Below are 144,179 nucleotides of genomic sequence, written 5' to 3'. Positions count from 1 at the left end.
GCTTTTCTGTCTAAGAGGAAACTCAGAATAGGACTACATGTGAACTGATACCTGAATTTTCCTGGCTTAGGAAGGTGCAGTGTGCTTCAGGAGGAGGAAGAACAGATAGTTTCAATAAGTGAAATCAAGACCCATGAGGCTGTGGTGGGCTCAGGCTGTGGTCTGGGCTCAGGTAATGGTGGGCTCAGGCTGTGGTGGGCTCAGACCGTGGAGCAGGTTCTTTATCTGTGCTGGTACCAGGATGTGGCTTGGAGTTCTCTCTCTCTCTCTCTTTTTTTCTGAAGCTTTAAGGAATACTTATATGCTTTTTTAAAAAAGTATGTAGGCATATCTAATTCTGCAGTTTGAAAATCACATCCAGGTTGGAAGGCAGCCTAAGAAAGTCATCTGCGGTTCTAAAGGCCCTGAAGTAACACACACACACACACACACACACACACACTTTTGTAGGAATGTGAAATTGATGTACCAGTAAAACTTCAGAAAGATTTCCATCACACTTGGGAAAAAGAGGTGCCACTTTCACCACCTTTATTGCGTTGTATTAGAAGACAAGCCAAAATAATAATAACAGTGATAATAGAAGGTACATGTTAGAATTAGAAAGGAACAAAAAAGACTGGCCCCATTTTCAGATGACATGACAGTGAACATAGAAAATCCAATGACAAACAAGTATAAGTAATAAGAGAATGCAGCAAAATTGCTACATACAGATCAACATAGAAAAATCAATAGTATTTATTTTATTTTATTTTATTTTATTTTATTTTATTTCCTGTATTACTAACATACAGTGTCACATTAGTTTCAGGTATAGAGTACAATGATCATCACTTCCATACATTACACAATGTTCATCTCAAATGAACTCCTTAATCCCCAGAACTTTTTTATAGTATTATTAATTAGATTTATTGTGGTGGTCATTTCACAATATAATTGAATCATTTTATTATATGTTAGTTATACCTCAGGTTTTTTTAATCAACAGTATAGCCATTCACTATCAATAACTAATCAGAAAATGGCATAAAAATGAAGATAACATACATGAGAATGACAAATACTCTGAAAAACCTAGAAGTATGAGTACTAAAAGATGTGTAGTATTGATGGAGAAAATTGTAGAAAGGCAGAAGTTTAAACAAAATTAAAAGACCTGAGTAAATGAGAAGCATCATCATGCATGTGCCAATGTAATATAATTTAAGTTATAAAACTAAATGATATATAATACTACCCTTCCAAACACGTTGTCAAAGCAGAACTTTAAAGAAAAATATATAGTCTTAAGTTCATTAAGGAGAAAAGGGAGTGAAACTTAATGTGGTAGTAAGCACCCACTTAAGAAAAGTTGAAGAAGGAAATAATTATAATAGAAATTAACGCAATATAAATAAACTTATAAAAGAGAGGTCCGAAGTTGGTTTGTTATTTGGTTCAGGGGTTTCTTAAGGAAAATAGCCTTCACCATGATTGAACACTAAAAAAGAAAAAAGGCACTAATAACTAATATTAGGAATGGAAATGTAAATATAACCAAAAATTCTGCAGGTATTTAAAGGATAATAAGAGTATTATAAATAACATTATGATGATATATTTAAAAATTTACTTCATTGAAATAGTCAAATTCCTAGAAGAATATATCCCACCAAAATGGACTCAATGAAGACAGCTCATTAAAAAAATAAATCAGCAGTTACAATTTTTTTACAAACATCAATTGGTTCTACCAGCAAGTTCTGCCAAATATTCAGGAAACAAGTGACTTCGGCCTTAAATTCTTCAAGAGGATAGGAAAAGGGGGACTGTACCTCATCTTACTTTACGGAGCTAAATGAATATAAGTGCCAACATTTGACAAGAAAAGCATGAGAAGGGAAGATCGCAGGCCAGTGTCTCATGAACAGTAATGGAAAAATCCTGAACAAAATAGTTTGCAACCAAATCCATATATAAGAAGGTCTCTGCATCCTAATCAAGTTCATTTTACCCAAGGAATGTATCCTCTCTGGTAACCTGCAGTTAACACAGAATATGTGGACACAGACACAAGGTGGATGGAGGATTTGGGGTTGAAAGCCTGTGGGAGTTCTCTTCTGACTGCTTCAATTTTTTTTTTAATTCCAGTGATTTAGGGGAAAAAAAATGTTATTGGATAAAGGTGCAGAAAGAGGAGGAGGTCTGGGAGATTTGAAGAAAGAGAAGGTATGAAATAGTCTTCTAGGAGAGTGGGAGAATCAATGGGATATCATATGATTACATTGACACTCGTCTGAGGTTTATGGCCATGAACTTAAAGCTGTTGAGCATAGTGGTTAAACAGAGTGGACTCGGAGTATCTGAGAACATTAATCTGTGTGCCTTGGGGCAGGTCCCTTAAAGCCAGTTAACTCTTCCTTAAAATGTAGTAAGAATAGTATCTATGTCACAACTTATTTATAGTATGAATGAGATAGGAAGGCAAAGCTCATAGCCTAACAACTAGCATATGGCACACATGACTTTCAAAGCGAAGTCTTCTGACATGTAAATCAGAGTTTTTCCTCTGAGTCATGCTCCTTCCATTATATAGAGAAGTTAGAAATGAACCCACAGAGGCACTGCACAGAGACAAAGTCATCACTATATCATGTGAGTTATGATTTATTTCTTTAACAAATACCAGCTGGACATCTATGTCTTGGGTGCTGAAGTGCAAGACCTGGTCTTTTCCAAAAAAGATAGGGCCATATGGTAGCCAGAGTGAGGTGGATTGGCAGAGAGTAAAGAGAAGTAGGGACAGCCTAGAGCCAAGAAGATGAGATGGGAGGTTCTTGCCATAGTCCTGGCATGAGGCATCGAGGTCCTGAACAACCACGGTAAGAGTGGAAACTAAGGGGAAGGACGAAGTGATGAGTAGGAGCGTGAGACTTACCCTGACACATACTGTAATAATTGTTTATGAAATCCTTGCTTTTCTGTGTGTTTGTGTGACAATTTACTTCCAGAATTCCAAAATAAGGCCAGTTGGTCCTCCATGCTCAAAGAAATCTCATCTATTCCTAGTGCATAAGACAGGACAGGTGATGCATGTTAGACTTCTTGTCCAGGCTCTCATAATGGTGTAGGCCCACGGTTACTAGCGTGAGCTCCAGAAATGAAGTCTGTTTAGCCAGCTCTAAGATCATCTGTCTTTCCTGCCAAATTTACTGAGGGCATGATGGGCCTGGTTTAGATGGTAACAAAGTGAGGAGAGCAGGACTGAGCAAAAAGACAAATGTTTATCTTTTGCAAGAATGTGTGCTTGGCTCTAGGGGCTGCGGCTGTCCACTAAAATCCATGCTTGGTAAAGTCACAGAAGGAAGGGGCTCAGATAACACTCTACGTTCCTTGTCCTCTGCTGGGTTAGCTCCACACGCCAGGATTCCAGGCTAAAACACGGTCACACTAATGGCATCAGGCAGAAATGTCCACTGGTCCATTAAGACTCAACACATAAACACCCCCTACCACAACCACCCTGTCCCTATTATGGCCCTGCCTCTCCTTGCAGCCCTGCTCGCTTCCTCAAGAAAGGGAGAATAGTTACCAACTTTCAGAAACTAAAACAAACACCAAAGTTTGCCAACATTAAACTCACCTTCACAGTTAAATGGACCATAAACTTTCAGGACCTGGAACAAAACTTCAATTCAACCCCCTCCTACAGGTGCTGTGGGCACAAAGACGGCACAGTATATTTTGCCCTGGAAAACATTCTCAAATTATTTTTGTAAAAAAAAAAAAAATGTTGCCTGGATGTAAGTTTCATCTTGTGCTTAGAAAAATAAGCCCAGAGGTAATTCAGCATTCTTTCTTTTTTTTTTTTTTAAGATTTTTATTATTTATTTGACAGACAGAGATCACAAGTAGACGGAGAGGCAGGCAGAGAGAGAGAGAGAGAGAGGGAAGCAGGCTCCCTGCTGAGCAGAGAGCCCGATGCAGGGCTCGATCCCAGGACCCTGAGATCATGACCTGAGCCGAAGGCAGCGGCTTAACCCACTGAGCCACCCAGGCGCCCCTCAGCATTCTTTCTGTCCATTCTCATTTGCCTGCACTCCCATGAGAAGGTCCCACCCCACTGGGAGGCCCTCAGTAAATGCTAGAGAAGTGAAACATCTTCTCTGAGGTTTTCAGGTGAGCATCCAGAGTGGGGCACACATAGACCATCCCTGCCAACCTACAATCTGCCACCTTTTAAAAGGCCCACAATCATGGCACAAACTACATCAGTGGAAACTGTGGGCCTGAGAGCCAGGGTCTAGGCTTTGGCTCAGGCTCACCATCATTCCTGATGTAACTTTGGCATGTCACTTCCCCTCTCAGCTCTCACTTTTGTTATCCAAAAATCTCAAGGTTTGGGCTAAGGTCCCTTCTCATCCTAAAATTCTGTACAGGAGTGGCATCACTAGAGGAAGCAGATTAATTATTTATTTAAACCAAGAGAGATTTGTGAATACAAGAGGTAGCTATTAATAATTAATGCCTGGCAGCAACCAAGACTGTGCTGGGGAACCAGGACCCATGACTACTGCAGTCCTCAGCACCCCTACCAAGGGTGCCCACCCAGGGAGCTCTCCTGGCCTATTCACTTACTAAAGACTTTGCGCTCTGGAATCCAGTAAAAGAGGAACATAGAATGTTCTCAGAGTGTCTGGTGACTTTCCTCCATTCTCCAGTTGCTTCTCAGCCATACTCTTCCCTCTCCATACTAACACCCCATCCCAGGCCCACCACATTCTAGGCTAACTTGGCAGCAAGGCAGAGCAATTAAGAGCCTGGTTCTGGTCTCTGACTGCATGGATTCAAATTACAGTTTCACAATTTACCATATGATCTTGGGCAAGTTACTTAAACTCTCTAAAGTATAGGCTTTCAAATGTTTTTTAACTATAACTTATAGTAAGAAATATATTTAACATAGTACTCTAGTGTGTGTGTGTGTGTGTGTGTGTGTGTGTGTTGTGTGTCATATAAATTAAAGTTTAATAAAACAATACTTACTCTCGATCTGTTCCAAGCACTTACTATTTGTTTGATTGATTCTATTCTATGTGAATTTTTGTAAATGCTAGTCATGACCCACTAAATTGATTTCATGGTCTACTAATGGACTGAGGATCACAATTCAAAAAACTCCGCTCAAAGCTTTAGTTTCCTCATCTGAAAAAGAGGACAGTAATAGGATTATCTTTCTCAAGGACTTGTTATGAAGATTGGCTAAAATGTTCATATAAAAGTATTTGACTTGGTACATAATAAGCGCTCGGTGAATATTAGATATTATAATTACAGAAGGCAGGACATGGCTAGGAAATAAATCTTCCTACATCTCAAGTCCAAGGAGGATACTCCCAGCGTTGTACCCCTCAAGAACCTGAACCAGATGGATTTCCCTGGGGGGCATGCAGAACATCAAACCAATCTGAACTTAAGCCTCTGTCACATATGGGTGTGGTTATGTGAGGATGTGATGCTTGGCGCTATGGCAGGAGCATCTTACAACCATGAACTGCCACACCTGAGGAAGGAATTGCAAAATGATGGAAAGAGGCTGGGTCTTACTGGTATATCTGAATTGCTAAACCAATCCTGGAACTTCCACTTCAGTCTTTTTAAAAACTTAAACTGCATTTGTGAGGATTCCAGCAGACCACCTCCCATGATATCCCATCTCTCATCAGCAGGAAGTGGCCCCATATTTAAATTGCCTTGACTCTTGAAAATGAGCATTCTTTAAACCTCCACTGTGGAGTTCCAGACTCTGAAACCACAAAGATACCCCCCAGTAGAAAATTTTCCTTTTTTTTTTCTAGACCTTTCTTTCAGTCACCCCCGCAAGGCTCATAAGAATAAGAAGAACATCTGAGGCCTCTCATTAGCTGTGGCCAATGAGGCCACTGCTGTCCTTCAGGGAAAAGATGGGGACTTGGAGCCTCACCTCCACCCTTCAGTGGAAGTGTCACTGACTACCTTGAATGCTGACAGCTAATTGAACCTAAGCCACGATAAGGAGAAGCTCTGTTTCAAGATGCAGGACTAGGCTCACCCTGGCCAACATTCAGAGGATGGAAGAGAAAACAACTTATAAATTCCTCAATGTTGCTTGGCTCAGAAGGCAATTCACTTGCTGGCTGGCTGACTTTGCAACTACTTTTAGCTAAGGGTTCCAAGGGACTAGAAGGTAAATAACCAGCAAGGTGTCATAACACTGAAGACAGAGGAAAATGTGATTTACACCCTCCTTCACCCTTGGCGGCCATTTTCCAGCTCTAGGGCAAGTTTACACATGATGATGAGTGATATCTGAAGGCCAGTTCTGGCAGGGAATGTGAGCAGATGATAACAGAGGACTTGAACCTTCCGTCTGAATCATTGGTGATCCCTGTCATTGATTCCAGCCAAGAGAATCCAAAGTCTGTCCTTTCTTTCCCTTATGCTGTAAACTTTGCCCTATTTTAGTCGAACTATGCCAACTTAGTAATTCTAACAGCCACAAACTGAATTTTAAACCTCTCCAGTTTCCAAATAATTAAGACAAAGAGAACAAGTTCAATAAAATATGGTTAGATTAAAATAAACAATTCAGAATTGTCGGAACAGAATTCAGGCTGAGTCTAAGATAAGTGCCTGGCCCAGGGCCCTATCGTCATATGGTTAATATTAAGTTGGTTTTTGAAAGGTGTGCTTAAGGGTGCATTTGATAAATAAAGATAGGGGAAATCAAAACAAGTATTTGTCAAGGACCTGTTATCTATTAGGGACTACATATACATTCTCTCATTTATTTCTTATAAAATACATGTATCCTAGCTATTATCAGTCCTGTTTTTGAAAAATAACCTTCCCAAGATCATAAAAGAAGTATATATCAGAATTAGGATTTAACACTTAGCTCCCTGATGCAGGAGTTCATGGTCTTTCCACCAGGCACATTCCCCTGAGGAAGAGTAGCTAGTGAGGAAAAAGTAAAGGAGTGGGGAGAAGAGAAAGGGAAAAGAATCTAAAAACAGGGAAAAGAGAGAGAATGGATAACACTAAGAAATGAGAAAGAGGAGGAATGAAAAAAAAGACAAGGAAAGATGGTTGATGAGTGAGTGCTTGGGCTTTTTAGCTGAATTTGATAATTGGAAACTTGACATGTATAGTAAGTTTCTTTGGATTCCCTGGGAGAACCAACAGTTGCAGAGCTGCTCTTCCATATGGCCCAAGTACAAATACCTCCAGGGAAACTTTCAGCTACCTGAAGCAAGAGCCAGGAACACAAACTATCTTTTTATTTAGTCACAATTATTAAAAAAAAAAAAAAGTTCTGTGCAGTTTCTGGTGGGACTGAAAGTACAAGCCCTATAGTTTACAGTTATAAAAAAGGGAGCTAGTACTGAATCTTCCTCCTTATCTGGCCTTGGCCTTCCTGTGAGACTTTTAGCTGCCATAAGCAGGTGTTTAGCCTAAGAAACAGGAACTAGTCAAAAATGTATTTATTGTTGGTGTTGATTACTAATCTAGTTCATCTCTAGGCTCCAAGATCACCCTTCATCTTTGGCCTTGCAGTGCACATACCACACTAATGCTAGCTGTTAATAAGAGGGGACACTGTGGGAGTGAGGAAGGAATATGGAAGCTCTCTACTTTGGCACAGTTTTTCTGTAAACCTAAAACTGCTCTAAAAAGTCGTTTATTTAAAAAAATAAATAAAGGAAAAAATGAGTGAGTATAATCTGTGCCACTTTTGGGTGAAAGCAGTAATATCCTGTCCATGATTTGCTTTCCCCCTCCTCTTTGTACTTAAGGGTGGACACTTGAAAATTAACCTCCCTCATTCTGGTTCCCTTACTGAGAATATATTCATCTAGAACATTTCCCCATCTTCCCATTCCGCACTGCCAATTTTCTGTGGACAAGTACCTTCAGTGAGAAATAGCTTTTTTTGTTACTGCTGTTTTAAGTAACTAAGATTAGTGATTGTTTGTTACTTTGGGATAAGGTAGCATATTCTGTCTAATATAGACAGGAATTCCAAGGAAGTCCTGGTCTAAGTCTCCCAACACAAATGTTAAACAGCAAGCAATCAAGCAATTTCTGGACAAAAAACCCACACTTTTTATAAATAATTTTTAAATCCTTCACATTCTCTTCCTTGATTGTAATATGTACACCTTTATTGGGGGGAAAAGATATGCCCCTTGCTCAAGAACCATTTATAAAAGCTGTCTTTTCCAAGAAAAATTAAAAATCATATGGCAATGTTAAAGAACCCAAGCAAGTCAAACATTTTCTTTTAGTAAGTAGGGATCACTTTATCAAATTTTGCTGCATGCCCAAATTTTTATCTTATGACAATTGTTTAGTATGTTTGTTTCAGTTAAGTAATTAATTATTTTTTGGAATTTAGTATGTTAACTTAAGTGTCAAGAAATTCTGGAAGGTTGGGGGAACCAGGTGGTGAGTATTGGAGAGGGCCCGGATTGCATGGAGCACTGAGTGTGGTGCAAAAACAATGAATACTGTTACGCTGAAAATAAATTTAAAAAATTTAAAAAAAAATTCTCTCTTGAAGAAATGAAACTTAAATTTTAAAATAACCCATGAACTGGAAGGAAACTCAATATAAACAAAGCCAAATAAAGTTATAGAAACTTGCTGGGAAACTTTGTGTCACACACACACACACACACATAACTGAAAGAAGGCAAAAAATCGTCATCACTAAATTGTCTTGTCAAATCTTATTTTTATTGTGAAGGATGAAAAAGCATTCACCATGCCAATGGAAGTGAAAAAAAAGCTGAGTTAGCAATACTTATATCAAACAAAATTCACTATAAAACAAAGACTGTAATGAGACAAAGACAGACATTGTGTAATGATAAAGGGATCAGTCCAACAAGAGGATATAATAATTGTAAATATATATTCACCAATACTGGAGCACCTAAGTACATAAAGCAAATACTAGTGGCCATAAAGAGAGAAATTGATGGTAACACAATAATAGTAGGGGAATTTACCACTCCCACTTACATCAATGGATAGATCATCTAGGCAGATTCAATAAGGAAACAATGTCTTTGAACGACAAAGTGGACCAGGATGGACAGAACAGATATATAGAGAACATTCCATCCAAAACAACAGAATATACATTCTTTTCAAGTGCACATGGAACACACTCCAGAATGGATCACATTTTGGCCATAAAACAAGTCTCAATAAACTTAAGAAGGTTGAAATAATACCATAAATCTTTTCTGATCACAACAGCATGAAACTAGAAATCAATCACAAGAAAAAGATTTAAAAAGGAACAAACACAAACATGTGGCGACTAAACAACATGGTACTAAACAACCTGTGGGTCAACAAAGCAATTAAAGAAGAAATTAAAAAATAAATGGAGACAAATGAAAATGAAAACACAATGGCCCAAACTTTGGGAGACACAGCAAAAGCAGCTCAAAGTGGGAAATATATAGTAATACCAGCCTACCTCAAGAAATAAGAAAAAGTTCAAATAAATAATCTAACCTTATACCTAAAGGAACTAGAAAAAGAAGAACAAAACCAAGCGGAATAGAGGAAAGGAAATAAAGATCAGGGCAGAAATAAATGACATAGAGACTAAAAAAAAAAAAAAAAACAAAAAAATAGAGAAAATCAATGAAAGCATGATCTGGTTTTTTTGGAAAGATTAAAAAAAATTGAAAAACCCTTAACCAAACTCCTCAAGAAAAAAAAGAGCAAAGCACCCAAATAAATAAATCTGAAATGAGAGAAGTAACACATGACAACACAGAAATACAAAGGAGAGGGGCGCCTGGGTGGCTCAGTTGGTTGGGCAGTTGCCTTCAGCCCAGGTCATGATCCTGGAATTTCAGGATCAAGTCCCACATCGGGCTCCCTGCTCAGCAGGAAGTCTCCTTCTCCCGCTGAACTCTCTTCTCTCATGCTCTCTCTCTTTCATTGTCTCTCTCTCTACCTCTCAAATAAATAAATAAAATATTTTAAAAAAAGAAATGCAAAGGATTATAAGAGAATACTATGAAAAATTATATGCCAACAAATTGAACCACCTAGAAGAAATAGATAAATTCCTAGAAACATACAATCTTCCAAAACTGAACCAGGAAGAAATAGATATTTTGAACAGAATAATTAGAGGTAACAAAATTAGGGGCACCTGGGTGGCTCATTCAGTTAAGTGTCTGACTCTTGATTTTGGCTCAGGTCATCATCTCAGGGTCCTGAAATCAGGCCCCACATCAGGCTCTGTGCTCACTGGGGAGACTGCTTGAGATTCTCTCCCTCTCCTTCTGCTTCTGTCCCTTCCCTCTTCCCTCACACACGCACACTCTCAAATAAATAAATGAATCTTAAAAAAGAAGTAAGAAAATTGAATTGGTATCAAAAAGCTCCCCAAAAATAAAAGTCCAGGACCAAATGGATTCACAGGGGCATTCTACCTGACATTTAAAGAAGAGTTGATACCTATTCTCCTCAAACTCTTCCCAAAAAATAGAAGAGGAAGGAAAGCTTCCAAATACACTCTGTGAGGCCAGCATTACCCTAATACCAGAATTAGATAAAGGTACCTCAAAAAATGAAAACTACTGGTTAGTATCTCAGATGAACCTAAAAGCAAAAATCACCAACAAAATGCTAACAAACTGCATACAATGCTACATTAAAAAGATTACTTACCATGATCAGGAGATGCAAGGATGGCTCAATATTCCCAAGTCAATCAACATCATATAACACATCAACAGAATGAAGAAGAAAAAATGGTCATCTCAATAGAGGCAGAAAAAGCATTTGATAAGATTCAACACACATTCATGATAAAAACGCTCAACAAAGTGAGTTTAGAAGGAACATATCCCAATGTAATAAAGGCCATATATGAAAAATCCGTGGCTAACATCACACTCAAAGGTGAAAAACTGAGAGCTTTCCCAATAAGCTCAGCAAGAAGACAATTTTGCCATGTTTATTTGACATAGTACTGGAAGCCATAGCCCCTGCACTCAGACCAGAAAAAGGAATAAGAGGCATCCATTTTGGTAAAGAAGAAGCTAAACTGTCACTATTTACAGATGACATGATACTATACATACAAAACAATAGATTCAACCAAAAAAAACCTACTAGAATAAAGAAATTCAGTAAATTGTTGAGATACAAAATTAATACCCAGAAATTGGTAGCATTTCTATGCACTAATACTGAAGTAGCAGAAAGAGAAATCTTAAAAACAACACTATTTGCAGTTGCACCAGAAAGAATGAAATACCTAACAATAAACTTAACTAAAGAGGCAAAAGACTGTACTCTGAAAATGATGAAACACTGATAAAAGAAAATGAAGATGGCACAAATTGAAAGATATTGTTAAAAATGCCCTTACTACCCAAGGCAATTTATGAATTCAATACAATCCCTATCAAAATACCAAGAGCATTTCACAGAACTAGAATAACACTAAAATTTGTATGGAACCTCAGAAGATCCCAAATAGTGAAAGCAATCCTAAGAAAGGGCAAAGCCAGGAATATCACAATCCCAGATTACAAAGCTGAAGTAATCAAAACAGTATGGTATTGCACAAAAATAGACACATAGATCAGTGGAACAGAACAGAGAGTCCAGAAATAAACCCATGATTATATGGTCAATTAATCTATGACAAAGGAGGCAAAGATATACAGTGGGGAAAAGACTGTCTCTTCAATAAATGCTGCTGGGAAAACTGGACAGCTACCTATAAAAGGAAGAAATTGGACCACACCATAAGCAAAAAATAAAACCAAAATGGATTAAAGACCTAAAAATGAGACCTAAAACCATAAAACTCCTAGAAGAGAACACAGGCAGTAAGCTATCTGACATCATCCATAGTAACATTTTTCTAGATACGTTTCCTGAGGCAAAGAAGACAAAAGCAAAAATAAACTATTGGGACCGTATCAAAATAAAAAGCTTTTGCATAGCGAAGGTAACCTTCAACAAAACAAAAGGCAACCTACTGACTGGGAGACGGTGCTTGTAGCTGAGCGGTTAATATCCAAAATATATAAAGAACTTGTACAATGCAATACCAAAAACAAGCAATCCAATTTAAAAAAATGGTAAGAGGAATCAAATAGACATTTTTTTCCAAAGAAGACATACAGATGACCCATGGATGGACACATGAAAAGATGCTCAACATCAGTCCTCATCAGGGAAATGCAAATCAAAACCACAATGAGATAATCATCTTAACTCCAGGTAGAATGGCTAAAATCAAAATGATGAGAAATAACAAGTATTGGTGAGAATGTGGAGAAAAAGGAACCTTCATGCACTGTTGGTGGGGACGTAAATTGGTATAGCTGCTGTGGAAAACAGTATGGAGGCTTCTCAAAAAAAAATAAAAATAGAAACACCAATAATTCTCCTATTGGGTATTTTTCCAAAGAAAACAAAACACTACTCAAAAACCTATATGCTCCTCTGTGTTTACTGCAACATTATTTACAAGCCATGATTTGGAAGCAACCTAAGTTTCCATCAGTAGACAAATGGATGAGGAAAATTGGGTATTGCACAGCCATAAAAATGGATGAGATTGTGCCATTTGAGACAACATGGCTAGACCTAGAGGGTATTATGCTAAGTGAAATAAGTCAGACTAAGAAATACAAATGCCATATGACTCCACTCGTACGTGGAATCTGAAAAAACAAAAAATTAAAAAATGAGTAAGGGAAACGCAGAATCAGACCTATTAATACAGAGAACAAACTGACAGTTGCCAGATGGGTGAGGAAGGAGGATGGGCAAATGGCTGAAGGCGAGAGGAAGATAAAAGCTTCCAGATATGGAATAAATAAACCACACAATTAAAAGGCCCAACATAAGGAGTAGAGTCAACGATACTGTAATAGTGATATAAGAGGACAGCAGCTATACTTGTGGTGAACATAGCATAATATATAAACTTGCCCAATCACTAAGTTGTACACCTAAATTTAAGGTAACATTGTGTGTCAACTATACTCCAATAAAAAAAAAATCTTACTTTAATCACATCTAAAAATTTCCCCCTGCCCTTTTGCAGTCCATCTCTCCTTCTGGCAACTACTGACCTATTTTCTGTCACTATATGTTACTTTACATTTTCTAGAATTCCACACAGACGGAATCATACAGTATGTATTCTTTTTTTGTTGTTTATCTTCTTTTGCTCAGCATAATGATTCGTCCAGGTTGTGTGTATTAATAATTCATGCCTTTTTGTTGCTAAGTAGTATTTCATTGCAGCTACATTTGCTTATCTGTTAACCCACTGATGGACAGTTGGATTATTTTCAGTGGGTATTTCAAATAAAACTGCTGCGAACATTCATGTATAAGTCTTTGGGTGGACACATACCATTTGAGTGGGTTTTTTTTTTTTAACATCACTGTTATGTGGTTATATTCTGAATTCACACACACACAAATGGATTAATGATTTAAATGAAGTTAAATGATAGTGAGGAAAGTAACAAATACTATAATTCAGAGACCCACGCCTGGGTGGCTCAGTTGGTTAAGCTGCTGACTTTGGCTCAGGTCATGATCCTAGGGTCCTGGAATCGAGTCCCACATCGGGCTCCTTGCTCAGCTGGGAGCCTACTTCTCTCTCTGCCTCTGCCTGCCACTCTGCCTGCTTGTGCGTGCGCTCTCTCTCCTTGACAAATAAATAAATAAATAAAATCTTAAAAAACAAACAAATACTATAATTCAGAATTGTTTTATAAAATAAACTAGTGAATAAGATTTGGTAAATAGAAGAATGAAGCTGTTAATCAAATTAAGCTATGAGGGTGATAATTTAGGCAAGCATTCAAACAAGAAACTTACAAGCAGGAAAAATGACAATGCATTTGCAGACATTTAATTTTAGTGATCTGTTTGTCCCATTTGCATTTTTAATCATGAGTCTCAAATGGCAGACATGAAAGCATCAAAGTTTTTATTACATTTTTCAGAAAGAACAACAAGTTCTCTACAAAATCAGTGGAGTTTTTCCAATAAAAAATGCAAAAACAAATGCTCTCCATTTCAAAACTGATTAACTTACTAAAGTCATGAAAGAATAAAACTAAAGATACATGTTTCATGGTTGCACACCTCATAGCTAAAATAATAGAGCTGACACTATCAGTAAGGAATGTATAAAGCCAGTCACAAAGATAGTAGCATTTATTATGTTCATCAGAATGAATTATTAAAAATTACTTTTGCAAATGACTCTATTACATGTTACCTAATATCCATGTCATACATTGTAGAAAAACAATTCCTGGCATCTATTAGAAGTATATAAAAACACAGATGTGATCATTATCAGTCAACACTTAGCATTATTATAGGGTTCTCATGTAAAGAAGTGCCTGACAGATTTCTGTATTTTTATTTAATTTTTTTTAAGATTTTATTTATTTATTTGTCAGAGAGAGAGGAGCGAGAGTGAGCACAGGTAGACAGAGTGGCAGGCAGAGGCAGAGGGAGAAGCAGGCTCCCTGCCAAGCAAGGATCCCTTTGCGGGACTCGATCCCAGGACGCTGGGATCATGACCCGAGCTGAAGGCAGCTGCTTAACCAACTGAGCCACCCAGGCGTCCCATTTATTTAATTTTTTTAAAGATTTTATTTATCTGTTTGACAGAGAGAGAGATCACAAGTAGGTAGAGCAGAAGACAGAGAGAGAGGGGGAAGCAGGCTCCCCGCTGAGCAGAGAGCCCCATGTGGGGCTCGATCCCAGGATTCTGGGATCATGACCTGAGCCGAAGGGGGAGGCTTAACCCACTGAGCCACCCAGGTGCCCCGATTTCTGTATTTTTAATCATCAAAAACCCAAGCTATAGAATTAGAATTAATTTCACTTAATTGACTTTTAAAAAGTATTTATTTTATTTTTGCCCGAGAGAGAGAGAGAGAGAAAGAGAGCACATGCAGGAGTTGAGGGGAGAGGTGGAGGGAGAAGGAGACTCTGCACTGAGCAGGGAGACTGATGCGGGACTTGATCCCAGGACCCAACTGAGCAACCCAGGCACCCTTAATTGACTCTTGTTTTATGTGATTTATATATATATATGTCTATACGAAATGATGTAGCTTCTTGAAGAAGAGAAGTGACTCCTGAATGACTGCCTGCACATTGTGCATTCACAGATAATAATCGCTGGCCAAAAATAAATCTCCTGATCTTCACTTAGTGTTGATGGAAATGGTGAGACTATTCAATACTATTAACTTTCAGGCACTGAATGTACTCATTTTGAGAGCACTATTCAAAGAAATGACTGCCAGATATAAACATTGCCTTTCCACACTTTAATATTCTAATGTTGGGGCACCTGGGTGGCTCAGTGGGTTAAAGCCTCTGCCTTCAGCTTGGGTCATGGTCTCAGGGTCCTGGGATCAAGCCCCACATCGGGCTTTCTGCTTGGCGGGGAGCCTGCTTCCTCCTCTCTCACTGCCTGCCTCTCTGCCTACTTGTGATCTCTATCAAATAAATAAATAAAATCTTTAAAAAAAAATCTAATGTTGAGAAAAGAAATACTCAGACATATTTTTTAAATGAGAAATGAGATAAAAATATAGCCTCATGGCCACAACACTAGTGAAGACAAATGCTAATTTCAAGGGATTTACCCATGGAAATAACATATCTTGGTAACATACTAAGTATCACGAACTATCTAAATCTATGTTTCAGAACCAAGGTGTCAGGCTTCTACTGAAGGTAAATAGTTGGGATTTCTTAAGAGGGCTGACCATGAGGCCAAGGACTTGATCATCCAGTAACTTTCCCAGGGTCTGAGGATTTCTTCAACCTTCGGAAAACGTAGTCAATTGCTTGCCTAGACCTTTTAAACACCACATCTAAATGCTGAAACAGGTGGTGGTACCTTCCAGGGCAAACACAGTGTATTCTGAATCCATTGCTACTCCCCAGGTCGAATCATTCCAGTTTCCAGCTTTGAAGAGCAATTATCCTTACCAATTCATAATCTGAGGACGCTCTGACCCCTCCAGTGAGAAATCGGCCCATAAGACTCACATGAGAACGTGAGGAAGACCGAGGACTTAAGATAATATACCCTTGAGCTGGACAAAAATGCCTTGGTGAAGATTATAAAATAAATTATTTTTGATAAAATTTTAGGTATGTTATTTTACTTTTATTATTTGCAAATGTTCATATTTTTAAATTCACTTAAAATTGGTAGTTTATTAACACACTAAATGTTTTTGAGTCAGAGATTCTGAGGATTTGGGAAGCAAGGAGGTATTCCAGTGTTGGTGGCTGTTGGGGCACTAAAGGAGTTTGATCTGAGATGCTTTAATGAGTAAAAGAATGTGAAATACAATACTCTTCAATCCAATAAGAATGTCTGCTCATAGTAGCGCTCCTTGATGGGTAACTGTCTTGAATTCAGGTACCCAGGTTTGCCCATATTCGAAGGGGTGCGATTTCCTGTTGCTCCATAGAATTGATGACCTTGAACTGGACCTACAGGGGCATAAACCTCTCTCTTACTTGAGCAAACACAGATGAGCTCTTTGTTGCCACTTAAGCCCCATAAGTCCTCCTAATAATTCACTGAAGTCAGCTAAATTCAGGTGGCTAAAATGTTTCTTTTGTTATGAAAGTGGTGGCCAGAAAATGCAAAGTCTTTGAATCACTCAGCCCAGCTATTTCCTTCAGAATCCAGCACTGAGCCAAGCGGTTTTTATTTTGTCGTCTCAAACTAGGTAACACTCACTTGTAGCAGACTCTTGGACAACTTCAGGCAGCCGGTGCACATCCCACTTGGTGGAAGAGGGGAGTTTTCAGACCAGATTTAAAACCAATTACCAGGCTTATGTAAGTGAGGGCATCAGCAGGAGCCTGGCATGAGTAGGGTGGGTGGCATTTAGGAAAAATGGCACAAACAGCAAAATAGGAGGAAGCCATAGAAGAAAATAAACAAGGGGAAGCAGCTGGCAACAAACCGAGAAGATTGTTTTCTGACAGAATTCATAGACATTTTTTAAAAGGTGGGGGGAGGGGTGGAGGAAGAAAAAGAGAATAAAGGGCAACTGCTTTTTTGTCTTGGCTCAGTCACATGGCTATCACATGGGACCAATCCAACCAGGGTGTGGATTTTCCTTTTTTCATCTCTGCTATCGTTTTCTTCTGCTCAGCTTGGGGCCCTTTCCCAATGTTGGTGTTCACTGAGGTACAGGAGGAACCAAAGTCTCTACACTCAGCTTTCCTTGAAAAGTTGTGATGAGAATGGACCCAGGAAGAAGGACCACTTGAACTTAATAGTTTCTCTGCTAGCTCCATGTCAAGCCACAAGGCCCCACATGCAGGGCTTTAAATAACAGGAAGTTCCAAATCCTTCCTGAAGACATTCGTTGTTATGATCACCTTGCAAACAAAGCACTTTCTAGATGTTTAGTATTTAAAATAATTTCCCCATGGGGCGCCTGGGTGGCACAGTCAGTTGAGCATCCTACTCTTGATTTCGGCTCAGGTCATGATCTCAGGGTCATGAAATTGAGCCCCACATGGGTCTCCATGCTCAGAGGGGCCTCTGCTTGAGAGTCTTTCCCTCTCCCTCTCACCCTGCTTGCTCTCTCTCTTAAATAAACTAATTAATTAAGAAATAATAGCCCCACTAGTTTCCAGATTCCCAAAAGACAGAAACAGAGGAAAGCATCCAACCCTTAGTTCTTACCACTAAGTAGTCCACTCACTGTAGAGTCTTTCTTCCCAGAAATATCTGAAAACAAACCACTGTGAGACATGTGGATATGGCAGAAGGCTGCTGTTTTCTCCAGCTATTTATTCTCAGCAATATCCTTTTGAGCACTGTTTTCTCTAACAAAGAGTAACACAGTGGGAGATGATTTTGTGGAGAGAGGCAATCCAACGAATCTCTTTTCAAAACACAGGTCCTTTGCTGTTATAAGAGAAAACTTTGTCACTGAGTGTTCAGCACAGGTGCACTCTGATAGAGCTATGAAGAATTCTGATTCCAAATTCTCTAGCAAGTAGGTCAAAACATTGGCTTTGAAGCAGAAATCCTGGCAGGAAGGAACAAAGGTTGATTTTCAAAATCAAAAGGTTCAAACTGTTGTTTGGTCAGGATTTTTCAAGATAGAAAGTCTAAGTGTTAAAAAGGAAAGGCCACTCTTTTCAAACTGGCCAGCAGAGGGGGCATATTCACTCTGCACCAATTCAAGCATTTCTGGAGCTGCTTAGAGAGGGTGAGGAGCTTTGTACCCCTCCCCCCATACCTTGCCCTACACATGTCTTCCATCTGGCTGTTCCTGAGTTGTATCCTTTATGAGAAACCAGGCATAGCAAGTAAACTACTCCTGAGTCTGTGAGCCGTTCTAGCAAATTATCAAACCCGAAGAGGAGGTCATGTGAACTCCTGATTTATAGCTGACTGGTCAGAAGTACAGAAGGCCTGGGACTTGAAATTGGCATCTGAGGTGGGGGCAGCCTTGTGATACTGAGCCCTTAACCAATGGGGTTTCCACACTAACTCTGAGTACTTAAGTACTTACTGTCAGAATTGAGTTGAACTGTGGGTTATCCAGTTGATGTCCAGATTGGCAAAGAATGGGTTTGCATAGGGGGAAACCCAACATATTTAGTGTCAGAAGTATTATGGTGTTGGAAAAGAGCCCACAGAAGAACACACTTATTTTGCACCTGGAGATAAAAACCAGGAAGTCTATAGATGAGGCCTGTCTTTAAGAATGAATGGATTCGGGGTGCCTGGGTGGCTCAGTCATTAAGCATCTGCCTTCAGCTCAGGTCATGATCCCAGGGTACTGGGATCGAGGCTCACATTGGGCTCCCTGCTCAGCAGGAAGCCTACTCCCCCTGCTTGTATTCCCTCTCTCACTGTCTCTCTCTCTCTCTGTCAAATAAATAAAATCTTAAAAAGTAATAATAACAAATGGATTTGTGCCAACAGAAAAATGACCATATTGGAAAGCCATGGAGGTATCTGAGAGCTTGTCACATTGGGAAGGAGTAAATGGGAAGCCCAGAGTTGTGTGCTATGAAAACCCCATGGAAAGACATCAAATGCCATGTAAGGAGGCAGATCAGTAAAGAGAGGAAGGACATGAAAGGCTGAGATTTGGAAACTCATCATGACTGGCATGAGGAAAAACTGGAAAGTGGCCATTTAGGAAACCAGTACACTAATCTAGGCCTTTTTTTTTTTTTTAATGGTGAGGGTCTGAACTAATAGTTATGGGATTGGACATGAGGAGTTAGGTTAGAAGACATTAATGAGTTAAGACCTGATGGTACCTTAATGAACAATTGGATGTGGGAGGGAGGTGGGGGAAGGTGTCCAGTGTGGTTCATTCAAACTTGAATCCTAGGCTAGTGGTGCTGTTCACTGAGAGGCTGTGAGAATGAGTCAGACATATCAAGATTGAGGTGCTAGAGGTATGTGTAGGAACAGAGGTTTCAAAGTCTGGACTAGGATTTAGATCTGAAAGACATTTGAATACGAAGGCCCTGCAGACAGGTGAAATGAACCAGAGAGCCCAGGAGAGAGCAGATAGCAATCATAACTTCAGATATTTGGACTCTGGTGCATGATGGTTTTCTCAGTCTTTGCAAGAAGCTTGATTGGGGTCTCAGAGAAAGTTCCGACAAAATGGCTGAGAGATAAAGAGAATTCTGCCTTGAGTTTTCAATCCTCACTCCCCAGCTGTGAGTATAAGGGACAGACTGGTGGTCAATATACACCTTGAACCACACAGGGCCCAAGTTAGATCACCAGACACATTTTTGAAACAACAAACATTTTGAAATTAAGAACTAACCTGTTCTCTTAGTCCCCTTGTCCTTACTAGGATGGTCCCAGGCCAGAGTCTGTCAGGTACTTGGAGCTCTTCTTTGGCTATTTAGACTTCCCACGGCCCCTCGGCCAGAAGAGGCTATTTTCCTTGTCCTCCAAATCCCCTGTGGAAAAGAGAAGGTTCCTTTCCAGGCAGGTCTGTCTGAGCCTGTATCTGGAGAAACAACTCCTAAACCTCAGGTCTTCTGATTTTCTAAACCAGAACGACATTATATTGAAAGCAGGAGAAGCAATCCCTCTTTTCATAGAATGTGCTTTCTAGGGGAAATGGAGGTAACCAATGAAAAGTTTACCTCTTCATTTTGACACACTGTCCGGCCTTCAAAACAGAGTCTCCCTGAAAGATTAATTCTTAACCTCACAGCCTAGTCAGTCAATATGCAGGAAAGGCTTGACCGGGTCTCAGATCATGCAGTGGGCTAAGCCCTGGGCTGAAGGGTATGGTATGCACTTTCTATTCCTGGAATCACAGTGCTCAATTACAAAAGACCTCCTGGGAGAGTGTCTTTAAAGTCACATCTCTACCCATGAGATTTGTCTCCCAACCTTGCTAACGTTTATGTTATGTGGAAAATGACTCTCCTTTCCCAGCGGGGAGTGGTCCTCGGACTAATGATGTGCGCCCACATCATGGAAGAAGCCAGCTCAGGATAACCATAATGAGAGCCCAGCAGACGTGGCCACTGGCCTTGGGTGCGAAAGTATTCCTGATCTGTCGGAATAATGATTTCAGCATGTTCTTGGCAGGTTCTCAGTGTGATCCCACGAGGGCACCCCAGCCCTCTGTACAATATGTTATACTTGGAGTCCTTCCCCGTTTCAATTTCTGTATCAGTCAGAGGGAAATACCAAAACAGCATTCCTTCATGTAGATAACCAGTAGGCAGCTGGCTACTCCTTGTTGGTAATATAACCCCACCAGTGTATTCTGGCAGCTGGATTTACTTAAGAAGGAAGTCAGACATTCCCCTGCTCAGAAACAGCCATTAAACATTACGCCAGTAACCTCCTTTGCTGTGTGCAAACCAAAATCCTTGAGGAAAAATGGCAGTAAAGGGACCTACCTCTTGTTGAGTCAACCTGAGCACGCATGTCAAATCTGCCACTTACCAGCTGTGTGGGCTTATTCATTCCTTTATACGTTGAAGAAATATTTATGGAGTGCATAGCACCTGGCAGACACATTTCTTAAGTTAGCTGATCTTGCTAAGCTTTGGTTTCTCCATCTGAAAAACATGCCTAATAATACGTACCTCCCAGGGCTAGGTGAGGAAACTTTGAGATAGTGTGTGTAAAGCATGTAGCACAGAGCTCATGCAAAATAAGTTCTTCATTAATGACTGCCATAGGTTTTATTCCCTCTACTCCAGCCTCTGCTAACTTCCAGCCCAGTGAGGAACTCCACCAGCACCTCTTACCCAGCTCTCATCTGGTGCAGAGCTTCCTCTCCCTCCCTTTTTAAAGATTTATTTATTTATTTGAGAGAGGGGGAGGGAAAGAGAGAGTGCGCATGAACAGGGGGAGGGACAGAGGAAGAGGAAGAGAATCTCAAGAAGACTCTGCTCTGAGCAAGGACCCGACACAAGGCTCAATCCCACGACCCTGAGATCGTGACCTGAGCAGAAAAGAAGAGTCAGGTGCTTAACTGACTGAGCCACCCAGGTGCCCCCAGAAGTCACCATTTTATTCCTTCTCCCACTGACTTGTGGCTACCCACACTAAGAAGCAGTGTCAATAATGGCAGAAGTTACAGTCTGTGCCCTGGCTTCAGAGATCACCTTTGCTATCAGGAGCCCAGCATACCCTTCCTATTCTCTCTACAGTCAGCATTACATTAATCTGATAAAATTAAATATAGATATAATGTGTGTGTGTGTGTGTGTGTGTGTGTGTGTGTGTTTCCTGACCCAGTGATAGACCAGGAAAGTGATAGCTTGGACACAGCCATATGGTAAGGAAGAGTTGACCTAACTCGCAACACTAATACAGATGCTCAGTTGGGTTTTATCAGATTCTAGTTTTGCCCCCCACATCTTCTTGAAATATTCTCCAGTTCACAGAGGGTTGTATCATGATGTGGAAGCACGAAGAGCAGATGAGGTCTATCTGGATGGGGTGGCAGTGATGATGACCTTGAAACCAAGGTGAGGCCAGACGTCGCACCAGTCAAAACTGGCCTTTCTATAAACTTCACTGGTCTCCACAGTGGGGTCAGTTGACTTCTGCTTCAGAGCACAGGTATCCCCAAATTCTTGGATGGAATCTTGACCCTAATGAGATTACTTCAGAGTTCTGGTTCAGGGGTTCTGCTGTGAATATCACATTTGTTATAAATTCTGTTTTGCCTTTTTATTCATTCAGCAAATCTTTATTAAGCTCTTACTAAGCACTAGCCACTGGATTTACTACTACAGTTGTAATTCTCTGTCCCACCTCTTAGGGACCTGATGCACGTACCTGGGTCTTACTTCCCCATGACTGAGGTCTGCCTTCATATTCTATCCAAACTTCTCAAAGACTTGCTTTTACCTACCTCTTTTCCCTGTGAACCACAGTCTGGCTGGCACTCAGATCACATCTGTCAGACCTCTCCTGACACCACCAGCTGGGCCACAGTGTCCCTTATTTCCCCTTGTACCCAAACTCCCCATTCTAGCCCTCTTGTCATCTGCAGGGACACCACTAGTTGCCCTTTGTTTCACTGTCCCACCTTTGATCACCTAGACAGAAAACTTGCATATAATAAGTCCTCTCAATAAATGTTAATTTATTTAGATCTCCCACCAGAAAAGTTACCCACATGAAAGCAGGAACTTGCCTGACTTGTTCACTCATGTGTCCCTACCAGCTAGGCCTATGCTTAGCACACAACACGCACAAGAAAAATATTTGTTGGATGAATGAATCGCTGAAGATTTGTTCAAGGCTTTTTTTTTTTTATCTTTAAGAAGGTATGGGAATGTAACCCTTTACAATTCCATGGTCATGTTGAACAAGGAGGAGCAACTTTTGCCTCAGATGCCCCTTTTTATTTTAGGTACCCTTGAAAGACACCATCTCATATACCCCAGAAAGTGGAAGCTCATCCTATTCCAAATGAATTACAGGGATGGGTGCTATCCCACCTTACTCAGGGGAAAAACAACCCTGAAAATATGTTTTCCTGTGGAGTTAACTAGAGAAAGGAGGAGTGTGTGTCATAATGTGGACTATCTCAAGCAAAGTCTTGCTCTCCTATACTTTTTACCATTGCCAAATGTGTACAAAAGTGACAGATAGTAATTTCCTTTACCCAGAAACTACAGTTTGAAATAAATCCTACAGAACATTCTTCTTCATCTCTTTTCTTTCTGTCAACTGTCAGAAGTTCTTCGACAATGAGAAGCCATCCTCAATAACCTAATGGAAGCTTAGAAGAATAGAACTCATTTATTAATGTATCATCTTTATTATTTTGAAGATAATTAAAGAACAGCTAAGTGTGCAAGATATTTCTCTGAAGACTTAATAAGGAGTTGGGAAGCGTTCTGAGATAATAGGGGGAAATGGGATAGACTGTTTTTGCAGATAAGCCCAAGTCTCCTCCCTATATGTAATTCCCAGCTCACGGTCTTCTCAGACTCATCAAACAGTATTATGCCACTAAGTGCATGCACTAAGCAGGTTTCCTACCTGTCTACCTCAGGTATGGGTTGGCCACAGGTGCATAGGAAAACATATGATGTCAGGATAATTCTCAGTTGCCATGAATTCATGAATCAGACCTGTCTGTTGGTATTAGTGGGGAGGACATTAAGAAAAATAAATCAAAGAGGGATGTCTGGGTGGCTCAGTTGTTAAGCCTCTGCTCTTGGCTCAGGTCATGATCCCAAGATCCTGGGATCGAGTACTTCATCAAGCTCCTTGCTCAGTGGGGAGCCTGCTTCTCCCTCTGCCTCTCACCCTGCTGTCTCTCTTTCTTTGACAAATAAAATAAAATCTTAGAAAAGAAAGAAAGAAAGAAGGAAAGAGAGAGAGAAAGGAAGGGAGGAAGGAAGGAAGGAAGGAAGGAAGGAAGGAAGGGAGGAAGGAAGGAAAGAAAGGAAAAGAAAAAAGAAAAGAAGGAAGGTCAAAGAGAATAGAATTTATTATGTGCCAGGTATGGTGCTAGGTACTTTATATATGGTCGTCTTACATTATTAGCATAATAATCATATGAAGTTGGAATTATTATTTTAGACATTGAGAAATTGAGGAAGTTTCAGAAAAAGTAATCTGCTTACTAACCCACAGTATTTGAGCTGCATTCCTTTCTCCAAAGTGTGATTTTCTGTACTAGTAAAATAATCACTACTTCCACTATACTACCCTAGCTCTTTGTCCACAATCCTATGATAGTAAGTATAAATTCCACTTTAATTATTTATATATCCATGCCCCCAGCCAGGCTCATCCCCCTTTCAAATTGCTTTATTTTTCTTCACAGAGTTGTTTCAGTCAGGTTTCAACCAGAGAAGCAGATGCAGTAGCAGATAATATGAAGAGGTTTACTGCAAGGAATTGGCTTGTGCAATCTTGGGGCTGCCTGAAAAAGTCCAATATCCATAGGATAGGCAGACAAGAAGGATGTGAGCTGAAGCCACAGTCCACAAATTGATTTCTTTTCTTTCAAAGGGGCCTCAGCTCTCCTCTTAAGGCATTTCAGCTGATTGAATCCGGCCCACTCTAGAATTACCCTAGAGATAATCTCTCTTAAAGTCAACAGATTATGGACTTTAATTATATCTACAAAATATGTTCAGGACAGCATCCACATTAGTGTTTGATTGGATGAATTTGGGACTATATAGTCTATCTAGGTCCACACATCAAAAAGACTATTACAACCTGACACATTCTACTTACTTATTGTTTATTGTCTCTCTTTCCTCACTGGAATGTAAACTCCATGAGGACATCAAATTTTTCAGTTTTGTGTACTGCTGTGTTTTTCAGCACTTAAAACACTGACTAGTGCTTGGTAAGTAGACAAAATATTTGTACTGAATAAATGAATGAATGAATGAATGAATGAACAAATGAACAAATGAATAACCTTCTTGCAGGAAAGAGACTCTCCTCTTCATATGGTCTCTCTAGAATCTAGAATAGTTCTCAGAACTATGGTCATAATAGTTTTGAGCAGAGCAGGCAATCATAATTGTTTTGAATTAAATTGCAAGAGAAAACCAGCTGCCTATAGAATTCCATGACTCATGGGAACTGGTATTGTGGTAAGGTTGGGTATGGAGGGCCAGAGGACAATTTCCACACCTGATGTTCCCAAGGCATGGACAACTGGATGTCAACATCATCACATCCCTGTGGGATTGTAGGAACTGAAGGTAGGAGGAGATCTAATTGTGATCGGCAGTCATGCTTGGAGTGATTTCAGGAATGACCCCATATAACATTGGCTGAAAGGAAGTAGGAAAGGTCATAGAGTATATCACTTCTGAATGCTTCTGCTTCTGGGTGAAAACTCCCTATTTTTGGGTAACAGTCTGACAGGAAAGTCACTGCTTCAGTTTCTGTGGCCTCTGGACAGTTGTCTTTGAAGGAAAAGGGCATCTGATACCATTGGGTTGTTTCTTTTGGAGGCCCATGGCTGTGAGACTCCTTTCCTAACCACGGTGGGGTATTTTTATTTACAGCTGGGATGATAATTCCATGTGTACTCTTTTTTTTTTTTTTCAGCATAACAGTATTCCTTGTGTACTCCTTTAATATGGGTCACAACTCCTCCTTTTTACTTTTAAAGAAGAGAAAGTTTTCCTACCGAATCTGTTATTACCAAGTGGTATTTTCTTCTTCTTCCTGATATACACTGGACCCGCCAATCTGCCAACTCAGCAGATGCATGTGAATATGCATACACCACACACACACACACACACACACACACACACACACACACACACACACACACTTACAGGCAGTTGTAGAAAAGTGAACAAGAATAGAGACGGAAACATGGGAATGACCGAGGAGTAGAATACTTAAATAATCCATGTTCTGGTGTGTTCTGGACTGTAAGGAAAATATACTCAGGACATTAAAAATTAAGTTTACTGAAATATTTGTAGCCTTGAGGCTATGAATTTGGCACTAAAAGAGGCAATCATATATAAGATGGGGTCAGTGGACTAGAGAAGGAGTAAACTGAAATATCAGACAATAGGGTCAGCTTATGAATTTCCTACCTTATAAAACTTTCTGAAGAAATCAGAACCAGAATCAGAATGCTGAGAAAAGACATGGTTAGTAACTTACACAGTAGTCACAAAAGAAAAGCTTGTTGAAGGCAAAGTCACAAAATACCTGTTAGAACATGTACAGATAAGCTTCAAAAAGATACCACTGTAGGTCTGGATGACTTAAATGTGGCTCAGATGATGCCTTTGAAGAACTGTAGAAATCTAAGCTGTCACCGCCATCATAATTTCATAATTCTTTCTCAGCCTACTTTGGTAAGTGGTATTGGCAGCAATCAAATGCTCAGAAGGACCTGTTGTTCCACACCCATACCTCCCACAACCGAAATATGATTACCCAACATTATTCTTTAAAATCTAGAGAAACACTATAGAAGGAGAGATTAAAAGCTTCCAGGACAAACAAAAACTGAAAGAATTTGCAAACACCAAACCAGCTCTACAGGAAATATTGAAAGGGGTCCTCTAAGCAAAGAGAGACCCTAAAAGTAGTAGATCAGAAAGGAACGGGTCGGGGCGCCTGCGTGGCTCAGTGGGTTAAGCCGCTGCCTTCGGCTCAGGTCATGATCCCAGGTCCTGGGTTCGAGCCCCACATTGGGCTTTCTGCTCAGCAGGGAGCCTGCTTCCTCCTCTCTCTCTGCCTGCCTCTCTGCTTACTTGTGATTTCTCTCTGTCAAATAAATAAATAAAATCTTAAAAAAAAAAAAAGAAAGGAACGGAGACAATATACAATAACAGTCACCTTACAGGCAATACAATGGCACTAAATTCATATCTCTCAATAGTTACCCTGAATGTTAATGGGCTAAATGCCCCAATCAAAAGACACAGGGTATCAGAGTGGATAAAAAAACAAAACCCATCTATATGTTGCCTACAAGAAACTCATCTTAAACCCGAGGACACCTCCAGATTTAAAGTGAGGGGGTGGAAAACAATTTACCATGCTAATGGACATCAGAAGAAAGCAGGAGTGGCAATCCTTATATCAGATCAATTAGATTTTAAGCCAAAGACTATAATAAGAGATGAGGAAGGACACTATCTCATACTCAAAGGATCTGTCCAACAAGAAGATCTAACAATTTTAAATATCTATGCCCCTAACGTGGGAGCAGACAACTATATAAACCAATTAATAACAAAATCAAAGAAACACATCGACAATAATACAATAATAGTAGGGGACTTTAACACTCCCCTCACTGAAATGGACAGATCATCCAAGCAAAAGGTCAACAAGGAAATCAAGGCCTTAAATGACACACTGGACCAGATGGACATCACAGATATATTCAGAACATTTCATCCCAAAGCAACAGAATACACATTCTTCTCTAGTGCACATGGAACATTCTCCAGAATAGATCATATCCTGGGTCCTAAATCAGGTCTCAACCGGTATCAAAAGATTGGGATCATTCCCTGCATATTTTCAGACCACAATGCTCTGAAGCTAGAAAATCTAGAGAAACACTTTAGTCAAGCACTGAACCAATTAACAGTGAGTGTTTATACTTTGCCCAAAGACATTTAGCAATAGAATACTAATTAGGCTGAAACTTGAGACTCAATGATCAGTGGAGGCTGATCTCTGGATGTGTTCCAGAGACACATTATCTGTTAATATTATTGAATTAATTTAAATATAAATTAAAAGTAAAACATCTGAAAAGTAAGCATTAATAGAGGATGGCAATGATATAAATAATTTTAAAAAATCATTTATATTGGGCTTTGCTGTGTGTCCATGGATTCCATAATCCTGAGTGTTTCTAAATTATAAACAACTCTCTGTGTCAAAGCAGATTGCAAAGCCAAGCATATCTGAATGGAAGTGAATATTTGGAGAGTAGATTGTTTATCTTTCCCTTACCTTGTTGCCAAAATGATTCAAAAATTATACAAATGCATACAGTGAAATAAGATAAAATGAATTTTTTTAATTTTATTTTATTTTTTCATTGTTTATGCACCACACCCAGACACCCAGTGCTCCATGCAATACATCCCCTCCTTCATACCCACCACCAGGCTTACCTATCCCCCTGCCCCCCTCCTATCCAAAACCCTCAATTTGTTTCTCAGAGTCCACAGCCTCTCATGGTTCATCTCCCCCTCCAATTTCCCCCAATTCACTTCTCCTCTCCATCTCCCAATGCCCTCTGTATTATTCCTTATGCTCCACAAGTGAAACCATATGATAATTGACTCTCTCTGCTTCACTTATTTCACTCATCATAATCTCCAGTCCCATCCATGTTGATACAAAAGTTGGGTATTCATCCTTTCTGATGGAGGCATAATATTCCATTGTATATATGGACCACATCTTCTTTATCCATTTGTCTTTTGAAGGGCATCTTGGCTCTTTCCACAGTTTGGCGATTGTGGGCATTGCTGCTATGAACGTTGGGGTACAGAGGGCCCTTCTTTTCACTGCACCCGTATCTTTGAGGTAAATACCCAGTAGTGCAATTGCAGGGTCATAGGGTAGCTCTATTTTTACTTTCTTAAGGAATCTCCACACTGTTTTCCAAAGTGGCTGTACCAACTTGTATTCCCACCAACAGTGTAAAAAGGGTTGCCCTTTCTCCACATCCTCTCCAAGACTTGTTTACTGTCTTATTAATTTTAGCCATTCTAATTGGTGTAAGGTAGTAGTATCTCAATGTGGTTTTGATTTGAATCTCCCTAATGGCTAATGATGATGAATATTTTTTCATGTGTCTGTTAGCCATTTGTATGTCTTCTTTGGAGAAGTCTCTCTTCATGTCTTCTGCCCATTTTTTGATGTGATTATCTGTTTTTGAGCATTGAGTTTGAGGAATTCTTTTTTTTTTTAAGATTTTATTTATTTATTTGAGAGAGAGAGAGCATGAGAGTAGAGAGGTCAGCAGGAGAAGCAGACTGACTCCCCACCGAGCAGGGAGCCCGATGCGGGACTCGATCCCGAGACTCCAGGATCATGACCTGAGCCGAAGGCAGTTGCTCAACCAACTGAGCCACCCAGGCGCCCAAGTTTGAGGAATTCTTTATAAATCTTGGATATCAGCCCTTTTTCTGTAGTATCATTTGCAAATATCTCTCCCATTCTGTAGGTTGCCTCTTTTTTTGACTGTTTGCTTTGCAAAAGATAAAATAAATTTAAAACAACTATGAAAATAAAAGAAAGGGGAAATAAGGCTAGACAAATAAGATGGAGCCAGAAATGAGGTGAATATCCTAAAGTGAGTTTCCTAGACACTAGATGACATGGGAGGATAAGAAAGCTCTCTAGCTTTCTCCCCCAATCTCCTACCATTATCCAATCTGTCCATCACTCTTAAATGCTGTGGATAATGGCATAAAGCCACAGCATCAAGCTTCTATTTCTAAGCTACCCAATTTTCATTTCTCTCCTGGGAGAAGGAATGGAATTTAAGTGGTAGTTAATTAGTGTGGAAGGGGAAGGAGTCTTGAAGATCTTCCCTATCTAGGCTCTTCCCACTATGCACACTGCCCTCTCATGGGTTAATAAATGAATTGGATCAGTAAGTATGAGTCTTCTACTATAACCAGACTTTAGCAAAGACAAGATGGAAAAAATATTAGTCCAAATGTAGGTAAGGAAGAGTGACCAATTGTATCACTCATAAGGTTTTCAGGGTTTATGTGATAACGTTTTTTTCTTCCCTTCCTAAGTTCAAAACCAAGTGAGAGGTAGAAACAGGAATCAGAAAGATGGAAACTTAGTATATAAGTTTTATTGGTATATTAGTATTAGGATAGCTGAATTTGAAAATGCAACTTGACCAACAGCAAGTTATGAGACTTAGTGTGCCTCCTGTAAACAGAATCTAGTCTAAAGCACAGGTCTCCCCACTGCAGAGGCAGAACACAGCTGAGTAAGCTCCATATGCATGAGCAGAACAGTGGGATTCTGACAGGAGGTAGCAGTAAATAGAGAAGACTAAGAAGAGTTTGAGCCACATGTGTTCAGAGCCTCTTCTCTATCTCACCGATCAGATGAGTCTTCTCATGGAGATGGGTGGTGGGAGTTGGTTAATGAATGAGACAGAAAAAAAAAGAGCCCACAATTACATCTTCCATGTCTCCCTATCTTCCATGGGGTGAGATGTAAGCTTTGTCCCTGAAGAACCTGCAAGCATTGGCACCATCTCAGTTGCATCAGATGAATAACACTTGGATGCATAGAAAAAGATGGGCAACAAAACTGTGCAAGTGTTGGTTCATTTCTATAATCCACACCCAAAGCCAAAAGCTAACATGCACCTGTGTGGGGATCTGAACGGTACATGGAGCAAGAGTACTTCTGGTTTCTTCTGTCCCTAAGAGTCTAAAAGGCATGAAAGTTTGGCAAATAGCATATTAACATGAGGCATCTAACTGGACCTCTCTGGGGCTGTCATCCAAAGCTGAATAGTGCATTGGGTTTTCCCTTCCCCATAATCCCTCAAAGTCTTCATTGTTCTTGGGTTTAAGTTCTACCCTCTTAGAATATCCTACAAAGCCTCATCCTGTGGTCTGGGACCTGTCTATGATTACTATCTCATCCCATTCAACTTTCTCCCTCACTCACCTTCACTCGGTTTCTCTGAAACCCCAGCACTGCCACATGGATACTCATCTCCACCTGGAATACTCTGGTTTTCCCTCCTCTGCTGGCCAACTGCAACCCATCCTGCAAGTCTCCATTTCCTCCAGGAAGCATCTCTACAAACTTGGTCAGGAATGCCTCCACATGGAGTTTCCACTCCCTGTATCACACTAATGGTCAGTTCACACATCAACATCTCTTGCTAGAACTTAGACTTCGTAAGTTCAAGGACTGTGTCCATCATTTTACCATTTATTCCCAACATAAAGCATAGTGTTTGTTAGGTCAAGGGTGTTGAATAAATATTTACTGATTACATAGTGAATGAGATTGCCCCCTAACCCCCACCCTAAGCTCCTTTCCCCCTCTGCTAAGGGAATCAGATTCAAAGTAATTAGAAATATAAATTCCAGGATCCAGCTTCTTAATTAAGTGTTTTTATTGTTGTTGCTGCTACGGGGTAAAGTCTCCACGGACCAGAGAATTTGGAAATCAGCAGTTTCTCTTTCTTTTCTGCCAAGTTAAAAGAATTACAGCTCTCTTCTCCCCAAAGCACACCTTCCCAAGTGGCTTATTAGCTCATATAGAACCCAGGAGCCAACAAGATTGTCTTTGTTCAATTGCACAGCCATCTCTCTATTTCAGCCCTCCTTAGCCTTGCTCTCAACAGTCTGATTAGCTCTCCCCGCCCTCCAAGGTGACTTTGAGAGGTGAGTGCAGTTTTCTTTTTTTTTTTCTAATTAATTTTTTATTTTTTCAGCATAACAGTATTCATTATTTTTGCACCACACCCAGTGCTCCATGCAATCCGTGCCCTCTACCATACCCACCACCTGGTGCCCCCAACCTCCCACCCCCCACACCTTCAAAATTCTCAGATCGTTTTTCAGAGTCCATAGTCTCTCATGGTTCACCTCCCCTTCCAATTTCCCTCAACTCCCTTCTCCTCTCCATCTCCCCTTGTCCTCCATGCTATTTGTTATGCTCCACAAATAAGTGAAACCATATGATAATTGACTCTGTCTGCTTGACTTATTTCACTCAGCATCATCTCTTCCAGTCCCATCCATGTTGCTACAAAACTTGGGTATTCATCCTTTCTTTTTTCTTTTTCTTTTTTTTTTTTTTTACAGCTTTATAAACATATATTTTTATCCCCAGGGGTACAGGTCTGCGAATCGCCAGGTTTACACACTTCACAGCACTCACCATAGCACATACACTCCCCAATATCCATAACCCCACCCCCCTCTCCCAACCCCCTCCCCCCATCAACCCTCAGTTTGTTTTGTGAGATTAAGAGTCACTTATGGTTTGTCTCCCTCCCAATCCCATCTTGTTTCATTTACTCTTCTCCTAACCCCTCAATCCCCCATGTTGCATCTCCTCTCCCTCATATCAGGGAGATCATATGATAGTTGTCTTTCTCCGATTGACTTATTTCGCTAAGCATGATACCCTCTAGTTCCATCCACGTCGTCGCAAATGGCAAGATTTCATTTCTTTTGATGGCTGCATAGTATTCCATTGTGTATATATACCACATCTTCTTTATCCATTCGTCTGTAGATGGACACTAGGTTCTTTCCATAGTTTGGCTATTGTAGACATTGCTGCTATAAACATTCGGGTGCACGTGCCCCTTCGGATCACTACGTTTGTATCTTTAGGGTAAATACACAGCAGTGCAATTGCAGGGTCATAGGGTAGTTCTATTTTCAACATTTTGAGGAACCTCCATGCTGTTTTCCAGAGTGGTTGCACCAGCTTACATTCCCACCAACAGTGTAGGAGGGTTCCCCTTTCTCCGCATCCTCGCCAGCATCTGTCATTTCCTGACTTGTTAGTTTTAGCCATTCTGACTGGTGTGAGGTGATATCTCATGGTGGTTTTGATTTGTATTTCCCTGATGCCAAGTGATATGGAGCACTTTTTCATGTGTCTGCTGGCCATCTGGATGTCTTCTTTGCAGAAATGTCTGTTCATGTCGTCTGCCCATTTCTTGATTGGATTATTTGTTCTTTGGGTGTTGAGTTTGCTAAGTTCTTTATAGATTTTGGACACTAGCCCTTTATCTGATATATCATTTGCAAATATCTTCTCCCATTCTGTCAGTTGTCTTTTGGTTTTATTAACTGTTTCCTTTGCTGTGCAAAAGCTTTTGATCTTGATGAAATCCCAAAAGTTCATTTTTGCCCTTGCTTCCCTTGCCTTTGGTGATGTTCCTAGGAAGATGTTGCTGTGGCTGAGGTCGAAGAGGTTGCTGCCTGTGTTCTCCTCGAGGATTTTGATGGATTCCTTTCTCACATTGAGATCCTTCATCCATTTTGAGTCTATTTTCGTGTGTGGTGTAAGGAAATGATCCAATTTCATTTTTCTGCATGTGACTGTCCAATTTTCCCAACACCATTTATTGAAGAGGCTGTCTTTTTTCCATTGGACATTCTTTCCTGCTTTGTCGAAGATGAGTTGACCATAGAGTTGAGGGTCCATTTCTGGGCTCTCTATTCTGTTCCATTGATCTATGTGTCTGTTTTTGTGCCAGTACCATGCTATCTTGATGATGACAGCTTTGTAATAGAGCTTGAAGTCCGGAATTGTGATGCCACCAACTTTGCTTTCTTTTTCAATATTCCTTTGGCTATTCGAGGTCTTTTCTGGTTCCACATGAATTTTAGGATTATTTGTTCCATTTCTTTGAAAAAAATGGATGGTACTTTGATAGGAATTGCATTAAATGTGTAGATTGCTTTAGGTAGCATAGACATTTTCACAATATTTATTCTTCCAATCCAGGAGCATGGAACATTTTTCCATTTCTTTGTGTCTTCCTCAATTTCTTTCATGAGTACTTTATAGTTTTCTGAGTATAGATTCTTAGTCTCTTTGGTTAGGTTTATTCCTAGGTATCTTATAGTTTTGGGTGCAATTGTAAATGGGATGGACTCCTTAATTTCTCTTTCTTCTGTCTTGTTGTTGGTGTAGAGAAATGCAACTGATTTCTGTGCATTGATTTTATATCCTGACACTTTACTGAATTCCTGTACAAGTTCTAGCAGTTTTGGAGTGGAGTCTTTTGGGTTTTCCACATATAGTATCATATCATCTGCAAAGAGTGATAGTTTGACTTCTTCTTTGCCGATTTGGATGCCTTTAATTTCCTTTTGTTGTCTGATTGCTGAGGCTAGGACTTCTAGTACTATGTTGAATAGCAGTGGTGATAATGGACATCCCTGCTGTGTTCCTGACCTTAGCGGAAAAGCATTCAGGTTTTCTCCATTGAGAATGATATTTGCGGTGGGTTTTTCATAGATGGCTTTGATAATATTGAGGTATGTACCGTCTATCCCTACACTTTGAAGAGTTTTGATCAGGAAGGGATGCTGTACTTTGTCAAATGCTTTTTCAGCATCTATGGAGAGTATCATATGGTTCTTGTTCTTTCTTTTATTAATGTGTTGTATCACATTGATTGATTTGCGGATGTTGAACCAGCCCTGCAGCCCTGGAATAAATCCCACTTGGTCGTGGTGAATAATCCTTTTAATGTACTGTTGAATCCTATTGGCTAGTATTTTGGTGAGAATTTTTGCATCTGTGTTCATCAAGGATATTGGTCTGTAGTTCTCTTTTTTGTTGGGATCCTTGTCTGGTTTTGGGATCAAGGTGATGCTGGCCTCATAAAATGAGTTTGGAAGTTTTCCTTCTATTTCTATTTTTTGGAACAGTTTCAGGAGAATAGGAATTAGTTCTTCTTTAAATGTTTGGTAGAATTCCCCCGGGAAGCCGTCTGGCCCTGGGCTTTTGTTTGTTTGGAGATTTTTGATGACTGTTTCAATCTCCTTACTGGTTATGGGTCTGTTCAGGCTTTCTATTTCTTCCTGGTTCAGTTGTGGTAGTTTATATGTCTCTAGGAATGCATCCATTTCTTCCAGATTGTCAAATTTGTTGGCGTAGAGTTGCTCATAGTATGTTCTTATAATTGTCTGTATTTCTTTGGTGTTCGTTGTGATCTCTCCTCTTTCATTCATGATTTTATTTATTTGGGTCCTTTCTCTTTTCTTTTTGATAAGTCTGGCCAGGGGTTTATCAATCTTATTAATTCTTTCAAAGAACGAGCTCCTAGTTTCGTTGATTTGTTCTATTGTTTTTTTGGTTTCTATTTCATTGATTTCTGCTCTGATCTTTATGATTTCTCTTCTCCTGCTGGGTTTAGGGTTTCTTTCTTGTTCTTTCTCCAGCTCCTTTAGGTGTAGGGTTAGGTTGTGTACCTGAGACCTTTCTTGTTTCTTGAGAAAGCCTTGTACCGCTATATATTTTCCTCTCAGGACTGCCTTTGTTGTGTCCCACAGATTCTGAACCATTGTGTTTTCATTATCATTTGTTTCCATGAATTTTTTCAATTCTTCTTTAATTTCCTGGTTGACCCATTCATTCTTTAGAAGGATGCTGTTTAGTCTCCATGTATTTGGGTTCTTTCCAAATTTCCTCTTGTTATTGAGTTCTAGCTTTAGAATATTGTGGTCTGAGAATATGCAGGGAATGATCCCAATCTTTTGATACCGGTTGAGACTTGATTTAGGACCAAGAATGTGATCTATTCTGGAGAATGTTCCATGTGCACTAGAGAAGAATGTGTATTCTGTTGCTTTGGGATGAAATGTTCTGAATAGATCTGTGATGTCCATCTGGTCCAGTGTGTCATTTAAGGCCCTGATTTCCTTGTTGATCTTTTGCTTGGATGATCTGTCCATTTCAGTTAGGGGAGTGTTAAAATCCCCTACTATTATTGTATTCTTGTCGATGTGTTTCTTTGATTTTGTTATTAATTGGTTTATATAGTTGGCTGCTCCCACGTTAGGGGCATAGATACTTAAAATTGTTAGATCTTCTTGTTGGACTGTTCCTTTGAGTATGAGATAGTGTCCTTCCTCATCTCTTATTATAGTCTTTGGCTTAAAATCTAATTGATCTGATATAAGGATTGCCACCCCTGCTTTCTTCTGATGTCCATTAGCATGGTAAATTCTTTTCCACCCCCTCACTTTAAACCTGGAGGTGTCTTCGGGTTTAAGATGAGTTTCTTGTAGGCAACATATAGATGGGTTTTGGTTTTTTATCCATTCTGATACCCAGTGTCTTTTGATTGGGGCATTTAGCCCATTAACATTCAGGGTAAGTATTGAGAGATATGAATTTAGTGCCATTGTATTGCCTGTAAGGTGACTGTTATTGTATATTGTCTCTGTTTCTTTCTGATCTACTACTTTTAGGGTCTCTCTTTGCTTAGAGGACCCCTTTCAATATTTCCTGTAGAGCTGGTTTGGTATTTGCAAATTCTTTCAGTTTTTGTTTGTCCTGGAAGCTTTTAATCTCTCCTTCTATTTTCAATGATAGCCTAGCTGGATATAGTATTCTTGGCTGCATGTTTTTCTCATTTAGTACTCTGAATATATCATGCCAGCTCTTTCTGGCCTGCCAGGTCTCTGTGGATAAGTCTGCTGCCAATCTAATATTTTTACCATTGTACGTTACAGACTTCTTTTCCCAGGCTGCTCTCAGGATCTTTTCTTTGTCACTAAGACTTGTAAATTTTACTATTAGGTGACGGGGTGTGGACCTATTCTTATTGATTTTGAGGGGGGTTCTCTGAACCTCCTGGATTTTGATGCTTGTTCCCTTTGCCATATTGGGGAAATTCTCTCCAATAATTCTCTCCAACATACCTTCTGCTCCCCTCTCTGTTTCCTCTTCTTCTGGAATCCCAATTATTCTAATGTTGTTTCGTCTTATGGTGTCACTTATCTCTCGAATTCTCCCCTCGTGGTCCAGTAGCTGTTTGTCCCTCTTTTGCTCAGCTTCTTTTTTTTTTTTTTTTAAAGATTTTATTTATTTATTTGACAGAGAGAGATCACAAGTAGACGGAGAGGCAGGCAGAGAGAGAGAGAGAGGGAAGCAGGCTTCTTGCTGAGCAGAGAGCCCGATGTGGGACTCGATCCCAGGACCCTGAGATCATGACCTGAGCCGAAGGCAGCGGCTTAACCCACTGAGCCACCCAGGCGCCCCTGCTCAGCTTCTTTATTCTCTGTCATTTGGTCTTCTATATCGCTAATTCTTTCTTCTGCCTCATTTATCCTAGCAGTGAGAGCCTCCATTTTTGATTGCACCTCATTAATAGCTTTTTTTTATTTCAACTTGGTTAGATTTTAGTTCTTTTATTTCTCCAGAAAGGGCTTTTATATCTCCCGAGAGGGTTGCTTTAATATCTTCCATGCCTTTTTCAAGCCCGGCTAGAACCTTGAGAATCGTCATTCTGAACTCTATATCTGACATATTACCAATGTCTGTATTGATTAGGTCCCTAGCCTTTGGTACTGCCTCTTGTTCTTTTTTTTTGTTGTGAATTTTTCCGCCTTGTCATTTTGTCCAGTTAAGAGTTTATGAAGGAGCAAATAAAATACTAAAAGGGTGGCAACAACCCCAGGAAAATATGCTTTAGCCAAATCAGAAGAGATCCCAAATCGTGAGGGGGGAGAAAGGGGATAAAAATGGGTTCAAAAAGAAAAAAAAAAAACTATTTAAAAAAAGAAAGCCGATAAAGAAAAAATATAAAAAGAGGAAAAAATATATATATATTAGATAAACTATTTAAAAAAACGTTAAAAAAGAAAACGGTAAAAGTTAAAAAAAATTTAGCAGAAGAAGAGAAAAAGAAAAAAAAATTGAAAAAGAAAAAAAAAATTAAATTAACTGCAAGGCTAAAGAATCATGGGGAGAAAGCCATGAGTTCCGTGCTTTGCTTTCTTCTCCTCTGGAATTCTGCCGCTCTCCTTGGTATTGAAACAGCACTCATGGGTAGGTGAACTTGGTCCTGGCTGGGTTTCCCGTTGATCTTCTGGGGGAGGGGCCTGCTGTAATGATTCTCAAGCGTCTTTGCCCCAGTTGGAGTTGCACCGCCCTTCCCCGGGGCCACGCTGAGTAGCTGAGTAATCCGCTTGGGTTTGCTTTCCGGAGCTTTTGTTCCCTGAGCGCTTTCCGTAGAGTTCTGGAGGACGGGAATGAAGATGGCGGCCTCCCGGTCTCCGGCCCGGAGGAGCCGAGAGCCCGGGGCCCCACTCCTCAGTGCGCCCTCAGAGAACAGCGCCCAATGACTCCCGTCACCCTGGCCTCCGGCCACGCTCCGAGCTGACCGAGCCTGCGACCGGTTCAAGGCAACCCCGAGCTGAGAGTCACTCCTCGGCTCTGTCTCTGCAGCCGGCTTCCCCGTTCTAATACCGGTAAGCTCTGCGACACTCAGACACCCCCGATCCTTCTGCGACCCTGCGGGACCTGAGGCCGCGCTGTCCCCGCCTGGGCTTCACCCCAGCTAAGCCTCTGGAGCAATGTCCCTCAGCAGAACAGACTTTTAAAAGTCCTGATTTTGCTCCGTTGCTCCGCCGCTCCCCCCGCGGTCTATCTTCCTGTCGCTTTGGATTCACTTCTCCGCCAGTCCTACCTTGCAGAAAGTGGTTGATTTTCTGTTTCTAGAATTGCTGTTCTTCTTCTCTTCAATCTCCCGTTGGATTTGTAGGTGTTTGCAATCTTTAGATAAGCTATTTAGCTGATCTCCCGCTACCCGAAGTAGTCTCAGCCTGCTACTTCTCCCGCCATCTTGACTCCTCCTCCTGAGTGCAGTTTTTTATTGAAGCTCATACTCTTTCCATATTTAAAATCCAAACGTTGCCACTCCCAATCCTCTGAGCTGACCCTTGGACCAACCTCTTTCTACTCCTGTTCCTACAACTCCCAGGGTAATTCTCTGGGGAAAGTGTTTGCCCAGGCATTATCTGCTACCTTGAAAAAGGGTCGTGCCTCTATAGCAGCATTCTCAAACTGTATTCAGGGATTTGATCTTAGGGAATCTGAAAACCACCTGAATGCTTTTGTAAAATTTTGTGCAAATGTACATTTGTCTGGAGAAGGGTCTATACCTTTGACTAGACCCTCAGAGCAGTCCAAATTCTCATAGTTCCTATTGATTTAACTGAACGGTCCTTTTATAGTGTCTTCCAACTGATCCCAACCAATGGCTTTCTCTTTCCTAAACATTCTTTAACTGAAGCCATCACATGAATGTGGAGAACCTTTCCTCATGCACTCTATTCTTTGTCTCAGCTCACTTTGCTTCTACCTTAGAATAATCCTCCCCAAGTAAGATACCCATGAGAGGAGAAGGTGAGGCACTGAATGACCCCATGGCACTATTTTATGAAAGAGCTCACTAGTAAAAGTATAGAGACCTGGGTTCTACTGTGGAGTTTACCTCTAAATATGTGTGACCATGTGCAAGTTACTTATCCTCTATATTCTTCAGTTTTCTGCTGAAAAAGAAAAGAAAAAATAGTGTGGACTTGATAAATCCCTGAAGTCTCTCTGAGCTGTAAAGTATCTATAATCACATGAAATCAGACCTTCTGGGTGGAAGACGGTGCTATGAGTAATTAGCTGCACAGGTGCAAGTTGTGTTAACATATTCTGTAGTACTCCATCTTCAAGAAGTGCATGAGCATGTTGTTTACCTAACAGGGTGAGCTTAGACTATTTCTTATTTGTTCTTTCTTGGGTTTTCTTTTTGCCATGTCATGTTCATCCATGTCTTAGATGTCAGCTATGGCAGTAAGGTGTCAGAAGTATAACAACAAAAGCATCAACTTTCAGCTTTTAAGTTTCAAAATAGATTTTGAAATCCTCAGCATAGAGTACAGACTGAAAACATTTATAAAAATCTGGAATAATACAGGAGTTTTATTTCTCGTTCTAGACTTAATAAACATTCCTCAGAGGGATTGGGAAAAAGAGGGGAAAGGGAAGTGCTTAGACTTAAGCCTGTTCCTAGGGAAAGAAGACTTTGCCCTTCCACTCTTCCCAAGGCAACCCTGATTTGAAAACCTACATGTAGAAAGGACCTGTCTTGGTTTCCTGGTTAGGTTCAGGGAGAGTCAACAAGGTCTTCTGTTTCCCCAGTACCCCACCAGTACAGTCTTGTTGCAATAGGAGGCTGGGGGAATCGAGGCAAAGAGCCTCTGAAATAATTCTCAAGCCTCCTAATGCGTAGGAAGAGGACAGGGAACACTTTCTCTATAATTTTGCATTGGATTAACATCTTCTGGAATCTATGCTGACAGAGAGGTGAGATTCTACCTCTTAAGTGTCTGTTCTTCATTAGCTAATAACATCATGTTCTGATAACAACATAACATATATTGAGAAAAATGGAATTGTCAAAATCCTGTCTGAGCCTTTCATATTTGGCCATTAGAGATTTGTCTTCTAATGCCAGAAGTTCTATTCAATCAACACCACAAGTCACAATGGTTATTTTCAGATATAGTGACTTTTCTTTTTTTTTTTTTTTTAAAGATTTTATTTATTTGACAGAGAGATCACAAGCAGGCAGAGAGGCAGGCAGAGAGAGAGGAGGAAGCAGGCTCTCTGCTGAGCAGAGAGCCCGATGCGGGGCTCAATCCCAGGACTCTGAGATCATGATCTGAGCCGAAGGCAGCGGCTTAACCCACTGAGCCACCCAGGCGCCCCTGATATAGTGACTTTTCTAAACAAAAATAACTAATGGATAAATCCTCTAAAAATATAAAATACTTCAATGCTTTTGTTTTTAACATATGTCAAGGTGTTCATAACCCGCAAACACCATAGCAACACCCGAGCAGTTAATCACACAGCTCTTTTGCCATGGAAACGCATCTGAGCTCAATAGAGAAGGACCCGGCTGTTATCCTGACTATATCACTGAGATATGTGGATTGACAGGGCAAGTCATGAGTTTGGATTTATCCACATAGTGCAACAATACACAAATCTGTGCCATTCTGACCATGGCCCCAGACCAATGTGGTTCCCACAATGCCTTTCCTCCAGGGCATCCAAGGAAAACAAGCCAGTGTGTTGAAACTACACTGACACTCATTATTCTAATACCAGGAAAAGAAATATCAAGTTTTAAAATGACAATATGGGACCCGACAGATTTGAGTCTGCAAAGTGAGAAGTTGCTTTCTTGAACAATCTCAAACATTTTCTTCCAAAGAGAAGAAACAGTGGAAGCCATCTCTGTGCCACAACAATGCACCATTCATATCTCAGCAGCATCCTTGCCTTAGGAATAAAGAAGGCCTTTAAAAAAAATTTTTTTTACTCTTTTCTTATTAAATATTATGTGGTAACTTCGGCCACATGAGATTTTGAAAGGCAACTTAGTCTTTCTTAAATATTCACCTCCATACACTTCTCCAAAAAAAACATAACCCTACTTCCTTGTGTCCCAGGACACACCAGCCTTCTGCTCTTGTCTTGTCCCTGACACCTGACAGCTGATGCCTTGCACCTGACGACCAGGTCGGGTGACAGGATCAGCAGTGAGAGTCCACATTCTGCTGAGGTCCTCAAACACCCACAAGGACCTGGACTAGGTTAGTATCCAGAGCATTTGATAGGCAGTTGGTGGTGGTGGGCAGTGGGGCAAGCCTCTCACTAATCCAGGTACAGAGCATGTCCGAAAACATCATTTGCAATCTTTTGGGAACCACCCATCCACCATGAAGAGATGGAGGGTCCATGGGAAGGAGAGACTGACTTACCAGGATAGGGCATATTGGGAGTCCAGTTGCTGGCAGGAGGAAGAACCCTTCAGCCAGCAGGCCATGAGCAGGAACCCCAGACACCTGTGAGAGTCTGCACTCACCCCTGAGTATCCCCATACCCAAGAGAGTGGAATATAAATAGCAAATAAAATTACTATGAGGGCTTGAGAGACAGACCATGAAAGAAAGGAAAAAGGTTTCTATTTTAGTATTTATAAAGTTGCTTTTTTTTTTTTTTTTACTGTTTTTCAAGCTAAAAGCCTAGCATTTTCATTTTGCACTGGGCCACCCTAAGAATGTAGCCAGTCCTGTCCATGTATGATTGGCCCCCACCTGCCTCTCCAGCTTCATTTCCTCCCCACCTCTCTCTCGTACCTCACTCAGCCAGCCTGGAGCTCTGGCAGGTCAGAGAATACCCTGGCCTCAGTTCTGCCACTTGACCTGTACCTTGCTCTTTCCTCTGCTGGGAACACTGTTTCCCCGAATATCTCCAGGGTCACTTCCTCATTCTGATATTTTCCTCAGCTGTCATCTCCTGATCCTGACCCCAAATGATCAATGCCTTTCCTGCTCACCCTACAAAAGTGCCGCCCCACCCCGATCACTCACTATTCCCTCTTTAGTGTTATTTTCCTTCCAAACCTTAAAGCCAGCAGACATACATGTGTTTGTTGTTCTTATTGGTATTACTCCTCTTTCTCCCTAGAATATGTATTCTATGAGGGTAGGGACTTTCTTGCCTTCATCTCTTTATCCTCAGTGCGTAGAATAGTGCCAAGTACACAATCAGTGCTGAAAAAATAGGTGTCAAGTGAATGAATGAATGAATGAACGAACATGTATCTGTTATTTTGTGTTCCTCTTGTTCATAGTTTCCCTTTAGAGGTGGAAGAAAAACCATCTAAAGAGAGATCCTCCCCAAAACTAATGCCTGTTATCCATTCAGGTATTAGTCAGATATGTTTACTGGACATTGACCGCAAGCAATGATTTGTTGATGCCTGTTTTGTGTGAGGTTGTATGTTAGACCCTATGGAAAATAACCCTTATTAAGACCATCCTCATTTGTCATTTATCAAAACTGTCTGGAGTATTCAATTAATTTTCTACCACTTTCTTTTCATCACTTGATTGTGAATTAACTTGACCCTAGATTCTGCATATAACAGCATTTAAGAATAAGGCAGAGTGATATTACTCAATTTGGGGTTGTAGGCTTCTTTTTTTTTAATGTGTCCCAAAGTCCTGTCCTCTGGTGCCATCCCAAAGTGATCACAAAAATGCTACACATATTCTTCAGGGAGGGAATGCTCTGATTTGGTCTATTTTGTGTAATAATGTCATTAAACTTGGCTCCCCGGCTCCTTTTAATGTTATTAAAAGTGGCTGCCCTGTTGCCTTGTTTTCTCTTAGCACTTTTCCAGCAGGCCCTCTTTACCAATGTGGATGTCTACCCCCTGGAAGGGAGCCCAAGCTCAGGCCCCAACCCCCTCTGAGCATCTCCTTGGCATCCGGTTCTCTTCTGCCCCTCTCTTCATGGTGGCATTCGCTGGTGCTGATACAGGTTTGTGCTTGTCATGAAATCATCTAGTGACATCAGCAGCCTTTTCCAGAACCTCAGGGATTCCTTTAAATGGACGTGACCCTTCCCTCACCCCAGTGGCGCCACAGAAGCCAAACCCCCAAGTTTGGAAGCACAGATTCCACTTGGTGCTTCCCATTGTTTACAGCTTCCCAGCCAAATTCTCAAGCCCTGTGAACTTGTTTTCATCCAAGGCAATTGAATCTAATTTAGCAGGAAATGTTTCATGACGTAGAGGAGATCTTCAAATATGTGTTGCCCTCTGCCAGGGCTGGGCTAATTTTTTTGAAGTCCAGCAACTTAATGACTCTCGCTAAAGAAAGATAATTCACCAGGCCTGGGGGGAAGACAGAAGGAAGTAGAGCATTCTCATTTCCCTCTGCTGCTGGCTTATATAGATTTCTTCCAATAAAATGGACTTGTGTTTGGGGATGATTAATAAGAATTAATTTAAAAATCTGATAAATAAGCCAATTTTTTAAAAAAAGAATAAATCCCGGGCAAGAAAAAAGTAGACAAATTTATAGGAAAAAAATCACCCCAATAACCACACTTTATCTTGTTCTACTACTTTCTTAACACACCAAGTGATTATTATTTAATTATCACATCAGACAATAGAGTGCACCTCAGTTTTTTCTCTGAGTAACCTGATGGGACCTCTGGGGGAGGCCCTCTCTTAAACAGAGTCTTTAAGTTCAGGATCACCCTTACAGACCATTCTATTAGTGCATCATTGGTTGGTAATCACAAGCTCAATGTTGGGGAGAATTCCCTTGCCAGCTGTCCTATAAATTCACACCACTGGTCACAAGAGCAATGAAACCACAAAATGTGAATTGCTAAGGTCTAACACCATAGTAGAAGTATTAGTTCACCAGGCATGTTTCAGTCCCAGAAATATCTTCTTTAAGAGAGTTGAGGTATTAAAAACAGGAAGCTAGTGATTACTTCTAACATCTAACCCTTCCAAAATTTGCCATGTCTTTTCATTTCCCAGATGAGCTAGGTGGCATTTGCACAATTCCATGCAGGCAAAAAAAATCTTCATAGAAGAAAGGAATGATGCGACCTAAGAATGAGCAGAATTCAATTTTGCTTGGTTCTTTTATTTTTCAGGATCCTAATTTACTGAGCAGAGAGCTACAAGCTAACAATCATACATTTTTGCTCTGATTCCCAGACCCCAGGTTTGATTTAGTCTATTAAGAATAAAGTTACCACCAGTGTACACTTTAACCATTCTTGAAACCTGGGGCAATAATTTGCCTTGGAAATCCATAATTGTGTAGGTCTTACATATGCTGATGATGGCTTTTGCTTGACTTTTTTTTTTTTTTTTTTTTTTTTTTTTTTTTTTTTTTTTACTTTTAGCAACATTCTCATCCCTCCCCAATTACAGTAATCTACCTTAGAAATGCCTGGTTCATCCAGCTAATTACCTTTCACATCAAAATCTGGCATTTAACAGATACGAGTTTTCCTTACCAGTTTTACTCTATGTATGTATGTGTACTCTATCTGGGGAATGTGCATTTGAATTGGGGCCGGGGCAGGGGATGGAGAGAGCAAGGATGGGCAGGGCTGTCAGCAGCTTGTCTAGTGTGTGAGTGAATGTAGATGTACCTGCTACAGAATTCTCTGTGATCACTAATCATAGACATGCTCACTATTCAAACTCTGTTTTTCCCCCAATATGTTTTAAGTCAGAGTTTCCATTTTAACATGAGCAATTTAGTCTTGAGTTGTTGATATGTTTTTGTTTTACCTCATTTTATTGGAAAAGATGAATGACACAGAATCTAGTTTATGGACCCACACAGTTGTCTTTATGAATGTGTGCACTCAGTATCAAAACTAAAATCTGGAAGTGGAAAACTTGCCCCCTACTTTTGAAGTGTAAAAAGAAAGAAAGAAAAGAAAAGAAAAGAAAAAGAAAATCCAGCAATATGCATCAAAATAAGGTAAATTTGATAAAGTATTAATGGCACTAAATCTCTTTTATAAACAGAAACCTTGTAAGAGATTCAAAATAGATTCATGTAGAGGGAGTCCATGTCCTAAATCTATTCACCACACAAAGCAATGAATTCTACTATCACCCCTTTTCCAAACACACAGTTTATTTATCTCCATCTTTTTTCCTTAAGTGGTTACAATATTTTCATGCTGACATGAATTTAATGAAGCTTGGATCTGTTCTGCCTCAATACTTTCAACACCTTTCATATTTCTACTTTTGCTACCATGAAATGTTTTATTGATCAGAGAGTTTCTAGTATCCCTATCCAACATGAAGAAGTAATGGAGATCTAAATATCCAAACCACTGAAACCATACACTGTAGCTCAAGAAACTGGCAGCATCTTATTTTCAAGAGCAACTAGTATTTTGTTCCTTGAATATTTATTGTGGTTCCATCACTTCAGAGTGACCCATCTGCCTTCTACAGAGGTCTTCCAACATAAAACTGACACATCTACTGCCAGATTGGATGGCTTGTGCTTTTTCCCTCCTATAGGGACGAATTTGAGATTAGATGCTGTTGGAAGAACAGTTATTGTCCATCGTTTACATTTCTCCAATAGTGTTTGTACTAGTACATGGTTTCAAGCCACAATGCTTCCTGTCAGCCTGAAAGAACAGTTTAGAAAGTTATGTAGGACTTCAGAGACATACTTCAGCTTAGCATTTCATTCTCAACCTGATGTGTGGTCGGTTTTGAAATTTAACCTGCCTTTTTCAGCTACTTTTTTTTTTTTTAGATTAGGGACTAAGATGAAAGGGTAAATAGGGATGGATAAAAATATTTAAAGGATGGGGATGATTTTAACTTTGCCTGGTGAGGGGAACTATTTTCAAGGCTACCAAGAGAGTTATGACAAGGTTGATAACTAGAGGTTGTACATCTTCCAGCACCAAGCAAAAGTTACAGATTAACTTGTACTGGAAACAGGATAAAAACAAGCAAGAACTTTCTTACATTAAATTGTTAGGCTTTTAATTGTGTTAAAGATAAATTTCCCCTTTACTAGTAAGAAAAGAAGAGATATCTGTATTCTTTTCTCTCTAGTAATATTCCAACTTAAAATAAACTGAAGGACTTAAACATTTTTTTTTATTGCCAGCCCTGAGAAATGTTCGACCTTTGCTATTGCAAAGAGTTTAAAAGCAGGTTAAAAAATAATAATAATAATAATAATAATAACATGGATCCTGAGCCAAGTTGGACAGACTTGTATGCCCTTCCCCTACCTCCCGGAGTAATTTGAACAATAGGAGTATCTCTGGATAGGACTGGGGAGTTTCACCAGGCAGATATGCCCCAGGCTGAGCCTCAGAGCTGACCTAGAGAAGCATCAGTTTCCATTCTCTTTCACTATTGTCCAGAGCAGGCAGTAAAGTAACTTTAGGCTGCTTCTTGAAACCCAAAGTTACAAGACCCTTTACTCACAGGTTGGGCCCCTTAGATTCCATCACACCACAGTTGGGTGCCAAAAGGTCAATGTACAGCTGTTTTTAGGACTAAACGATACTGAGCCCTTAGAAATTGCAGACTGTTGTCCCACGGTAATTGTGGGAAGAGTTTTGGAAGATCTTCTAAGAAATCCAGTGTTGTAAGAATGGAGAGTGAAAGCCACAATTTGAATAAAGGAAACCCAAGAGGGCTACAGGAAGTAAAGAAATGGTGGGAGTCCCTCCTGCCTTGTGGCAGGCCTGCAAATAGCCGGGCTTTCTGGTACTCACAGACAAGACCTCATGCTTTCGATAATCATTCAGCAACTTCGTTCAGTAGAACAGACTCTGAAATGTTCTGGGTACTGCACTGGGTTCTGGGGATATAATAATGAACTATGTCCAGTACCTCTCCTCGCGTGACTTAAACCCTAAAGGAGGCCATAAATGTGTAAACCAGGTATTTAGATGATCCTTTTTTTTCTTCTGTCTCCGCCTGAGTAAGTCCATCGTGGCCAACCAGGGGCAGCTTATATGTCACCTCCTCAGTGAAAAGCTCCTTTGGCCTCCCTCATCAGGCTTGGGATCTCTTTGCTTCTATGTCATGGCACTTTTCACATTTGTGACTCAAGAACTTATTCATGTAACTATTTTCTAATCTACATCTCCTCCATAAAGGGCACCCTCTGGTTTTGTGAATGCAGTCTTCCCAGCACCTAGAACGATGGCTGACACACAGTCGGTGTTCAAAAGTAAACTTGATTAATGAGTGAGTGAATGAATGAAATACGTTAAAACCAATGCTGGAAATATGCATAGGACACTATATAAGTGCAAAGAAGGGGACCTTATCCCTGCCAGAAAGCTCTAGAGCTCTAGAAAGGTGTCCTGGGGAAGAAAACTGATCTGAAAATCTTGAAGGATGATCAGATGTTAACCAGGCAGGATGCAAATTGTGAGGGAGGGTGTAGCAGGAGATGTAGCTTAAGAACAAAGTAAAAAAATGTTTGGCTTTTGCTGTGAGCCATAAAAAGCCTTTGAGGAGTTTTAGGTCAAGGAGTAGCTTTGAAATATACCATTCTATGGACAAAACAAGAAAATAAAAATTCCCAGGTGTGCCAAACCATGGTTACTGAGGTCATCCCAGAAATGCCTCAGTCCCTGGGCTTTGTCTCCTCAAATAAAATCAGTCTTTATTTTCCTGTCCCTCAGATTCATTCATTCAATTACTTAGCAATGACTGGCCACTGTGCTAGGTGTCAAGTATACAGTGGCGGGGAAGAGAGCCAGTTTCCACCTCTGTGGCAGTTTCGTGCTGTTGCTGCAGTCTGGCTCTTGATTAAACAATAACAATGGCATCAGGAAGCGTCCCCAAAGGTGCCAAGCAGAGCCCTTTGTGCTTGCTGTTTCCGCACAACCCAACTCTGCCCCCACCACCTGCCATACTCCCATGTCCTCATTCATTTAGCCCTTCTCTGACCACTCTGTCACTATCAACTCCTTTACTCAGCTTTACTGGAATTGCTTCTTCATCTTACTCTATAAGAACAGAGACTTTGTTTTTTTAATGACATATTTCCAGCACATTAGCTGACATGTGAGGGCTTGGTAGATTTTTGGTGACTGAATGAATTAATGTTATGAAAGTGGGAAGATGGACTTATACAGGAATGCAAAGTTGGACTGCTCCATGTGCCTGGGGGAGGCAATAAAGACAAGCTTCCCTGAGGAAATGACATTTACATAGACACCTAAAAAACAGTAGGAAATGCTGAGTGAAGAGTAAATGTAGGCCTACTATGTGGGAGGGGATCAAAAGCTGGCCTTATGCCATCAAAGGCCATTGCTTTCCTCAATATATCTTTTATTTATTTATTTTAAGATTTTATTTATTTATTTGAGAGAGAGATAGAACATGAGTAGGGCAAGGGGCAAAGAGAGAAGCAGACTTCCCACTGAGCAGGGAGCCCGATGTAGGGCTCAATCCCAAGACTCTGGGTCATAATGTGAGCTTAAGGCAGCCACTTAACCAGCTGAGACACCCAGGTGCCCCATCCTCAACATATATTTTAATGACACACTTATTCTATGACAGTATACTCATCTCACCCTTCTCTGTTTTCTCTCTATAAAGTGTCACTACTAATCTGATGGGAGAGGCAATGTTTCCTTCTTTCTAAATCTGGGCACAGGCCCCCAGTGCTGACTAGGTATTGTGTCCTACAGTATGGAGCTAGGAGCTTGACATGGGGGTTGAAATCCAGTTATGTCACTTACTAGCTATGTAACCTTAAGGCAAGTCTCCTCACCCTCTGAGACTTTCCTCACCTAAGAAAATCTGTCTAATAAGAATTCTTAATTCAGAGTTGGAGCAAAGATATATTCGTGTGAAAGCATTTTATAATCTGACCACACAACCCAGACACATGGCCTGAGATAAAAGATGGGAGCCACACACAATAAAGGTTGTCTTTGTATACAAAACAACTACAGTCTGTCCACAGAACACCCTAGAGAGATGATTCAGGTTTCCTTTTAAAGGCTTTCTCTGTTTATTTTTATGTCAACACTGTTAGAGCCTGCCACGTTTCTGAAGGAGCAAGGTTTCTGCTTAACATTTCAGTGTTCTAGACCTGTGCTTAGTCCTCTCTCACTTAGTTAGCCCTTTCTTGAGAAGATACAGTTTAATGCTTTTATCCGGGCACATCCATTTACTATCTGAGTGGCACAACCTCTGTGTACCTGTTTCCTTCTCTGGAAAATGATCCTAATATGTACCTACCTCTTAGGCCTTTTGTGAAGATTAAATGAGTTAATGTTTATCAAGTGTTTAGAGAAGCATCTGGCAAATGGGAAGTACTTCAAACCTTTTAGCCATTATTCTCCCATAATCATTATTTCTATACCAAGAATTTCTAAACCAATAATTGGCTTGCCTCCTACAAGTAATTCACCATAACATCTACTGACCCATTGCCAGTGCCGAAGATGGGATAGCCCCATTTGAACATGGAAAGTGTGTATTCTAAAGAATTGGGATCTCCTGCCCAGAACAAGTGGGTGCGAAGCTGAATACAAAGAACCTACGCCTGTTTCATCTGGGCTTTCCCACCTTTGAGCAAGAGGAGGGGCATGTCTCAGTCATCCAGAGGGAAAGAAAAAACATTCAAAGTTAAATCATCCTACTATTTAAGAAGTTAAATTTGTATTAACTTTTCTTAGTTATCTCACATACCCATCTCTCTAAAAGCACTTGAAATTTAAGTTGGCCAATGGCTGGCCACAGGGAGAAATGCGACCATTGCAGTTTGCAGCTCACCCAGTGATAACTATAACAAGTGTAATAGCAATAGTAGAGTTGGCTAGCATGCGTTACATATCTACTGTGGGTTTCACCAGAAGTGCTTTACTGACAATAACTCACTACAAATATTACAAAAATAGGAGGTATTATCCCACTTTGCATAAGAGAAAACTGTCTCCATGGCCCCAATAACAGGAAACCATGGATATTTCAGTAGAAGAGATAAGGCAAGAAAAATATGAACTCAGGAGACAGTAGGAAATCTGTCAGGAAAAATACCCCCCAGTCACTTCATCACTCAGCACCTAGAACACTTAAATTTTCTGTATGAGCTTCTAACAATGAGGCAATCGTTTCAGTTCCCGGGAATGTCCAAATAAAAAGCAAATCATGTGAAATAGATTAAATTAAGGCTGAGTCACCTTTGATTGCTTCAGAATTTAGACTGATCTTTAAAGATTGCTTCTGGCATGTCTGTATTCTTTGGGTTGTTCATATGGGGTGCTGATGATCAGTCATGCTTGTATAGGCTTTTCAATGTACAAAGAACTCTTAATGCCTGATTCTGATCCTTTCAATGATGGAGGGTAATAGCAGTTTTTATTTCCTTTTTCCCTATATAATTGAAGCTCAAGGATGTCCCCAAATCCCAGAGCTAAGCAGCAGAATTGGGTGGCAAAGCCTTGTACTCTCTGGTCAATCTCGCCTCCTTTCCACTATATCGATTGTGCTTTTGTTTTTAGTAAGATGAGGAACCCAGATCTTTATACAGAGTAAAATCCAGGTTCACAGCCAAACACTTGACACTCTAACAGGCCGGTGAATTTTGAAGAGCATGGCTGGGGATAAATGTATGACACAGAGACTTCAGATGAACTGGTGTTCACAGCGGGAGCAAACACCCCCAAACGCTCCTGCAAATGGTCAGCAGCATTGTCGGAGTGTATAGATGACCTTTATGTGTCAGGAAACACAGGCTTTGGAAAAAATCAAAGAAAATTCTATTGATATTGTTTTTAGTCCGTGTTGCATTCATTCAGTGTGGCTGGTAGCCAAAGGAATAGGTAGTCATCTCCCCCTCTGGTTCTCAACATTTCAACTGAAAAGAGGATTTACATTGCATTTTATAAAGTAACATTGAGTGATTTGGGGCTTCAAAACCTTCCTGGGATTCAGTAGAGAAAAGGAATGAAGTTTACTGAACTGGGAGTCAAGCCTCAATTCACTCCTCCCTGATAGGTAAGCAGAAAAAAGAGTTCACATTGGAGCCATCCAGTTTCCCTCTGGAATGCCCCTCTGAGATTTTGGCTGAATGTAGGGAAATCCATGTCATCAACTTCCCACCGTAGAATAGTCACAGTTAATAGTGGCTTCCAAAGGCACATAGGGCCAGATTTAGGTCACAAGGCACCGAACAATGGAACTCCTGCTCCCAAGGACAGAGGAAGGCTCATTTCACTTCATAGTTAGCATGCCCCCTACTTTCATCTGAGACATTTTTGTTGTTATTGTTCAAAGCACTGCCCAAACTGAAGTGTTGTGCTGTGAACTCTCTCTCTCTGGTGTTCTGTGGCCTGTGAAGACAAAGGGCTGTGACCCTGCCTGCTTTTCTGCTCAATAAACAAAGACGTTCAGCTCTGAGATCCACCAGCTTCCAGCTTGAGGGCAAATCCCTAAAAAGGCCCTAGCTCCTTCCTGCACATGGTACTATGATGGAGTGTAAGACAAGAGTTTCATGAAGTTGGAACTTGGGTCTTTGAGCACTTCTCAGCTGGGATCTATGGCCTCTTTACATGAGAAACAATTGGGGGAGGCAGAGAGAAGTGAGAAGACACAAATGCTTTCCCTGGGAAAAAAACATTTCAGATGAGAGGTTTAAAAAAAGTATCTTGAAAGGAAAGCACAAAAAACAAAGCATTACTTTGCTGCTGTAAAGTAACCTTCCCTGACCGCATGTGATGCCACAATCTCCTGCCCCACATCTTCTGCCCTTCCCCTTGACACTATGTCATATTGGCTAATGGTAATACTGGTAATATACAACTTCACTGCCTGAACAAACCACTCCTGTGCAAGTAGCTCTCACTTATTTCATTGACACTTGGAATCTGATTATCTCAAAGAGGACTGAATCTATTCTGCTATTTACACATCCATTTTGTCAAAATGATACTCACTGAACTGCCTTAGCTCATAATCCAACACAAATATTCCTACCCTACCTTGCTATCTAAATCCCCCTTCATCAAGTGCTTTCTTGTGTGAGCCAGTTAGAAATTATTAAAGGCTACTGTGTACTTTTTGAATCCCATCAAGCTATCACCCATGCAAAAGGGAAACAGCCCCCTTTCGCTGCTAGTGAAAAGCCCTTCTGTTAGGCAAAATCCCTCTCTATAATTAGCTCACATTGCTTTCAGTGTTTGGCAGCAATAACAAATTAGCCATTTCAAATACGGAGATTTAAGAAAGACCATGGAAAGTGAGGGATGGAGGATATAGCCGTTAATGAGGACATTTTCTTCCACATTCCCTACAGAGGGCACTTCTTGTCATTTTTTTACCTGCTGAGAATAGATGAAGAACCAAGAAACAGACATGGCATCTGGTTCTGAATTGTAGCCATAGTTGTTCAAAACCCATTGACTGCATCATAATAAAGGATCCTGTTCTCCCACCAGCATGCTCAGAGCTGTGTTCAACACACCACAAATGAAAATCCTTTTGCTTCTATATGCTGTGCCAGATTCTTCCTCTAGGCCCTCTTATCTCTCTAGAATGACATGCATGGCTGTTGTACTATAAATCAGAGCACCAACAATACCCTGATGTTGCAACCAACCTCTTAACTTAGGTGAGCCTCAGCGCTTCCACGGTCATCCAGGCTTTGTCAAGATCCATCAGGGATCAGCAAGCTCAGCTAGGGAGGGAGGGTAGAGGGAAAGGAGCTAATATTTCCTGAGAACCTAGCCTGTCATGCTGCCAGAGCTGTGGGTGTATTTTACTATCCCATCTTCACAACCACCTCTGGGGGTAGTGTTTTCTCCATGTTACACATAAGAAAACCAATAATGAAAAAGATTTAATAAATTGGCTGATATAACATGATTCAAATCCCATGATCTTTCCACCACAGCACACTGCCCAGTTCTGGAGCACATGCACAGAACACGAGAAATTGAGAAATGCTTAGGCACTGATATTTTGTCTTCAAAGCAAAAATAATTCAGCATTTGCTTTAAAATTTTTATCTTAAATATAACATTGTGGAAAGAATGTAGAGAACTTATTAGAGGAAGTTCAAATTAGAGGAAGTTCAAAGTTCAGATTTGAAGATTAAGGAGCCCAGTAAGAAGGCTACTGCAGTATTCCAAGAGAGTGTTGATAAGACTCAAAATAAGACAGTTTCAGTTTGAAGTCCATGCCTGCAACATAACAAAAATAGACATTCATATCCTTTGGCTACTTTGGAATAGCCTTCATTGGAAGGATTTGGTGAGCTGACATGACAGCCAGGAGGCTGGACAGCTAGATTTGAGAAAGTGCCACAACCCAAAACTCCAAGGGCAGGAAATGGGAAGAAGAAAGGCCACTGTGTAGAAGGATCAATCTGGCTGGGACGCCTCTGCCACTACCCTGCAATGAATGGTTTCCAACCATTATTCTTTTGTTCTTTGACCCTTCTTTCAAGTTTCAGAGACGTGAGACAGAATAGCTGCTTGGCCAAGCTTAGGCCACACACCAGGATCTAGTTTGGGAAATGGCAAGGAGAGGAGAAGAAGGATTTTGCTCTCTTGGATTCCACTGTGGAAGGCAGGCACCTGGAATTACCTCCTAACAAGAAGATACATAATGAGTGAGAGGTAATTAGCCTCAGTGGAAATCTGGGTACTACTCAGATGGTGGAATCGATGCTGGGCAGCCAAAGGATGATCCATGTTCACAAGAAGCATTAATAGTGAATTTGAGGAGGAGAGAATGGCATTTGAAGTGCCATGACCACTGAACACTTACAAGAGTCTATTGTGTGCAAGGCTGTGGTCTTGGTGCTATTGGAGATATAGGAAATAAAACACTCACCTGCAATATGAGAAACAAACAGAGGAAAGATAAGTGATGCTACTAAGTCACAGATCTTGTGTAGATGCAGATAATAGAGCATATGACATTCAGAGAATGGGGAGATTATCAAATCTAAAATATTTAGGAGTTATCCCAAGGGTCATGGCACTTAAACAGTGTGTAGAATTGGGCCAGCAGACAGGAAAAGAGAGAACATTCTGGCAGGGGATAATCTGAGTAGGGTCATGGAGGTGCAATGTAGATGATGCATTTGGGAATTGCTTTTTGTGTAGGGGTCGAGGGGAGAGAGTTCATATGAGGGCATATTCCTGTCAGTGATATTTAAGATGCACAAAAATGGACAACTTTTCCCTTCTTTTCTTATTTAGCTGACCTCAGTCAATCACTAAGCAGTTCCTTTTCAAGACTTCAGGAATACAGTAAGGAAGGTATTGTATTTGTAGGACTGAGAAGGGGCTGGACCCAAATGTGTCAGTGGTAGTGAGAGGAGAAAGAAAACAGACCTGAGAGACACTGGCATTGTGATTCAAGTTTCTGACTCCCCTTCTGGGACCAGGACCACCGGGATTGGGCCAAATTCACCAAGTTCATTGTCAGGCTGCCGAATGCCCTGGACTACCTGGCTGCCTCATTATCTTCCCCGTTCCTCCTCCTTCTCAACCTTCAGCAAAATTGTCTTTTACCAATCTGCAGAGCCAAGGCCCAGGAAGAGGAGTAGGTTCATAACAGGAGTGGAAGCCCAGATCCTCCTGGATGCTGGCTCCCCAATGGCATCCACTTTTTTTTTTTTTTTTTTTTTTTTTTTTTAATTGCCCTGGCAGCTGCTTCTACACCAGAACTGGACCTACTTGGAACCACTGGTCCTCTTCAGCGCTTGCCCACCTTCAGCATTTCTGCTTTCCTGAAGTGGTACAGAGATGTGTAAAGGGACAATGTGCTAATTATACTTGGAGTTGTTACTTGTGGAAATCATCCAGGCCTCCAGGGCCCTGCCATCAGCTCGAGGTGGTTTTATTCCAGACAACTGCAGACTCCCGTAGATGGCTGTCTGCTGTGCTTCATCCCTCTCCCAGTTCTAGAACATGATGCACCAAGCTCACTACATTGGGTCATTAAAATCGGATTGCAGAGGGCCAAGATGTGCAGCAACCACAGCAGCTATGTAACACCGAAAACAGGCTTTTCCTTTAAGCAGACTCAGAGGAGTGGCGGGATGCATTTTTCCCATCAGATAAGGATGACCCAAGCAACTTGTTTCCTTCCCAATATTTTATCTGCCCTGTGGCTCATGGTGACATTAGTCACCTTTAAAACCGAAGTCCAAATTTGTAACTAATGCTAACAGTAGGGTATTTAAATGCTTTTTTCTGTTTCTAGTTCTTTACATCATTCAGTGGACTAGTCGAGAGAAGCCAGAGATGTGGTCCAGGCTCAGTGGAGAGACAAAAATCTCACTCCATTAAATTAACCACTGAGACCAGCCTGGAACACTCAATGTTCTTCAATGACTATTTAGTATATTGTCCAAGAGGTACCACACAACTCTTGGACACAGTTGAAATGGAAACAAAGCAAGACTTGTATAACTCACCATATATTTGTTAGTGAATTAGATGTGTACGTGGTTATAAGAATAAAAAATAAAAAGGTAGAGAGACAGATGGGGATAAAGTTTCTTAGCAGAGTATCCCACATATTCTCTGCACTCTGACTATGCTAGGTTTTATTACAAAAATGGTCTTAATTGTCACACTCTTCATAATGTGACTTTGTAGTTCTTCCCATTAAGAACTGGGGTCTATCTGCCTATTTCTTGAACCTGGCCTTAGCAATCATGCCTTGGTTTGCCTCATAGAAGGGGGTAAAAGTGTTGGTGTTCCAATTCTAAGCCTGGGCTTCAGGGACCTTGCGTGTTTCTGCTAGCATTTTTGGAACCCTGCCTCTACCATGAAAATAATCCCAGGCTTTACTGTTGGATAATGAGAGACTAGTTAGAAACACTGAGATGACAAGCTGAAGCATCTCAGGCCAGCAGCCCCCAATTGACTTAGCAGCTGACCACAGATATAAAACGGATTCCAGCCAGGACCAGAAGGACCATCTGGCCCATATTTCCAACCCCCAGAAACATGAGCTAAATAAATGATTGTTTTAAGTTGGTGATTTACAAGTTGATTTGTTACACAGCAACAGGTAACTGATATATCCATGTTTAGGTTTTCGGACACCCTATGTCTTTTTGGACATCAGCAATCAACGCAATTGTTCCAGTTGCAAGCTAAACCATCAGCACTTTGCACACGCCCTGTGGGCCTTGCAGATACATCCAGATCATTTCTGAATGCTACTGTGAACATGTCTGAGATTTCTATTTAGTCTTGCCCATCTTCCCTTTCTCTCTATCCCCTCTATCGCCAAGTCTGCATTTCCTTTTCTGGATCCTAGAAATGGAGGCCTACGTGGTCTCAGCATATTTCACCTTATTCCTTCCGTGATCCTTCACTGTCTAAAGCATTGGGCCTAAATACCTTATTTCAGGTCAGGACAAAATAAATAAATGAGTGAATAAAATAGAGAAGTGTTAAGTCTACAAAGGGTGATAGAGGCCTTCTTTAATCTCGTCCCATTTTACATCTGCAGATTCCGCCTGCACAATTTGTCTACCTAAGACATCTGCCCTGTCCCTTCAACGTGTAACTCCCATATGGGCATTTCTGCTCACATCACTGTCCCCTAAACTCTGCTGCTTCAAATCCTCTCCTGGCTTTTCCCAACTTCTCTAAATCTTCATTTTCCTTCAAGGCCAGCTTACTTCCTCTGAAACCTCCTCTACTGCCCCTACATGAGTCATCTCTCTCTTCTCTCTTGTCTCAGTTCTCTTAGAGCTCCCTTAGCTGCTGGTTACTGCCTCTGCATGACTAGTTACATAGAAGCCTGGAGACCAGGGGCCATGGATCTCCCATCTCCACCACTCAGCACGGTGCCAGAAACATGTGCTTCAGGTGCCAATAATAGGTAAACATGGATTCGATTAAGCAACTCTCTCCCAAGACAAATTAACATGTTGGCTCTCCTTTCTTTTAAAGAAAAGTCTCATACCCTTAATTTTGGGTATTGGATTTAAGGAGAAACAATAGACCTTCACTATCTCTGCTTTGCCTCCCAAAGAGTCCGATAAAAAAAAAGCAGAATTCTTCCTGACATGTAACTACCCCTTCCTGAACACTCACTAAGTACCAGGTACCACCCTAGAAATTGCATTCTGATCATCTCACTTAAATCTTACAACAGTCCTAGGTGGTACATATTATTGCCTTCATTTTATAGTAGTGGAATCTATTAGCAGGATTGAATTCTCTCTTTAAAATTCCACAGGCAGCAAGTGGCAGAGTTAAGATTTTACTCTAGTTCTCTCTGAGCCCAGAATATGTGTTCTTTCACAGTAAGTGGTAATGCCCCTGACTTAGCCAGTTAGTTTGCTAACTAACATACAGAACAGCCTTTTATTATTGTTGCCCTTTCCCATCAATAATCCTTAAATCCCAACCTAGATTTTAGTTCCATGGAATCTTCCTAGCCTAGTACTTTCTGTGGCAAACCAAATAATGCCCTCACCCCCAAAGAGGTCCATGTCTTCATGACCAGAACCTGCAAACGTCTCGTGTTATGTGGTATGAGGGGATTAAGCTTGCAGATGGAATCAAGTTTACTAATCAGCTGAACTAGAGGTGGGAAAATGATGCCCAGTCATCCAGGTGGGCCCTTTATAAAGGCAGGTGAGTCTGAGAAGGAGCTGTGACCACAAAAGCAGAGGACAGAATGACACAGCCTCTAGAAGGGGGCCCCAAGCCATAGAATCAGGCAGTCTTTGGAAGCTGGAAAAGGCAAGGAAACAGATTCTCCCTTAGAAGCTCCAGCAAGAACGTTACTTTTAGCCCCCTGAGATCCATTTCAGACTCTGACCTCCAGAACTGTGAGGTAATAAGTTTATGTTGTTTTGAACCAAGTCCGTGGTTGCTGTTACAGTACCAGTAGGAAACTAATATACCTCCCCATAGAAGCAGGGTCCATTCATGGGCCAGTCGCTTGTTAAGATTTCTCACAGCTCAGAAGCCACAGTCTGAGTAATTATAAGAAAGTGTTTCGATTAAACACCTATTATGGAGGTATTATAATTTGTTCCCACAAATAAACTGAGGAAAATCTTTCAAGAGCCACTTCACATGCTAAATAAGAAAGAAAGACAACTGACCCCTCTTCTTTCCTGGGTTCATGCACCCTGTAGGAACATGGTTCATGAAGGTTCTGATTAGCTGAGATTTCCTGTAAAACTAATGTCCTTCTATGATGAGTGCTGTGAAGTGTGTAAACCTGGCGATTCACAGACCTGTACCCCTGGGGCTAATAATATACTATAAGTTTATTAAAATTTTTAAAAAATTTTTAAAAAACAAGTGGATTTTTTTTGTGAGATTAAGAGTCACTTATGGTTTGTCTCCCTCCCAATCCCATCTTGTTTCATTTACTCTTCTCCTACCCCCTTAACCCCCCATGTTGCATCTCCTCTCCCTCATATCAGGGAGATCATATGATAGTTGTCTTTCTCCGATTGACTTATTTCGCTAAGCATGATACCCTCTAGTTCCATCCACGTCGTCGCAAATGGCAAGATTTCATTTCTTTTGATGGCTGCATAGTATTCCATTGTGTATATATACCACATCTTTATCCATTCGTCTGTTGATGGACATCTAGGTTCTTTCCATAGTTTGGCTATTGTTGATGGGGGGAGGGGGGTTGGGAGGGGGGGGTGGGGTTATGGATATTGGGGAGGGTATGTGCTATGGTGAGTGCTGTGAAGTGTGTAAACCTGGCGATTCGCAGACCTATATCCCTGGGGATAAAAATATATGTTTATAAAAAAAAATTAAAAAAAAAAGTGGATTTACACATGTGAGTCTATTTTGGACTTTGTTTTTATATTCTTGATCTCTCTGTAAATATGTGCACTGATGACATATTTTAAAAAATAATCTCACTTCATTAAAGGAATTGGTATCTGTAAAACACACACACACACACACAAAACAAAACAAACCAAAAAAAACTAATGTGTCCTTGCTAGTTTCCAAATGATGCCTCTCTCCTCCCAGTAAAATCAAGAACTACCAATAAAGTACAGGCCAGCGGCTGGGCCCCCGTCTCTCGCAGATACCACATACACAAATAGGAAGATGGTCTCCAATGCTATAATTTCCTGGCCAGCAAGTGTCTTGGGTTTCACTTGAGTGGTTAATGATGATGTCACCCGAGTGCCTTAGTATGGGGCATTTCCAACCGTCAATTAAAGAACTATCATTTACTCTATATATTAACATCCAGAACAATAAACACAGTGGAACACAGTCATTAGAGGCAGCCATAATCCATGGCCTGCTGTGTCCTGATGTCAGCCCTGCTGTGTTTGACATCTGAAATCAATCCAAAGAAAGCACTGCATTTTCAAAGCTGGGACTACATGGAGGCTATCCACCCCTGGCTTCATTCCATCTTCCCACCTCCGTCCTCTAACCTATCAACAGTATGTGTTCAACCCCAGAGTTAAAAACCCCTGTATTTTACAAAAAGACATCCAGGCCAACCTTCTCCCTGACTGGGAATAATGCCACCAGTTTTCAGTTGGTTGGACCTAGTGGGCCTTCACCATCAGATAATAAACCAATTCAGGATGTTATTATTCTTTTTATTTTATTTTATTTATTTATTTGACAGATCACAAGTAGGCAGAGAGGTAGGCAGAGAGAGAGGGGGAAACAGGCTCCCCGCTGAGCAGAGAGCCCGATGCGGGGCTCAATCCCAGGACTCTGGGACCATGACCTGAGCCAAAGGCAGAGGCTTTAACCCACTGAGCCACCCAGGCGGCCCAGGATGTTATGATTCTTAATCTAAAGGATGATAAAATGTAATGGGCCTGAAGACATTAAAAAAAAAAAAAAAAGCCTGACCTTATGATGGATAAAGGGAGCAGAGTCAGTAATGTGGAAAATCAGAAAAATCAAAGGAAATTTTATTTAAACTTAGCTGAAATATTGTACCTCAAAGTTCTCTTCATATGTTTCCTAGAATTGTTCTCCACATCCATTCAACACATACTAATTAATCACTTATTGGTGCTGGGAAGGAAAGATAGAAGTGTTAGTAAAATCACAGAGTCTAGTGGAGGAAACAAAGACTTAGTCAATATCCAAACTTGCCATTTATGTGGCACTCACTATGTCAGACACAAGCTATTCTGAGAGCCCTGCATACATGATCTCATTGAACTCTTTTTACAACCTGCTAAAGTAGCTCTTCTGCACCCTGTTTTGCTAATAAGGTAAGAGAGCCATAAGACCCCTTGATGCTAGATCGGGAATCCGAGCTCCACCAGTCTCCACACTGCACAGGAGCCATGGGGCAAGTGCAGTAGTTCTTCCTGTCCTCTAGGGTCCATGCTTGTCTCCCACTATCAACACAGTACAATTACACTTCCCAGGGTCCGGCCACCTAGATTCCTGAGCTGAGCTCTTACTTCAAGGGATGCAGAATCAACCTGGAATTCAAAAGCCTCCTCTGTCAGACAGTGACAGGGTAGGGAAGCCTCTCTGTTTCTTTCATGGGTCACAGCACGTGGAGAGATGTGCTCGGGTCATTGGGGTGATGAGAAGGTGCTCCAGACTAAGATGGGGTGGGACAGACACTAGGAAAGACTTCCCCGCATCTAAGGCCCTCTGGGACCCAACAGCTCCAGGACTAGATAAAAAGCAGACCTTCTCTCCAGGGGACCGGCAGCAACTCCCTCCTGCCTCACAGGGTAGATCTTGCACACGCTCTTCCCTGGAAGAGTATCTGATGAGGTTGGCCATCGCGGTGAACTTGGAGCATCCCTGTGGGAGGCGCTTTTAGACCTCAGCAGTTCAGGGGCAGAGCCTGCCATCAGCCCACCATAGGCTCATGCCCCAACATCCACACTGTCACTCTCAGGTAGCAGCAGAGCCAGTGACTTCCTGCAACAGGGCACGAGCAAACTCATTGCACTTAGGGCAGCATTCCTGGGAAGGAAGATGATGAGCACAGCAGCAGGCATGTAGATGCCCTGTGTGTGTGTATCTTTAGGGTCAAGTAGAAGTGATTTACTGTTCTGAATTATCTGTGCCATTGTTCCTCTCTGCTGAGCATTTTTTTTTTTTTTTTTTTGGTCTGGCTTCGTTTTCCTTCGTTATTAGGAAAGGGTTATTCACTATGTGTGGGTTCGTAGAAGCAGATCAGAAAGTCTCAGCCCACCAGTCTGTTTCTCTGAGCACAGGCTCTGGGGACTTTTGGGAAATGACTGTGTCATAACGCTGTGTTCAGAGGGAAGGTTTTTCCAAGTTGCTAAGTGCAATTTTCTTAACACCTAGGAGCCCTGATGGGGCAGGAGAGGAGAAAGTGAGCGGCTCTCTGGTGGAGGTTTCCTGGCTGTCCTGGGGGGCATACTTACTAGACTTTTGCACACCCTGCATGCGTTCCCGTGCTCTTTACAAACCTGATAGACTTGTTTATTCAAATCATTCTCCTCGCTCTACCTACGGGCTTTCGCTGCACTTGGCCGCCACCTGCTGGAATCAGCCTGGAACTGACTGCTGGGCCCCATAAGGCAGACACTGCCAGCACAGGAGGTGTGAGAGAACAGATTGTCAAATTCATTCCATGGCATTCATTCCAGAGAGAGCCTCTAAACTGGCCTTGACCCACAAGAATCTGTTTTTTAATAGTCTTTTGGAGACCTAAAGTCTACAAATCCCTCTGATAACTCATCTGAGGGTTTAATCACCTTCTCTCAGAAATATTTTCCCCATTTGTGATCTCAATGATGCTTCTGTTTAGGTTAATTTCCTACCATCTGTCTTGATCTGGGATGAAAAGCAACTGCTGTCAATCCTCTGGGTAAAAGCTCTTTATAGGCCTGGAGAAAGATCAATGACTGTGCCTTACTTCTCTGAAAAGGTCCCAAGTTTTATTTTCTTTTAAATTGACTTCCTCGCACAGATTTTAAAACTTATTTATCATCTCTGTGGCTCTCCTCTGAATGTTCTCAACTTCTCAACATTTCCCTTTAGCAAGGATCTGGCTAACCCCAAACACAATGCTTCCAACATCATGTATATTCTCCAGATGACCACTCCTTTGCCCACAATTTTCTGAGTACCTACTATGTGTGAGGAACACGAGTAAGGCTTGTGTGGGATAGAAGATAAATTATTCATGAACTTTCCAAAAAGAGAGAAAGCTACAATGCCTGCACAGAGATAACTATAACAGTGTCTGAGACAAGTCCAGACATTGGTGCCACTAGAGGCCGAGGGAGAGAATGAATACTTTCAGCATTTATTAGGCTTCATATAGGCAGTGGGGACCAAACTGGTCTTTAAAGATGTGATATTGTGATTTTAATAAGAATTAGATATTTGGTCTTCCACCCTTTTTGTCTTAGAGTTCCTAAACCCATGGAATTTCCTGTGATGAGAGCAGTAAAGGTATTTCTCATTATGTTAATGAGACAAGTTCCTAAGGATGGATGCTGGTTGCCTGGGAACCAACAGTGGGATTAGAGGATTGGAACTTTCATCCCTCACCTCCCCCTTTACACACACCTTGGGAGGGAGAGGAGAGGGACTGGAGACAGAGTTTAATCACCGGTGGCCAATCATGCCTAATGAATGGAGGTAATGAAGACTCCATAAATCCCAAAAAGGACAGAGGAGTTTGGAGAGCTTCCGGGTTGGTGAACACAGGGAAATTTGCAGAGAGTAGTGTGTTCAGAGAAGGCATGGCAGCTCTCTGCCCTTTTTCCATACCTTGCCCTAAGCATCTCTTTTGTCTGGCTGTTCCTGAGTTAGATCCTTTCACAATAACAGCAGTAATCTAGTAAGTAAAATGTTTCTCTTAGTTCTGCAAGCGACTCTAGCAAATTAATGAAACCCAAGGAGAGGGTTGTTGAAATTTCCCATCTAGAGCTGATGGGTCAGAAGGACAGGTGACAGCCTGAACTTGGCATTGGTGCTAAAGTGGGAAGGGACAGTCTTGTAGGACTGAGCCCTTTTCCTGTGGGATCTGACTCTTATCCCCAGAAAGATAGTATCAGAATGGAGTTAAATGGTAGGACACCTAGCTAGTGTCTGAGTATTGCTTGGTGGTGTATGGGGAAAACCCATATGCTGGAATTAGTGACCAGAATTGTTAGGATACGTTGAATTGGTTGGACCTGAGAAGAAGGGTGCTAAGAAAGGACATGGCATTCCAGGCAGAGAGAACAGCCTGAGGAAAGCCTTGGTGACAAGGGATGACCAGGCATGGGTGTGATCTTCTAGTTGTGTTGGTGTGGGTCAAGGGAAAAACAGACGGGGCCAGATTGTGGAGGCCTTCCCAACGGGGAACCGCAAACGAATCCAGGTACTGTGTTCACATTACATAAATCCTGTTGGATTCTCTTAACTTGACAACTTGTTTTTCACCATCCTGACCCTAAATCATTCTCAGCTGTTCTTAGAGTCACTTTTGTCCCCATCTAGCATTGGCTCTTGGTTTTGATTTGTTTATTCCAAATCCCAGTTTTGTTTTTACTCTGGTTTTTCTCCTGAGAAATCTTTCTTGCCCTGGCATTATTTACTCCCACTCTCCTAGCCTAATCTTTGGCAAGATCAGTCCCAGCTGGCCAATTCTGCCTCAGTCACTCAATTCTTTTCTTGATGCGCTGAGTCTTTTAAACTCCTCTCTACCTTTAGGAGATTTAGGAAGGCAGGCACCTGAGAATGAGACCCTGGTCAAGTCACCTGCCCATTCTGGCTTTGGTGTCCTCCTCTTTTAAAAGAAAGGGAAGGTATGTACGAGACCTCTTGGGTCCTTTCTCGTGCTCATGAGTTATGAGCCAATAACTGCAACTGTCTCTGTCCACAAGACATTCCCCCTGCCAACTATTTCCATGGAATAATTTCAGCTCTCCTGGAAGAATTTTCCTATGAAACTGATTGAAAATGGAGTTTCAAACAAGCTGGATCTGCTGAGATGTCAACCAGCTTTGAGTTATGTTTCCAGCTGAGATGAGGATAGAAGAACAGATGAGAAGCATGCCTAGCTTCCCTCTTCCCAAAGGACCTCTTCCCAGGAGATATTTTCAAAGACCAAGAGAAAATGATGGATGATAAAGCAGAAGAATGAGCTGCAGGTGACACCTAGCACCTGCTTCCTTTATGAACCAGCCAAACCCTCACCCTGTCTCTCTCCTCCTCCTCTTGATTGTCAGACTGACCCTGTTCAATGTGTCCTGTCAACAAAGCCAAGACCTTCCTTCTGTCCCTGTTCTTACTGGAGTCTGTAGCCTGGTGGGTTCCATTAGCACATCTCATGCTTAGCTGCTTTGAGCCACTTACTACTCCAATTCTCAGTCTTCTCTTTGGTACTAATTGCCTTTAGCACCTGTCTGGCAGGTGAAAAGTGAAAAGTGAGATGAAAAGTGTGACAATCAGCAAATCAGCAAACTCCAGCCTCAGGTGCCTGTCAGGTACTAAAATTAACATGAGCCAGCCCATATATCAGGAAAAATCCAGAAGGTTAAGAGGATCACAGAAGGATGATACTAGGGGATTAGGGCAAGGAGTAAAAATCACAAGAATTTTACTACTTCTGTTATTGCTTTTATTATTGTAGTACTTCATAAGATAATTTCATATCAGTTACTTCAGCTAATTCTTATGATAGCCTTATAAAGTTAGGTGTTCTAAATCCCATTTTGTGGATGGGAAAACGTGAGGTTTTGATTTTTTTTTTTTTTAGTTCCTTCCAGTAAGTGAACTTGACAGTTATGAGTTTCCTCTGTTTGAAGAAAGAAAAATGTGCAGTTGAGATTATCTCAGAAAGAATCCTAAACTTTAAAAATAAGGGGGAAACAATGTGTATGATTGTTGACTGGAACCCTAGAAACTGTAGAAATCTGCAGATACTTACCAATAGCAGCATCAAGCTTCTTGAGAAGACTTTCCAGCCCTGAGGCTTAGCCACAAGTGTGGTTTAAGATGAAAATGGGAAGGACAGTTACCACAGGGTAGGGAAAAGTGATAATAGCTGGAGAGTCAAGTAGGGACCTGCAGGAGGTGATACCTTTCATCTGAATTGGCCGTTTCTGCTCAGTCCCAAAGAGAGGGAATAAAGAACACCCAAATGAAGTCTCAGGTGATACCAACCTGATGGAAATACCAAGGAAGTCTTAAAAACACCAACTAGGAAGGAGGAAGTTCTTGGATTATGAGAGGATCCACAGGAATGTGGAGTATGCTTCTCTAACTTTTTGTTTGCTTGCTTAAATACTGCAGACTTTTTTTTTTTATTTGATGATTTAAGTGGCTTTTACAAGTAACTGAAACTGACTCCAAAATCTTTCCAAGGCTTGACTTCCTTTATGTGTGACCAGTAAATATTTGTTAACTGGGTGTCCAGCATTGGTGCTTTTAGCCCACAGCATCCCCCATAAAAGCCTTGTCCATAATTTGATCAACAATTGTGTTTATCCTTTAGGTTCAGCCGAATCCTGCCTTTCCCCTAAAGCCTTCCCTGCTCACCACTGTTCATGGTGTTCTCGTGACACTGAATCCAATTAGATTGTGTGATTGGCACTGGGTTCTTAAATACTTAGCGCTGGCGGTACAGAATACCTTATTTCTCCTTTAAAGGACAGAGCTATTTTTCATAGCTCTTTGCATTGCAGTTAGGATTTGTTATGCTTTAGGTTTTCAAAGAACTGTGCACTTGTTTATCTGCCTGGCACAATAACACTTCATGGTAGACACTTCATGGTGGTAAGACTCCTTTGGTTGCAAGTGACAGAAGCCCAGCTTGCTGCAGCTTAAGTAGAAATGGAAATTTAGTTTACTCATAAACCAAAGGAAAAATCCAGAACAAAGTGAATAAGCTCAGGGACTAGAATATGAGATTTGATGACTCCAGCTAAGTGTGAACATTCTCTGCTGCTTCCTTTGGCTTATCCGAAGGTGAGTGTGAATATTGTCTTCCAGTGTCAGCAAGTATAAATCCTAGAGCTCCAACAAAATCACAACATTGGAAGGAGGAATAATTCTCCAAAGAAAGTCAAGGTCTGTGCCAGAAGGAGAAAGGGAGGACAGGCAGCATATAGAAAACAAATCTCCGGGGCGCCTGGGTGGCTCAGTGGGTTAAAGCCTCTGCCTTCGGCTCAGCTCATGATCTCAGGGTCCTGGGATCGAGCCCCGCATCGGGCTCTCTGCTCAGCAGGGAACCTGCTTCCTCCTCTCTCTCTGCCTGCCTCTCTACTTATAATCTCTGTTTATCAAATAAATAAATAAAAATCTTAAAAAAAAAAAAAAGAAAGAAAACAAAACAAATCTCCACTAGGCAGGCTATAATTGGTACTATCTTCTGAAAACCACAGTGAAACTGAAGTTCAAAACAAGCTGCATGGCTACTTTGTAGCCAGTTCAAGATGGAGAAATCCTCCCCTGGATTTCTCAACGATGAACAGATGACCACAAACATTGGCCCTGCTCATAGTAAAATACTCAACAAAAATCAGTTCATGAGAATTTGATGAAAGCTACCTGCAATCCCATGTTTCCTTTCCAAATTGGAGTATGTAGGGCTATAAGAGAAAAACCACTGTAGGAAAATGAAGCCATCACTGAATAATGACAGTGAAATATAATTTGAAAACCATTAAAATGACAATTATAACAGCAAGAACAAATCCGATGTTTATCAAGCACTCTTTATATGCTAGGAACCATGCTCAAGGATTTGCATGTGATACTTCAGTCACTTCTTAAAACTCTGTAGGGAAGGTACTGTTATCCCCATTTTAGGGAGGAGAAAACTGGGGCTTAGAGAAGTCATTTGTGAAATCACACAGATTGCTGGTAGAGGGATAGGAATTCAGACCTCCAACTATCTGACAGTGAGTGGGCTTGGGCACCTCCTGCTTGCTGTACACCTCCTATAGCAGGCCCCAGAGAACAGGTTTCTATCCCATTCTGGTCATTGCTGGGGCTGGACATCTCCACATAGCACTCAAGCCCCCTTTACTGACTTAATTTTTACCACAATTATTCCCAGGTCATCTTTAGATGTGGAAGAAATTGAAATCTGTGGGAAGGATAGGTGATCAATATACCAGGGATGCTTCCCATGGTAGGAATGCATGTTCCCAAAACAGCTATGTCTACTCACTCTTATTCCTTTGCCCAAGCCAGTCCTGCTTGAATCTGGAATCCCTTCTTAAATCTCTCTGCCTGGCAAGATCTCACTCACTTTCAGATCCTACTCAGACATCTCCTTCTTGTTCTCTTCATATATTTTATATATATAAATTAAATTTTTTAAATTAATAATAAATATTTTTACAAATAGAATGTATTTTTAAATATATATAAATTATACATTACATATACATATAAATTGTATAAGAGAATTAGATATATTTTTATATATGTGTGTGTGTATATATGTAGATATCCTTGTGTGTGTATATATATACACACATACATATATGTGTGTGTGTGTGTATGTATGTATCCTGGCAAGATTGTGAGGGTGTCCATGGTAGGGGCTGTTGGTGTTTAGGTTTCCAGTGCCCAGCACAGAGTCTGGTACATAGAAGGTGCTCAATGAATGTATGGATATGTGAATGAAATGTAGAAAGCATACTGAGATTATTCACTTGTTTGATTGGAGGATCCACAGTGGATTCCAAAGTGATTTCCAATTAAGGCTCTTATTACTAAGAGGTATATCTAAGACTGGAGTTCTGGGAAGGAAACCAGTGGTCTTGGAGGGGGATCAAAAGAAACAGTCCATGTAAAGTCCCTGGCATTGTTATGTCTGGAATGCTGAGGAAAAAGAAAGAATAAACATAAGTTAAGCCGTGTAACTAGCAAGATGCTATAATCAAATTATTTTGGTCACTGCCTCTCAGTCCTAAGGATAGGAGTCTACAGAGAAGATAATCTGACCTGTGTCAAACACAGAAGAATTCTGGTGGGTGTGTTTCTCCTCAGCAGTGTACGCAGTAACTCATTAGCTCCCTTGTGGGTGTGGACCATATAATTGTTTTTACTTTCCCTGACCTTTCCACTCAAGCACATGGAACCAGATGCTTCCCATACCTGCACAATGCAATTCTGCATGATCACTATAGAGCACACTCAATAATGAGCTTCAACTTTGCACACCCAGCAATATAAAAACTGTCACTATCTCCAGATGTGGGCAGCTAATGTACTTTCTGGGAGGTTGTTAACAGAAATAATAGTAGATCCCCAAAGACTCTTGGAAACAAAGTGCTCTCCCTTAGCCTACTCATGGAAAAACATTTGAGACATCAGATATCTTTCTATTAGCCTGTGACCATCAGCCTGTGACCAAAAGCAAGCTAGTCAGGAATACGATTGGCATACCCTTAGAGAAGTTTGTTCTGTGCTTGTAACAAAAGTAGCTTTTTTGGTGAGAATGAGCCAATATTATTGCACCCATTCAAAATGAAATCTGTAAAATAATCTCTAAATTTATTAGACTTCCTAATACGGGTCAAATTGGGAATGGTTCATCAAAAGCTGGGGTAAATTTTCATTTAGGTTACTCCCCCAGGATGCCATATTGCTGTCTTCTTGGAGAATCTGTGTAAATAAAAATGTGCTAGAATTCAAAAAGGTTAGGAAATTCAAGCTATAGGAGCTTGAAAAGAGAAAAAACACCTTGGCGGATTCGAGAAGTTCCTGAGCAGGGAGAAGGGGTTGGAATGGATGAAAGTGTTGAGCCCAGCTATTGAGACAGGGAGGTAAAGGTCTACTGTTCACCAGTATTCACTATCCAACCCTGGAGGGAAAGTATAATTGTGTTTTTAGCATTAGGCTTGGAATACTCTGGTTCTCTTCAGATCGCATATATCTTTTGCCCTTGAACATTAGGCCTGGCCACGTGCCTTGCTTTAGCTAAAGATACGTGAGTAGAAGGGTCATGTGTTCTCTCCAGGCAGCCCTTTCAAGAGCAGGTGTATTTCACCATTTGCCTGACCTTGGAACCATGGAAGTCTGTCGTTGGCTTAACTCCCACAAGCTAGATTGCAAGTGATTACAATAAGAGGTCCTTTTGCCCGTCCCTAATGGACATGTAGTGTGATAGGAAGTACAAGCTGCTGTTTTAACCTGCTGAGATTTTAGGGGTCAAGATTTAGCATAATATGGCCTAGCCAATCTAAAAGAGACTAAGGAATCTGTTCCTGTAATTCACCTACAGATACACCAGTCATATCCTGAATTTGCTGGCACAATAAAGGATTTTATAAGGTGATTGCCATGTCTCAAGCCGGATGATGACTCACAACAGATAAGAGGGTCCAGTAAGGACAGTGAGGTAAAGCTAGACCCACTGCCTGTGCAGGCAAAACCCCTAGACTTCATAAGCAGAGAACGCTAGTGTCTGGTCTAATGTCTAAAGACCACACACCCCATTTAGATGTTGCCCTTGGCATTTCCATCCCACCCTCACTGCCATTTCATATCCCAGTACCCTGCCTGCCTCAACTCCAGTGGTGCCTGATAGGCCTGAGCAGGTAAATCTGCTCAACTAATTGTATATTCATGAGAGTATATGTGTGCCTGTGTGGTGTGGCATGCATACTCAAATACTCAGAAAGTACTTGTCAGATACAGGGAAAAATGCTCTATACTCTTCTCTCTGGAGATGTTTTCTGAATGACCCAGCTTCCACCTGATGGCATGAATAGGACCCAACACCCAATGGCGGATTCCCCTTCCACTTGGTGCCATGATTACAGCTGCTACCAGAGTTCACACCAGTGGCTCACAACAGGCACCTGTGTCATGCAGGAAGAAGGTCAAGGCCTGAACTCCTGTGCCATTTCAGTGTATACCCTCCAAAAAAGAGCAGGTGCAACTTACTAGGCAAGGTAAGCAGCACTGGAAATTTCTATTTCTGGCATTTTAATAGGATTAAAAGCTAGCCAATCAATAAAATACGGAAGCCACAGCTGAATTCCACCTGCCAGTGGAGCCCTTCTATATATTTTCCTTATCATCTTCACTTTTATGTGGAGCCCACCAGTACTTTACAGAAGAGAGAGTTAGTGTTGAGGGGCGCTCTGGCCAAGTCTCCTCTTACTATTGAGGAAGAAGCTGAAACTCAGAGAGGTTAAGTGGTGTGTCTACTCCAGCAGGCTGCTGAACCCACAGGGGTTTGGGAGAAGCCTAGCTCAAGGCGAGCCAGGGGCTGATTTATATATAAGGACACCAGCCTTTGAAGCTGTGTCCTGCCTGGGAGAACCGTGCTCCATTTTCTCTAGACTTTGCCTCCGCACAGCCATCATCAGCCTTTCATCATGTGCCTGTTTACTTTGTGTTTCACTAAATGCCCTTTAGGGCACTGAAAGAGGCTATTTTAGTAGCTTCCTGGATGCAGGAAATGTTTTGTTTGGGCCCCACCTTGTGTTCAGGGTGTCTGGGAACAGTTGAAGTTGTTTGAATTTGAGAGAGAAAAGGAACCAGGGTCAGACAAAGAGATAGTTATAGATCTGGCTTGAAATGTCTCCCCCACGCTTGCCTCTCTCTGCTCCTTCTTTCTGTCTTGTTGTTAGAACTCTATACCAGCCACTGAAATGATCCTGGAAGCAGAATTAGAAAGAAGGATATGAATCCTGAAAATAAAACTCACACTCTGTAGAGAGCCGCCATGATATCAGAATTCCATCCATTATTGCAGTCTTAAATCAGAAAGTCCTGAGGAAACATCTATGTCTACCACAAATTATAATATAGCCATAAAATCTTTTCTGTAATAGGTAATTTTCCATGAAAACAACACTTCTTAGTCTTCCAGGACATAGCTGAAACATGACTTAGATTGCAGTGGGTTTTTCAATGCATTTTTTTCAAACGGAAAGAAGACTTCAAATTCTCTACGCATGATGCATTTTTAATCTTACAGAGTTTAATTTCTCAGCAGAAACCCAACTTAGGTAAGGGAACTTATTCCCAGAGAAGCCTTTCTGACTTTCCCTTGAAGGCTAAAGGTTGATTTATGAACCGCCCACATGTGTAGAAAGAGTCTTTAGACAGAGAAAAGGAGCCAATCATTCTCCCCTCTTCCTGGGGACGAGACAAGATACATATGTGTCCAAACTGGAACTGAAAAAAATCAAGATTAAACATTAGAAAATCTACTCTTAGGGAACGGACACATTAAAATTGATCTTCTGTGTTGGGGGGAACATTAGAAAATATCTTTCTATGCTGTGTCTAATTTGGAGATCTCTAATCTGCATTAGCTCAGATGGAGTCTTGCCTAAAGGCAAGGGTATGCATTAGATACCCTATCCCAAAAGTTCCTACTACTCTGATCCCAGATCACATATAAAAATAGTAGAAATCAGGAATCCAACTTAGAAGAAGGAGACCTCACTGATGTAGGACTGAAAAGACCAGTTCTCATCCAGTCAATAAGAAACATGGATTCCTCCAGGTAAATCCTTATCCTATGTAATCCCATGAAAAAGACAGTAATTTCACTGTACATCATCAGAACTCTTGGATGACCAAGTGTGTTGTCAATGAGCAGTCAAATTTTGAAAGCTATCTTTTTTCTGAGCAATAAGTCTCAACCGTGTGCTTAAAATATTTAGTAAATCATGTTGTAAACAGATGTGTTAGCATCCAAGCTTTGTTGTTCCATTTCTAGAGCACAAGCCAAGTAGATTGAGCATAATTCTTAAGGGCCGTCGGATTTAAACAATGGTAAATGAGCATTGGCTTCAACTTAAAGTGAAGTTGAAAAACCAACTGCATTAGCCCCTAACAAAGGGGTCACCCTATCCTTTGAAGCTCTGAAGCCAGGCATTGACTTCTCCTCTCTAGGTATGAAAGTCCTAGATGGCATCTTCTTCCAGTAGAAGGCTGTTTCATCCACACTGAAAAACTTGCTGAGTGGAGCCACCTTCATTGATGGTCATAGCTAGATCTTCTGGAAAACTTGCTGCAACTTCTACATTAGCATTTGCTGCTCCATCTTGCTCTTGCATGTTATGGAGACACCTTCTTTCCTTAAATCACATGAACTCACCTCTGCTGGCTTCATATTTTTCTTCTGCAGCTTCCTCACCTCTCTCAGCCTTCACAGAATGAAGAGCATTAGGACCTCGCCCCAGATTAGGCTTTGACCTGGGGCATTGTTGTGGCTGGTTCCATCTATTGTCCAGACCACTAAAACTTTCTCTATATCAGCAGCACAGACTGTTTGACTTTCTTATCATCCGTGTTTTCAGTGTAGTAGCACTTTTAATCTCCTTCAAGAATTTTTCCTTTGCATTCACAACTTGGCTGGCTGTTTGGTGCAAGAGCCCTAGCTTTCAGCCCTTTCTTGGCTTTCAGCGTGCCTTCTCCACTAAGATTAATTATTTCTAGCTTTTGCTTTAAAATGAGGGACATGGGACTTTTCCATTCATTTGAACACTTAGAGGCCACCACAGGTTATTAGCTGACCTATTTTCTATTTTGGTGTGTCTCAGGGAATAGGGAGGCCTGAGGAGAGGAAGAGGAACAGCCAGTCAGTGGAGCAGTCAGAACACACAATGAGTATCAATTAAGTTCCTTATTTTATGTGGGTGCAGTTTGTGGCACCCCCAAATAATGACACTGGTAACATCAAAGATCACTCATCACAGATTGCCATAATAAATATAATAATAGTGCAAACATTTGGAATCTTGCAAGAATTACCAAAACATGACAGAGACATGAAGTGAGTGAATGGTGTTGGGAAAAGGGTGTCCACAGACTGCTCAATGCAGTGCTGCTGCAAACCTTCAGTCTGTAAAAACGCAGTTATCTGTGAAGTACAATAAAGCACAGTAAAATGAGGTGTACTGGATATTGTATGTCAGCTATGCTTCAATAAAACAATGTTGATTAGGGGCACCTGGGTGGCTCAGTCAGTTAAGCATCAGCCTTCAGCTCAAGTCATGATCTCAGGGTCCTGGAACTGCGTTCTACATTGGGCTCCCTACTGAGCAGGGAGCCTCTCTCTTGCTAACTCTGCCTGTCTCTCTCAAATAAATAAATAAAATCTTAAACAAAATTTTTAAAATATTTACCAGCTTGGTTATAGCTCAGTTTCTTTCTTTATGTCTGATATAATATTTATCATGTGATACCCTATTGTGCAAGTGTGCACTGAGTGACAAGTGTCTAGGGAGACTCTTGTAAGGAAATAACTGGACTTTTTGGAGGAGCTGGTTGGCCCTCTGGGCAATGATGAAATTGGCAAGTAACTAAAGTCTCATCAAGATGATAGAATGTTCTGTGTGCATTCGGCTCAAGGATTCATATAGAAGTCCAGAGCAAGTACTCCTTTAGATATGAAATTATTTGATGTCACTTAAAATGTTACTCTGCTAAGTTCTGAAGAAAATTATCATAAATTTTTTAGTAAGTTACTTTAGAAAACAATAAATAGTTGAAGACTGAGTCATTTAAGAGAACTGAGACTAAGACTCTTGATTCTTTGGGAATCGAGAGATATAATATTGTTAGTGAGAGGGTCCTTCCTTCTGCATCAAGAACACTGGGACCAGGAAACAGGGCCTGGCCAGGCAAGGTATCAGCGACAAATGTTGGCCATGGGATGGGGGAAGTGGAGTTCTACAACCAGAAGGATTAACAGGTACTGAGGAGTTATCAGGTGTTAAATCCCTGTCGAGGGAGGAAAAGGGAGAAACTGGAGGTTTCAGATATCCCATTAGCACTGCACCTAATACATACATAGAACATACATAGTAGGTGCTCAGTAAATATTTGCTGAATGAATGTGACTAAAACTACCTTCTGGGAGTGTGGGGAGGAACAACATCAAATCATCATCTTACAGGTTTGGGGGAAAGCACACTGTTTTTTTTTTAAGAGGCTAACAAAGATGATACAGAGTCAGACATCTGGTTCTAGGTTAGATATTAACAGTGCCAGTAAGCCTTCTGGGATCTAGGTAGAGTTTTATGGAAAATAGACCTCAGGTGACAAAGTGGTACACTGGACTGGAATGGACTGCAGGCCACTAGGCATGAAGAAGCAAGAGTGAACCCAACTGGGCAACTGGGTGGCTTAGTCAGTTGAGCATCTGCCTTCGGCTCAGGTCATGATCCCAGGGTCCTGAGATCAAGTCTGGCATTGGCTCCCGGCTCAGTGGGGAGCCTGCCTCTCCCTCACACTCTCCCCCTACACATGCTCTCTCTCTCTCTCTCTCTCTCAAATAAATAAAATCTTTAAAGAAAAAAAAAAAAGAGTGAGCCCAACTGCTGAGCCAGGCTGCCCGCTGCCCCCAGCTATGGCCTAAAAAGGACTCCATGCGAATTGTCACTCCATCAGCAGGGAGTCCAGGGCAGGCAGCCTCCCTGGCCCAGGCCAGAAATGTGCTTGGCCTTATAACAGTTTGGAGAAAAGAAAAGTCATTTTGAATTTCCCCAGAATGAAGCACTTTTACTCTTAATGAAAGTGATTCCTTTGCAGAATAAACTGCTTCAGGTCAGTGGTTCCGGGATATTAAAAGGATAAGAATTCTCTTGAATCCTTAGTATTGACATGAATTGTTTTTAGGATGATGTTACTTAAATATGTATGTACAAATACAAATATAAAACTAGAAACAAACAAATCCCTATCCCCTCGCTTCTGCACTCCTCAGTTTATTTTATGATGACACAACTTTCCCATTACTTTCCTTAATTTTAACTTTAATGACCTTTGTACAGCACACTGTGAAATCATCAGGTCTTCATTTGTTTGTAATGCTTCATTCACAAGTTATATCCACTTGTCTTTTCCCATTCATCTATGGTAATTAATGTACCACATAGTGCCAGACCAAATCTCAACTTGTTAACTACTATAAGACACCAAAGTTTAACTCTATAAACCAATCTTTTAATTACAAATGCCCAGTATGAGTTTTAACTGTCTAATGACTAAAGTAATTCAGTGTGGGGAAAAAATGGTAGTTCAGAGTCAAAATGACATTTGTTTGTAGTAGTAGTTCATTTGTTTTCTAGGCTCCACATTTAAGTGAAATTATATGGTATTTGCTTCTGTCTGACTCGTTTCACTTAGCACAATACCCTCCATGTTGTTGCAAAGGGCAAGATTTTTTCTTCTTTATGGCTGAGTGATATTCCACTGTATGTACGTGTCTGTGTATACACACACAGGATATACGATATACATACATATATGTATACATGCATGTGATACACACATATTCCCACATACTCTTTATCCATTCATCTATTGTTGGATACTTAGGTTTCTTCCAGATCTGGACTATTTTAAATAATGTTGCAATGAACATGGAGGTACATGTATCTTTTTACATTCTAGTGTTTTCATTCTCTTCAGAAGTATACCTAGAAGTGGAATTGCTGGATCATATAGTAATTTTACTTAATTTTTTTAGGAAACTCCATACTGTTTTCTACATTCCCAGCATCAGGGCATGAGGATTCCCTCTTCTTCACATTCTCACCAGCACTTGTTATCTTTTGTCTTTTTGTTACTAGCTATTCTGACAGGTATGAGGTGATACCTCATTGTGGTTTTGATTTGCATTTCCCTGATGCTGAGTGACATTAAGCATCTCATCGTGTGTCTGCTAACCATCTGTATGTCGTCTTTGGAAAAATGTCTCATTCATGTCTTCTGACCATTTTTTTATTGTATCGTTTGGGTTTTGGTTTTGAGTTGTAGGAATTCTTTATATATTTTGGATATTAACCCCTAATGGATATGTCATGTGCAGATATCTTCTCACATTCTATAGGTTGCCTTTTCATTTCATTGATAGTTTCCTTTGCTGTACAAAAGCTTTTTAGTTTGATCTTGTCCTGATTGTTTATTTTTGCTTTTGTTGCCTTTGTCCAAGGAAACAGATCCAAAAACAAAGTACCTGAAAGACCAGGATCCAAGAGTTTACTGCCCGTAATTTTTAGGAGTTTTTTGGTTTCAGGGCCTGTATTTTGTCTTTAATCCAGTCTGAGTTTATTTTTGTGTATGGTGTAAGAAAGTGGTCTAGTTTCATTCTTTTGCATGTAGCTGTCTAGTTTTCCCAACTCCATTTATTGAAGAGACTATCTTTACTTTATTGTATGTTCCTGCCTCCTTTGTTGTAGATTAACTGACCATGTAAATGTGGGTTTATTTCTGGACTCTCTATTCTCTTCCATTGATCTGTCTTGTCTGACACTGGTCTTGCGCCAGTGTCATATTGTTCTGATTACTACAGCTTCCTCGTGTATCTTGAAATCTGGTATTGTGATACCTCCAGTTTTTTTCTTCTTTCTCAAGATTGCTTTGGCTGCTCATGGTCTTCAGTGGTTCCAGACAAATTTTAGGATTGTTTATTTTAGTTCTATGAACAGTGCTATTAGTATTTTGATAAGAATCACACTGAATCTGTAGATTTCTCTGGGTAATATTAGACATTTGAATAATACTCTTCCAGTCTATGAGCATGGTATATCATTCTAAGCTATTTAAATTTTATTTGCCCAACCTTCAAATGGCAATTATTCCTTAATTCCCTTCACCCTTCCCAACCTCAAAAATGCCTCGCTTTGTGGACAAAGCACACAACACAGTTTCTCTACTGAACACTAATCAGTTAGTCAAAATAACCACCCGTAAAAAATTAACCAGTAGGCAGCGGTGAGAAATATTTGCCCAACACTTTACGGTTTCCCTTATGGGGACTCAAAGTACTTTTTATTTTTTCCTCATTGCTATTTGGTAGAGGTTGGAAACAAACTTTTAAAAAACCTACTGGAAATTAATAATGCTGTTTCTTTTTTTCAAAAGATTTTATTTATTTATTTGACAGAGACACAGTGAGAGAGGGAACACAAGCAGAAAGAGAGAGGGAGCAGCAGGCTTCCCGCTGAGCAGGGAGCCTGCTGCGGGGCTTGATCCTAGGACCCTGGGATCACAACCTGAGCCGAAGGCAAAAGCTTAACAATTAAGCCACCCAGGTGCCCCAATAATGCAGTTTCAAGTTAAATTTGCTCTCTTTAAGAAAAAAAAAAAAAACAGGGTTTATGTATCTTACAATAGAAAATTCAAACATCCAATGAAATATCATATGATGGGTTTTACCTAAAATTCCTGTATAGTTTCATAAGTCACTAAATGCTACTTTTCATCTAGAGAAATAAATCAGTTTCTCCATCAATACACTATCATTTCATATTCCACCCCAAAGAGGGAAAAAGAGAATCTATGTAGAGTCTCAGGATAAGAAATCTATTTCTCCAATAACTGGGTCCACAGGTCTCTCTAGCTGACTTTTCAAATCCTCTATCATCAGTTTGGCTACAGTTCTAGTGTATTTTGGCCCAGTCTACTGGCTTCAGCTCAGCTCATGCTGACACATATGGAGGGGGCTGAATTCAATATTGGGGTAGACAATTTATGAGTACTTGTAATTGTACACCACCCACGTGCAATTAAACCTGAAAAGAAACTATGGATATCCTCTGCTGCAATGTGAAAATCCCCATCCTCCCCACACCTCACTTTTTCCAGATTACCTTTTCCAAGGCATGAGTGCTCACAGTGTGGAGCCAGAGGACGGGAAGCCATTTTTCATAGGCTGAAACATTCCTTTGATTTCATCTCTATGGTGAGCAAGATTTTCCCCCATGGGTCTTTCCCCTCTCACCTCATGTTATAGTGAGTTTTCGCACAAAACTACAAAGAGCTGAAAAACTCTGACCACACACCAGCCACTCAACAATGAGAAGGCACAACTGTAAGTGTCAGTGTGCACGTTTTAGAACTTAACCTTGCAATGCAGAAAGAAACAAACAAAACAAAACAAAAACAACAACAAAACCAGTATAAGGAGGAAATGCCATTGCATAGACCTGTTGGGAATAAGCTTTCCATTCCCTACTCTGTTGTTTTAGGCTTCTTCCAATTTCCATTTTACAAAACGGGTCTCTTAACATACCATCTCTCCGTTCATCAACAGAACTCCCAGTAGACTGATGGTAGCATGTTGGGCTAGAGTTGGTTGACGGGCATCAGGTCAAAAAGCCTGAAAGTAGAGGAAAAGAACTGAGGTTAAAAAGAAAAAGGGCCAAAGGAAAGAATAAAGTGAATCTAGATGGAAGCCTCAAGGAAGGGTGTCCTAATGAACAGAGGCGGAAAGGAGCTGAGAAGCTGCTCAGATGCAGAAGGCTAAGGAGTCCAGCCATTTTAACAGAACTTTCCCCAGCAGTAGGATCTAGAGCAGCAGAGCAAGGAATGTGGGGTTTTTCCTAAAAAGGCTATTGGGTAGTGACATTTAGACTTGTTTTATGATGCTTCTGGAAATCTGACCTAAAACTGAGAGGAATCTAGCAAAACCTCATTGAGTTTTCACAAGTTTCTAAGTGCTAGATGGTTCAGGGAATGGACAAGCCAGTGCTATGAAAACCAACTTGTGCTTGAGATTAAAACACTTTGAGCCTGCAATAGTTCATTTCACAATTATATCAACAATGGGGCAGTGAATTTAGTAGGTCTTAACCTATTTCCACATTTTATTTGTGATTCAGTAGTTATAGGGGATAAAATAGGGGAAAATAAAACATCCTATAAGTTTAGGGATGGTGGTGCTGGCAGAAAAATTGGGGTCAGAAAGAAAATGCCTATATGGAATATATATATATATTCCATACACACACACACACACACACACACACACATATATATATATGGAATAAAATATACATTTGGAAATATATATATATTTATATATATAATGTATATTTCCCATGAGGAAAAATGGCTGTTGCCTCTATGATGGAAGGGGTCCAATAAAAAGGAACTATGTTGGTTTCCCCACAGAATGTTGCTATATCGGGTGTTTAGCCTTGGTCTCTGCTGTTCACAGGCTGACACTGAGCCGTGGCAGTAAAGAGACCAATCTTGATAACAGAGATCACATCAACGAGACTTAATTCTTGCCAACATAGCAATATTGTCAAGGGACCCATTGAATAAGTCCCATTTGGCTGAGAAATATCCTGACTGATAGCCTCAGGATTTCATCTCATCCACCTTATCAAGAGCCTCTCTCCACAGTAAAGCGCTCTTTGGAGGGCATTTAGATGGTAAAGGAATAATATGTGCCCATTGGGAGAAATCTGTCCTCACAGGTCTCCCCTCACCACCAATCTGCATATCATTTTCTTTTAAAGGTCCAGACCAACTGGTTAAGATTTTAGCCATGCCCCCTGCAGACATGGAAATAAACCTTAAGCTATCTTCTGGTGGTCTAAGTAAACAACCAAGTATGCTGCTTAAAATTCTAATTAGAATACTCTTCCTTCACCCTGGTCTTTCAGCGCTACCCTAACTGGAACTGTAATGTCATGGCTATGCACTTCTGGCCTGTGACCGCACGTCATCAAATCAGGCCCAGGTTTGCTTCCCTAGTCACAGTGTTGTAAGGAATTACACATAAGGCCATAAATATGCATCAATATAGAGACAGTGCACCAGAAGTGCGTGTCGAAAGAGCGAGCCACCTATGCATATTGAACCCGTCTTTTATATACCATTTCCACCTGATGAATTCCTCTTGCACATCCCCGGTTTTGTGGATGTCAAGTCAGATAACACCCAGTTCATTAGGGTCAGCTCAGATCTTGTGGTCGCTTGATCTTCCATAGTGTGTATAATGCTTTGAATGGTGTGTGCCCCCTCCCCAAAAAATAGGTCTTCTAGAACCTGTAAATGGGACCTTGTTTGAATAGGGCATTTTTGCAGCCAGAATTAAGTTGAGGATTTTGAGGTAAGATTATCCTGGATTACTGAGGTGTGCCCTAAATTCAATGGCAAGTGTTTTTATTTAAGACAGCAGAGAAGACACAGAGAAGGCCGTGTGAAGATGGAGGGAGAGATCAGAGTGATGCTGTCGCAAGCCAAGGATCCCTGCAACAACAGAAACTGGAAGAGGAAAGGAGTAATTCTCCTCTGGAGACTTCTAGAGGGAACACAGCCTTGCTGACACCTTATTTCAGACTTCTAGCCTCCAGAACAGTGAGCGAACACATTTCTTTTCTTTTAAGTCACCAAGTTTGTGATAACTTGTTACTGTACCCACGGAACACTCATGTGGTCAGGCATTTAGTTCTTACTCGGGCCTCGTGGCAAGGCAGAAACTGTTTAAAGGGAGAATAGTTACCTGCCAAAGGCATAACGGCTGAACTCCAAAACACAAGAGGTCTGCGCTGAATCTCCTACTGGGGCTTGTCAAAGATAAGAGGGAAAGGCTGGCCTCTGACGCAGGGGTGGGGAGCAGGGGCTCCTTCCTTAACTAGTGAAGGATCAGGGGAGTTGGGAGGTTTGCTCTTCTCAGGCTTCTCTAGATCTGCCAAAAAGAACCTCATCTTCGATCTCAGGAATCCAGTCCTTTCTGCCATCATACAAGACCAAGTAGCATAGCACATGTATTGACACAGCAGCTTGTGTGTCCCCCTGAGCCATTTGCTCAGTGCACAGAGGTAGGTACCATCAGAGCTGAGGGTCAGTCCCAGGTCTCGGAAGCCTCAGCACATGCACTTATTTTGTGATGTTGCAGGCCCCAGGAAGTCTTTGTAATAGGGGAAAGGTGGATGGAGCTAGGACATACGTTTAGCCACAGATGATCTTCAATCATATTTGCCCTGTGGCTAGATAGGAGATTCTTTAAAAGCTATGCTGAGTTGAATATATTTGCCCTGCAGTTACAGACGTAAAAGATTCACCGAACACTTCCAAAGAGGCTATTGACTTTCGACCTGTGTCCTCAGTTGGATATTGACGGCTAATAATTGGTCCTTTTCTCTGTTTATGCTCTCTGGGTCTCATAAGCAGCTAGCCTACAGCACAGTCCATGTGACCTGAATCTCCTGACAAAACAATGCGTGCCACAGGCACAGGATCTCTACCTTTCACCTGCATGCCACCCCCTACCTCAGCTGTTGATAATCTGAGTGACTGTTATCCTACCACATACTTTGGTAGCAGTTCTACCTTGGCAAGGAGATTATCTGTGCTCTCATCAAATACATGAGTAACCTAATCACAGAATCCCATTTTGGGGATCTGTTTTCAGGAACAAATCCTGGTTTCATTTACTGCATCAGCCAGCTTCCCAGCAGCAAATGGATGATATACTCAAAAGGGCGTTTGATGAAGGGACATTGACAAGGGTGTGGGCAAGTTGTGACCAACAAGAAATGGTATAGCAGCTGGTTAGTAAGAGTAGAATGCTGTTACCACCCTTGGCTTGAAGATGCACAGGGGAGCTGTTTGCTGGAACTTGGAGCTGAAGATGTAAAGAAGGCCATTCAGCAGAATATGTGGCTTTTGGGGGAGGAATCCAGCCACTGCTAAATTGTGGCAGGAAAGGAGACAGAGAATGAAGAGCCCTGACATTCCTTCCCTCATATTTTCCAGTCTCCTGCTGATGCCTCTCATTGGACAAACCCAATCAGAAGCCAGCTGATGGAGTCCAAGGACTGCAAAGACTCACAAGACAAAGTGGGATGTAGGCTAGAGAGTGGATCTAGAGGGAAAAACAGAGCTTTCAGCAGCATGTTTATTGGCTGGCTATGGAAGCCAAAAAAATATACAGAGAACGAGAGCCAATACGTCAATCAACTGGTCTGATGCAGTCCCTGATGGACATGTATATAAAGTATAGTGGAACCAGAGCTTCTAGCTCTCCAGCTAGAATCTTTCCTTCTAGGATCACCAAAACAGGAGGAAGCAAACAGCACGCCACTTCCCGAGGCTGAGTATGGGTCTATGTGTGCACCTTTCCCCTATTAAACCAACTAACAGGAGCTGGAAGGGGCATGTGCTTAGGGATCAGACATACTTGGGACTGACTCACGGCTCTGACATTTACAACTTAAATGACAATGGGCAAAGTTACTTCATTACTTTAAACATCAGTTGCTCCATCCGAATAGTTCGGAATAATAACCACCCTAACAAAAATGTTGCAAAGAGTAAGTGAAATAATGGAAAGTTCTTAATAGGGTTTTCACACATGGTAAATGCTCTTTAAATGTTTCTTTTCCATATTGACCTTTCTCTTGTGCTGCTGCAGCCACTGTGTAAAACATATCTGAAACTTATTTTATGAAAGAACACATTCTGAATTCCAGTCAGCTTATAAAATAGAAACCTTTTAAATACAATTTGGTTTTAAGTTGAGAGGGGTCTGTATTTAACAAAACTATCAAGGGCTAGTTGATGGTCATATTTTTAGGAATGATAGGATCCATCTAACTGGGACAAAGGGAGTTCAGTTTGCAAGAAACAGATAATTCTATAAGAAAGGCTACATAACAAAAGGAAGTAACCTGAAATCTGTGTAGAGATGATGAGAAATGCTCTGGAAGAATATCCATCCCCCAGACTGTTCAACAGGGGTAACTCCAGATGCCAGAACTGGACTGGAAAGTTGTGAGCTATGAAAACAGAATCCCACTTATTTCTCTGTATATTTAAATTTGGCTTAAATATTTTACAGTGAACTTGCATTTGTTGTGCCTAACTTTTAAAAACACTTAAAATTCTTGCGTGGTTCCAGGGCAAGACAAGTTGTCAATGTTATGGACAAAATAGGGTGTCTACTATAAAGAACAGTAACAAACCGCAGATAAAGAAATGATGATATGTAATCAATAAGACAGTAGAAGGCTCATTTATTTACCAAAAAGGAAAAGGATTTTAATGATTTATCTTATGGTATGTAAGCTAACGCTATTAGAGATTACATTACACTACAAGCTCCAGGAGGATATTTCTGTTTATTCTTATTTATCCCTAACATCTAGTCTAATTCATGTTATATGCCCAGTAAGCAACTGTTATATGAACGAATATTTTTTAAATTGAGGGACAGAGTGGTGTGTTGAACAGAACGCAGCAAGTCTGTTCTCTTGAGTACTTTACACGTCTCTGAGCCTCAGTTCCCTCATCAATAAAATGGGGGAGTTGATAACATGAGTAATTTCAAGACTAATTTTAATAAACCCATAAGTATCTAAAGTTTTAAGAACTAACATTGAGTCTCCAATTATTTATTATACCAAGTAAAGATTTTTAAAAAAATCATCATTGTCACTATTATTTCACAAACAAATGTAAGAGAGAAACAGTTCAGAACAAAACATAGTTTTTTCCTTAGAAAAGTCTGTTGGGGGGCAGCTGGGTGGCTCAGTGGGTGAAACCTCTGCCTTTGGCTCAGGTCATGATCTCAGGGTTCTGGTATCGAGCCCCACATCGGGCTCTCTGCTCAGCAGGGAGCCCACTTCCTCCTCTCTCTCTCTCTCTCTCTCTCTGCCTGCTTGTGATCTCTCTCTCTCTCTGTCAAATGAATAAATAAAATCTTTAAAAAAGGGCGGGGGCTGTTGGCAGCCTTATACTAGTGCATGCACACACACACATACACACACACACACACAAACACACACAACTGTATAGTAAATTTGACAAAGATTTATGGAAGACTTTGAATCAAAGGATTAAATGAACTCTGAGGTTTTTTCATCTCTAAGATTTCATAAACACGTTTTTACTTTCCTAAACTTATTTAATGTTTTTATTTTCCTGTGGGAAAGTATGTCCTTAATTGTTAAAAAAAAAAAAAAAAGTCCAACAACACTGAATGTACAAAGTGGAAAATGAAGCCCACCCCGAGGTCCCCCCATGCCCACTCCCACAAATAAAGTATGGCTCATCCTTTAGGCTATTTTCTGTGATGATATAAACATACATGTACTGGCATAGCTTTTTTGAAGGAATAAAACTTATTCTAAACTATTAGCTTACAAAGTGGAGAGGAACATATGTAGCAATGACCAACTGAACTGAATATAAATAACATTTAGGGAAAATATTTGTTGAGCTCAATTGAGGAGAGTGGCTCTTTGCCATACATTCCTCATAGCTGGGCAGGAGGCTTAAGTTTGCAAGCTTTTCTGATCTTAGCAGGCAGCTCATTACTGTGTGCTGCACATAAGATCTCCAGATCTTTTCTCAGGATAAAGATCTGCCAAAGAAGATTAAAGAGCTGGTGCATGTCCCAGGGCAGGAGAGCAGGTGGATAGTTGGAACAGAACTGAAAGGCGCCAGCAAGGTCATTGCCCAAGACTAGACGGAAATCAAGGGACAAGAAACCAGGGTCTTGAAGTGGGGTGATGGCCTCATCAGAGAGTCAGGAATCTATGGCTGTGTTTGGAGATACACACAGTGAATGGAAGCAACATTCATCTCAGGAAGCTCACATCATCTACTAATTCTCTAAAAAGCACAAGTCATGACTAGGAAGCACCTGGAAATAAGGCCCAAGAGGCCTGTGGGAGGCTGGAGCAGCAGCTCCCAAATGCCAAGAGATGTTTCAGAATGTGAAAGCGGCAAATGCCAGTTTTCAAGCCACTGAGTTGACACTGCCAATTTGGTCCCCAACACTGGCCGTGTTTGCATAGACAAATAAAGGCAAAGAAAAGTGGAAGCCATTGGCTTGAACTGGGGCATGAATGATCCCTGTTAGCTCTTGCCACTGATCAAATTTAGGAAATGATTATATAATTTGACTGGGTTGGGACAACCTCAGTGTATATCATCTACTTAACTTTGCCCTTTAAATACCAAGGACATTGTCCATGCTTAATAAATGAGAAAGAAGGGATGCCTGGGGTGTGCAGTCGGTTAAGCCTCTGACTCCTGATTTCAGCTCAGTTCATGATCTCAGGGTGGTGAGATCGAGTCCCGTGTTGGACCGAATTCAGCAGAGTCTGCTTGAGATTCTCTCTCACTCTGCCCCCATCCCCACCCCCACCCCCCACTCCCACAGGCACACACACTCTCTCTCCACCAATAAAATAAAATAAAAAATAAATGAGAAAGAAGAATGCAAGCAGTCATTCAGAATGAGTTTGGGCAGATATATTTTCTCAGCAAGTGATTTCCTTCTGTACATAAGGAATGGAACCTTGCCACTGTCTGGCAGCCATCTTTAAGAGTGACACAGAACTTTAAGCCATTGAGTCAGGACACAGCCTCAACATCCTCCTAAGTCCCTCCTAACACCCTTCAGACAGCCTCTGTTAGAGCAACACCATATATTAAACCTCTCTGCCACATTTGGGCGTAGCGATCTCTGATATCCCTGCTGGATCTAGCCCACTAATATTCTCTAAGAATAACCTGTCAAAAGAGGCAAAAGAATATCCTCAAAATAAAAAATTCATCTCGGTGTTCAGTCACAGCTCATAATGAACAGAGAAGCTCAGCCAAGGTATTGAAACAAAAAGCCAACTTTTCACCCTCCAGTCCGTGGCTTTCCATCCCGAGTGCATTTAAGAGTCCCTGGAGAGGGGTGCCTGGGTGGCTCAGTGGGTTAAAGCCTCTGCCTTTGGCTCGGGTCATGATCCCAGGGTCCTGGGATCGAGCCCCGCATCGGGCTCTCTGTTCAGCAGGGAGCCTGCTTCCTCCTCTCTCTCTGCCTACCTCTCTGGCTATTGTGATCTCTGTCTGTCAAATAAATAAATAAAAATCTTTAAAAAAAAAAAAAAAAGTCCCTGGAGATCTTTTCAGATACACTCATCCTTGGGACCCCCAGGCCTGGGATGGGGCCCAGACTCTGGCGGCTTTGAACAGCCTCACAGGTGATTTCACTGTGCAGCCAGAGGTGAGAACTGCTCACTGAAGTAAGAGAATTCTGGCAGATTTGCTTTGCTCCTGCATCATCCAGCCTTTGAGTCTACCCGTGAAACGTCCAACTGAGAGGTTTTCCAGACATTTTCATGGCTGAGGCTTGCTCACAGCCTCGCCCTGACCATGGAGGCAGAGCCAACAATTCCCAGCTTGCTTCTGGGCTTCTAGCTGCCCCCGGCTGCCTTCCTGGCTTCTGTCTGTCTCTGAGGGCTTATTGTCAATCCAAAAAAATTGGGGAAGCTGAAGTAAAATCCTTCTGTTTGTTTATGTGGCAACAAGCTCAGAGTCCATGCTGACAAAATGTCCTTGGCCTTTCAGAAAGCCACTTGGAGATAGCTCTGTCTGTTTGAAACGGGCTGGAAACCAGTGCCTTCCCCCAGGAGCCAGTCTGCTGAATCAGCCTGTATGAGCAGAAGGAGACCAGGACAATTCAAATACAAGGGTGTTTTTTATATTTTTGTGTCATTTAGCTTCAAAGGAATGCAGAACTTTTATGGTAGGAATTTGGATTTGACTGTAGAGAAATAGGTCAAATGGAGATTGATTTGTAAGACTGATAGTTTCCATTTTAGGGAATTCTTGAAATACAGTGGTGAGGTCTTGGAGTGTGGAAAGGAATCCAGGAACATTGATGACATTCATTTTAATGAAAAGGTCTCATTATGAGGAGACTGATGTTTTAACCACCTTTAAAAGCCTAAGAGGAGAGTTTTAGGCTAGATCCTTGAGCCTTCAGAAAGGTTTCCAGAGATGAGGAAAAAGAAATATGGTCTCATTTTTACATGTAAAAAGAAGAGAAAAATAAAATAATCTTTCTAAAAGAACACAAGTTCAAACTTAGAAGCCTCATCTACTCTATGAGGGAAAGAAGCAATGTGGCCGACTATTGAGAAAGTTCGATACAAATAGTGGTAACGCTGTGAGAGGAGACAGTGTCACCATGGAAACTGATGAAAAGTGTAAACTTATTTTTTACCATGGTCTCTGCCCACATGTGGAATGCTTGTCATGTTCAGGGAGTTGTAGAAACACAAACCCCCTGCCCTCAAGAAATCTGCCATCTGGATAAAAAGACAAAGGAAAAGTACAGTGTTAAATAGCAAAAGGATTTGTAAATACCAGTAGCAATTTAAAATACAGAAGACATTTCACAACATAGGTGAAAATTAACCTCAGAGAGTAAAGATGACAGAACTCTGGAAATGGAAGAGGGTTCTTCTGGCCAGAGGACCCAGGGACAAATTCACAGTAGGAGGGACCAGGGAGCCAGATCCTGGAGAAGGGGTGAGATTCAGGAGGTAGGGAGAGTACAAGGAAGGGGAGAGGAGGTAGGAAAGAGCACCAGTCTGGAGCGTCTTCCCATCTTTCATCTACACAGCTTTAGGAAGCATGAAGAACATGTAGCAGATCTCTGCTTGAGCATTTTCCTACCCAGAGGAGCATCAGTGATGCTCTGGTCTTAATTGGGTTACATCTAATCAGAGCATCAGCTTAAAACAAATTCTTCAGGGAAAGGTCCAGAGTGAAGCAAATTTAGAAAGAAAAGGGGAAGTGGAGAAAATGCACGTTTATGGAGCACCTCCATGAGTGTGCCCTATGCTAAGCCCTTTAAATGTATAATCATTTTGTCTTCAAAGTAAAAATACCAAAATCAACAACTCTGTATGGATGATGTTATTGTTCCCAACTTATAGAAGTAGCAACAGGGATCTAGAGAAGTTAAGCAATTAGCCAAAGGCTACAGAGCAAGTAGGTAGAAATTCTAGGAAGTGATGGAGGCGATTGGGCATAATTGAAGGTAAACATGAAGAGAGACCTGAACATTCCTTAGAGATTTGTGTTAGCACCTTCAGTGTCCTCCACCTTTTGCCTGTGGGTGCCTTTCCTTCCCCGATCCCACGATTTTACTCACTCTGCAGATTTTCACTTGAAAGGATCCTTAGAAATGTAACTAACCCCCTCGTTTGGCTTATGAGGAAACAAAGGCTCAGAGAGATGAGCCTGTGTGTGTGCCAGGGCCCTGTAGCCAGCAAGCAACTGAACCCAGAAGCAGCCTACCATGTTCCCCGTGCCTGATGAGGGGCTGGGTAAGTCAAACCAAAGATGTGTGTTGTCTCCAGGCAGCTGTGAGAGAAGCTCAGTTTCCTGTATGTTGTCTGACCCACAGAAGTATCGCCAATTCCAAATCCTAACCAATTCCTACTCTCTTTGGATTTTGAGGGGCTTGTACAGGATGGTGGAACATACCGTTTCCCATATGGCTCCTCTTCTGGCTAAATGGAGGCTGTATTCTTGGGTTTCCAACACTTAAATGTGGACTTAAAGGAATGGACCATAAGCCTAATGGAGGGTAGGGGCAGAGATCCTGACTATGTCTCAATGGTGTCTCTGGTCATCGAATGGGGAGTAGACAAATCAGCCTTCACTGTGACAGAGAGGGACCCAGTTTCTTTTGCTTTTGATGGCTCTTGAGGCCAGTTAGACTAGAAATAGCACATGGGCTAGTTTTCTTCAGCCCCAAGTCCAGTCACCATCAAATCTTATTCCCAGAGTCTTAGCCAGCAATGCTGCCAGAGTTGGCAGAAGCTACTCTAAATGACCACCAGTTCCCTTCCAAACACACACACACACACACACACACACACACACACACGCACACACCATGACACAAGATAGGGCACACTACATTAAAATAATTAAGATTTCTTGATTCTATCATCTGAAACCACTAAAACACATAGAATTCCAATTAAGTAAGAATGACCATGTAGACAGTTTTATTTGAAGCCAAGTCTCAGATTTTAAAACTGATTCCAGTCCAGTTTTGCTTCTTCCCCTGGGGGCTTACTCTGTTGACTTCTAGGCAGTTTTACAAGGCTCCTTCCTACCAGCTGAATGAAGATGGTTTAATCAACCTGCCAGCCACCTCCATTAGCAGTAAGTACAGAAACAGAATACTAAGTCAAAGCCAAGAGCTTCTATTTCCTTTTTCTAAATTTAAAAATGAGACCAGATGAGACAAAAGATAAACATCTACCAGTCAAATTCCAAATACCAGCTCAGGCCCACTTTAGAATATATTTGTATCATATAGAAATTATCTGGTAAACTGAGCAGTATAAAAGTAAGTCTGCATCAGGGCTCCCACCTGGTATACGGAAGCCAACTGATAAGTGAAAAACCTCTATCTAGTCACTAGCTTCTGTGGCACATTATCCACAAAATCAACAGGCATAATCGATGGGGAGGAACATGTAGCTCAATGGTACTGACCCACATCTACGCCATCCTGCTATATGACATCACTGGACCTTGGTGAGAGTGGCTAAAGCTAGTGATAATAAAGAATAACATTTTACTATAACATGGAGAGGGGCTTTTTGAGCTCTGTCATTCAGTTAAAAACTAGTTCTCAGCTAGCTCCAAAATAAATTTTCAAAAAATAACTTTTATATCTGGTTCAGTATGAGCTAGATAATCATTTCTTTTTTCACTTCTTACTGTGTCAATAGATAAATTCTTCCTAGAGTTTTCTGCAAATATTAGTCATCATGTATTTCAGTTACGATGTCATTCAGTGAGGAATCTTCACCAAATTACATCTTAGTACTAAAATGGAGAGCATTTATTATAATATTGTGTTTAATTCAAAATTGTGCTTCTTAAAGTGCAGTACTTGATGGTGTCATTGGTTATATTCAAAGTCACCAAATAATATACAAGATTATCAATTTTACTTAAATATTTGAAGGAAAATATGTGTGTGTCTGAAAATAATTACAAATATATACTGTGGTATAGAAGCAAAATGTCTATAACTGTCAAGGCAAAGATGAAGATTTCAAAGATATTTATGATGGGCTACTTTAATTCTGCGTGCCAGATCACCCCAAGGTACATGTCTCCTCTTGCCTTAGGTGGGGAGGTAGGGAGATAAGGAGATGGAGGAGAGCATGTCTCCTCTCTTGTGCTATGTAGAGTACTTTAGTAGAGATGAATGAGAAATACTAACAACATCTTTAAGAGTAAGAATATTTTAGAGGAAGGAAAATGGTGGCTTTATGAAAACCCTGCAGTGATATTTCCAAAGAGTACTCCACTCACCATCAGTCACACAGAAATAATTTGAAGCAATACAGAAATTAACACTTCATATTTCAGTGTGTTGAGTGTTTTTTCTCTCTTTATGAATGGCAGGTTATGCACATATTGCTAATTTTCTTAAAATTTTTAAACTGTTTTGAGCAGGAGAAATGAGTTGACCTAAAAAAAAGATTAACTAAACAGTACGTGTGATAACAGATACAGTAAAATCATGAAGGTGGTAAGTGAATGACTGAACTTATACAACCTATATCAATCTCTACCCTTAAAATATTTCTCTTAAGCAATGTTGTACATAAAAGCACTAAGAAATTCCAAATTTGGCTAGGCCCATGACCCATCCATTAGATTTTAAAATGGCCCCAAATAATGTGTATTTTCTCATAAAATTGTGGAATACATACTTCATACTACAGACAGCCTTACTTAAAGTAGTACAGGTCCATCGAGAAGACATACTCATCCTAACCCACTGCAGGGCAAGGTCACCATTGTTATGATGGACACAGCTAAAAAGTTCAGAGACCAGATGGAATAGCAAACAAATTTGCTGAACTTGGGTCAGAGAAGGCTTTGTAGGTGAGGTGATATTTGAGTTGAAGCCTAAAGATGACTAGAAATTTATAAAGAGCTTTGCCTGGGAGACACATGTTGGCCCTTCATATAAAAACCATGACAGAAGTTAATGGAGAAAACTTAAATACATTTAAATTTTTTAAAAGCTCCTGATTCTAGTTCCATTACAGATTAGCTTGTCTGTTTATTTTTTCCCAGTCCAAACCATGGTAATTTATGTCCTTGTCAAGGAATAAGTTTTAGGAGAGCTGGCAGTCTCCTTTCTTATGCTGTGTTTTCCCCCTAAATTATTCAGCTGACATCCTGAATAAAGACCTGAACTTGCATATCTACAGTCAATCCATAAATGTCCCCCTCTCTCTAATACAAAAATAAAGGGGTGGGCCAGGTGTTCTCTACCCGCCCCCAAACATCATCATCACCTTTAATAGATGTGTCCTGTTAATTTCCTTCTTTCTTCTACTTTAAACCAGGCTTGATGCTTTCATAAAAAAGAAAATTAGCACGTAATGTGCCAATACTATAGAAATATGTAGAAGTAAGCCTCCATAGAGTTTATCATTTGTTGATCAAGACAAGAATATAAATAACTGAAGAATACAAGGCAGAAAGAAAAAGTCCTAAATAAGAGGGCTACAAGCTTGTGGACAAAAGAAACCATTAACAAACAGACATCAAAATGTTAAGGAAGAGAGGAGGCAAACCGTTGAAGCTAAGAGAACTGTCCCATGGACTGAATCTTCTAGAGATGGCTCTAGCATCAGCAGGGTTCCAAATGCTGACATGGTCAGAGCAACAAATACTACTCATAGAATACTAGTTATCAGTTAAGTTGATATCTTTTCCTATTGTGTGACAGGGACATATTCATCAAAGCACATCTGACCAGCACTTCAGAGGTCTGGAGGTCCTCTCAGTAGCTCTTCAAATAAGCACATTGGCAAGAAGCTCTAGGGGAGAGACTATAAGACCTTGCCTTGGTGGGAAGGTTCTCCTTTAGGCATGATTTGTGGTAACTCCTCTGCCCCCACCAAAGAACATCCAGAACGTACATTCTTGTTTTCACTAAGGATCTGTTGAGTACCAAAAAAGGTTAAGAGACTGAAGATTCCTTAATGACCTCATCCTCAACAACAACTATGGATAGAATGAGTTTTGTTTCCAAGGACCCTTGGAAGAAGTTTTCCTTGGACGAACCAGAAGAGTTGAAGAGATCAAATGAGTTCAAACCCTACCCTCATCACTTTTGGGAAGCTCAAACTGCCTCCCTCTTTCCCAAATATATATTTTTTTAATTGAAGAGCCAGAACCTAGCATTTCATATATCCACATTCCTTTCATTCTGAATACCAGAAATGGCTACCCTGAAGACATCGTTAACAATGGGACATCTGAAGACTTGAGCGTATCTACATTAGAATTCTCCCAGGATAGACCTCCTTTCCAAGAATGATCCCCAAGGAAATTCCAAATAAGGGGGCATATATATCTTACTTACTGACCTGGTACCAAATGCTATCTGCCACCGACTCAAACTCAGTGCCCAGTGCCTCATAAATTGAAAAGTCACAGGGTGTTCCAGACGTCTTCGTTCTCTGTGTATAAAAGGTGGCAGAGAACATTCTAAATTGACAGCCCTTATGTCCACTCACAATCCCAGCTTCTGTAACCATAACACAGTGAATATCTCTGCAAAACTGTGAGCTGGAAATACCTCTTGGGCTAGCCACCTGTGTCTGCCTACTGTCTTGCTCACTAGATTGACAGCTCTTCATCATCCTTAGCTTCTACATCCAGAACTAACACAGTGCCTGACACATAGTAGGGGCTCAAGAAATGTAAGGACTAAAGAATGATTCAGTTCTAATTCCTTTATTTGCTATAATCCCAAAATTCACTTCAGTTCAACCCATTTTTTAATATGTAAAAGTTAACCTAAATTTATTTAGTCCAGATCAAACCAGGGATTGGACAAATTTGAAGATGGTGCCAAGCCATATGCAATAGCAAAAGTATAGGCAGAAGCCACTGAAAGGATTTGAGTTTTTAGAGTTTGTTGCTATAGTACTGTATGATCATCTAATATAATCTATTGCCCAATACCACTTGTGTATATAGAAGATTTAGTTGACATTCATAATAAGAATTCTTTTGAGAACCTAAAAATAGCTTGGTATTAGAATCAACTTGATTTCTCTGGCTTAATATGGCCCTTGACAATGTCCTTTTGTATCCTTTTCAAAGACTGTGTATTATACCTGGGAACTATGTGTCCAAAGTAAGAGAATAAAAGATGGTTCTGTTAAGAAAGGAGGATCACAGAATTAAGATCTCAGCAATGGAGACATTGCTAATAATGATCATGCTTATAGGGAGATGTAGTGAAATGAAAAGAAATAATCAACAGACAAAAACCATAATGCCAGAGTATTGGAAGGTCAACATTGTTGCTGAAATCCTTAAGAAAAATGGCAATGGATAGACCAGAGGGGAGGACTGAATCACAAGGTAAGATACTAAGATATTAAATCCTAAAGTGGAAAAATTGCTAAAACCTTATGGTGTAACAAAAGTCTAAGACCAATAATGGAGATTATTATAATGTTTTATTGACTTAAAATATTACAATACTGCATCACATTTCTTGCCTAGAAAATTCCCTAAAAATAGGAGTAAGAATAGAAAAAGAAGTAACATTTATTACATGCCTACTATGTGTCAAGCCCTGGACCAATAATTTTTACCATTATTACTTCATTTAGGTTATCATTGAGTTGGCATGATTTGTGCTTGATCTTCAAATGTGAATAGGGATTCTTCTAGTGTGGTGTTTTTAGTATAATTTCTTCCTGTAGCAATTTAACATAATTATTCCTCTCTGAAAATAAGTGAGGAAATGTGCTAAAAAAAAAAAAAAAAAAACACTGGGTGCAATACTAGCACCTGTCAGACAACTGTTCTATTCCTGACACTGGCCTCTATGTTTAACCTACATTTATTCTCATATCCTCTCAGTAGCCTTTTAAGGTAAGTGCAACTGTTTCCACCTTACAGACTGTGGAACAGAGAGTCAGAGATGAAGAAACTTGCCAAAAGTCACATAATTCATTAACACATAAGAAATTCAAATGGTTCTGTTTGATCCTTACCTATCTTTTTGAAGGACATCACACTACCTTTCAGCTGGAGAGAAAAATGATCATGGTGCCATTTACAGCTGTAATGAGCAGGTAGAAATAACCTTCAAAGGGAAAACTTGAAAGTGTTAATTCCTCTTTACAGTGGAACAGGAGTAGCGTTAGTAGCAGGAGAAGGGTAGGGTCTAAGATGAATGGGCAATCTTATTTCAAGATCAGAAAAGAAAGGCCAAGGATGAGAGAGGTATTCTGCAGGTATCTATTTGTAATGGATAAAGAAAGAAGGCTTATTTCTTTTTTTTTTAATTTTTTTTTAAGATTTTATTTATTTGACAGAGAGAGAGATCACAAGTAGGCGGAGAGGCAGGCAGAGAGAGAAAGAGAGAGGAGGAAGCAGGCTCCCCACTGAGCAGAGAGCCTGATACGGGGCTTGATCCCAGGACCCTGGGATCGTGACCTGAGCTGAAGGCAGAGGCTTTAACCCACTGAGCCACCCAGGTGCCCCAGAAGGCTTATTTCTGATACGGCTTACTCCATCCTATCTACACTTCTAGAATACCTCTGAACATAGAGTTGTTTGCTCTGGGCCTTCCACCTATGTATGATTCTAACAGGAGATCAGTCCATTGGCAACACACATTATTCGTAGTCACCTCTGCCAAAAAGACACACATAGTGCATTTCAAGATTAACTATATTTATTTTATTTCAGGATTAACTGTAGGCTTCTCCCAGAGACTGTACCAGGGAAACAGCTTGTTTCTGGGCCTGGTGTGGCTAATTTTCCTCGGTTAGTTGTTTTCAGCACCAGATACACATGAGAATGACCTGAAGGATTTTTTTTTTTTAATATCAATTCCCTTGGCCCCATTCCGAGAGATTCTGATTCCATTGGTCTGAGCACTTTTTAATTCTCCCCAGGTTATTTTCATGTGCAGCCAGGATTGAGAATTACTGGCTTCTGGCCATTGCCTCACCTTTGCCATAGACACACATACTCCTACTAATATCCCAAGCTGCAGGAAAATGCTAGGAAATAATGAAGGGCCAATTACCCCTCTCCTTGAATATTCCTCTTTTCTCCTCTTTGACTTACCACATCTCTGACTTTTGCTTAAACATGTCACTCAAAACCACACTCAAAAATTATTACAGATGGGCGCCTGGGTGGCTCAGTGGGTTAAAGCCTCTGCCTTTGGCTCAGGTCATGATCCCAGTGTCCTGGGATCGAGCCCCGCATCGGGCTCTCTGCTTGGCCAGAAGCCTGCTTCCCTTCCTCTCTCTCTACCTGTCTCTCTGCCTACTTGTGATCTCTGTCTGTCAAATAAATAAATTAAAAAAAAATTTTTTTTTTAAAAATTATTACAGACAAGTAGCTGAGAGACACAAGAAATATTGCTTACCTGCCTCTTCATATGTCCCCACTGTTGCCTATTTTCATACTACTTTTGGATAGCTAATAGGAAGATTAAACTTCCAAGAATCTTTGAAGAAAATATCTGCATAGTTTGGAAACATGTTTGATGGTTCCACGGACTTAATTTCCTGGAGTAGTAATATTGTAGTTACGAGCTTCCATTTGGGAAAGAATGCAGTAAACAAGACTAGACAGCCCCATCTCACAGGATGGATACTGTGTCACAATGCCAGCCTACTAGGCATATCCAAAAACGGAGAAAGAAAGTCTGTGAGTATTACAATCAAGTCATCCCCTTGTCTTTACATGCTGTATGACACTACTAGCTTAGGACCTACAGAGTTTCTATGAGCCAGAGCCACCACATACAGAAAATTTGGGATGTAGGTGGAAATTCCATTTTTATTTTTTAATTTTTTTTTGAAGATTTTATTTATTTATTTATTTGACAGAGAGAGATCACAAGTAGGGAGAGAGAAAGGCAGAGAGAGGGAAGCCACCTCCCTGCTGAGCAGAGAGCCCAATGTGGGGCTCGATCCCAGGACCCTGAGATCGTGACCTGAGCTGAAGGCAGAGGCTCAACGTACTGAGCCACCCAGGCACCACGGATATTCCATTTTTAAACACGAGAAGGCACATGATAGCTTATGATAAAACTCTAATTAATGAAATGGGGAGGAAATGGTTACAGATGCACTTTTTTTTAAAAGATTTTATTTATTTATTTGACAGAGAGAGACACAGCAAGAGAGGGAACACAAGGAGAGGGAGAAACAGGATTCCCTCCAAGCAGCGAGCCTGATGGGGGGCTCAATCCCAGGACACTGGATCATGACCTGAGCCAAAGGCAGACGCTTAACGACTGAGCCACCCAGGTGTCCCTCAAATACACAATTTTTTAAAGATTTTATTTATTTATTTATTTATTCATTTGAGAGAGAGAGAGAGAGAGAGAGAGAGTGAGCATGAGCAGGGGGCAAGGGTCAGAGGGTGAGGGAGAAGCAGACCCCCTGCTGAGCCAGAAGCCCAACATGGGGCTCAATCCCAGGGCCCCGGATCATGCCCTGAGCCAAAGGCAAATGCTTAACCAACTAGGCTACTCAGGTGCCCCTGTATAGACATATTTTTTAACTTAGCACTTTTTAAGCTTTCTTTCTCATTGAATCACTACAGTTGCCCAAATATCTCTGGTTCAAAGATGAAAGCACTAAGGTTCAGAAAAGTTAACCTAGAGTTAATAGAGCACAATATATGGGAAATCCAGGTTCCATTCTGACAGCATTATCACCTATAAGTTGTGTGATTTGAGACAAGTTTTTTCCCCTGAATTTCTGTTTCCCCATCCATAAAAAGTAAAGGTAATAAGAGCCCCTATGCAGTTGTGGTAAGAAATAAATACAAATATAAAAATAAGATAGCAATCACCAATCATTTAGTAAGCCTTGTCTATATGCTTGTGGTAGCTAAAACTTACTCAAGAGGGGCGCCTGGGTGGCTCAGTGGGTTGAGCCGCTGCCTTCGGCTCAGGTCATGATTCCAGGTCCTGGGTTCGAGCCCCACATCGGGCTTTCTGCTCAGCAGGGAGCCTGCTTCCTCCTCTCTCTCTGCCTGCCTCTCTGCTTACTTGTGATTTCTCTCTGTCAAATAAATAAAATCTTTAAAAAAAAAAAAAAACTTAAGAAAACATAACAAGGGTCCCAGCTGAAATATGAACTCTGGTCTGTGAAATCCCATTTCCTTTCTGCAGCACAAGAGATACAGACCAAGAGAATTCAAAGGGAAAGGGGGTAGACTGAGAAACTCAGGGAAGACTCCAAAACTGAAGGGGTAAGAAGTTAGCTGGGTTTCCAAGAAAAAAACATAGACAAGCAGGAAGACTTGTATGCTCTCCCCCTCTAGGGTTGGGCTAATGCCAGAAAATACTGCTTAGTGGCATCCCACATTAGAAATCGTATTTTAATTTCTCTTTGATACACGGCTACCAGCTTCAGCATGACATTAAGCAACTATGAGAAAGAGCAGAGAACAAAAATTAGGATGGCAAATTCACCAATCCCAATTCCAAATCCCTTTGCTAGATCTATTAACACACCAGACGTTTGTTCCCCAAGTTCCGGTCACTGTGAGCTAGGCCAAGGCAAAGGGCAAGGTGTGGCCACACTTCCCTCTGCAGACAGACACAGAGAGAACAGAGCCCCCTGGAAACTCTTGACATCTGTGAAGTCTTTGAGAGAAAGGGCAGGGCGCGTCTTGGAGTGTGCCGACAGCTACCTTCCAAGGTGCCTGAACCACTCCTCAGACTTAATGAACTCCACATGCTGCCACAGCTATTTATAGAATCAGCCCCGTGTGTGTTTTGTTAAAGCCTCTAGATCATATTTTTTAGCTTTGCAAGTTTATTTCCTACAATTGGTCCATTAAATTTTGCCTCCCTTTCCTCCGCCACCACATTCTTGGAAATCCACGGTCAACTATACAAACAAATGTACGGGATTATCAAAATATTTTTAAGCCATGATTTGCCCTCTCTGTTTTTCTTGTGCTCCCAGAAGTGTGAATTTCTATAGCATCACTCTTCCTGGAAACTTCGATCTGACAGGGCAATCTGACAGAAGGGTAATTCAGCCCAAGAGGCGGGGGAAGAAGAGTCCAAAGAGATCAGCGAGGTTGTCGATGAGCCTGCCCCTGCTGAGTGGAAACTAATCACAGAAAGAGCCACAGGAAAGCAAGAAAAATCTCCAGGCAAAATCAAAATGCAAATAAAAGGGAGAACAGGCTGAAGTGAACTAATCAAGAAACGGAAGAACATTCACCTGCAGAAAAATGGAGAAACTGAAAATGAGGTCCAGGCTCTCCTGAAGCACCAGAGAAAGGAGCCAACTCCGAGTATTAGTGTAGACCATGTCTTATGAATGGCCTTTCTCTCCCCTTTTGTACAGTCCAGAGGAATATTTGTATCAACTATTTTGTAAATGCAAGTATCTTAGTGGCTCTAGAAAGCCATTTTTTTTTCAGGAGGGAATTCTGCCTCATCCCACTTTAAAAAAATAAAAAAGATTTTGTTTATTTATTTGACAGAGAGAGAGACAGAGAGGGAACACAAGCAGGGGGAGTGGGAGAGGGAGAAGCAGGCTTCCTGCAGAGCAGGGAGCCCGATGTGGGGCTCGATCCCTGGGTCCTGGGACCATGACCCGAGCCGAAGGCAGATGCTTAACAACTGAACCACCCAGGCGTCCCTCAACCCACTTTTAAAACACATTTAGATAAGTTCATATGATTTCCTTTTATTCTTTTGTTTTTAAATTCCAGTGTAGGTAACATACAGTGTTATATTTGTTTCAAGTGTGCAATATAGTGATTCAACATTTCTATACCTTACCTCTGCTCACCATGATAAGCATACTCTACAGTCCCCATCACCTGTTGTGCTCATCCCCACACTCACCTCCCTCATGTAACCAGCAGTTTGTTCTTTACAGCTGAGAGTCCATCTCTTGGTTTGTCTCTTTTTTTCCTTGTTTGTGTATTTTGTTTCTTAAAATCTGCATATGAGTGAATGATGTGGGATTTGTCTTTCTCTGACTGCCTTATTTCACTTAGCATTGTACTCACTAGCTCCATCTGTGTTGTTGCAAATAGTGAGATATCAATCTTCCTTTATGGCTGAGTTATATTCTAATATGTATTAGATTATATATATATATATATATATACACACAATATTTATATATATATAGAATAATATACATATATATTCTGTGAAGAATCTCACATCTTCTTTACCCATCCTTCTATTGATGGACACTTGGGCTGCTTCCATAATTTAGCTATTATAAATCATGCTGCAATAAGTACAGGGAAGCATGTATCTGTTAGAATTGGTGCTCTCATATTCTTTGGGTATATACCCAGTAGTAGCATTATTGGATCATACGGTTGTTCTATTTTTAACTTTTGGAGGAACCTCCATACTGTTTTCCACAGTGGCACTTTGCATCTCCACCAACAGTGCATGAAGGCTTCTTTTTCTGAACATCCTCACCAATACCTTTTTTTCCTTTATTTTTGATTTTAGCCATTCTGACATGTGTGAGGTGATATCTCATTGTCATTTTTACTTGGATTTCCCTGATGGTAAATGATAATTGAGCATGTTTTCATGTGCCTGTTGGCCATCTGGATGTCTTCTTTAGAGAAATGTGTATTTATCTCTTCTATCCATTTTTGGTTGAATTATCTATTTTTTGGGTGATGTGTTCTACAAATTCTTTATAGATTTTAGATATTAACCCTTTATCAGATAAGCCATTTGCAAATATCTTCTCCCATTCCATAGGTTGTCTTTTAGTTTTATTGATTATTTCCCTTGTTGTGCAGAAACTTTTGATGTAATCCCACTTGTTGATTTTTGTTTTTGTTTCCCTTGCCTCTGGAGCTATATCTAGAAAAAATGCTGCTCTCTTCTATGATTTTTATGGTTTCAGGTCTCACATTTACATCTTTATCCATTTTGACTTTTTTTTTGCATTTGGGTCAGAAACCAACCCAATTTCATTCTTTTGTCTGTAACTGACCAGTTTCCCAACATCATTTGTTGAAGAGATTGTCTTTTTCCCATTGCATATTGTCTCCTCTAAGATTAATTGCTTATGTAATTTTGAGTTTGTTTCTGGGCTCACCATCCTCTTCTTTTGATCTGTACATCTATTTTTGTGCCAGTACCATACCATTTTAATGATCACAGCTTTGTAATATACCTTGGAATCTGGGATTGTGATACCTCCAGTTTTGTTCTTCTTTTTTAAGATTTCTTTGGCTCTTCAGGGTCTTTTTTGGTTCCATACAAATTTTAAGATTGTTCTACTTCTATGAAAAAATGCTTTCGGTTGGATGCCTTTTCTTTCTTTTGTCTGATCGATGTGGCTAGCATTTCTAGTACTATGTTGAATAAAAGTGGTAATAGTAGACATCTCCCCATTTTGTCTTACTCTCTGTGCCTGTCTCTCTGTGTTAGGAAAGTCAGCTATGTCTGCTGCTCTAGCAAGTAATGGCCTTATGAAGAAGAGGTCCCGCAGTGCTCTGCACTGCATTGTCCTCTCTTCACCAGAACCAGGCCTTTCACGGGTGTCTCCTGTGTGTGTTTGTGTGCCCTGATGTGGCTGAGTCAATTTTGCCTTCAGTCCAGTCATCTGCAATGGCTGTCTTTGCCCGATGTGAGCAGAGTTTGTGCTGTTAGCAGGCCAGTCTGAGGTTACCTTGGGCTTGAGTTAAGTCAGACCAGGCATTTGCTGGAGATGCAGTAGCACCAAACTCTGGGGTACTTTCCCTGTGTTGTGTCCTGAGACACTTTCATTGAGAGGGGTGGGGCCTGCCATCAAACCAGCTGCCTGCCCCCAGCCTACTGCTGGGATGGCAGTCAGACTGGTGTGTATGGTTATCGTCCCCTTCTGAGTGGTGCTGGCCCTTGTATGTACTGCTTGCACACAGCCAGTCTTGTGGCACTGCTTTGGATGGGCTCCGGCCAAGAGCATGTTGGATGGGCTCTGGATAAGAGCATGTTGAGGGCAGGACCACAGGAGAACATGGCTCAAATGCTTTTAAAATAAAAATGTAAAATCTGCTGGTCATTTATCTCTCTGTATCATAAGAAAAATAGCAGGATGCAAGATCACAGGAAGCCTCAACTGTCTTAGGTGTCAAGCTAACATTCTGTAGGTTGGGGCAGGGACAGATTTTATACCATATCATACAAAGCATACTAAGTGATTATTTAGAGTCATAGTCATGCCAATGATCCTTGGAAATCTGCTGTTGTCCTTCCCCTCTGCCTCTTTCTGAGCATCAACTACCACCACATGCTAACAGTTCAGTCCCACCACCTGCATCTCCACAAAGGCTCCTCATCTCGTCCCCTCCACCTGCCCTGCAGCAGGCTCTCCTGCATCCTCACCTAGACCATTGCAATAGCCCTTATATTTGAAACAGTCTCTGAATTTCCAAGGATCTCAAGGTAGCCAAGGCAAAAGAGAGCTTGATTGGAAGGACACAGGGTGTCCACAGACAGAAGGCTGGCACACCCCTTGAGATGGGGGAACCTGGAGGTGAGGAATGCTCACTCCCCTGCCTCCCTACCTTTGTCGCTGCCTCTCTGCCCACCACCTTCATCCTCTCCGTGTAGACGGCATGCCCTGCATGTCAAGAAAATCACCACCTAAGTCTCCCAGGAGTGCCATCCCACAGCTTCTATAACCAAAGAGATACCTCATTCTTAGCATCCATTTGGAGAAAAGGAAAAAAATAAAATAATTCCAGAGAAAACACCTCTACATCAGTCAAACATGGTCAAGTAGCAAGGTCAGATAAGGACATGGAAGTACATGCTTGGAATTGGAAGAGGGACAGGTACCCACACAGACCACATGTTCTTCCAACCACTGTGGACTTGCCCCTCCTGTTCTATCCTCACAGCCTTCATAGGAAAAGCCTATGTTCTCCAAAGGCCATCTTAAATAGCACAGGATCGGAAAGCTTTGCTCAGTCCCCTCCAAGATGCCTCTCTTAAAACCCTCAGCCTCTCCTCAGTTGTTTTTCCCTTAGGGCACTTTTCATCACTGACCTTAGGGACAGTATTTGCAAGTTTTCTAGCATGAATAAGTTCCTAGAGGGAAGAGGTCAGATCATAGTTACATTTATATCGCCACCCCACCCCCCCCCAAAAAAATGCCAAGCAAAATCTTTGGCTGTGACAGGTGCTTAGTAATTGTTGACTAAATGGTGGACTGGATGAAGATAAAAGACTGAAAAGAGTTTTCACAGCCACCCTGGAAGAATGTCCTTTGCTGGAGAGAGGATGCACCTGACTTTTCTCTTGAAGGAATTAGCAGGACTGTAATATTCATTTACTAATCTAGGCCAGGTTAGAGTAAGTGTGGCTCGACAGCCTAACTCATACATTCATTAGTAATAGGGAGATTCTTCTGGGTTCACTTCAATCATAATGGGGCTCAAATATTAACTCTGCTTTTTCAGGTCTTGATAGAAGCTACATAAGTTCTGTTTTGTCTTCTGCTTAACAGGAATAAGAGTAGCTGCCTTCCAGCATGGCCCTTGGACCTCAGGAGGTAATCACCTGGGCTGGCTTCCCGGGCCCAGGAACTGCAGTCACACAAGACCTGGTGCTGAGGGGCTTCACATGTGAGGTTCACCACTCTGTAGTCACAGTTCCAGAATTTGAGATTTGTAAGTGAAGTCCAAAAATACTGGAGGCTTAGTCTGCCTTTCATCACCTCCCAGGGACAGCCTCTTGGCTACCAGCTTCCCCACAGTCTGCTGCCCTGGGGTCCTGCCTGATCTCCCTCTCCCCACCTCTACCCAGCAAGGTTTTGCAGCCTGGCAGAGGGTGGGTCAAGGCGGCTCGTGGCAATGCCATCTGGGCCTCAGTCTCGCAGAACCTGAGTGCGTTTATTGAGCAACTCAGAAGGGGCCAGCCTCCCACCCACCCATCCAGATCACCTTTCCACCATGGTGTGGAGAAGCACAAATGCCAGACTTCACTTGCCCAGCTCAGCCAGGCCTGCACATCAGCCCAGGGGTCAGCGCACCTTCCCGCCACTCCCACCCTCACCCTCCTGGGAGCTTACGAAGACCTGTACTTACTCTGCAAGTATCCCCATGCCTGAGGGAGGGCGATAGCAAAGAGCAAATTAAAAACAAAAAACAAGGGGCGCCTGGGTGGCTCAGCGGGTTAAGCCGCTGCCTTCGGCTCAGGTCATGATCTCAGGGTCCTGGGATCGAGCCCCGCATCAGGCTATCTGCTCAGCAGAGAACCTGCTTCCTCCTCCCTCTCTGCCTGCTTGTGATCTCTCTCTGTCAAATAAATAAATAAAAAATCTTAAAAAAAATAAAAACAAAAAACAATGCCGATAACTAGAGAAAAAAAAATGTCGATAAGTAGAAAGAGCCCACGGATGAGAAAGAAAAGTTTTTTAAATTACTTTTTAAAAATTAAGATATAATTGGCATGTAACATTGTATTCACTTTAGGTGCACACAATAATTATCTGATACATGCATATATCCTGAAATGGTTACCAGAATAAGTTTAGTTAACATCCCTCACCACACAGAATTACAATTTTTTCTTGCAATGAACACTTAAAAGATCTATCTTAGCAACTTTTCAAATATACAATACGGTAGTTTTAATGATAGTTTTATATTTTAGTAACTTTAATGACACTTTTTCCTTCTTTTTGAACAAAGACTCACATTTTTCTTTTGTGTCGAGCCCTAGCACTGAGCCACGTGCCAAAAAGTACTTAGCAGTTGACAGCCATCGTTTTCTTATTATTAAATGTTCACACAGAGTCTGACAGTTTCACATAGTAAGAGGTTCCCAAAAATCGGACCTCTACAATCTCCCTTGATCCTCTAAAGTGGGTAGAATATGGATATTATATCTATTTTGTAAATAAGGAGATTGAAATTCAGACAATCAGGAGGCTTAAAAGAAAAAAAAAAAATCATGTCACCCATCAGTGACAAAGCAGGCCCTGGAGTCCAGGTACTCTGATTAGCAAGCAGCCCCATGTTCCCCCCCAGGGGACCTGCCCACCAGTGACCTTCAGGGCAGCTAAGCGGCCTTTTCCTCCCTTCTCTAGAGGGAGAAGGAGCCAACAGTGTCTAGTCACCCTGGAAACTCTGCCGGGTGCCATGGCGCTATGAGCGTGTGCCCCGGCCACGGCAAGGAGTCCCGCCCTTACCCTGCATTTATTTTCTTTCCCAAACCTCACAAAACCATAAAAATCAAAGATGACTCCTAAGAAGCCAGACATCCGACTCTCTGGAAACCCAGCCCACGGCTGTGGACAGCAGGGCCACAAGAGCTGTTTCTTCGCTCCAGTTGACTCAGGTCTGTTTACCTGGCTCCGTCGTTCCCATTTCCTTGCCTCGGAACTTGTACAGCGCTTGGATTTATGCTCCAGGTAGACAGGGAATTTATGGCGTGTTCATCACCCATCCCACCCCAGGACTCAGCACCTCTCCCTGCAGCTGTCAAAACCACCCACTCGTACCCAGCAGAGTGTCAAGCCGTTCACGTAGGGAAACTCCTCGGAAATAGTGCCCAGCTCTGGCCCAAAGTTGTTGCCCAGTTGCCTAAGCCCTGGTCATAAAAATGCCAAATAGACTGGGGAGTAAAAAACAGAGGTCAGACTTGGCCCAGAAGGCAGGATGGGGCAGGAGTCGTAGGCTGGGACTAGGGGACTAAGGAGATGGGGCAGATGCCACGCTCCTGGGTTTGCCCTCATGTGCCCAGGCCTTGGATAGAATTGTGGGGTGCAGAGGCAGTTGCACTCCAGGGCCCATGTTGGAAGCAGAGGTGCTCTGGGGATTGGCTGAAACCCAAAAACTGGCTTCCCTGAGTCCCAGGAAAATCGTTTTTTTTAAAAAAATGCCTTTGACTTTCATTTGGGGATCATTAAATGAGAAGAGTATGGGCTCGGTGGCTAGAATGTGACTGAGGCAGTCATGGTCACCAGTCCTGGAAAACAAGGTGATGAGAACTACCCATACTGAAGTAAGCTATTTGCCACCCACTGGAATGGCCTGTGTCATTTGCACCTATCGTTCCAGATCCTCACAGCAGCTGTGGAATGGCATTCATTATTAACCCCATTTTCAAGATGAGGGAAATGAAGTATGAGAGGTAGCAGAATTTGCCAAATTCACACAGTAAGTGGACAGTGTTTGAACCCAGGAGAAATGTTTCTCCACAAAGGAAGTTCAGCAAGTGCTCTGTCTACTGGGCCTCTCATTGCTTATCCCGTAGGAAGAGGAACAGTGGTCCCCACGGTGGACATCATGAGGATTTACCCAGTCTGCTTAGTAGGAAGACAGCCAGGTTCTCTGTGGCTGACGGTCCTGGGCCTGTCTCTGGATAAAGGAAGTATAGGGCAGGCCTCTCTCTCACTGGAGGAGAGTGGATACAGATGTTGCCAGTTTTCCATTCACCAATTTGTTCTGCCCCTTATTTCTTCTCTGCATTTCCAACCATTTTCCCTACTTATTTAATGTTTCTTCCAGTGACATACCAATTAAGGCCAAGAGATAAATTGAAATGCTGTGATTCTAAAACTATGTCTAGTGGGACTTGGCCAATAGGAAATGAAAATAAAGATCACACCACTGCTACCACCAGAAAGGAATTTGTGTCTGTTGAAAAAAATACCCATTTTTAAAGTTGTCTGAATTTTATTAATCCCCATTCTTTTTTTTTTTTTAAAGATTTTATTTATTTATTTGGCAGACAGAGATCACAAGTAGGCAGAGAGGCAGGCAGAGAGAGAGAGAGGAGGAGGCAGTCTCCCTGCTGAGGTGCGAGCCCGATGTGGGGCTCAATCCCAGGACCCTGGGATCATGACCTGAGCCAAAGGCAGAGGCTTTAACCCACTGAGCCACCCAGGCGCCCCTATTAATCCCCATTCTTATTTCCCTCATCCCTCAGCTTAGACAGTTGAGAAACCTTGGTAAGTACATAGACAATCAATATGGTAGATCCCTACAGAAGAACAGAATTTAAAAAAAAAAAAGATTTAAAGACTTTAAAGTTTACATGGAAAATGATTTTTTCCACTTTCATTAACCCTCATGTTCAGTTTTTTCATCTATAAAACAGGAATACAATTCAGGAAGTACTTATTAAGAGATTACCATATAAAAGACATAATATTAGACCTCAAGGGAAGATAACAGTAAAGAAGGCCTGGGGTCTGCCCTCCAAGGTGTGACAGGCCCACCCGCAAGGCTCATACCTACACGAGTTCTTGTAACACTGGCCTGACTACCATTAGGCTGTAGTAAAAATCCACACCAACATCTTGGGCCTCCCGAATGACAGCACCTGCTCTGACCACCCTTGATACCCACGGTCATTAGAATGTGTGATGTATGTAAAAATGCATGGCAAAGAACTATGCAGAACTAAGGGATTTTTTTTTAAGATTTTATTTATTTGACAGGGACAGATCACAAGTAGGCAGAGAGGCAGGCAGAGAGAGAGAGAGAGAGAGGGAAGCAGGCTCCCCACTGAGCAGAGCACCTGACGCGGGACTCGATCCCAGGACCCCGAGATCATGACCCAAGCCGAAGGCAGCGGCTTAACCCACTGAGCCACGCAGGTGCCCCAGAACTAAGGGATTTTTGATCATTTTTCTTATTATCAAGCATGGTGGTTAAGAACGTAACCTCTGGAAACAACCCGGTGCCTGGATTAGTCTCCCCACTCTGCTGTGAACACTACATTATCTCAGATAAATTGCTCAAACCCTGTCCACTTTGGTTTCCTCAGCTGTAAAAAGGGGATAATAATAGGATCTACCTTTATGGATGTTGTGGGAGTTGAATCAGTCTGTTTATCTAAAGGACTGTGCACATTGCTCAGCATAATATGAGGCCACCCAAATGTTACTGGTGTTGTTATCATTAATCCACATCACCAGTACTTCTTGAAATTGTCAAGGTCATCAAAAGCAAAGAAAGTCTGAGAAACTGCCATAGCCAAGAGGAGTCTATGGAGACCAGACAAGTAAATGTGGTATGATATCCTGGGTGGGACCCTGGAACAGATAAAGGGCATAAGGTAAAAGCCAAGAATGCCTGCATGACCTGTGGGCCATACTTAATAATGACATACTGATACTGGGTCATTAAAACTGTGACAAATGTCCCAGACTAATGTAGGACGTTAACAGTAGTGCAGGCTGGGTCTGGGGTGTATGGAAACTCTGTACTATCTTCACAACTTTGGAAATCTAAAAGAATAAAATTATAAATTTATAAAAAATTGTAAAATTATAAAATTTATAAATTTGTATTTATAAAAAAAAAAAAGGTATCGTGAGGATGAATGATTTAAGGTGAGCTGAGCAACCACAAGGGAAAGTTAGTCAGGCTAACCTTAGCCTGCATTACAAATTTTCAAGAAGATAACACTGGCCAGGATAATTTTCACTAGAAAAAAAAAAAACCGACAAAACTGAATAGCCAGTATTCACCTATGTTCTGAAGGAAGGAAGGAAGGAAGGAAGGAAAGAAAGAAAGAAAGAAAGAAAGAAAGAAAGAAAGAAAGAAAGAAAGAAATCCCTATTGAGCAATTCGATAAATAGCCAAAGTAAAGTCTAGTGTTACAAGATATCACTGGGTATATGATGGCCAGTAGCACTGAGGACGATTAAGAAGTATTTTCATCTCACATATGAGTAAACCTTCTGTCAAAGAGATTAGGAGCTAAAAATTCTACTTCCAGTTGGAGAGACCTACTGAGTTACTGAGTATATCTTCCACTTGATTTTTTCTGGATATTGTGAGACCTAATTCTAGCATAAGGATCAAAACCAGTTAGCCCAAACACTTACCTCCCATCCTTCCTTGTTTTTGCCTTAGAATGGGTTTGTCAAAACATGATTTTAATTGCATTGTTAACATCTGCATCATCTCTTTTCCCGTAACTGCCTCCATCTGGCACTTTGGCTGGCTCCCTGGGAAAGACAACTGGACACCTCATGGAAAAGTCACACAAGCTCAGGAACAGTTCTGCTTAGAGATACTGAACCAGAGCTCAACTCCTATTTGCTCCGGATAATCTCTGTCATTGTCAAATAGCCAGTTCATCGAGGGGCATGTATATTTCCAGATAGGAATGTAAATGTGCAAAGTTTATAGAAAGTCAGATCTGGGACGAATCTTATAGATTCTCAGTGCAATTCAACTCCACGTTCTATGGGGAGGAAAGTCCCACTGCTAGGTGTATTCAGGATGGTAACTAGAACCCTATCTCCTGGCTTCCAGAGGAGCAAAGCTGGCTCTAAGAATAGACTTGTTACCCTGAGCCCTTGAGCTAATAACCAGAAGAGCACTTCACTATGTAAAGGTCACTGAAAAGAGTTTTTCTGATGACTTGCTACTGTAGTCACATTCCTGCAGCACCCACGGTGTTGAAGACAGAGGTAGGACAAGAAGCAGATAAATCATGAAGCATGGGGAAATTCTCAGTGGGGAACAGCCATGCCACACCCAGCTGACATTCAGATTGAATAATCTATATGTAAGACTGAATTCCAGTTTCTGACTTCTGAAGGGCTCCCGTGGCTCTAACTGAATGGCATTCTAGCTACAGGGTCATTTCCCCCTGCTCCTAAATTCAGTAGTTCTGAATGGTCTCACCATTCATTCTTCCAGCACTGTGAAAAAGTAAGAAGGAGGGCAGAGAAAAGAACAGGTCATTTGGCCATTTAAAAGCCATAGTAAGATCTCAGATCTTAGAACTAACCCATTTGCCAGTATAACAGTGGCATATGACATGAATTAATCCATTTCTGCGAGTCACTCATTTTCCTAAGTCCAGCCACACCTCCTGCCCAGCCTAATTTGACTTCTGTCAGTCCAACCCCAGGAGTCAAGGTAAGCAGGTATAGTGAGATTTTTTTTTTTTAACTATGCCAATATCAGGAATTCTTCCAATATTAAAACCTCAGGCAGCAAGCATGCCTTTCTAGTTCCCCTTTGAAACAGTTTCTAAATGCATTCTTAATCTGCCCAATTCTGTTTTTCTGTCATACTTTCTGTTTCTATAAATACACAAGCATGTGTCCTAATTAAGTTCTTATGTGGATTGTGTTAAGTCTATGAATTTTGGTGACTGTTAAAATGTTCTGTGGTTTTGTCTTTCATTTCAGGAAATAGTTTTCCAAGTTATCCTCTCTGTGGTTCGTATTCCTGTATTCGGGAAGCTCAGTTTATTGCCAGGTGCTGTTGCTCATTTTCCTCTTGACTGGAGGAAGATGAGTTGGGTCTCCAGTTGTGAGATATGAAAGAGGAAGGCATCTACTCTTTACAAAAACAGCTACAAAAAGAACAAACACCACCAACATGGTATCAGTTTTCAACTTCCCAGTGGATTGTCACTGAGAGTTGCCACTGATAGTTGGGTGTACATCAATTGTCTCATCTAGAAAGAAATGAGTAGAGCAGCCTTCAGTAACAGGCTGCAGAGTCTCAAAAGAGTGGCCCAAATGTCAGGGCAGTTTTTTTAAGTTTCTAAATGGACTTCCGTGTATTTTACTTAATCTTCACACATACAGATTATCAATTTGGAGTAGCTAAACACTAAGACCGTGGCAGCAAAGATAAAATTACGTTCACTATCGTGTTCTAGGCTTTGCCTAGTCCCCTGTGCAGTAGACATGCAAAAAAAAATGGGAGGGGGGTGGAGAAGAGTGGCATTTAACGAAATAATGAATTATTGAATATTTATCACTAAGAGAACGCAAGCTTTTCCAAACTCATTTCTTCATTTCTGCTTCTGCCTAGCATTGGCAACTCTTAATGCTTTTCTAAAAGCTTGTCAATTACTAGGGGCCAGAGGAAATCCATTCATATCAAGTCTAAGCCTCTTAAGTCTCTACCTATTCATGTCTTTGATCAACGATTGATAGAAGCTGTAGCTTTCACCAGTTTTGGCTCCACTGCTAGAGTTATGTAAGCCTTCCTTCTTTTACATCCTCGTGTTTGGTGGCCAAGGGTACACAGCACATTGAATGGGCTGCTGGATGTGCTGAGCTCTCAGGCCATTAAAGTGATGGCACAAATAATAGTGTAGTGGGAGGGCAGAGTGCTGGAAGGGAGAACAAATCATTATGGGAATAATAAGACCAAAGGAATGTCCCTGATCAGGATGCCTAAGTCCCCAGTGAGTGATGAGGGTCTTTCATAAAGAATCCTAACCATACCCCCATGAAGCCACTCATTTACTGAAAAGTAAACTGGGCAGTGAGATTTCTATCCAAATTAGACCTTGGGAAGTGGAAAATTAAAATACAGTTGGTAACTCAGATCTTCCTCCCTTTATCTCTATAACAAAAGCCCCTCAAATAAATTGAGGTTTAGTAACAGAAACAAGAGGATTCTGCTCTGTAATTTCTACCAGTAGGGTGACCAGCCTTCTTGGTGTGCTGAGGACTATCCTAGTTTTAGTGCTGAAAGTCTGCTTCCCAGAAACCTTGTAGTCCCATGCAAACCAGGAAGTTCAGGCACCCTAAGGGAAAGAAAGGAAGTTTGCATAACTTTTAGCAACACAGTTCTCAACAGCAAGAAAATATAGCAACTTTGCTGCTGTATTCAGCCTACCCTAAGTCTTCTGGGTAGGTGGGTACCATGTTGTCCAGCAGGGCCACCGAAGGTAATGAGCAGGAGAATCTATGTCTGGGAGGTAAAGGCATAGCACTTTCCTTTTCAAGATCTCCAGGTGTCTGGCATAGCCTCCTACTGAGACTCATTCTTGTGAGGGAATTCAAGGCACAGATAAGGTTCCACTTCCCCCCATATTGTAGATGGAGAGAGGGCAATGGGGAGATCGTGCAGCTGGCTTGAGATTTCCCAGACAGTAGCAGAGTCCACATGTGAAACATAGCTCTGAATGCTAAATCATGCTGCCTCCTAATAAGCACCGTGATGTGACTTGGCTTCTTTTTGTTAAAAAATTATTTAGTAATAATAGTAATACATATTACTGTATTATTAGTTTCAGGGGTAGAATCCAGTGATTCGTCAATTGCATATAATACCCAGTCCTCATTACATCAAGTGCCCCCTTTAATGCCCATCACCCAGTTAGGGCCATCCCCTCACCCCCCTCCAACCAACCCTGTTTGTTTCCTAGAATTAAGCATATCTCTTATGGTTTGCCTCCCTATTTTCATATCTTTTATTTTTCCTTTCCTCCCCCTATGTTCACATGTTTTGTTTCTTAAATTCTACAAACGAGTGAAACCATACACTATTTATCATTCTCTGACTGACTTATTTCACTTAACATAATACTCTCTAGTTTCATCCACATCACTGGAAATGGAAAGGTTTCATTATTTTTGATGGCTGAATAATATTCCATATTTTATTTATATATGTATATGTACGTGCATGCCTGCGTGCGTGTGTGTGTGTGTGTGTGTGTGTGTGGCATTTTCTTATATCTATTCATCCAGCAGTGGACTCTTCTGGACTCTTTTCATAGTTTGTGGAACATTGCGCTATTGTGGACATTGCTGCTATGAATGTTGGGGTGCATGAATTTTAATGCCTAAAAAAACCTATTTGACTGGATTTAGGAATGAAGTAAGGCAGAAAGTCCCACATCAACGCATCAACCCCCTCAATCTCCAGTTTGGAGAAGAAGCATTTGCCTTTAAAGAAAGTACATATAGCCCCACCCTAATTTACCTAAAACAAGCTCTGTCTCAAGTCTTAAGCCATACATTGATACGCTAGAATGGCTAGTCATTATCCTACCAACAACCTGAGGCCTTAAAGCTGTAGGTTGTATTACAAGAGCAGAGGCCTCTGAGAACTAACGACTGGGGGAGGTACAAACCTCAGTGCCATATGCACATCTACCCACTTGTGCCCCCACCCAGAGTCTGAATGCATGCACCAGAACCACAGAGCCAGGGCCAGTGCCCTTCATCCCTCCAAGCCTGAGAAGGCTTCCCCACTGGACACCACACTGGGGTCCTGCCAGCCAAGCTGTGTGGTGTAAGCATGAGCCTCTCAGGTGGTTCCCCTCAGAACCACCGAGTAGCCCACAGACTGTTTTGCCTTCATTTTCCACTGGCATATATATCCTCCCTTTATCATGTTTTCAAGAAAATGAAGCTGAGGAGGGAGTAGTGTACTTCCCCAGAGGCTAAGCAGAGGTCTTCTACCTCTGGAATTCACTTCCAGAAGGTGGTGGCTTCCAGCACCCGGGGTCCAGCAAAAATATCTGTACACGAAGTCTAAGCTGGCAGCCATGTTGATCTTTGGGAGGCTTGAAGAGGGAAGCGGCCAAACAGAATGTATGTGCTCCTCAGGTTGGGGGGTTTTCCTATGGTGGTGGGCTATGCCCAATGAGTGAATTAAACATTGTTTTTTACAGCTTACAGTATATATAACCACAGAACCTTGTACATGAGCTGAATGGAAAGAATTGGAAATTAGAACTAAAATAACTGGACAATGTAATTCCTCAAGGAGTTTTGAGTCCAGCATTGGAAAAATCAAGGAATAAGCACAAAAGGGATTTGAAAACAATGGAAGTAATATAGGTTGAATTTGAGGATTGTGATGTCAAACAACACAGGACAAAAATGACAAATTGATCTCAGCCCCAATTCTAGGCTGCCTGGTTTCTTGGGCTCCCAGGGAACTCAGACCAAACTGGGAAGTACTGTGGGTCTCTCTGAATATTATGGCTTGGCCAGATTGCTCAGGCTTCAAGCTACTTTTCCCAAGGGCATTTTGAAACCAAGAGGAGGCTAGGATTCTCCATTATCCTTAACACAAAAGAGAACTTGCTTTGAGTGAAGAACCTGTTCCTCTTTATCCACATGGACAAACTGGAGTATGGTCATTTTACTTTCCACACAACTCTCAGTCACGTGCCCACTCCATGTGCTTGACATGTGCTTGTGTGTGTCCTCTGCCAGCATCTCTGCTGTGCTAGGGATAGGTGAAAAGACTCAATTCCTGCTTCTCCTGAAGTTTTACCACCAAATCATCTGCCCTCAGGGTTTCCCTGGCCCCAGATCCTAAGACTTTAAAGCTTACTAAGCCGGATGGTAAAGTGAGGGTAAGAAGGGAGAGGGTGTCCAAGCTATTGCCAAACTCAGCCTTCTTCCTAACGAATATGTGGACATCCCTCTAGGGATAAAGGCTCAGTTGTAAGATAAAATGAGAGGTCTGTGATATTTGATATAGTAAGAAATATGTATTTGACCTTTGTTTCTGACCCCTGGTACACAGGTCCTAAAACCCTTATAATTTCCTGAGAGATGAGGGTAAAAGGAGCATCTTTGTTATTTATAATAAATCCTTTTCAAATATACTCACATTCATGCTAATGAGGTAACTTTCTTTGTTTCTAATGAGGTGACTTTTTTTTTTATTTTTTTATTTTTTCAGCATAACAATATTCATTATTTTTGCACCACACCCAGTGCTCCATGCAATCCGTGCCCTCTACAATACCCACCACCTGGTGCCCCCAACCTCCCACCCTCCACCCCTTCAAAATTCTCAGATCGTTTTTCAGAGTCCATAGTCTCTCATGGTTCACCTCCCCTTCCAATTTCCCTCAACTCCCTTCTCCTCTCCATCTCCCCTTGTCCTCCATGCTATTTGTTATGCTCCACAAATAAGTGAAACCATATGATAATTGACTCTCTCTGCTTGACTTATTTCACTCAGCATAATCTAATGAGGTGACTTTTGAAGGGCCTCTGGATAGCTTCAGGATGGGGGCTGCTTGAGGATTTGGTACCAGAGGAACCAAACAAATGTGTGATTAGAGGGTTGGAATTTTGACATACATACTCCCATCTACTCCTGACCTCCAGGGAAAAGAGAGGGACTGGGAATTGAGTTAGTCACCAATGGCCAATGATTTTTCATCAATTTTGCCTACCTAATGGAAGATGCATAAAAATCCTAAACAAAAGGTTTTGGAGAATTTCCAGGTTGATGAATGCATCTATGTGCCAGGAGCATAGCACACCCCAAACTCCACAGGGACAGAAGTTTCTGTGCTTGGGACCCTTCCAGACCTTGTCTTATGTACCTCTTCATCTGGCTGTTCCACTTGCATATTTACATATATATAAAAACTAGGTATTATAGCCCAGTTTAATCAATAAAGACTTGAGTCTGATACTGTCTTCTGGCTCAAGTGAGCACTTTGTACTTGGCAACACATACAATGATGGTGATGACCACTACCACCTTCCCAACGAAAGTCCACCTCTACCTACTGAATATATCTGACCCGATCAACCAGAACTATACGCTATGGCAAACTATCCCCACCATCCCTGAAGACCACAAGGAAAGAAATCCGTGTCATGCAGCTCAGATTCCGGGCTTCCCTTTCTAGCCGCAGACAAACTCTGTGATGCCTACCTGCCCAGGGTCCTTCATGGGACCGTTGGGATTCCAGTCATCACATTATGCATTCTCATGTGGTGGCATATTTCCATCAGAGCACTTATCCTTCTTTTTAATATAGCTCTATCGGAGCAGGGCTAGATCTGTTTTTACTCTTCATTGCATTATCAAGCAGAGTGTCTCAAGAAAACTATACTCATAACAGGTACTTAATAAGTTGGTGTTGAAGGAAGGAAGGAAGGAAGGAATGAACACACAAAAGGATGAGTGATGGGTCAAATGAGCTTCTCCAGAGACATTGCAGTAAGTGAGGTAGGAGTGATCCAGGAAAAACCCCCAGAGTTAGGTAAGCTCTGTTTAGCACAGAGTGCGTGGCTTGGCAAATGTTGTTGATTAGAGAAGAAAAACATCTCAAACATGTGTTAGTGAGAAGTAGCGATGAACTTATTTTTCTTCTAATAAAATCAGCCTCACCAGGGATCTTGAGGAGCCCCTAGCTTGTGTGATAAAACCACAAAATAACTGCAAGAACAGCAGATGGGGTGGGCCTCGTCCCACAGAAGCCCCAGTCCAACCCACCAACCTAATTACAGCACATGCCGTACCCAGCGCTATTCACTGTTTGTCACCCGAGGCATTGGCTGGATCAGTTTAGGGACATGAAAAACAAAGCAGCATTTTTGCCAAAGCCCTTGAATTTCCAGGCCTTGTGGTTTCCATTCAGACCATTCGTAAAGAGTTGCAGGCTTCCACTGCCTTTGTTGTTTCAATCTTCGGTGAGTCCAACAAAAAGAGAAACCTTTGGGCCCTCGCTAGTGGAGGCTGGGGAAGGAATTCCTATGTCTTGGCCGGTGGGCAGGAGGGACAGGGGCCTCTGCTAGAAACCCCACACTCCCACTGCAGCCTGGGTGGTCTCAGCCAGGGCCTCTGCAGCTCCTTCTTCTGCTTAGAGACCTGCAAAAAGGAAAGCTAGCTTTACCATGGAGACCCTCTCCAAGGGAAGCTATACGATTTAATGAACCTTTGGAAAATGTTTCACTTTTCACACCTGCAAATGGTCCTTCAGTATTTGTCTTATGCCACAGGACTCCCTACATTTCTCTCATACCAAATAAATGTGAATGTTAGGGTCTCGGGGTCTTTTCCATCAGGCTCCTTTTTCTTTGGAATGTCTATCCTGCTTATGGGCTAGAACTAAGGATGGGACCTCCTTGCTGGATCATTACTTTTCCCGGCATGTAAAAATAGAAGGTTTCTTCAGAAGCAGACTCTGTCAGTCACAGATAACTCATTCAGCACCATCATGTAAAAGAGGAAAGAGGAAGAATTTCATCTATACTCGGGCTGTTGCTTTCCCAGCAAGAGCTTTAGTTCACATTGGTGTATCCTTGAGGTCCTAGATTTCTTTCTTTCCCTTTGAGCCTGTTCGGCTCATGCTGGCCACATCACCAAAAGGTCTGTAATTTCACAAATGTGGTCTGAGAATCTCATTAAGAAGCATATTTTGTGGTGGTTAACCAAATCTGAAATGAGTGTGGAATGGTTAAGTTAATGATGGAGAATCTACTTAATTCTGTTTTTTGAGGAGCTTTGATGACATAGATGACTATGTGTTAAGTAGAAAGGAATCAGAATAAAAATTGAATCTATGGTATGATCTCAACCATATCCATAAGAGAAGGAAAAACATCAACACATTAGGATAAGATTATGAGTGATTTTCATTCTCTGTACTTTCCTGTATTTTAAAATTTTCCACAGTAAATGTGCATATTTTCCTTTATTAAAAAATATTTTCCTGATAATAGAAAAAATGTCTTCATTACTTTTTATAATTTATTTCCTAAGGCAATATGATAATAGTGAGTCTCAAATGTAGTAGAATTTGTATTTAATATACTTGGAATGAGAATCTAAGCAGTGTTTAAACACAAAAATATGTGAATAGAAATATAATACAGTTGGAAATATATTTAAATATATGAAACATATTTATTTATGTATATATTTAAACATATCTCACCATCTAAAACTCTTTTCCCAGGGGCGCCTGGGTGGCTCAGTGGGTTAAGCCGCTGCCTTCGGCTCAGGTCATGATCTCAGGGTCCTGGGATCGAATCCCACATCGGGCTCTCTGCTCAGCGGGGAGCCTGCTTCCCTCTCTCTCTCTGCCTGCCTCTCTGTCTACCTGTGATCTCTGTCTGTCAAATAAATAAATAAAATCTTAAAAAAATAAAAATAAAAAAATAAAACTCTTTTCCCAAAAGCAACCATTGTGAACAGTTCCGGTTATAAATTTTCTATAAATTTACGTATGTATATGCTTTATATTTGCACATGTATGGGTTTGGAATTGTTAATGTTAATGGGATCCTGTCATATGTATTCCTCCATAACTTTATTTTTCTCAATATATCTTAGAAGTTCAACCCATATCTCTATGCAGAGATCTAACCTTATTATTTTTAACCACCATTTTATTACATAGCAGAGATGAGCCATCACGTGTTCATTCATTCCCTTATTGATGCATATTTGCCCTAGTTCCAAGTTCTTACTACTGTATTCTTTTTTTTTTAATATTTTATTTATTTATTTGACAGAGAGAGAGAGATCACAAGTAGGCAGAGAGGCAGGCAGAGAGAGAGGAGGAAGCAGGCTCTCTGCTGAGCAGAGAGCCCCATGTGGGGCTCAATCCCAAGACCCTGAGATCATGACCTGAGCCAAAGGCAGAGGCTTAACCCATTGAGCCACCCAGGTGCCCCACTACTGTATTCTTGAGCATAAGACCAGCTACATATTCAAGGATGTTCCCCACGGTATTACAAGGAACATTTTCTACTGTGAACCTCCTCTACATGTAACTTTGTGCATACATGAAAGTGTCTCTGAAGTTTGGTTTCTGGAAATGGAAATCCTCAGTTGTCTAACTGTCTTGCCAAAAAGGTCGTAATAACTAAGTCCCCAGTCAATAGCATCAGTGCATTAGCTTAGAAAAATTTTCTTCTCAGATTTAGAAGGAGGGCTTTCTCCCAGATTCCTTCTGATTAGCGTAATTTGCAGATCCTCAGGACAATAATTGAAACAAAAGCAAACATGGAAACCAAGTCCCTTGAAACAAGGTGGCAGACATTACAGTAAACTCAAGTAGTCAGAACACAGAGCTGTTCTGGGAGTGACTAAGGCATGTTAACTTTTGAAAAATTACAATTCAATAATCAACACTTCAGTTCTACCAATCATGATTTAATAGTTCCTAAATGACTCAGAAAATATTTTTCTTATTTTATAAGGCCTCAAAAGAAAATGTAGCTACTTGCATTTCTTCATGTGTTTTGGATAAACGGGCAGAACCCATCACCCTGATGATTAAAAGCAGCTGAGGGCTGTGGCAGCCAGGTCATCTCTGCACCTAGAATAAAGCAGCCACAAGAAGTCTGGAAAAACCTTGGTAAGTAACAAGGCTGTGTCTTCCAGTGCCCGTCCATTTAGAAGGTACAACATTTCTCTGCTATTACCCATGGTCCGCCTTCCTCAAAGTGCTGGCAAAGTATTTTATGTACGTTTCGTCACATTTTTAAAAAAATTTTAATTACTTAATTACACAATAAATTCAACACAGGAGGCTAAAAAAAGACAGCTACTACTATCCAGATTTAGAAACATTTATCACTTCATATAATTTGCTTCAGACCTTTTTTTAAAGAAATAAGATACTACTGTTGAATCTTTCAATTCTCAATCTATTATTTCTCCCTCTCAAGGGGTAACCTCCAGCCTGAAGTTGGTATTTTCTACCCACATTATTCTATTTTCACAGCATTTGTATATATCCATTTGAATAAGTAGCATTATTTTGTGCATTTTTTAACTTATGAAAATAGTATCATAATACATATATTATGAAACCTGACCTTCTTTACTCAAAAGATTTTCCAGATCATTGCTTCTCCCGTGTTCACAGAAGTAGAGTCGATTCTTTCATTTTAACTGTTGTATTGTCAGGTATGTGACTATACAAATCTGTAATTATTGTCTATTGATTCACATTTAATTGGCTTCCAAAATTTCCCTAGTACAAGCTTAGGTTTTATTGCTATTTCAAATGTATACTTGTATATTTTATATATTATATATGTATATGTATATTTTATATATATGTATAATATATGTATATTTTATGTATATGTATATTTTATGTATTATGTCTATATCTCTATATAAATATATTATGTATAAGTGTATGTATTATATACATATACAGTTTTTAAAATCAGCATCCATTAATTTATAAGAGTCATAGAGCTAGGTCTAGTGAATGGAAGTTCCAAGTCTTTCTTTCAGGCTGAAGCAGTGAAAAGCCATGAGAAATTTTCTGGTCTTTTTCCCCCCTTCTTCAGTGAAAAAAGTAGCTACTTGTTACAGATGGTAGAGCTAAAAGATCATAAGCCTCCATTAGCCACTGTAAAGAGACATAGTCCCAGACTCTTTTGGACGGAAGTTTGAGTAAGAAATAAATGGTGACTATTGAGTCATTAAAATCTTGTGCTTAAAATGGTACTGAGGCATCACCTCTCCTAACCTCACAAATACAGCTTATTGATTATGTTGTTCAAATTTTTCTACTTCTTAAGAACTTACCATTTAGTGTATTGATTTCAGAGAAATGTGTTAAAACTACTTTGATTATATATAGACAGAAATTATAAATTTCTGTCTCCAATTTTGTCATTGTGGGATTTATATATGTTTGATGTGTGCAAATTCAAAATATAAAATCTTCCTAATGGGTGTGTCTAAGTGGCATAGTGGGTTAAATGTCTGACTCTTGGTTTTGGCTTAGGTCGTGGTCTCAGGGTCCTTGGGATGGAGCCCCTCACTGGCTCTGTGCTCAGCATGTAGTCCACTTGAGTTTCTCTTTCCCTCTCCCTCTGCCCCACCCTCTCATACTCATGTGCACACACATGCTCTCTCTCTCCCTCTCTCAAATAAATAAATAAATCTTTAAATAATAATAATAATAAAATCTTCCTAATGAATTGTTTCTATATCATCATATAATGACATTGTATCTAATAGCAGTTTTTATCTTGCATCTATTCTGACATTGATACAATATTGATGATATTAATATAGTTAAACCTATTTTATTTTAATTAATATTTGCCTACTACCTCCTTTCCTACTATATATACATATATGTGTGTGTGTACACACACACAAATATATGTGAACATATTCACATATATTTATATAGTTGGAATATATTTTCACCCAATCAGAATCTCTGTCTGTCTTTTTTTTTTTTTTGAGTGGCAGAGAGTGGTGGGAGGGACAAAGGGAGAGAGAGAATCCCAAGCAGGCTCCACACCTAATGTGGAGCCCAACATGGGGCTCAATGTCACAACCCTGAGATCATGACCTGAGCTAAAATCAGGAGATGCTTAACTGACTGAGTCACTCAGGTGCCCCTCTGCCTTTTAAAAAATGTCTTTAAGCCATTCATATTGGTGGAAACGAATTTATTTATACTTGTTTGTATGATTGTATTTTGTCTTTTTGTTACAGGGGTTTTTTTCTTTGCTTCTTTATACTCCTTTTCTGACTTAATTGGATAATCATGTTTTCTTCTGTCTTTTTACTGTCATTATTCTTAGAAGCCACCCCCCCACTCCAAACACACACACTTTTCTGTTCAAGACTCAATGTGATACTACTCTCTGAAGATTAAACTTTTCATAAAATCAGGAAAAATCTCAGAATATCTCTAATAGTCTCACCAACTACTTCATTGAGAAATTAAGGCCCTCAGGCCCTGCATAGAAATCTGGGAATTAAAACATACAGCATACAACTTAAAACTTAACTCCCAAAATTCAAATAGTCACTCAGTGCTTCCAATTCTTCCAATTTTGCTTTAGATATTTCTAATTCTATCCCCTTTCTTGCATCCTCTCAATTACCATCTTTGTTTACACCATCAGCCTCTGACCTGGAGTACAGTGAAGTCCTAACAGGTCTCCCTATCTCAAGTCTTGGGGTGTTGCATCCTCCAAATCCACTCACCACACTGCATGCATAAAGGTATATGTCTGAAAGTCTGTTATGACCAATCACACCTCTGCTTTAAAACTCAAAGGCTCCCCAAATCCATAAGGTCAGACTTCCTAGCAAAGCATTAAAAAATGTACAAAATTCTTGGGTGCCTGTCTATTCTTGGCTTTCCAGCCCATCTCCTGCCACATCCTCCTGAAAATTTTAGACTCTAATAAAACCTAAATACTTGTAGTTCCCTACATATTTCATGCTATAACATACCTTTGAGACGTTGTTCATAGGAGTACATTGTACTTAGTGTCTTGCAACACCCTTCCTATTTTTTAAAATACTGAAAAACTCAATCTTCCTAACACTACATGAATTCTGAGACTAATTATAAGAAGCTTTACAGATTCATCTGCAAAGATATACTGCAAAGAGATACTCACTGGTAATATCCAGGCTCCATATTGTGAGAAGCCCTAGGATATGGAAAGACTAATTGTAGAAAAATCAAGTTAACAGTCCTAGCTGAGCTCCTAGATACTGACCAAGATCAACTGCCAGCCATGAGCCATCTTGGATAACCAGTCCTGTTGAGCCTGAAGATGATTCCACTGCTGGCCACCATCTGACTGCAATCACATAAGAGACACCCACCCCCTCAATAGGACTTCCCAGGTAAGCCAAATAAACATATGGTAACATAAAATATAATAATAAATTGCTATATTAGCCAGTGAGTTTTAAGGAGATTTGTTATTTAACAATTGATAACCAGAGCAATCTCCTGAAACAGACACTCAATAATCAGTGGTTCAATTGAAAAGGAAACTGATGCCTCATATACATCCATTGGGGTAGCTTACATTTTTTAGTTTCCTGTAATGCAGTTGACCTCTAGAGAGGGTAATTCATTCACAAACTCCATGTTTGTGAGAATGTTTACAAATAAATGGACAATTTATTTTTCAATGATTCCTCAGATGCATCACACTCCTTGAGGATGCTAAGCTAGAAACCATGTAAAAATCATATACCTCCACTTCCCAACTTGGAAACTTAAATGGATTTTATCCACATGTGAGACAATTGAAGTCCGGGCCTATTGTTATTTGCTTATCACTTTTCATGGTGAATTCTAAAGCAGGATGTTTCTTCCCAGTGTTGGGGTCCCAGTCATCTTATATCTCATATCCTGAAGTGTCTACTTAGAAGACCAGAGGAGGCAAATGGCAAACTGGAGATAGAAGGAGATATCCTTAAATAGTTCTTTTGGCTTTACTTTCCAAAAAAAAAGAAAATGATTTGGAAAATGCTCATATTAACTTCAGTAAGAATGAGCATGCCCACCTTAAAGGCAAATGGTTTGTAGAGAGTTCTTTATCTACCAAACATTGTAGGATCATCAGTAAAACACGTAATTGCAATGGGCTGTGAATAAGTTGAGGTGGTATGGATGTGATGTTCTCCACATAGCTGAAACACAAAGCTTGCCAGGATTTTGAAGTTTGGTGTGCTAAATATCTTCTTCCTTTTGCCCCTTCAGATCCACTCTCTACCCTGCTATAAACCCAGCAGACTTTCTACCCTAATACAGACCCAGGGGAATTCCATTAAGGGGTTCCACTGATAATCTGACTTCCTGTTGGTTCAGAGACAATGGAAGGCTCTAGCAAGAGGGTAGGAGGCAGGAGGAAAGTGAAGTCAGAGTATTAATTCTCCAGCTCCCCTTTTGATGGAACTTGGTTACTGCCATTTGGTTGCTCCCACTCCTGAAGGCCACAGCTCCTGCTGGGCAGCCTTATACATAGAGTTCTTTCTGTCTTGGTTCCAACAACTAGTCTTTTTCTCGCTCCTTCAGATCCAGGGGTATTACTACCGCCATCCCTGGTTGCTTTCCCTAAATCCTGCTCACACTTTTATTAAACTCTTTAAATCCAAATTGAATGCATTGGACCTGACTGCTATAGAGAGTATATGCTGATGCACCTTTCTGTCTCTATCTCCCCATCCCCCATGACCACACCTATTTCCTATGCCTGGGTAGAGAGGACCAGAAAGGAGGAGAATAGAGTTTCTTGCCACAGCTTCTGGCATGGTTCTTTGAGAATTCCCTACTTGGGGATTACACAGGCAGGTTACTGTGGGGTAGCCAGACCTCCCATTTTAGCTAACAGACCCCAACCAACACTTAGGTCTTCTGCTCATGCAGATTCTACAATTTGCCACTGTTCCTCTCCCTGCCAAATGGGGACTGGATGAAGAGTGAACCCAACTGCATATAACCAGCAAATCAAAAACTAGGTCACTAGATCTGAAGAAGCAGGGGGCAGTGGAGGAGGATCTAAGACCTAGAGCCAAAACAGAGAAATAAGGGGACTCAATAAATGAGGCACATTCCAATAGGTAGAAGAGAATTGAGCTGGGAAAGTTCCTTGGCATTTTTTTCTATTATTCCCAGATTTATTATGTGGACATAGTATATTTAATGGGGCTAAAGAGACTGGACATTGTTTTCCCAGAATTTTCCAGTTTCCTCCTTCTTCTCAAACCCAAGAGATTTCTCTCAAGCCTCTCCTTAATGGTTTCAGACTGACTTCCAGGGAGCTCTGGTTCCAGAAAGATACCACGGAAACCTCTTTGAGGGTAAGGCATCTCAGTAGGTGGGACTCCAAGTCAGTGGCTGCCCCCAGTCCTGACCACTCAAATTAGTTCTTTATTTATTTTCAAAATTGGGTTCTATATAGCATTTCATTTTGTAAAGGTGGGAAGGAAGGAGGAGTCTGCTACTTAAAAAAGAAGGAAAAAAGTGAGAATCATTGCTCCTCTCTTCTCTTTTATAGTCTCCATTGGGTTTGCTAGTTCCTAAGGGCTAAGAACAGACTCATGATCCTTTTTTCCTTATTTCACTGCCTCTTACAGCACAGAGGTGGAGCTGCAAAATTACTCACAAGCTGAGCATCTCTGAGTTGAAGCAATGCTATGGTCATCGCCTATAATCTTCCACTTTGTCACAATGTTTTTCACAGCAAGACAACCAGCCTGTGTTTGGACACCTCTAAGGATGGGTAATTCTCTCATGAGAGCAGCCCACCTAATTCAACAGCTCTAATCATGAAAATGCCTCCAGTTATATGGTTCCAAATTATCTGTATGATTTGGGTCATTTTGCCTTCTAGGCATATACAAATACAAAGCAAGTCTACGTGACAATGCTTCCAGTATTTAAATTAAGCTATTGAAGAGTTAATCTTTTCTCCTATCTAAAATTTCCATTTAAGTGCTTCACTGTTCTTACAGGAGTCCTTGTTTATCCATATCCACTTTAAAAAGACCCAAACTGGAATAATTTAGATGTGGTGTGAGCAACTAGAACTAACTCTTGATACCACACTAGTATTAAAAGAGCCTAAAATACCTTGGTTTTAGCAGCTGCATCACACTTAGAGTTCATTCATAGTTTGTGATAAATAAACACCAAAGTCTGCTTTTAAACCATATACCTCTATCTTGTCCTTAACCAATTTTTTTTTGGTGGGGGGGTGTCTAAATGTAGAATTCCATTTATCTGTATTCTATTCATTCTACCAGTTTTAGTTTATCTTTTTTTAAGTTTTGATTCTATTATTCAACATACTCAACATAGTTTTGACATACCCATTATTAATTATGTATGGGTCATTAATTATGACATACACATAATTAACAAGAAAGTAAATGTATAGCACTTACTTCAACTAACATCCAAATCATGAAGTTTCCAATCACTGCCATATTATATCTATATAACAGGTTAATCAAATACATTAGAAAATGGCCATTAATTGTTGAAGGGGAATGAACAAATGAACTTTAAAATTAAATTTAAATAAGATTAAATTACAACATGACACCCAAAAGGAACATTACCAGGTCTTCTTTAAAGGAGATAAAGAGTTGGGGACCTTTTGTCAGCCAATGAGCCAACAAAAGCATGAGATATAAGGAACAGACAAAGGCGTATGCAAAAATGTTAGTCCCAGGCCCTTGGGCCATGACAGTTTCAGGTCAAACAGCAGAGAATGCTGCCTTGATCCTTTCTAAACAATCCATTAAAACTCCAGAGAACAGAAAGCCTGGATTGAACTGATGGAACTGGCACTGGCTGGGAGTAGGGGGATGCAAGGAGACTCTTGTCTTGAACTCTCTAATAATGTGATTTTTGAGTCACTAAAAGAAGTGATGACCTCTAGGATCCTTGTAGCCCTGGATTTTAGGATTAGATGAAGGAAAAAAATAGACAAAACAGATTGGACTACATCTACAAAAGAAGAGAAAGAAAGGGATAATAGAAACTTGACTGGATGTGTATCTCCATGTGTTTTCTCTCTAACAGGGTTTCCCCCTTAAAAATATGGCTGGAAGTACATTATAGGGATGGGAGAAAGTCTTCGGCAAAATGCAGCATTTTTTTCATTTAAAAAAAAAACTTTTAACAAATTAGGTATAGAAAGAATGTACCTCGATGTAATAAAAGTTATATATGACAATCCCACAGTTAACATCATACTCAATGGTGAAATGAGTAGGCACTCAAAGAATAAAGTGAAATTTGTGTTGTGTGATGGTTTAGATGTAGGAACCAAAAGGCCTATGTTTGAATCCTCTTCCATGACGTTATTAGTATGACCTTGGAAAATGTTCTTAAGTCCTCTGATTGTGACCCTTGTCTTTAAAAGGATGGTAGTTATTGTATCCACCTCACAGGTATTTTTGGGAGGATTAAATGAAGTAATAATCCAAAAGTGCATAGAGCAATGTCTAGTGCCTAATAAGCATCCAAGAAATTAGCTATGTTGTTAATTACAGTAAAGTACTGGTGCTAGAAAAGACGTTGGAAGATCTATATTCAAATCTCTTTATGAAGGAAGCCCTAGATAAGCATGAATAAGGTAGATGAGGAGACAATGATAAGACTAAATGGGGTACATTGGAGTGTATGTGCCCCTTTTTTCACTACATCTGTCTTTGGGATAAATACCTAGTAGTGCAATTGCTGGGTTGTAGGGTAGCTCTATTCTTAACATCTTGAGGAAGTTCTGTACTGTTTTCCATAGTGGCTGTACCAGCTTGCATTCCCACCAACAATGTAAGAGGGTTCCCTTTTCTCCACATCCTTGCCCACATTTGTTGTTTCCTCTTTTGTTAATTTTTGCCATTTTAACTGGTATGAGGTAGTATCTCATTGTGGTTTTGATTTGTAATTCCCTGATGGCTAGTGATGTTGAGCATTTTTTCATGTGTCTGTTAGCCATTTGTATGTCTTCTTTGGAGAAGTGCCTGTTCATGTCTTCTGCCCATTTTTTGACTGGGTTATTTGTTTTTTGAATATTGAGTTTGAGAAGTTCTTTATAAATCTTGGATACCAGCCCTTTATCTGTAATGTCATTTGCAAATATCTTCTCCCTTTCTGTGGGCTGCCTCTTAGTTTTGTTGACTGTTTCCTTTGCTGTGCAAAGCTTTTTATCTCAAGGAGGTCATTTTTGCTTTTGTTTCACTTGCCTTTGGAGATGTGTCTTGACAGAAGTTACTATGGCTGATGTTGAAGAGGTTATTGCCTACATTCTCCTCTAGGATTTTCATGGATTCTTGTCTCACATTGAGGTCCTTCATCCATTTTGAGTTTATCTTTGTGTACGGAATAAGGGAATGGTCCAGTTTCATTCTCCTATATGTAGCTGTCCTATTTTCACAGCACCACTTATTGCAGAGATTGTCTTTTTTCCATTGGGTTATTTTTTCCTGATTTGTCAAAGATTAGTTGACCATAAATTTGAGGATTCATTTCTGGAGTCTCTATTCTGTTCCATTGCTCTATGTATCTGTTTTTGTGCCAATACCATGCTGTTTCGGTGATCACAGCTTTGTATGTAGCTTGAAGTCAGGCAATGTGATGACCCCAGCTTTGTTTTTCTTTTTCATCATTCCCTTAGCAATTCAGGGTCTTCTCTGGTTCCATACAAATTTTAGGATTGTTTGTTCCAGCTCTTTGAAAAATGCCAATGATACTTTAATAGGCATGGCTTTGAAAATGTCAATTGCTCTGGGCAGGATAGACATTTTAACAATGTTTATTCTTCTAATATTTTTGTGTCTTTCTCAATTTCTTTCATAAATTTTCTATAGTTCCTAGAGTATAGATCCTTTACCTCTTTGGTTAGGTTTATTCCTAGGTGTCCTACAACTTTTCTTACTATTATGAATGGAATCAATTCCTTCATTTCTCTTTCTACAGTTACATTGTTAGTGTATAGAAAAGCAACTGATTTCTGTGCACTGATTTTATATCCTGCCACATTGCTGAATTGCTGTATGAGTTCTAGTAATTTTAGAGTGGAGTCTTTTGGGTTTTCAATGAATCATTGAACTCTACATCAAAAACTAGTGATGCACCATACAGTGGCTAACTGAACATAATAAAAAAGAAAAAGAAAAGAAAAGAATAAATGGGGAAACTCACTCTCTTCAGACTCTACCAGTTATCTGCATCAGGGCATTCAAAGATTAATCAAGAAACCAGAATGCATGGAGTTTGAGGGGAGATGTTGGGTGTTATTGACATGTTAAGATCCTGAGGCTTCCTCAACTTTAGAAAGATAAATTAGATGAGTGACACCATCTTCTATCAACAAGATAATAAGCAGGTTTCTTGCAGCCCTAGGCAACTTCCTTCCTTGGGTATTTTTCTTTCATGGTGTTTGCCAGAAATTAACAATTGGCAGAGGTTGTCCTAGGGTTTGAGGTGAGGCCATGACATAAATGAGCAGCTGTTTGGTTTTCTCAGAGAGTTTATAAATGTTACTCTTTACCTTGAGAGACCTTTTGGGGATGACCCCTGGGTTATTGAGGCTGGTCCCACTATTGGTTCTCTATACTATTCCTGAGACCTGATTCTTTGTATCTTCTAATGAAGGTGGCAATGAGGTGTACGTGGGGCAGTGGAAGGGAGTCCTGGTCTGCAAATTAGGAGGCCTAGGTTCCACTCTGGCTACTTGTATAGTTTTGAAATCACTTATTTTCTCTAGGTCTCAATTTTCACATGTGTCCAGTATGGAGTAAAGTTAGATACTTGCTAATCGTGCTCTCAGCTATAATATTCTACCCACTCTGTGTAAAATGTCCCAATGTCTGGGGTGCCCAGTCATTATTAATTTATTTCATCTATTGATTTATCCCTTGATTTAATATTTAATATTTTCCTTTTCAATATTTTTAAGTTCATCACGCTTAAAACACAAAAGAACTACAAATTTTCATACATCTACCATCTAGAACTAATAGATGTTAGCTTTTTGCTATATTTGATTCAGATTGATTATTTAAAAAAATAATAAAGCCCCATTTCCACTATCTTTAAATTAGTATCTATTCTCAATATATAGTACTATTTTTTAATTTTTAAAGTGTACATACATAATATACTATAAATTTCCTCATTTTTGCTGAACTTTATATTTTTCCAAATTTAGTCACATTACCACCTATGGAATTATTCATTCATTCATTTTAACAGTGGCTTAGTATTCCAGTGTATGAATATACCACAGTTTATCCATTCCCTATTGATGGCCTTTTAGATGGTTTCCAACATTTTGCTATTAAAAAATAATAATAATAATAACATTGCAACAACCAACTGTGTAGAACTCTCCCTGAGCACATGTGTGAGAGTTTCCCTAGGGTAATTACTTAGAGGCAAAATTACTTGGTGGCTGGGTATGTTTATTTTCAATTTTTCTAGATAATGTGAAATTGCTCTCCAAAGTGCTTGTAGATATTTACACTCTCAGCAGTACTAAATGACATATTGTTTTCCCATATCCTTGCCAGCATGTATGTTATAAGACTTTTAAATTTTTTCCAATCAATGGGTAAGAAATAATATTTTCTTGATGTTTTCATATATTTATTGGTTATTCAGATTTCTTTGTAAATTTCCTGTTCCTAACCTTTGCCCATGTTTTGTGTGTATGTGTGTGTGTTTGTTATTGATCTGAAAGATATCTTTGTGTATTCTGGATACTAATTCTTGTTTTAATTCTTTTAAGAGTTAGAAATATCTTCTCCTAATTTATTGCTTATCTTCTAATTGTTATGTTTGGTTTTTTCACCCAAAAGTTTTTCAGCTTTTTGTAGCTAAATTTATAATGTTTTTTAGTGTTTGGTAACTTTTGTTCCTTGCCCAAGAAAACCTTCCTTACACCAATATTATAAACATATGCCATATATTCTCACAAAAGTTTTACAGCATTGCTCTGTTTCAATAGCCAGGCTTTTAATCCATTTGGGATTTAGTTTTGCCTAGAAAACTGATTTTAATTTACTTATTCTACATGAATAACTAACTGTCATTGGATCATCCATTAACTATCTTATCCTTTCTCCATTGACTGGTATTGCCACTACTCTCATTCACAAAGTTTCTATATAGATGTGGGTCCATTCCATTGGTATGCTGGGCTAGCCCTACCTTAATTTTTGTAGCTTTAGGGCAGTTCTTAATAGCTAGTATGGTAAGAACTGTTTTTATTCCTTTTCTTCAAAATTGTCTGGACTATACTTGACCCTTCACTCACTCATGTGAGTTTTACAATCTTTTTGTTCACTCCTACACAAAAAAAGTATCAAGATGGTATTTAGAATGGCACTGAATTTATATGTACATTTGAGCAGAATTATTATAACGACATTGAAACTTCCCTACCATGTGTCCAGCATATCTCTTTATTCAGATCTTCTTTCTTTATTTGTAAAATGTTTTATAATACTTTCCAAAAGTTTTGTCCATCTTTTGTTAATATATTCCTGTTTACCTTATATTTTTTGTTGCTGTTGTGCACAGGATCTTTATCTAAAATTATACTTTCTAATTTTTTTCAAAAACTAAAATATCCCTTTTTTGGTCCCTGGAGTAGAAAAATGTCGATTTTTTTTTGTATTGATTCTTAGCTTGCAAACTTGTTGTTCTCTGTTCATGTAAATATTTTTGTCTGCAGAATCTCATGAATTTTCTATGGAGGAAATCATATCTGCTGATAATGAAACATTGATTTTTCCTTTCCATATCTTTTACTTTTTACTTTTTTTCCTTGACTTATGCTAGCTGGGATCTCAAATTCAACATTGAGTGGAGGAGGTGAGGGGGAGATACTTGTAATTTTCTTGGTTCTAGAGGACCCTCTTGTATTGTTTCATCCTTAAGTATGCGATTCAGGCCAGGTTCTTGATTGGGATTCTCTTTAAAACAGTGTAAACCTATGAGAGTCCCTTTTCCTCTTCTCTCTCAACAGTTATTCCTGGGAGTGGGTGAGTACTGATCAGACATGCATTTAACACTTCAAGTTGTGGAGTTATTGATCAGCTAAGCAATCAATTGATTTGGCTTTTCCATTTTTGACTTGGGATAATAAATATTGGGCTAGATGAAATGCACAATGGTAAATTTCCTTACAAAATAGAAGTCATTTTTCTGGAAGATGTGGTTGTGGAAGAATGTAGGTCATGAGCCAAGTGCTTGGTTTGTCTCAAAGGTCTGACTATACCTCTAGATGGAACATGAAGGTGGTTGTAGAGTGGAGGGCACAACCTGGTAGAGGACTGGCTTCTTGGGCCCCACTCAGGCCACCAGACTTCAGTTATTTTGGAGGAAAAATTTCAGGGAGTTTTAGATTATGATTATTTTTGTAATATATGTTAAATGATAGAGCTAGGGAGTGAACTCAAATTATGAGAGATCCAGCACCTTTAGCAATGAGTGCAGGAAAGAGAACATCTTGATTACAAATAAACATAAATCCAACATGTGTTTATTTCCTGAACCTAACTGCCTGGCAGAACTTTGGACTGGGGCTAATGGTATAGCCAAGTAATATTCTACAGTAGAAACTCATCAATCATAACAGGTTGTAGTTTTAAAGTCAGTAGGATGCAGAGCCACCATGGCAGACCTGGAGGAAAGAAGAAGTTTATTATAGAACAATCTCACCTGTTATCCATTCTTCTGGGATTGGCTCCATGGATGATGTTTTATGGACTTTACAATGACATGCACTGAAATTACCCGAAGAAAGCTTAGGCCAATGGATTCCCAAAGGCAAAAGTCTTATAAGGGATGGGGCAAGTGGTTCCCCCATAGAATAAATACCTAGAATGCTAATGCTTTTATTATGTTAAAATTCTCCTAATAACTAGTTCTACTGGAGAGCCACTTACAGAGGAAGGAGGGAAGGAAGAAAGGAAGGAAGGGAGGGAGGGAGGGAGGGAGGGAGGAAGGAAGGAAATGAGGGAGAGAAGCAAGAAGGAAGGAAGGAGGGAAGGAAGGAAAAAGCATGGTCTGCAAAAAAAAACAACAACAACAACAACAACAACAACAACAACAACAAAAACTCTTCATCAGTCATCTAAAGAAGAAATACAAACTGTTGTTGATTTTGTGTCAGGAATCACCTAATTCTTTGGGGTGAACTCTTACCTAAGTAATGTGTGGCCAGTCTCAGGGTGACATAAGGGGGCTTAGTAGCCATACTTTCTCTTTAGCTGGAATGACCCTGTGTGCTGGGTTGCCTGTAATGGGCTTAGCTCATGCATTTCTGTGGGCATATTAGCTAGCATTATAACTCTTCACTCTAAACGGTAGTCCTAGTTGTACTCTAAGCAACACATGCGTCCCATGGAGCACTCCCCCAGATCTCTTTTGTAGATACATTGCAGTGATCTGTCACTTCCCTGACTCCCTGCTGAAGAGTGACCTCTATCAGGCTAGAGGCTCTATGTCACTCATCTTCATGTGCCCAGTTTTTATCCCTGTGCCTGACACTTAGTAGGTGCTCTGTATTTCAACAATGAATGGATACAATGCTACTTTAAGGAGTCCTTCTGTAAATATTTGAATTAATGAAAGTACCTTTGGGAGGTGACATTGTGTGTCCTTTATGAATGAAGTGCTTAGGACTGGATCAGAGGATGGACCTCCCACCCCCTTGCCCAGGAGGAGTGTGGGAACTACGTGAGGAAGTACTTTAAAAAGCTGATGTGTAAGATCAAAGCCAAATTCTGTATGCTTCTCGGTCTGGCGTCAATTCTGACTTTGAGCCTATCTTCTTCATGATGCTAAAAAAAAAAAAGCCAGAGTAAAGATGATTCAAACAGTCCTTTGAGATCTTAAAGGGAGCTTTACAGTTCTTAGGGGGCCCGGGCTCTCAGCCCTGCAGTCATTCCCTGTTCTGTCAGTGAGAGCAGCTTAGGAAGGGCATGCTCTTTTCTGCACTCTGCAGATAGAATCACAGATCTGTAGTTGCAAGAGGCCTTGCACTGTCTAGTTCCAGTCTCTCATCCTAGATCTGAGAAAACTGGCTGAGGCAGACCGAACAACCGGCCAAGCCCACAGAGCTGGTTAGCGTCAGGATCCAGTTCAGGTAAAGAACTCTCCCTCGGGCTCCTCCTGTCCTCAAATATCATTGTAAAATCTAATTTGCATCCCTTTTTTGAGTATCCTGATTTCAACCCCTTTCCTGCTTTCCAAGACCTCCACAGAATTAGGCTTTGCCAGTTGGCAAAGTCCTGCCTTGATCAGCGAGCTCAAATTTGCACCAAGTGAGAATTCAGGCTCTCAGGGGCAGAGGAAAATGCTGCAGACCAATTTCCAAATAATTTTGGAAGCATTGAATGGCTCGGGCCCCTGCTGACGCTCCTGGGGACAGGTTGCTTGTCCTGTGTACAACAATAAAGAGAAGAGTGAAGCGAGGCCTCAGAACAAATTGAGGGTATAAAAGGGAGAGTAATTTCCCACAGCCTGTGGAGAAGGACGGTTGTGTTTCCACACACACACTAAAGTGACAACAGTTCCTCTCGTGTGGCGCTTGAGGCGAAGGCCAGCACTTTCCTTTTGTGTGTAACCCCAGCATAAAAACTGACAGGAACAGATGTTCCATCCATGAAATCCCAAGTTTGGCAGCTAATAAAGGGGCCTGAGACATGGCATAAATGAAGGCAGATCATCTTGGCTGCCCATCCTGTCATGTGGATGGAAAAATGTGCTGGGTAGAAGTAAACAGCCTGCAGGACATTGGGCTGGCTCGGGAGGGTGGTCTCCAGGGCGGCTTGGGAAGCTGTCCTTTCCTCCCATCTCACTCAGACCTGTCTTTATTAACGACCTCGGGGAGCGAGCAAGGGCTTGAAGATGAACTTCGCAGATGATGCGGAATGGAGAAATGTGACAAACCTCCGCGTAAGCAAAAGGATAACCTAAAGGAATGAGAAAAACGGGAAAGGCCAGGGACAAAATACAGATCATCACGGGAAAGTGCAAATGGATACGTCTGAGGCCAAAATGATCCACAAACCAGATATTCATGGGGCAGAAAAATTTTGAAGCACATTAAGAATAGAAACACTTGGGGCGCCTGGGTGGCTCAGTGGGTTAAGCCGCTGCCTTCGGCTCAGGTCATGATCTCAGGGTCCTGGGATCGAGTCCCGCATCGGGCTCTCTGCTCCACGGGGAGCCTGCTTCCCTCTCTCTCTCTCTCTCTGCCTGCCTGCCTCTCTGTCTACTTGTGATCTCTCTCTGTCAAATAAATAATAAATTAAATCTTTAAAAAAAAAAAAAAAAGAGGGGCGCCTGGGTGGCTCAGTGGGTTAAAGCCGCTGCTTTCGGCTCAGGTCATGGTCCCAGGGTCCTGGGATCGAGCCCCACATCGGGCTCTCTGCTCACCAGGGAGCCTGCTTCCTCCTCTCTCTCTGCCTGCCTCTCTGCCTACTTGTGATCTCTGTCTGTAAAATGAATAAATAAAATCTTTCAAAAAAAAAAATTTAAAAAAAAAAAAAAAAGAATAGAAACACGTGGCTATGAAATGGTTGCTCTGACAGTTGCAAAGACCAAGGTGGGCTGCACAGGCAGGGAGGGAGGGGGCTGGGAAGGTGGGGGGGGCCCTTACAGGAGGCCTACGTGCAGGTGGGAAGTGACCTCCTCACCTAACACCTGCATGGCCCATTCCGTTCCCCCGTGGGGTCAGCGGGGTGGGGGAGTGCACGTCTTGGTGCTGTGACAGGTGTGTCGGAAGTAAGCAGCTAGCACTCCAACCTCCAGGCATCGGCTTTGGAGTGACTTGTCCAGACTGTACTCTTTTTTTCACTTTTATTTTTATTACCTTTTTCTTCTTTTTATAAAATAAATAAATTTCCTCTATCAAAGAATATCTATTCTTTTTTTTTTTTTTTTACTTGAGGTAAAATTGGCATATATCATTGTGTTAGTTTCAGGTGTACAACATAGTGATTCAATATTTGCATACACTACAAGTAATCACCACAATAAGTCTGGTTACTGTCCTTCACCATACAACTAACCCTCTTTACCCTTTTCCACCCCCCAACCCTCTTCCCCTTGGATAACCACCAATCAGGTCTCTGTATCTGGAAGTTTTGTTTGGTTTGCTTGCTTGTTTGTTTGTTTCTTTGAGGTTTTTATTAGATTCCACATATGAGTGAAGTTAAACAGTATTTACTTTCTCTGACTTATTTCACTTAGCCTAATGACCTTGAGGTCTATCTATGTTGTCACAAATGACCGGATTTTCTCCTTTTTATCGCCGAATATTCCATGTTTATATACCCCACATCTTCTTTATCCATCCATCCATTGGTGGACACATATGCCGTTTCCATATCTTGTCTATTGTAAATAATGCTGCAAAGAACATAGGGATGCATATATCTTTTCAAATTAGCGTTTTTACGTTCTCTGGGTGAATAGCCATAAGTGGAATTGTGGCACCGAATGGTAGTTCTATTTTTGATTTTCTGAAGAAGGTCCATCCTGTTTTCCACAGTGGTTGCACCAATTAACATTCCCACCAACAGTGCAAAAGTATTCCTGTTTCTCTACAATCTCTCCAACACTTATCTCTTGTCTTTTTAAAATAGCTACTCTGACAGGTGTGAGATAACTCGTGGTTTTGTTGGCATTTCCTTCATGATGAGTGATGTCGAGCATCTTTTCATGTGTCCGTTGGCCATCTGTCTGTCTTTTTTGGAAAAATGTCTGCTCAGATCCTCTGCCCATTTTTTAACCAGATTGTTTGGCTTTTGCTATTAGGTTATGAGTTCTTTATATATTTTAGATATTAGCCCCTTATCAGATATATGATTGCAAATATCTTCTCCCATTCAGAAAGTTGCCTTTGTATTTTATGGATGGTTTCTTTCACCGTGTGCAGAAGTGTTTTAGTTTGATGTAGTACCATTTGTTTATTTTTGCTCTCGTTGCCATTGCCTTTGGAGTCAGATCAAAGAAAAAAAAAATCCAAGAGTGATGTCAAGGAGCTTACTGCCTATGTTTTCTTCAGACTGTTCTTTAAAAGAAAAGGAGTGAAAAAATATCTCCATCATAGAACAAACATGTCCTATTTATGTCATGCGGAATAATAAATTTGGGATAATTTTGTCTTTGTTATTTTGCTTTGAGAAATTTGTTACCAAAATTCTCCCTTTTACCACCACTTGTAAAACTTCAACAATTACAAACTGATGATGACCAGAGATCCTCACATTTTCCAAAACAGCCAGCATGTTTATAACTTTGGAAATTGCTCTGTTTTGGAAAGTCCTGCCTGAGACCCCACTGAAGTGCTCTCTATTGATGGGGCCTTCAGCCTAAGGAATTCTGAAGAAAACCAGAGCCCTCCACTCCTTTCCTATTATAGTGGAGTCGGAGGTCCCTGGCAATGACCTCCTTTCCCTGAAAGTTTGTCATCTTGTTAGGAGCAGCTCATCAGTTTGAAAAGCAAGACCAGCAATGAAGGTCTCATGACTGCTGACCAAAATCACTAAAGAAAGTGCAGATTCCTGGAAATTTCTGTTCTCCCGGTGATATTACCCAGAGGAATTAGTCCAAAAATATAAACTGAAATGGCATATTTAACCCCGCATAATTGAAGAACACACCTATCATTGCGACAGGAAACCACTTAATACGATGTTGGGGTTTGGTTTTCAGATCTCTTTCCATCTTCCTTTAATCACAGGAATTCCCAACAGGGCAACAGATCAGAATCACCTGAGGTGCTCGTTAATGACTGGGACTTGGCATCCCCCAGAGAGGGGTCCTGGGGAGTGGGGTGGGGCCTGGTGGTCCAGGATGCAGTGAAGAGAGATGGAGGCAGAGTTTTTGTGTGGTTTGTGGAGCCTGGATGTAGGACTCGCTTCTAAGGCAGAGCATCAGTAGGTGACTCTGGGTTCAGAGGCCAGAGGAGGGTGGAGTCAGGCAGCTCAGCTTCCTGCCTCTCATCCCCTGCCTCTCATGATAATCCTGGAAAACCCATTTCCAGGCAGTAGCTTGGCTGGTCTGAGCTGGGTTGAGTTGAGTCTGGACGGCGGAGAGAAGGTGAGGGTTTATCTCCAGGAAGTCAAAATCTATTGTCCATTCCGTGGGGCCGAGAAACAAGAGGCAAAACAACAGGATCTGAACAAGGGAAAACACAGCAGATGATGTGGGAATGAAGAGAAATAGAGAGGGAGTTGCTCTCAACAGTGAAGGAAAGCCTGAAGCTTAAAGCTCGGCTTGTGTTTTCGAGGGAATGGGTAGGGAACAGCCATTGACCCTAGAGAGCTTGGATGGCTACATCTGGTGTAGAAGTTCAGTGTTAGGATAACTGCAGCTGACTACATCTTGGCTGAAAGCCCACTTCTGCTTCCCCATGTCCCACTAAGTATGGCCTGTCTGATAGAAATGAATGTGGATGGGATGTGGGACTTCCTTCTAGCTGATAGAATATAGAAAATTGAAGGAATTTTGTGGATGTAATTAAACTTCCAAATCAGTTCCCTTGAGTTCATCAAAAAGGAGAGCATCTGGGTGGGCCTGACTCAATCAGGGGAAGGCCCCTAAAAGGACATTGGGGCCCTCCCTCAGACGAGAGCCTCATTATAAGACTCTGGCCTTGGGGGGCACCTGGGTGGCTCAGTGGATTAAAGACTCTGGCCTTGAAGGCTATGAGTTCTCCAGCTGCAAAGAAATAAATTCTGCCATCCATCATTCCAGGCTAAGGAAGTGTAGAAGTGGATCTTGCTCTAGTTGAGTGAGCCTCTGATGAAAGTGTAGCACAGCTGATTACAGTCTTTGGCGCTCTAGGCAGAGGACACAGCTTAGTCATGCCCAAGCTCCTCATCCCTGGAAACTGCCATAATAAGTGTGTGCTGTGTTAAGCCTCTACACTTGAAGAAATTTGTTATGCACCAAGAAAAGCTAACATAGCTTCAACTAGGAAATGACTCTTTTCTCTTCCTACAGTGCCCTGCATCCTTCTTTTTGTTATACAGACAGAGAGATCATACCCAGGCAAGAGCACTATTATAGGAGAAAATGCTGAGAGGAAACTGTTATTGTCAAGCAAAACAAAAACCGTTAAGTTGGGGAGCCTGGGTGGCTCAGTTGTTAAGCATCTGCCTTCAGCTCAGGTCGTGTTTCCAGGGTCCTGGGATCGAGCCCCACATCAGGCTCTCTGCTCAGTCGGGAGCCTGCTTCCCCTCTCTCTCTGCCTGCCGCTCTGCCTACTTGTGATCTCTCTCTCTCTCTGTGTCAAATAAATAAATAAAATCTTTATTTTAAAAAAACATTACGTTAAAAAGCAGTACAGAAAGCGTGCTGAGGATTGTACTGCCGTAAGAGACCAGTGTGGTGATAAATATGCAATGAAAAGTGAGTGTTGAGAATGTAGAGAGAGAACTCTTGCAACTCAATAATAAAAATATTTTAAATAAACATCTCTTCAAGAAAATATACAGATGATCAACAATCATACAAAGAAACCCTCAACGTATTGGGAAAATGCCAATCAGAACCACAGTGAAACACAACTCCACACATACCATAGGATAGCGGTCATAAACAAAGACAGACAACAAGAAGTACAGGTGAGAATATAGAGAACTAGAAACCCTTCTACACGGCTTTTGGGAATGTGAAATGGTGCGGTCACCTTGGGAAACAGTCTGACACGTCCTCAAAGAGCGAACATAGCCTTAACTCCCGGCTCAGCAACTCCGTTCCCACGTATACAGCCAAGAGAATTTAAAATGTGTGTCCACAAAATAACTTGTGTGGCTTTTGTAGCAGCATTATTCCTAATAGCCAAAAAAGTAGAAACAGTTCACGTGTCCATCAACTACTAGATGGATTAAAAATGTGAGATATTCATCAATGGAATATTATCCAGTTATGAAGAGGAGGGTCGCCTGTTTGGCTCAGTCAGTTAAGCGTCCGATTCTTGATTTCAGCACAGGTCATGATCTCAGGGTGGTGAGATCAAGCCCTTCACTGGGCTCTGCACTGGGTGTGGAGCCTGCCTAGGATTCATTCTTTCCCTCTCTCTTTGCATCTCCTCCCCAATTTGTGCATGCACTCTCTCACTTGCTTTCTCTCTAAAAAATAATAATTATGAAGGGGAATGAAGTCCTGATTCATGTTACAATATAATAAACCTTGAGATGTAAAAGATTGTAAGATTTTATTTATTTATAATTAACATAATGTATTATTTGTTTCAGGGGTACAGGTCCGTGATTCATCAGTCTTATACAATACACAGCGCTCACCACAACACATACCCTCCCCAATGTCCATCATCAAGCCACCCCATCCCTCCTCCCCTCCAACAACCCTGTTTGTTTCCAAAGATTAAGAGTCTTTTCTGGTTTGTCTCCCTCTCTGGTTTCTTCTTGTTTCATTTTTTTCCTCTCTTCCCTTGTGATCCTCTGCCTTATCTCTTAAATTCCACATGTCAATGAGATCATATGATAATTATGTTTCTCTTATTGGCTTATTTCACTTACCATAATACCCTCTAGTTCCATCCACAGCATTACAAATGGCAAGAATTCATTTTTCATTTTTGATGGCTGCAAAATATCCGTGTGTGTGTGTGTGTGTGTGTGTGTGTGTGTACACACACATCACATTTTCTTTATACATTCATCTGTCAGTGGACATCTGGGCCCTTTCCATAGTTTAGCTATCATGGACATTGCTGTTATAAACATTGGGGTGCATGTGTATAGGATTCTATTTAAATGAATGTCCAGGGGTGCCTGGGTGGCTGTCAGTTAAGCATCTGACTTTGGCTCAGGTCCTGATCTCAGAGTCCTAGGATTCTGGTCAGGCTGCCTGCTCAGCACAGAGTCTGTTTCTCCCTCTCCCTGTGCCCATCCCCCTAACCTCTATCCCCTCCCCCACTTCTATGCCCTCTCTAATAAATAAAAATCTTAAGTAATAAATGAATGAATGAATGAATGAAATGTCCAGAAAAGGCAACTCAGTAGGGACAGAAAGTACATTAGCAGCTTGCAGAAATTGAGAGAAGGGAAGGATAAGGCATGACTGGTAATGGATATGAAGTTTCCTTTGTGGGTAATGAAAATTGTCTTACAATTAGCAGTAGTGGCTGCACAACTTTGTGAATATGCTAAAAAAAAAAAACACTGAATTGTACATATGAGAAAGATGAACTTCATAGCATGTTAATTATATCTCAATACAATAAGTAAATTTTGAGTTGCCACATCATAAGACACTCCAAACAAGGAACTGATCAAGTCCATTATGGATGGCATGGAGTGTGAACAGTGAGAGATAACCCAGAGGAGTATTTGCAGAGGCTGCAAGAAGTTTACATTGAAATAGATTTGGTCATCCTGACCCAATGTTTGTTCCTAAAACTTAACAAGCTAGAACTGGACAGACCTCAGATCAGTGCTGACTGGCCATGCCCACAGCAGCCTGTGATGGCCTCTATCCCTCACCCCCAGCTGGGGTTATGCTTCCTCCTTCTCTTCCCTTGTTTGCATTGATCACCACACCAATCAGTGGCAGGATCAGTTTAGGCTCAGGTGTTCTCTGCATGAACTCTGAATCACAAATGAAATATGTCTTGAGTTCACTCCACATTGATTTGAAGAACCAATGGGTATCTAAAAATTAAACACAAAGGAATTTGGATATTAGGGCATAAAAAGTGAATGATCAATGGTCTATCCTCTCTATCAGCTTTCGGGTTAGTTCAGGAAGTAGCTCACAGATAACAATAACACAAAGAAGCATATCACACACAGTTCTACAGTTATTAATGTTACTGAGTGAAACTATGACAGCTAATAGGAGGCTTTCTTTTTTTTTAAGATTTTTATTTATTTGACAGAGAGAGATCACAAGGAGGCAGAGAGGCAGGCAGAGAGAGGGGGAAGCAGGCTCCCCGCTGAGCAGAGAGCCCGATGCGGGGCTCCATCCCAGGACCCCAGGATCATGACCTGAGCTGAAGGCAGAGGCTTAACCTACTGAGCTACCCAGGCACTCCTAATACGAGGTTTTCAACTAGACCATGGTGCCAAGGGAAGTTCCTCTGAGGAAGAGATTTTCAAGACGTGTCTGGAAAGCTGGATTTGATTTAGATAAACAAAGAGAATGGAACAGATCTCTAGGTTGGGGGAATGGCGGGCATGAATGTGTGGAGGCCAGAATGTTCACAAGATGTCCTAGGGAGTGTGATCTGAGCAGTTTTTAAAGGAAGATTTGCTTTGGGAAGTAATGACATAGAGGTTTGGGAAGAAATGGAAGGGGAAGAAAGAGGAGGTCACAGTGAGATGAAGGTTCTGTGACTTCTTTTGGAGGTTGGAACTCGATTGAAAATGCCCTACGGGGTTCACTCCATTTGTTTGCTCTTCTATTTCCCTGCCTGGAGGAAAAATGAATCTAGAGCTTCCAGAACCTTAGGATTAACTGCATTTTACCAGAGAAGACTACCTCTACCTCTGCATGTGTGGGAAAGAGAAAAACTCAAGCAGCACAAATACAGCACTGTCTAATGTTCATGATGACATATGTTGAAAGATTTCTCTGGAAACTCTTAGACTGTGGTGGTATTTGAGCCCAGTATTTACTCCATGATGCAGTTGTTCTCACACAGGATGCTCTCATGGACCAGCTTCATCTACAATGATACCATGACGTGTACATGTTGCTGTGGATACATAGAACAGGTTTCCAGCAGTGCTCACTTACAAGTCAGATCCACAATCCACCCTGTGCACAAGCAGCTGCAAAAGTCCAGACAGAACAGCTTTGTACCTACTTCCTCACCTTGAAAGAGAAATGTAATTTTATGGTCTTTCTTGACCTAAGTTCTTGGCAGTTTGGGGCCTTTTTCCTTGGAGACATGTCACATGTGGCTGTGGCCATGAGGGGAGCTCTGCTTTTCCATTCCGATCCAGGAAAGATGCCATGGAACACTGGGGAGATTGAGTATGTCTTCTCTAAGCACATGAGTTTGTGAATATTTCCCTCAAGTTAGAGATCTGTTGTTTACCAAAGAAACTCACCAATCCTTTAGCACAGGAAAATTCTTAATTTACAAAATTGCCCATGGAAAATTGATGCTTTAAGCAAAGGATGGGGAAATGAGCTATTTTCTCCTAATTTCCATCCTTGATTGCTTTATGATGGTGGCAGGGATGGGCAAAGGGCCACATAAGTTACTTTCTCCCCAAAACAAGTTCTCTGAGCTCTAGAGATCTCTAGGTTGTATCTCTGGACAGAGTATCTGGATTGCCATCCAGGCAGAAGTCAGTGCTCCAGGTGAATCAGTCTGTTACCACATCACATGCCTCGAATACTTCCTCTTCTGTACCTGTACACGTACTTTTCCTCTAATGAAAATACCCTCCCTCGGTCACATGTCATCCCTCTTTCATTCTCTGAATCCCAGGCCTTCCCTTTCAAGAACAGTCACCGGTTATCTCAGCCCACAGGAATGCCTCCCATCTGACTCCTGAATCCTCACGTGGCCCCACCCCCAGATGCTCCCATGTTTGTTTTTGTTGCTTCATTGACCAGACAGTAACCATCCCTGGCACAGGATCTCTGATGGACTGAATTGCTGAGATTGGAAGGAAAATGAAAATTCAGGACTTGTAAGAGCACGGTGATAGCATTTACATATTTATTTTACTTCTAGGAAGAAACGTTTAAGTCATGCAAACTTTCCAGAAACTATTACCATTAGGAGAACATCACCAAATGGTTATCAAGGGAGTGTTGCCTATAGCAACACATCCTAATTTCAGAACCAGGTTCTTTGCCCTGCCTAAACATCTCTCTTAGAAAAGCCAAAAATGGGGGCGCCTGGGTGGCTCAGTGGGTTAAGCCGCTGCCTTCAGCTCAGGTCATGATCTCAGGGTCCTGGGATCGAGTCCCACATCGGGTTCTCTGCTCAGCGGAGATCCTGCTTCTCTCTCTCTCTCTCTCTCTCTGCCTGCCTCTCCATCTACTTGTGATCTCTCTCTGTCAAATAAATAAATAAAATCTTTAAAAAAAAAAAAAAAGAAAAGAAAGAAAAGCCAAAAATGGAGGGTCTGGAACCAAGGTTGGGGATAATTCACCAAGACTAAGTCACAATGTCTAGAGGGAGTTATGGGTAAGAACAGCAATACCACCCAGGCTCTGGAGCCTGTGCCCAAAGCTGTGGCATCAGAGGGACTCTCTGCTTTACAGTGACTTTATATTTGTGAGGGGTAGGGACCTGGGACAACCTTGCTTGCCATTATTTCCTCCATAGCTAATTAAGGGCCTGGCACGTATTTAGTGAATAAATATTTCTTAAGTGAATCAAAAATGACAGAATGATCTGTGAGAAAGGAATGTGCTAATGCTAAGTAAAGGAAAGGTGGTAACCCTCAAGGCGTCTCCGTGTATGAAAGTGGACTCCTGAATTGTGACTTAAATAAGAGTGACTTTTCTGATCCATCCCAGAAGAAGAGCCTGGGTGACTATTTCAAGGTTTCCCTTGGGGAAATATAGGTCTAGCATTTGCTAGGTCAATTAAGTCTCTATTCAGAAAATCAAATGTTCAACCATAGTTTTTATCTTAGCCCAGGAGACCCTGAGAACTCCAGTGAACCCCAGAAGACCTTTACCTTTCAACCTCATAGAGAAATTAAAAAATAAGAATAATATTTAATCTTGTAAGTCACATGGTCTTCTGTACAGTGAATTCTAAAAAGCTGGCTTTTAGAGTGAGCCAAAAACAAATGGTATCTGCCCACAAATATCTGTCTCAATTGAGATTTACGCTTTCTCTGCCATACCCTAGAAATTTTAGAGTCATTATTTTTGTGCATTATAGGGAATTTGGGACTCGAGAATTCCCAAGGATTTCCGGTGACCCACTTTTACACAAATGTCTTTGTCACTCACCGAAGGCATGCATCCCTGAAGCTGGCCAGGGATCTCGGCAGCCAGGTCACAGGAAATTCCAGGTTACCCACAGACATTTCAAGGGTCCTGGAAGTTCTCTAACAGACTAATCCAAACACACACAGGGGCAGGATTTTAACATGGCCAGATTGACCCAGAAAGCATGGAGGTATTTACTTTGTTGGGCTCCTGTGTGTTCCAGGGTTCCAGGAGGGGGGACCTCATCCAGTTTGGGGACCTCTCCTTTGTGTCCAGTAGCTCTCCCTAAGGAAGACCTGTGTTCACTTGCTGCTCTCCCATTCTTCCAGGATCTCCAGAAAGTGTTTTTAGTTGCTATTTCTGAGGACACAGCAGGCAGCAAGGGGCAGTAAGACTGTCTTGACTTTTCTGGCCACAACTCCTGTGCTCCCTGACCCCAGCCTGAATGCATACCTATGGAGAAGGGTGTCTGGAGGGGAGGAGAGCGAGGGACAAGCTCCCTTGCTATTGGCTTCACCTCTAACCACAAGAAAATTTTCCATGACTTCCATTATTTCTGGCACAGAGCCACACTGTAGGAAGACAGACTTTCTGTTCAGAGAAGAGGAAAGATAGGGTCTGGTGAGGAAGTACATGAGGAGATTTAAGAGAAAAGGAGAGCAAGAAAGCAAGAAGACAGAAAGACAGAAAGGAAAGCAGTTGGTGCTGGCTATGGATGGGCAAAGCCAAATGTCTGAGCAAGCCTCTGAACAGCAAAGTGTGTGTAATGAAGTTAGAGTTGTCTAGTTAATTATGAATCATGTTCAGTCAATGTGTTTTGACTTAACTATACTTCAGTAGAAATTCCCTTAAATTCTGTGTCACTCAAAATAACTTCAATATTCATGAGGGAAGGGCTGTGGAGCTCAAGGTGCTTAAATTCGTTATTGAACAAAATACAGATATTTTTTCCAAATATTATTTTTAGAATATAAATATAATAAATAAACACAATGTGAACACACTGCCTTGTAGTACCCAGACTGACTGTGGGGTATCCTCATTTCTGATTACTTCTGCTATTTTGTGGCTTTCTCTTCTATTCAAGAAAACATGGAAATGCAAAGGGTGAGGATTATTGATTACAGGGATAACTTGCAATCCTCTCTGATTTCACTTTTCAAGAATTCACACACCTGGGTGTTAAGATTATTAATTGGTGAATTACTTGCAGTGCACCTCAGAAAAAATTGAGACATGCAGCTCTGACTTAAAAACCATAGTCTGTAGAGTGGACGATCCTAGATGTTCAAAGCACCAAGATTATTGTTGTGTAGACACAGGAAACAGAATGAGACACTTTTTTCCCATTTCCAACAAGAACTACAACATAAAGGAAGCGATGCCATCTCGAGAGTGAAACTTTGAGGTAAAATCATAATGGACCAGAGCAGATAGAAGCAAAATTCTGAGGCACTCTATGTCCTGGGAAAGAAAAGTAAGGAAAAGAATAGAGAAATATACAATGAAAGAGAGAGAAGAAGGGTATGCCGATGTTCCAAAGATTTCCCAGACAGAAGGGAAAGATAGTACATGTGTATTATCACACAGGAGAGAGAAGAATGGAAAATTGCAGAACAAGTTAGGGTACGGAGAACAGCTCCCTCCTGCCCTTGAATAACTTAAAAATTTCTTCAGCTCATGAGTCATCTAAGGGCAAACTTCTATGGTTCTCCTCAATACATGGTATACCCTAAGAAGACATTTCTGGAAAAGACTACTAAGAATTTTGGTCATTAAGACAATTTCTCTATGTTCTTTCATTAAAGATTTACTTTTAACCATTGAACTTTCACATCTAAGATACATACTGTGATTGCTTCTATGAGTTTCTTCCAAGTTTTAAATTTAACCAAATTAATTGTTATAATGAAGGAATAAATTGGGCTTTGAAATGTAAGTCAATGCTAATTTTAGCATTTATGAACATTAAATAAGATTTTCTCTTAC

Source organism: Lutra lutra, chromosome 7 (genome assembly GCF_902655055.1).
Source record: "Lutra lutra chromosome 7, mLutLut1.2, whole genome shotgun sequence".
NCBI lineage: Eukaryota > Metazoa > Chordata > Mammalia > Carnivora > Mustelidae > Lutra > Lutra lutra.
The sequence above is the reverse complement of the archived record's forward strand: the minus strand, read 5'-3'. Positions refer to the sequence as shown.